This window comes from Emys orbicularis, chromosome 4, assembly GCF_028017835.1.
Source record: "Emys orbicularis isolate rEmyOrb1 chromosome 4, rEmyOrb1.hap1, whole genome shotgun sequence".
Classification (NCBI taxonomy): domain Eukaryota; kingdom Metazoa; phylum Chordata; order Testudines; family Emydidae; genus Emys; species Emys orbicularis.
Window position 1 is genome coordinate 61,940,685 of NC_088686.1, and position 143,777 is coordinate 62,084,461.

Here is a 143,777-nt window from a genome sequence, read left to right on the forward strand (position 1 = left end):
TTGCTTCGGGGGTTTTGTTTTGTTTTTTTAACTTCTTCCAGTTCTTTTGATCACTTCCTTCGCTCCTGGTACTACTTGTTGTTTTATATTCAAGTAATCCACTAGCCTTAATAATAATTCAGTGCTAGTAACTTAACAGTCTTTATTAGATACATAGTTAACATATATACAGAGCATCTTAATTCAGGTCAATTTTCAGTCTCATCTAAAACCGTCAGCTCCCACACCCTGGAGACTATGTTCGTTCTCTGAATGCCACAGTAACACTACACCTAGTACAGTGCCAGATCTGAATCAGCAGCATGGAGTCAGCTCAGGTGGCAACATGGCAACTTCTAGCACCTCCACTTTTTCTCTCCAGCCTGCACCACTCTCTCAACAGGGTGTCAGTGACAGTAATACAGTATTTCCACTGAATAAGAGAAATTGTGGTTTCGGGCAGCGGGAAAGCTGAGAGAAGCAAAGCTGGAAATGCTGGTAAGTGCAGAAGAAATGTATTTCAGGCAAGACAATGCAATTGAATTTCCAGTGGACTTTATGGGGGTTTCATCATTTATTTCAGATCAAGGAATCCATTTAAAACTTTCACCACACAAACCTACCTCATGGTAGCCTTCCAAGTCCCTGGCTGAGAGAGCAGGCAAAGCCACGTGAGAATGAGAAAACACCATCTCTGACTAGTTCCCGAGAATTCTAAATTCAGACGTTATTCCAGGAACTCTCAAATCAACAGGAGTTCTTTGTTCTGTTTTTTAAACTAAATACAAGCAGTACCACTGGTACAGGCGCCAACACATAGAAATCTGTTGTGGATTTGCATCTGGTCTTATGTTGTCTGTACACTTGGCTTCAAAAATAATCCAAACAAACAACCAAAACACACATTTCAGTTAAATAAGTACACAGTGTAACCTTTGCTGTTAACAGTCACCATGGCAATCAATACATTTCAAAAGCTCTCAGCCTTTCAAAGATATGCCATCAGATAGAAATGTCAAATTATTGCCCTGCACTTGTTCTTCCCCATGAAATGCAAGAGTTTTTTTTTTTATATCATTTTGATTTTTCCTTGTTTCTCTTTGGGATTCACTTTGAAGCAAGTTCTATTAACTACTAGTTGATATTTAACTGGATCTGTGCTGAGTCGTCTTCTGAAATGGGAGTTTCTTGACATTGATGTTATTGTCCATCAGCAGCCTTGCAATGACATCAGCCTCAAGATACCAGGATACATCCTTCTCTCCAACCAAAACCATCCAAAACATGGAATGGCCACCTACATCAGGCTGAAACTAAAAGACATAGCCAAAGCACTGCCGACAATGGACAACAGTTTTGTGATCAGTATCAAGTTGGTGAACTGATAATAAATAATGTGTATAAGCTGCTCAACTGGCAGTGGCCCTCCCCAGCCTTATCAAAATCACAACACCCATCCATGAACATTGATTTTAATAGCCACCCTACAGCATGGGGCTAGTCAATGAATGACATTGCAGGTGACCAGCTCACTGGGTATTGGCACAGGATCAGTACCTGCTGTTTGATGCACCTTCTGCTCAGCCTGATGGAAGAAAGAATACACACCTGACTTATGTTTGTGTCCATGGATTCCAGCAGATCACCACTCATTGCATCTCAAACTGCCCTGGACCCCGGCATACCGTCAGCACTGTTCGGCGGCAGGCAGGAGGTACTGAGGGGAGGGGACAGAGTGGGAGGAGGCAGAGCAAGGGTACGGTGCGCTCGTGGGAGGGGGTGGAGCGAGGGCAGGAAGAGGCAGAGTGAGAGTGGGGTCTTTGGGGAAGGAGAGGGATGAGGTCAGGCCTAGGACAGAGCGGGGGTGGAACACCCACCTGGAAAAATGAAATTCGGTGCCTCTGGACACAAGCCCTCCTGGTGAGTACGTGCACACCAAAGCAAGCAGCCGAGTATGCACACACACAGGCAATATACGAATGGGGGTGGCTTTATGCCAACATAAATTAGGTCAGCAAAAGTTTATAGTGTAACTATAATATGGCCATAGTTAGAGTGGTATAATTATACTGGCTTAGCTATGCTGGTATAACTCCAGTGTGGATGCTCTAATCCTGGAATAAAAGTGCCTTTTTTGTGATTTAACTTGTACCACTTTCAAAGAGACATAAGGTAAACCAGAAAAAAAAGCTCCTGCAGTACCACTGTAGGCAAGCCAGTATAATTATACTAGTATAGCCAGGGCTTAAATTCTTAGTCTTTCCTGGAGGCTCTCCCCTATCATGCTATAAAAACTCCAGGGGGGTTGAAAATATTTATTTACCAGAGCTCTGCTCCAGACAGCTCTGGGCCGGCTGAATTTAAGCCTTGACTACAGCTATACTAGCAAATTTCCCTGTGTAGACAAGCCCTAAGAGAGAATCCCTGGCCTGCAGAACGTACAGGCTAAATAAACATAACAGATGAAAGGTAAGAGGGGAAACAGCAATACAGAGAGGTCAAGGGACTTGCCCAAGCTAACGCAGAGCAGGTAAGTGGCAAAGCAAGGACTAGAACATAGGTCTCCTGACTCCATGTCCCATCTATTAAGCTGTAGTGCCGCCCTAATCAGAGAGCAGGCTAGCTGGATGGATAAAATCAGAATGATTTATGAGGTATTTCCTAGGCCCTGTGCTGCTAACAGAGGGTCTCCCTAGATACTACAATCGCAGGCTGTGATTGAAGCTCAAGCAAACATATCATACTAGTGCTAATTTAGCTAGCTCAGGTCCCAGAGCAGTAAAGCTACCAGCAGCATGCACGTCAGTACGGGCTGTATGAGCCCACCCAGAGCCCGAGGTAATTACTCATGGTGCAAGGCTGCTCTAAAGCACCCACTGCCACAGCCTCACTACTCAAGGCCCTGAGCTAGCTGGACAAAAGCTAATTCAGAGGTGTCTACTCAAGCTGCAGTCACCCCTTGTGATTACAAAAAGACCCAGAGACTCTCCGGTAGGGGCCTGTGCTTTCAGAGGAGGATTGGAGTTCTATCCTGACTGCAAGGGCGGAGTTTGGGGTGTGGAGAGCATTTCCCCCACCCATCCCCCTGCAAGCCTCAGGCAGGCAGCCGGAGTTTGCAATGCAATGAGTTCTGTAGAGGAGACAGGAGAGTGGTGCTTCCAGCTTGCACCCCTGAGGCAGGGAGTCAGAATTTTATTTATAAACAGTGATTAACAGGTGGTTAAGATAAAAAAGGGCTGTTAGGATGTTTCCTAAAGTTAAATGATCTGTTCCAAGCTTAGTGAGAGGCAAAAAGTAAGTAGCTTAAATGATAGAGAGTAATTGTAGATTTTTTTACAATGGTTTCAATTGTTTTATTCAAGAGGTAGTAACAAAGCTACTAATATCTTTCTTTGCGAAGATAACTGACTTTTTAGACAAAAGAAATGCAGTAGATCTAATCTGCCTGGATGCCAGTGAGGCATTTGATACAGTTCCTCATGAGAAATTATTAGTTAAATTGGAGAAGATGGGGATTAATATGAGAACTGAAAGGTGGATAAGGAATTGGTTAAAAGGGAGACTACAGCAGGTCCTGCTGAAAGGTGAACTGTCAGGCTAGAGTGAGGTTACTAGTGGAGTTCCTCAGGGATCAGTCTTGGGACCAATCTTATTTAACATTTTTATTACTGACCTTGGCACAAAAAGTGGGAGTGTGCTGATAACATTTGCAGATGACACAAAGTTGGGAGGTATTGCCAATATGGAGGAGGACCAGAATATCATAGAAGAACTGGAGGACCTTGAAAATGGAAGTAACAGAAATGGGATGAAATTTAATAGTGCAAAGTGCAAAGTCATGCATTTAGGGACTAACGGTAAGAATTTCTGCTATAAGCTGGGCACTTATCAGTTGGAAGTGACAGAGGAGGAGGAAGATCTGGATGTATTGGTTGATCACAGGATGACCATGAGTCGTCAATGTGATGCAGCTGTGAAAAAGGCTAACACGGTCCTCGAGTGCATCAGGCGAGGTATTTCTAGTAGAGACAGGGAAGTGTTACTACCATTATAAAAGGCATTGGTGAGACCTCGTCTGGAATACTGCGTGCAGTTCTGGTCTCCCATATTTAAGAAAGAATTGTTCAAACTGGAACAGGTTGAGAGAAGGGCTACCTAGATGATCTGAGGAATGGAAAACCTACCTTATGAGAGGAGACTCAAAGAGCTTGGCGTGTTTAGCCTAACCAAAAGAAGGTTGAGGGGAGATATGATTGCTCTCCATAAATACATCAGAGGGATAAATCCCAGGGACGGAGAGAACTTATTTAAGTTAAGCACCAATGTGGATCCCAGAACAAAGGGATATAAACTGGCCATCAACAAATTTAAGCTTGAAATTAGGTGAAGGTTTCTAACCATCAGAGGAGTGAAATTCTGGAGCAGCCTCCCAAGGGGAGTAATGGGGGTAAAAACCTAACTGGCTTCAAGACTGAGCTTGATAAGTTTATGGAGGAGATGGTATGACAGGACTGCCTACAATGGCATGTGGCCCATCGATGACTGCCAGTAGCAAAAATCCCCAATGGCTGGAGATGGGACACTAGATGGGGAGGGTTCTGAGTTACTACAGAGAATTCTTTCCCAGGTATCTGCCTGGTGGGTCTTGCCCACATGTTCAGGATCTAACTGATTTGGGGTCAGTAAGGAATTTCCACCCGGGTCAGATTGGCAGAGACCCAGGGTGGGTTTGCCTTCCTCTGAAGCATGGGGCATGAGTCACTTGCAGGTTTAAACTAGTGTAAATGGTGGATTCTCTGTAACTTAGTCTTTAAATCATGATTTGAGGACTTCAGTAACTCAGCCAGACGTTAGTGATCTATTACAGGAGTGGGTGAGTGAGGTTCTGTGGCCTGCATTGTGCAGGAGATCAGACTAGATGATCACGATGGCCCCTTCTGACTTTAGTAAGAGTATCTGAGTAAGAATATACATTGCAATTTAAACCTAACCAGTGTCCCTTAAGTTATTTGCCACAAGATATCAGAACATGTTAGTATTAGAGATGAGTGGGTCTAATATTTATTTTTCTTTCTTGATATAGGAATTAGATACAATGCTCCTATCATATAATTTCTAAGATATTATCTGCAAAGAAATTACAGTTTTCAGTTGCCTAAGTAGCCCCTGGAATCACGGTTAAAGTTGCACCCCCCAAAAAAAAAAATCTGAAATGGCACCCCGTGGGCAGGCACAGAATTCCCCCCCCCCCCAAGCATAGCCCTGCCCCTTCAAATATAGACGTCAAATTATGCCTATGCCTTACTGCTGCTGTGAAGTGTTTGGATCCCTATCATGTGCAGCACAGATGACAATCAAGAAGGCCCAGGTTGCTGTGGATTTGTTACAGTATGTGTCTCTGCATCAGGCCTGCAACAGGACAATAAAGGGAAATCAGAACAATGCGGGCCAAAATTTTCACACATGGCCTCTGCTTCTGGAGCGATGTGAGTACTCAGCAACTGTGAAAATCAGACCCAAAGTGTCTCAAGTTGGGCACCTAAAGTCAGAGGTCACATCTGAAAGTATTGTCCCTGAATCTCTGCATACCTCGGTTTTCCCAGCCACAAAATGACAATAATAATAATTCTTTACCTCACAATGAAGTGTAAGGCTTCATTCCTTAATGTTAGTAAAGCCCATCAAGAGTCTCAGATGAAAGAACATATAGAAATGCAAAGCTTTATTATCATTATTATACACAGTTGCCAGCTCATGCATTAATTATACCGATTTGGGCTATTTAAATACACAGTAGCTACCTTTTTTCATTTGTTGGTGGATAAGCGTGTGTGTTTGTTTGTTTAAGAAAAGAGAATAATTACTAGAAACCTGCAAGAATTCTAAGAGCATGTACATGCCATGCTAATAGTACAGTTCATTTATCAGCAGAGATCCTAGTTTTCCGTGATTAAAAAAAACACACAAATTTATCTTTTAAAAAACAAAAATCTTCATTTTTCTGTGATTAAAATGAAACACTGAACTTTAGTTTCCCTAGCCACCAGAGATACAGGTATCAGCTGAACGCAATGTTTTACTGATATACAGTAGAACCCTGTTTATCTGAGCCTCCTTTATCCGGCTCTCCATATTAACCGAACCACCAGCGGCCTGGGAATGACTGTGGCGGGGGCTCGGCAGGCTGTCCCAGGCGGCAGGGACTTGGGTGGACCACCCCCACCCAGCCCAGCCAGATCTGGGCTGCTGGTGGTTCAGTTAATACAGAGAGCTGGATAATGGAGGCTTGGATAAACAGGGTTTTACTGTATGCTTTTATTTTTTTCACAAAATGTAAAAACTAAAGATTCTCTGTAAAACTACAAATTTCACATTTTTTCTCAGCAAATGGACTTCTAGGATCCGAGTTTATCAGTATACATCGAGTACAAGCAAATGTACCCAATTTTATTGTGTGCAGCTCCACTGCTGGAGAGATCACCTTCCCCCACCTATCCCCCAATTAGTTTTTATGTAGAAATCAGAGACAGAAGCTGTGTTGTGCTAATTTGTTTTTAGTCAAACACCGCTTTGCCTCCTACTTATGTTTAAAAAATTCTCATCAAATAAAGCAAATTAATTCAGAAAGGATTGTTGAATAATGAATCACATTAGCTTTGTAAATATGAACACCTCTGCCATGAAGCCATTCATTTGTCTTTAAGCATGATGTATTGTTGTATAAGCTTTTCTGTATTCATGCCCTTTGCCAACAAACTAGTGCATTTCCTGTTTACCAGCCATAGATTATATTTTGCTTGACCGTTGTTGTTCTCTTGGTTATTATTACGGTTCTATGGATGTTTGAGAATGTGAGCAGGCTAGTAAGCAAGCTACCTATTCGCTGACAATATGTCTCTTTGACAGTTAACATGGACTAGGCATGTCACAATAGTAAATGAAGGGCCATAGCCAACTGCAGTTTACCCTACTGGGCCTGATCTTCCCCTCACACTGGTTTTACACTCGTGTAACTTTACTGATTTCAATAGAATTACTTCTTATACTGTTGTGAGAGAGAAAGCAGAAATAGATCCAGTGCAGAAATTCATCCTTGCCCTACACAGTGCCTCTAGCTGTGCTGGACGCAATGGGGCCAAAGGCAGGAATAAGCACACAGAGATTTGTCCCTGGACAAAACACCACCGCTCTGGACAGAACAGGTTCTGCCAGCTCTGTTCCCCCTGTAAAAACCCCTGGTGCAGGGGGCAAGAGGGATGTCAGAAGTAGATCTGGGTGGGCCGGAGGAGGCAAGAAGAGGCATTGATGTGCCAATCTTATGCCCTGGTGATTCCCGCCGGGGGGGGGGGGGCATGGCAGTGATGAGGAGGGAGCGTTTACAAACTAGAGCACCTCTGAGGGCTGCTCTAGCCTGCCCCAGGGACTGAACCAACTAGCAATCCCTGAAAAGAGGAGGAACAAATCACCTCCCTTCAGTTGGTGTGTCAGTCTATGGAGGAATCTCGGCCAGTAGGGAAAGAAGGCTAAATATTCCAAGGTGAGCTCCCAAAAGAAGTCTGGATGATACGAGCAGCCAGAAATGATGCTCCTACAGAGCATTCCAACTGATTCAGAGGACCAGGGTCAGGGACGCCTTGTGTTCCTTTCTGTAGGCCAGGGTGTACTAGTAGTACAACAGGGCAATGAATGAAATGTGGGTTTGTAAACACTTTGCTAGACATTGATAGTATGAGGGAAAATGTACTTTGAGATCAGGGTATAGTGGTGTCTCGTAACCAAAGTAAGAAATGAAATGTGCTGATGAAAACATTTTATGAGGAACTCGTGTGATTGAGGGGAGCTGTACCACAGTGACATTTTTTCAGATGAATTTTGCATAATAAAAACCTGCATTGATTCAACATAACAGTGCAAACTTCAGATTAGTGGAGCTGTGGCAGAACATGCCTAAAGTGCAGAGTGCATGTTTGTACTGATGGGCTCACAAAAATGGGTAGGTGGAGGGGCAAAACTGTTCTCCTTGTCCTTGGGTGGTGGGATGGGGGGTTGAATGGTGTAGAAGGGCCTGATATTTGGGGGAATGTGAGGGAGCTCCAAGTATCCGGTGTTCTTCACAAGTGCATGACATGGCTTTTGGGTACGGAGCATGAACATAGTGCTACAGTGTTCTCCAGCAGAATTGTTGGCCTCTGCATCCTGTCCAGCAATCTTTCCTGCATGTCCTTTTCTTTGTCCATGTGCTCCCTTTCTGTGTCTAGGTGCTCCTTTGAGAGCCTCTCAGACTTCTAAGGGAAACCTTCCCTCTGCTTCCTTAACTGCTGAGGTGCACTCACAAAGTCAGCAAACATCTTTTCCCTGTCTTCTTTTGCTTCCCTCTGACTTTTGTCAGATGTAGACCACCTATATGGGCAGCCCAGGGAAGGCTGCATTGTCTCGCAATGTGTGTGCCAAAACAGAGCATTCTGTTTTTATAACTCCTACAGATCAGCGCAAAGTGCACTACAAAATAAAGAGACTTTTGCAATAATTACTTTGAACCCAAAGAGTAAACGAGCCTGTGAGGGGCTGATTAAAAGCAGCCATGAATGCCTGATAATCTCTATTTCAAAATGTCTCTGTAGCGTAGCCTCATTTTGGCAATTTACCTATAAAATATAAAAGTTAGCTAAAACCTCAGGGCACTGGTCAAACTGTGAGCCAAAGTACCTTTTCAATTGCTTTTTCTGTGTCTGCTGTTACGATAAACATGCCTGCTGTGCAGTGTGTTTGATTTTTAACACCCACAGAGCCATCATCTTGAATGGAGGGACAGAGGGATGCAGACAACCAGAAGGGAGAGGGAGACTCATGTGGATGGAAAGTGGGGTGGGAGGCTGGCACAAGTGGCCAGTGGTTGTAAGATTTGATACTTCAAGGAGAGAAATCCTGTGAAGCTTAAAGTCTCTGGTGCAGACTTTTGAGCATGCTAAGTGCCGGGGAGCAGATGGACGGAGCTCATCACTCACATCCGCCCAACATGGCAGTGCTCAGACGATACCCAGAAGAAAGTTGTTTAAATCTTCCTATACAGTTATATTGTAATACAGCACATAACACTAGTAGAGCTCCTCCCCACAGCAGTTTCCTCCTGTTCTGGGTCTGGGGTTGTATAGGTCCCTTACGTGTTCGACTCCAAACTACCCAGCAACCCATGTCAGGTTTTGGTGGTGACCTCCCTTGCAAAAATCCAGTCCAGCTCCTTATAGTATCGGCAGGTTATGGTAGCATTAATGGAGGTCATGTTCTTGTCCCTCAGATTCTTGTAGTTCTGCTGGAGCTCCTTTGCTCTGAAGCTGGATTGGTCCTTGTCCCAGAAGTGTCCTTTCTCCTGCCTTTGCTCTACCAGCAACTTGCAGCTCTTTATTTTCCAGTGACTGCTGTTCATATGGAATTGCACATGCTCCTCTCCCCAGAGGGCAAGGAAGGTCAGGGCCTCCTGACAGGACCACACAAAAGCACTGGGCATGGCTACTATCATGGGTATGTGATTCTGGGTGTATGCACTTGCTACAAGCTGGAATTGCAAAGGCGTTCACCTGGCTGGGCTCCAGCATTTAAACAGGGTGGTGGCTCTGTGTCAAGATATATAAATGGAAAGGCTGATCCAGGCATAAAGCAGAGTGGTGTGCAAGTGCTGTAGGAGAACTGCCAGAAGCAGAATTAATCTGCACTACAGATGCGTGTGCACATGAACTTTACCCTGAAAAAAAATCATTCCAAAATAATCATTTCACTTCCAAATTGGATTAATTAAAACACCTCCAGCGGCACTGCTGCTGATTCCTGTAGTATCCCTTCACCGGCATTCCCCCAGGCAATCTGCTTGTGGATGTCCTTGTTTCTGTGACTGCTTTGTAGCTGTGCCTGCACAGCTCCTTCTCCACACAGGTCCAGGAGATCCAATACCTCCAGGCAGAAGCATATTTGGCGCATATAGCCAGAATGGCCAGTTGGGCAGCTAGACAACACACAACAAAGGAGCAGTGGCAGAGGAGCCAGCAAACAGAGTTGAAACCTGGCAAGTTTTGAGTGGGAGTTCTGTTCGAGAAGAAGAGAGGAGGCAAGCTCCCTGTTCCTGGGGCAGTGAGTGAGTTCTTGAGAGTTTGTTTGTTTGTTTGCTTGCTTACTGGTTTGTGTTTGTTTTGTTTTGTTCTTTTCTTCAGTCTGCAGAGGCTGGAAGGATGCAGTGTGCCACGAGAGAAGCCAAGCCTTTGATCACAGCAGAGCCCTGATTAGGGGACAGGGCTTCTCTGATTAGGGGCCTATAAAGGCAGTGAAGCAGCCAGGAAACATCTGAAAACAGGGGAGTTTGAGTGGGAGTTTGTAAGGGGAGTTTGGGGGAGGAGTGTTTTTGTTTTGTTTTTTCCTTGACAGGAGGTGAGGCGGGAAGGCTTATGACCGATATAGAGGAAGTAGTGGTAGTGACCCAAGGAATGGAAGAGACAATGAAGATGATTGGATGTGGAAACTGCAAGATGTACGTTATCCTAGAGCAGGTACCCAAAAAGAGCTTTATCTGTATGAAGTGCTACCTGATAGAGCTGATGGAAGAGAGTATCCAAGCTTTGGAAATGCAGGTGGAAACTATGGTTGAGTTTCGAAGGGGATTCAAGCAGATGATGGAGGGAAGGCAAGAGAAGACAGAAGGGAAAACTCAAGACTCACAGATACAAGCTGGACTAGAGAACTGTGAGAGTAGACGGCTGGATGAGGAAAGTGGCCAGTTGAAGCATGTGACTATGCGAACTAGGCAGAGGAAAAGTCCATCTAGAGAAGGAGAAATAACACTGAGCAACAGGTTTGCTGAGTTGGAAAATGAAGAAGGGGCACAGCAAGCAGTAACAGAAGGTGGGAGGGCAAGGAAGAAGAGAAAAGTGGCTAATCCTACAAGAAGAGAGCCAGAGTTTTGAGCCCCAGGAGGACAGAGGATGACTTGCAGAAGATTGCAAGGGAGAACAAAAGACAAGAGGATTTGCAGTCAGCAAGATCAGGAAGAAGGCCAGAGAATCACACAACACGAGGAAGAGGCAGGTCAATGTGATTGGTGACTCCCTAAGAAGAACAGACAGGCCTGTCACCAGAGCTCATCTGGAGAACAGAAGGGTGTGCTGTCTGCCGAGAACTAAGATATGGGATGTGGACCTGAGGCTGAAGAGATTCCATATTGGAGCAGGAAAGAATCCGTTGATTTTCCTTCACATGGGAACAAACAATAGCACTAGATTCTCAATGGAATGTATCAAGGGAGACTATGCCAGGCTGGGGAATACCCTTAAAGAAATGGAAGCCTAGGTGATCTTCAGTGGGATTCTACCTATCCCTAGAGGAGGAGAATGAAGGGGAGACAAGATTATGATGATCAACGGATGGCTCAGGCAGTGGCGCTATAAGGAGGGCTTTGGGATGTTCAATCACTGGGAGGCATTCATGGACAGAGGACTGTTCTCATGGGATGGACTCCTCCTGAGTAGGGAGGGAAATAGACTTCTGGGACGGAGGCTGACACAGCTGATTAAAAGGGCTTTAAACTAGGAATCTGGGGGAGATGGTTGGGAGATGCTCATGTAATCTCCATGCCTGATTCTAATGTTGACCCGGAGGAAAATCAAGAAAGAGAATACAGCAATGGAGAAAGGAACAGCAGTGGGTAGGAGAATGGACATTAAGAGGAAAGATTGTGCCAACACCAATGACATCAACAGGTAGGCAATACTGGCAGTAGAATGATTTTACCTAATCGGGTGAGGAATCTGGGCAAAGTCAAGCAGAAACAACTAAGATGTTTGTACATTAATGTAAGGAGCCTGGATAACACAATGGAGGAACTAGAACTCCTGGTGCAGGAAGTGAAACCAGATATTATAGGGATAATAGAAACATGGTGGGATCATAGTCATGACTGGAGTACAGGTATTAAAGGGTATGTGTTGCTCAGGAAAGACAGAAATAAAGGTAAAGGTGGTGGAATAGCATTGTATATTAATGATGAGGTAGACTGTAAAGAAATTAAAAATTTATGGAATGGATAAAACAGAATCTGTTTGGGTTAAAATTGTTACCCCAAATTGGGCCAGCTAGTAAGCTTAGGGAGGACTAATGACCCACCAGTGTTTGGCAGAAAGCAGCACTTTTATTATACTGATAGCTAAGCTCAAAAGAAGGGGGAGGGTCACTCTCACACTTGCATACTCGCACTCCCAGGACAGGGACGGCACTGGAGATGTCAGGATTCTTCAAGGTAGGTGTCCCACAGTGCAGCGATGGATGATGTGACGAAGGTAAGTCTTCCCAAGGCACGATGGAATGCACGCAGCGAACCACTGGCCAGGCGGTCTGGGCAAAGGGCCTTCACGGGAGGTACAAGCTTGTGAGCGCACTCCTGAACACATGGCCCCTTCCCCTTTTAAGGACCTGTTCCTCATGGCCTGTGACTAGAGATGACTTGGTCGTGTCTGGTTGGTCACACTCCACCTCGGGCAGTGTCCATGCAGTGTCCATGCATTGGGTGTGTGAGTGCTGCCTAATTAGAGTCCCAGACACCTTGTCTACTTGGGAGCTCTTCTGATCTTCCAGCTGTTCAACCAGCCCGTTCATCCCACAAGCATTCCGGGGAGGGGTGAGCCACTTCACAGGTATTCAGAGAGGGAGAGGAGACAAAAGCGGGGGAAGTGTAACAGACCTCTTGAGCATACAGGTTATACATAGCATAGTCATACAGAGCATACACATCACTGCTGCTCCTACAACAAAAATCACTTTGGGGAAGAAAGCTACAAGATAGAACTTGGTGTGTGCTATAGAGCCAGATCGCCAGGATAGAAACCTCTTTAATGTTTTGAATAAATTTGAATTTGAATAAATACTACTGGGAATTGTGTGATTATGGGAGACTTTAATTTCCCAGATATAGATTGGAAGACAAGTGATACTAAATAATGGTAGGGCCCAGATTTTCCTGGATGTGATAGCTGACAGATTTCTTCACCAAACAGTCACTGAACCAACAAGAGGTGATGTTATTTGAGATTTGGTATTGGTGAGTAATGAGGACCTCATAGAAGAACTGGTTGTAGTGGACAGCCTTGGTTCGAGTGATCATGAGCTAATTCTATTAAAACTAAATGGAAGGTTAAACAAAAATAGATCTGCAACTAGGGTCCTTGATTTCAAAAGGGCAAACTTTAAAAGTTAAGAGAAATAGTTAGGGAAGTGAACTGGACTGAGGAACTTAAGGATCTGAATGTGAAGGAGGGAATTAGTTTCCGTAACTTTGACTTAAAGTATCTGAAGCCTGCATCCCAAGCAAGGGGGAAAAAATTATAGGGCAGGGTTGCAGACCAAGCTGGATGAGTAAATATCTCAAACAGATTATTAAGAGAACATGGAAAGCCTAAAAGGAATGAAAAATGGGACAGATCAGCAAGGAAAGCTACCTCTTGGAGGTCAGAAAGTGCAAGGAAAAAGTGAGAACTGCCAAAAGCCAAGCAGAGTTGGACCTTGCAAAGGAAATTAAAACCAATAGTAAAAGCTTCAACAGCCATATAAATTAAAAAGAAAACAAGGAAAGAAGTGGGACTGTGTAGCGGGGTGAACACCCGCTCCGGCCCTGAAGGGGTTGGAAAAGCCCTGTAGAGGGCTGGGGCTGGGCAAGGTAAACCCCTGGCTGATTGGGAAGCAGCTGCAGCTGGGCCACACCCCAATCAGGCCTCAGCAGGCCCTATATAAAAAGGCTGTGAGCCAAAGGCCAAGAAGTCTCTCTCTGCACTCCGAGAGAGAAGGGCCTGGCTGCAGGGAGCTAAGACAGAGTACCTGGGTGGAGCAGGGCTGGGGAGCTCCAGCCTGGATAGCCCCAGGCTGCGGCCTAGTAGGAGGCCAAGGGGTACTGGGGGTTGCAGAGGGCAGCCCATGGGTAGGCCTAGGCAGCAGGTCCAAACCCAACCTTGCCTGTGATGAGTGGCCTATACTGCAGTCTGCCCCAGGGAGCGGGGGCTAGTTGGTGACTGGCAGTGGCCTTATTCTGAGGCGAGGTAGGGATAGTGGGTGGGGGCTCCCCAGGGAGGGGAGACCCTAGTACTGAGGGGTGTACTGCCAGGGGGCAACACCCCAGATAAATGGGCACCGGGGTCCAGGGAGGGACACGGGGGCCAGAGAACAGGTGGATCACCGGGCTGCAGAGGGCACTCCAGGACGCTGGAAGAGCTAATTCCCAGAAGAGACCAGCAGGAGGCGCCGCAGGGGTGAGTCCGACCCTCTACAGACTGCTAAACATGAAGGATTGGGGGGAGATTAAAAATAAGCTAGGCATAGCCCAACACCTACATGAATACTTTGCCTCAGTTTTAATAAGGTTAATGAGGATCTTAGGGGTAGTGGCAAAGTGACTAATGGAAATGAGGATATGGAAGTAAAAATGACCACATCCAAGATAGAAGTCAAATTCAAACAGCTTAATGGGACCAAATCAGGGGCCCCGATAATCTCCATCCAAGAATATTAGAGAAACTGGCACTTGAAATTACAAGATCAAGGGCAAGGATTTTTAATGAATCCATAAACTGAGAGGTGATACCTTATGACTGGAGGATTGCTAATATAGTATCTAGTTTTAAGAAGGGGGGGGAAAAAGTGATCCAGGAAACTACAGGCCTGTTAGTTTGACCTCAGTTATATGCAAGATCTTGCAACAACTTTTGAAAGAGAAAGTAGTTAAGGACATAGATCTAAATGGTAATTGGGATAAAATACAATGAGGTATTACAAAAGGTAGATCATGCCAAACCAACCTGATCTCTTTCTTTGAGAGGATAACTGGTGGTTTTTTTTTTTTTTTTTTTTAGACCAAGGAAATGCAGTATATCTAATCTAACCTGGATTTCAGTAAAGCATTTGATACAGTTCCACATGGGAAATTATTAGTTAAATTGGCGAAGATGGGAATTAATGAGAATTGAAAGGTGGATAAGGAACTGGTGAAAGGGAAGCGGGTCATACTGAAAGGTGAACTGTCAGGTTGGAGGGAGGTTACTAGTGGAGTTCCTCAGGTATCGGTCTTGGGACCAATCTTAACACTTTTATTAATGATCTTGGCACAAAAAGTGTGAGTGTGCTAATAAAATTTCTAGATGACACAAAGTTGGGAGGTATTGCCAATACGGAGGAGGACCAGAATACCATACAAGATCTGGATGACCCTGAAAACTGGAGTAATAGAAATGGGATTAAATTTAATAGTGCAAAGTGCAAGGTCATTCACTTGGGGACTAACAATAACTTTTGCTATAAACTGGGGACTTATCAGTTGAAAACAATATAGGAGGAGAAAGACCTGGGTGTATTGGTTGATCACAGAATGACTATAAGCCATCAATGTGATGCAATCCTAGGATGCATCAGGCAAAGTATTTCCAGTAGAGATATGGAAATGTTAGTACCATTATACAAGGCACTGGTGAGACCTCATCTGGAATACTGTGTGCAGTTCTGGTCTCTCATCTTTAAGAAAGATGAATTCAAACTGGAACAGGGGCAGAGAAGGGCTACTAGGATGATCAGGGAAATGGAAAACCTATCTCATGACAGAAGACTCAAAGAGGTTGGCTTTTTTAGCCTAACCAAAAGAAGACTGAGGAGAGAGATGGTTGCTCTCTATAAATACAATATAGAGATAAATACCAGGGAGGGAGAGAAGTTATTTAAGTTAAGCACCAATGTTGACACAAGAACAAATTCATATAAAACTGGCCATCACCAAGTTTAGGGTTGAAATTAAATGAAGGTTTCTAACCATCAGAGGAATGAAGTTCTGGAATGGTCTTCCAAGGAGAGCAGTGGGGGCAAAACACCTAACTGGCTTCAAGAAGGAGCTTGATAAGTTTATGGAGAGGATGGTATGATGAAACTGCCTACAATGGCATGTAGCCAATCTGTAACTGCTAGTAGCAAATATCTCTAATGGCCAGTGATGGGACACTAGAAGGGGGGGCTCTGTGTTACTACAGAAAATTCTTTCCCGTGTGTCCACTGTTGGGTCTTGCAGAAATGCTCAGGGTCTAAGTGACCACCATATATGGGTTCAGAAAGGAAGTTTCCCCTGGGATCAGATTGATAGAGACCCTAAGATTTTTCACCATCCTATGGAACATGAATCACTTGCAGGTTTAAACTAGAGTAAATGGTAGACTTTCTGCTATTTGAAGCCTTTAAATAATTATTTGAGAACTTGAGTAACTCAGCCAGAGGTTATGGGTCTCTTTATGTGATTGGGAGGGTTAGGTTCTGTGGCCTGCAATGTGCAGGAAGTCAGACAAGATGATCATGATGGTCCCTTCTGGCCTTAAAGTCTATGAGAGCTGCTACCTGTGCTTGCCAAACTAGGCAGTCAGGAAAAGGCATTTCAAAAATATGTGGGGGTTTCAAAGGTGGGGGTGGGAGGTGACTTCCAGTCTCCATGATCCCTGGGCAGAGGAGGTCACAATTTTGACCAGAGCAGTCAGTGTCAGCCATTGTGGAACAGCTGCTGGAGGACTGTTAAGGTAAACATAGGTCACACAGTGTTTACAGGTTTATGTACATGGCAGAAGGGCATTGCTGGCACATGATGGCATATATCACATTGGTAGATGTGGAGGTGAACAAGCCCCAGATGGTGTGGCTGATGTGGTTAGGTCCTATGATGGTCTCCCTTGAATAGATATGTGGACAGAGTTGGCACCGTGATTTGTAGCCATCCATAGCCTTAGGCCTGGTCTACACTACCCCCCAAATTCGAACTAAGGTACGCAACTTCAGCTACGTGAATAACGTTGCTGAAGTCGACATACCTTAGTTCGAACTTACCGCGGTTCAGACGCGGTCCACACGCGGCAGGCAGGCTCCCCGTCGACTCCACGGTACTCCTCTCGCCGAGCTGGAGTACCGCAGTCGACGGCGAGCGCTTCCGGGATCGATTTATCGCGTCCAGACCAGACGCGATAAATCGAACCCAGAACTTCGATTCCCAACCGCTGAACTAGCGGCTGGGAGTAGACCTGGCCTTAGAAACAACTCTGACATAATAAAAAAGGCTGACAAAGGAGGTGCTGTCGTCATCATGAATAGGTCGGAATATGAACAAGAGGCTGCTAGACAACTCTGACACCACATTCTACAGACCATTGCTCTCTGACCCCACTGAGGATCACCAAAAGAAACTTGCATCATCTGCTCAAGAAACTCCCTAAAGAAGCACAGGAACAAATCTACACGGACAGACTCCTAGAGCCCCGACCAGGCGTATTCTACCTGCTACCCAAAATCCATAAACCTGGGAATCCTGGACGCCCCATCATCTCAGGCATTGGCACCCTGACAGCAGGATTATCTGGCTATGTAGACTCTCTCCTCAGGCCCTATGCTCCCAGCACTGCCAGCTATCTTCGAGACACCACTGACTTCCTGAGGAAACTACAATCCTTTAGTGATCTTCCAGAAAACACCATCCTAGCCACTATGGATGTAGAAGCCCTCCACACCAACATTCCACACAAAGGTGGACTACAAGCCATCAGGAGTAGCATCCTCGATACCATCACGGCAAACCTGGTGGCTGAACTTTGACTTTGTCCTCACCCAAAACTATTTCAGATTTGGGGACAATTTATACCTTCAAGTCAGCGAGACTGCTATGGGTACCCGCATGGCCCCTCAGTATGCCAACATTTTTATGGCTGACTTAGAACAACGCTTCCTCAGCTCTCGTCCCCTTATGCCCCTACTCTACTTGCACTACATTGATGACATCTTCATCATCTGGACCCATGGGAAGGAGGCCCTTGAGGAATTGCACCAAGATTTCAACGATTTCCACCCTACCATCAACTTCAGCCTAGACCAGTCCACAAAAGAGGTCCACTTCCTAGACACTACAGTGCTAATATATAAGCAATGGTCACATAAACGCCACCCTATACCGGAAACCTACTGACCACTATACTTACCTACACGCCTCCAGCTTTCATCCAGACCACATCACACGATCCATTGTCTACAGCCAAGCTCTAAGATACAATCACATTTGCTCCGGTCCCTCAGAGAGACAAACACCTACAGAATCTCTATCAAGTGTTCTTAAAACTTCAATACCCACCTGGTGAAGTGAAGAAACAGACTGACAGAGCCAGAAGGGTACCAAGAAGTCACCTAATACTTTCTTTGTTGGGCCAGTCTTGTAACAGAACACCACTAGCCGTCACCTACAGCCCCCAACTAAAACCTCTCCAGCGCATCATCAAGGATCTACAACCTATCCTGAAGGACGATCCCTCACTCTCACAGACCTTGGGAGACAGGCCAATCCTGGCCTACAGACAGCCCCCCCACCCTGAAGCAAATACTCACCAGCAACTACACACCACACAACAAAAACACCAACCCAGGAACCAAACCCTGCTACAAACCGTGGTGCCAACTCTGTCCACATATCTATTCAAGGGACACCATCATAGGACCTAACCACATCAGCCACACCATCCGGGGCTCGTTCACCTGCACATCTACCAATGTGATATATGCCATCATGTGCCAGCGATGCTCCTCTACCATGTACATTGGCCAAACCGGACAGTCTCTACACAAAAGAATAAATGGACACAAATCTGACATCAGGAATCCTAACATTAAAAAACCAGTAGGAGAACACTTCAATCTCTCTAGTCACTCAATAAGACCTAAAAGTGGCAATTCTTCAACAACAAAAACTTCAAAAACAGACTCCAACGTGAAGCTGCAGAACTGGAATTAATTTGCAAACTGGATGCCATCAGATTAGGCCTGAATAAAGACTGGGAGTGACTGGGTCATTACAAAACCTAAATTTAACTTCCCCTATACTAATTTCTCCCTACTCTTACTCACACCTTCTTGTCAACTGTCTGTAATGGGCCACTCTCTTACCACTTCAAAAGTTATTTTTCCTCCCTTGGTATCCTGCTGTTAATTGATTTATCTCATTAGACTGACCTCACACTTGGTAAAGCAACCCTCATTCTTTCCTGTATTTTTCACTTCATGCATCCGATGAAGTGGGTTCTAGCCCATGAAAGCTTATGCCCAAATAAATTTTAGTCTCTAAGGTGCCACAAGGACTCCTCGTTGTGTTTACGCTCACACTGCGTCGACCTCAGTGTATTGACCCTGGCTCAATGCTCTTTGGGGAGCACTGTGATGGGTTCGGTCACAGAAACCCCCTTGGGACTGCCACCTGATGTGCTGAGACTACCTCTGAGCCCATTTTCCCTGCCAGCTTGGGACTTCAGTACCCTGCCTTGTTGAGCCAGACACAGTAGTCTGCTGCAAACACAGACCCAGGTCTGAACCACATCCCCAAAAAGCTGCAGACTTAACTGAAAACAGCTAAAGAAGTGTTCCTCTCTCTAGCACCTAGACACTCAGCTCCCAATGGGATCCAAACCCCAAATAAATCCGTTTTACTCTGTATAAAGCGTATACAGGGTAAACTCCTAAATTGTTTGCCCTCTGTAACGCTGATAGAGAGAGAGATGCACAGCTGTTTGCTCCCCCAGGAATTAATTACTTACTCTGGGTTAATTAATAAGCAAAAGGTTATTAAGTATAACAAGTAGAATTTAAGTGGTTCCAAGTAATACCAGACAGAACAAAGTAAGTTACCAAGCAAAAAAAACAAACACTCAAGTCTAAGCCTAATACATTAAGAAACTGATTACAGATAAATCACACCCTCAGATCTTCCAATAAGCTTCTTTCACAGACTAGACTCCTTTCTAGTCTGGGCCCAATCCTTTCCCCTGGTACAGTCCTTGTTCCAGCTCGGGTGGTAGCTAGGGGATTTCTCATGACTGCAGCCCCCGTTGTTCTGTTCCACCCCCTTATATAGTTTTGGCACAAGGCGGGAATCTTTTGTCTTTCTGGGTCCCCACCCATCCTTCTAAATGGAAAAGCACCAGGTTTAAGATGGATTCCAGTACCAGCTGACTTGGTCACATGTCCTGTGAGACCCCAAGCCTTCATTCTTCCTGGCCTGACTCACAGGAAGGCTTGCAAGTAAACAGAGCCATTACAACCAATTGTCCTAGTTGATGGGAGCCATCAAGATTCCAAACCAACATTAATGACCCACGCTTTGCATAATTACAATAGGACCTCAGTTATATATCCTATTTCTAGTTTCAGATACAAGAATGATACATTTATACAAATAGGATGACCACACTCAGTAGATTATAAGCTTTGTAATGATACCTTACAAGAGACCTTTTGCATGAAGCATATTCCAGTTACATTATATTCACACTCATTAGCATATTTTCATAAAATCATATGGAGTGCAACGTCACACCCTCCTCCTGAACTTATTGCCACAGACTTGGACACTATCCATGGCAGAGGCAGTATACCTAAAATTCCTCTTTGGGCTCCCCTCTGGGGCAGACACTCCTGTGTCCCCCCAAAAGCAAAGGTGACCCTGATCCAGCTGTGGGTTCACAGCTACCAGCTATGACAGACTCTTCACTGGCCAGTAAAATCCCCCCCATTTCACTCAGGTTGGGCTTGCTTCCAGCTAGAGTCCTTGGGATCTGTTCCCACCACAGCAGTCACCAGGACTCCAAGTCTACCTCCAGGATACATGTCTTTGTGCACCTCTTCCACTCCATTACAGCCAGTTCATGCTTCTGGCTCTCAATTTGTGCTTGTCTCTGGGCCTCAATTTCTTTGTCTTTGTAGTAGGGTGGTCACCTGCTCCTGCCCTGAAGGGCTTGAAGTCAGTCCTGGGAGAGGGCTGAGGCTGTGTGAGGGCTGCAGCTAGTAAGGGCTGCAAGCCTCGGCTGATTGGGGAAGGCAGCCACAGCTGGGGCCACACCCCAATCAGACCGTAGCTGGCCTTATAAAAGCCAGGGAAGTTAGGAGCTAAGTGAGTCTCTCTAGCTTGCTGAGGGAGAAGGGCCTGGCTGCTGGGGAGCTAAACAAAGTACCCAAAGTGGAGCAGGGCTGGGGGAAGGCTAGAGTAGCTGGGGGAGCTCCAGCCTGGAAACCCCCCCAGGCTGCAGGCCTTGTTAAAGGCCAGAAAGGGAACTGGGGTTGCAGAGGGGCAGCCCAAGGGTAGGCAGAGGCAGCAGGTCCAAACCCCCCTTGCCGGTGATGAGTGACATTTACACTGCAGTCTGCCTCAGTGAATGGGGGGGCTAGATCAAGACTGGCAGTAGCTATAGTCTGAGGTGAGGTGGTAATAGAGGGTGGGGGTTCCCTGGGGAGACCCAGATCTGTGGGGGTACTGCCAGGGGGCAGCACCCTGGCCTGAAAGGAGCACCGGGGTCCAGGAAGGACTCAGGCCCAGCAGAACAGCGGGATACCGGCCTGCAGAGGGCGCTCCAGAGGCTGGAAACACTAATTCCCTGGACGACCAGCAGGAGGCGCTGCAGCGGTGAGTCCCGCCCCGTGACAGTCTTTTAAGTCCAGGATTTGCTGGTGGGCAGTCCTTTGTGCTTCAATTTGAGCCTGTTTCTGGGCCTCAAGTTCTTCGTCTTTTTTCTTCTTGGCAATTTGTAACTTGTGCAGTTCTAGCTTCTTCTGAGCTTCACTCTCCCCTATTTTGCTGATTTTTCTGCCTCTATTTCTCTTACCTGAAATAAGCAAACAGAAAATAACGAACCAGTAACCACTTTGTCTGTTCTCCAGCCACCACACTTAACTCATTTAAAATCACTACCAGCATCTCAAAGCAATCAGCTGTGCACAGATCCTGCCGACTACAGCACTGTGACAGGTTGGGTCACAGAGGCCTCCTTGGGACTGCCACCTGATGTGCTGAGACTACCTCTGAGGCCATTTTCCCTGCCAGCTTGGGACTCCAGAATCCTGTCTTGTTGAGCCAGACACGCTAGCCTGCTGCAAACACAGACCCAGGTCTGAACCACGTCCCCCAAAGCTGCAGGCTTTAACTGAAAACCACTTAGCAGGCACTCCTGTCTCCAGCACCCAGATACCCAGTTCCCAATGGGGTCCAAACCCCAAATAAATTCATTTTACTCTGTATAAAGCTTATGAGCTTACCCTGTACAAATTGTCCGCCCTCTATAACACTGATAGAGATATGCACAGCTGTTTGCTCCCTCAGGAATTAGTCACTAACTCTGGGTTCAGTAATAAGCAAAAAGTGATTTTTATTAAGTATAACAAGTAGGATTTAAGTGGTTCCAAGTAATAACAGACAGAACAAAGTACGTTACCAATCAAAAGAAAACACGCAAGTCTAAGCCTAATACAGTAAGAAACTGAATGCAGGTAAATCTCCCCCTCAGATGTTCCAATAGTCTTCTTTCACAGACTAGACTCCTTCCTAGTCTGGGTCCAGCAATCACTCATACCCCCATAGTTACCATCCTTTGTTCCAGTTTCTTTCAGGCACCTCTTGAGGGTGGAGAGGCCATCTCTTAAGCCAGCTGAAGACAAAATGGAGGGGTTTCCAGGGCCTTTTATATTCTCTCTCTCGTGGGCGGAAACCCCTTTGTTCTTCTGTGCAAAGTCACAGCAACAAGAGTTTGTAGCCACAAAGTAAGTCACATGTCCATGAATGATTCAGCTTTTTGCAGGCTGACGCTATTGTTTACTTGTTAGTTTGAACGTTCCCAGGAAAGCTCAGATGTGGACTGGCGTCTCCCAAAGTCCATTGTCAGTTAAGTGTTTCTTGATTGGGCACTTACTGAGAATAGTCCTTTCTCAAGAAGCTGACCAAATGCTTTACTGAGGCTACTTAGAATCAAACGTTGAGATACAAGTATATAGCCAATATTCATAACTTCAAATACAAAAATGATACACACATACAGACAGCATAATCATAACCAGCAAACTACAACCTTTCCATAGACACCCCACTTGACCTCCTCTGTATAAGACCTGGTGCAACCATAGGACCCTGGTTGCAATAATAATCTATACAGTCACAGTTCATGTCAATAACATCACAGTGGGGTTACTGCATCACCATAACATGGCATTTACATCAGTGGGAGACAAATTTAAGTGTGGACACAAGCACAACAAGCAAGGTGGCTTACATCAACCTGATTTTGGAGTGTAGTCCTGGCCAGAGGTTTCCACCTGAAACTAATTTTCCTTTAAACAGCCAGAATTCCTATTTTATTATAATGCCTTCTTAACTTTATTCTCCTCCACATTAAATATGAACTATTATCAGAGTATTGCTGAGCTGTCACGTATACCAGAATTATCCACATTTCTGGACAAATTTTAGGGGGAAAAGTCATACTGTGATTAAAGAAAAATACTAATAGTAAAGGGTAGAAAGCCAAGGAGAGTTAGAAGATATATATGTACGGGGGTGGAGGAGAGAATAGGAAATTTAATTTGTGATTTATTTTTTTGTAGTCTAGAAACAGCTTCTAAATTTCATGGTAACCGTCATAACTATAAAGGGAAGGGTAACAGCCCTCCTGTGTACAATACTATAAAATCCCTCCTGGCCAGAGACTCCAAAATCCTTTTACCTGTAAAGGGTTAAGAAGCTCAGGTAACCTGGCTGACACCTGACCCAAAGGACCAATAAGGGGACAAGATACTTTCAAATCTTGGTGGGGGGAAGGCTTTTGTTTGTGCTCTTTGTTTTGGGGGGAGTTCGCTCTTGGGACTAAGAGGGACCAGACATCAATCCATGCTCTCCAAATCTTTCTGAACAAGTCTCTCATATTTCAAACTTGTAAGTACAGCCAGGCAAGGCGTGAGAGTTTTATCTTTGTTTTCTCAACTTGTAAATGTACTTTTTGCTAGAGTGTTTACCTCTGTTTGCTGTAACTTTGAACCTAAGGCTAGAGGGGGTCCTCTGGGCTCTTTAAGTTTGATTACCCTGTAAAGTTATTTTCCATCCTGATTTTACAGAGATGTTGACCTTTTTCTTTAATTAAAAGCCTTTTTTAATAACCTGATTGATTTTTCCTTGTTTTAAGATCCAAGGGGTTGGATCTGTGTTCACCAGGGAGTTGGTGGAAGAGTCTCTCAAGGCTACCCAGGGAAGGGATCTAAGCTGGTAGTTAAGCTTAGAAGTTTTCATGCAGGCCCCCACATCTGTACCCTAAAGTTCAGAGTGGGGAAGGAGCCTTGACAGTAACTTTCCTGTATTTGTTTTATCATCTGAATATTAACCTTTCACATGATGCTACTGTTAATGCTGTGGTCAAGAATTTTATTGTTGGTTTGTTTTTCCAGCATCTAATTTGTTTCATCAATCCTTCTTTTCCTTCTGCTATTTGCTCTGTCATATCTCCCGGTGCACATAAGGATACTATCATGTTTTTTTTCTTATGTGGAAAGAGTGAAGTCAGTGGTTAGAACACGTAACATCTTTTTATTATTCTATAGTCTTGTTCAGTATCCTGAAGTATATTAGATTCAAACTTGCTTCTTATACAGCTCATTCATTTTCCCACAGATGCACTGGGGTAAAATTCAAGTAGGTTTATGGGGTGGTATTTTCTCCAGTTTGGATTTGTTTTTGTTTGATTTCCTGAAAGGACTTGTTTTGGACATTTTTGGAAGTCGTTCATGGTGCACTCTAGCTTTCATTTCTTGGTGGTTGTGTTTTCCCCCTAGCTGCAGGAAAGTCATATTTTATCATTTATATAAAAGTGTGTATGGTAGTTTTGGTGTTCCTCTGTTTATCCATGTAGTCCAGTCAAAGTACAATTTCTGTGAGTTACTGTATACACACCCGTACATTTTTACTCAGCTGTAGTGCATCTAAATTTTTCTGTACTTTGTTTAACATGTATTACTGGGCTATATCCGTTTCAAAATTGACATATGAACCAACTTCCCTTGTTTCTCTGTTTATTCTCAGGTTAATATGCCACTTCTTTCTGCCTGGATCAAGGTAGATGTAGAGATAAGCCTGAGCCAGAGGCTTTGGATCTAGATTTCACCAACATTGGGAGGGTTGGATCTGATGTTTGATCCAAGTCTGATCGCCAGTTAAAAGCCATTTAATAGTGTCTTTAAGTTTTGATAGTTTTAATTTTGTGTTGTGAAGATGTGGAGAGGTTTTTTTGTGGACCTGATTCACCATTATCCTGAATCTTGTACATCCATTTACCCCCAGACAATCTTTTATAGGTATGTTTTTATAAGTTTTTCTGTGTGTTTTGTTCAGAGTTAAATTATAGCAAAGACTTATTTCACCCTGTCCTGCAAAAGGCTAAGTACACTAGTCAGTGGGCCTGATCCTGCACCATTTGAAGGCAACAAACACTCCCATTGATATTACTGCATGTGGGACTCAGTTTGTGGGAGCTGAAGGTACTCTGCTCCTCACACAACTAGCTTCACTGATACAATTGAATGGAACTATTTACAGACTACAATGGCCCACTTCCCCTTTCAGTTTTCTGTCTCTGAGGTACCAAGATTGGCTCACAACGCCATAGGACTACACGTCCATAGTTCAGTGTGTAATCTACTACCTACATCTTACTAATGTACATTGTTCAGTGCAGTGACATCCAGTGGGGATGTCATGTGACTGGTGACATATCAGTGTAAACGGGAAGAGCTCAGTTGCTAATGATGTAGTCAGACAACAAAGCTTTTTCCACCAACCCTCCTTTTCCTTGGGGATCGCAACACTTTTTAAAATGAAAATGTCAAAAACCAAAATTGCTTGCTCTAAGCTTCCCCCTCTGAATAAACAGAAGAGCCAATTAATATATTTAGCTTCATTTTATTATATGTAAAATTTAACTCATAGAAACTGGTTTATTTTTGCATGAGATTACCTCAATTACTCAATCTGTAGGTTCAAATATTTAAATTTTGTTGAAACTTCAAGTTAGGTTGAGACTTTCTGATTCCAGGTGTATAATCTCCTTACTAGCAGCTTTAAAGGGAAACTACAGTGTAGTATAAAATATCCTAATCACAATCTCTGATTACAAAGAAGAGGAAATCATTAACACATTCTTGTGAACTGTATCAAATAGGAAGTCACCCTCATTATAGTCTGACAACATAGTTTCAGCTACAGAATAGAAACTCAGTATCAATGTATAATAAAGCAAGAGATTTTCAAATTTACACTTACATTCTATTTTTAAACAGCATTTTAAATTTTGGGGAGTTAAATAGTGGAAATTTAATTAAAAAAAACCCATCTTGTACATCTCCTGTCCTTAATAATTCAGCACCACCTCAACATTATGAATTACTGTGATTGACATGAGACTGGTACAGCTTAGAAAGTCTGAATTTGCTAGGGGATTCTGGAATCACGGTTCCCTTAGCATCAGACAGGTGGTATGGAAAGTTACTGAGTGAGAGTGCTGATCTTGCATTTGGATGCTGACACAACTATGTACTTTGGATGTTTAATCGGGGCTCTGTGTATTTGTGCTGATCTGGAAGAACGGTCATGGTCAGTCAATGGTCAGACCACCTAGAAAACACGCAGAAAACATGGATGGTGGACTTGGTACTAACTCACTTGGGTCAACTGACTCCTTGGGACAGCACAACAAAGAGCTGAGGTGAATGACTGATGAAAAGGTAAAGGTCAGTTGGCCTTCAGTCTGTCCCTGTAGTCCCTTCCAAAAATATTAAGCAGAAAAAAAAAACAAGTTATGAAATGCCAATACAGCATATTTGGGGGACATGTGACTCCTTGGAGATAAGGGTATAAGTACTGGGGAATAATCATACGTGCCACTGCCACCCAACTAATATCTGAGGAGGCTTGTGATGCTGTAGGACTGCCACTATAGCCAACACCCTACTGTGGGGGACTTCTAAAGAGACTTTTGGATCACAGGGTTTCAGGGTAGCCAACACCCTGCCCCAGGGACATTTGACAGACCAAGTGCTTGAGAAGAAAAGGAAAAGAAGTCTCCATCTAGAACTGGTAGCTATACCTGCTTTATTTGCCAATCAGGATAATGCGTACGGCCAACATAGTTACTAAGAGTTTATGCTTGGGGAATTGAGGCTTATTAGGAAGAAGCGGTGTATAACCTTTTTGCTGCTTGTCTGATTCTTTCAAATAAGTAGCTTTGCATTGAAGGAAACTTAAGTCTGGGTTTTCACTGGCACTAATACTGTAAATTCTTCCCAGCTGTGGGCCAATAAAAGACCCAGCTCTATATGTTCAAACGACGAGCTGTATTTCCCATGTCTATGCAGGGAAATTTACTGACAGAACTATACCAGTATAGTGTTATACTTGTGTGTATAATATATAGTTATATTAGTATAATTTCCCACATGGACACTTATTCTGTAATAAGAGTGTTCATGCAGGGACTTATACTGGTGTAACTATAGTGATATAGTTCTGCAGGTAAATTTCCCCATTTAGATGAGTCCCAAGTCATCCTACTGGACTTCCTGCTCAGAAGTAGCAGTAAAACCATGACTCGAATCAAGAGACAATAGCACCACTCAATTATGGAGACATGGAAACAGTGGTAAGTATTTCAAGAAGCTGGTTTGCAAGTGCATTTCACAGATCCATTTTTGCTACATAACTTCTACATCGGTAAAGTATTAGAACTAATCACTACAGTTTTAAGAACCCAGCAGAAGATGTAAGCCATTGCTCTGTATTGCCCTATACTGTTGATATCATAAGAAACTGCAGCTATACGATAATTATAAGAGTCAGTCTCATACAAAGGTCAGGATTACAGACCCTCTGAGTAATGATTGGGGACAGTCTGCTGTAGATAAAACACATTAAGCCTGTTTGTATAGATACTTGATCTAAGAATTATTTAACATGAAAACAATCCATTGATCAGTTGTCACTTCCACTGATTTAGAATCTATAATTTAGATTTAGAATCTAACCTGCCCCTCTCGAGGGGGGGGAAAAACAAATCGAACAGAAGAAAAAAAGTAGAGGAACACTTTTCATACAAGACTGTCTGAAGGTCCAATAAATGTGATATTGCAGGCTGGTACATTATAAAGAGAAGAATGTTAAACAGGCTTTGGTAATTATCATTGGAGAGTAGGATCCCATTTAGTTTGCACCAAATCCAAACAGGACAAATGTTTCTCATCTCTCCAGGATACAGTTTAGCGCCAACTCAAGCACAAATTGTGGAGTTTTACAGATAACTTTACAGCAGAATTGTTGTAACAGATCAACGAGTAAAGCCCGTGAAGCTAGCAACAGGAAAGATATAGCCACAAAGTGAGGGTACAAGAAAGGAGGAAGAAATGTCTGTCTTCTGAGTTATTAGCTGCGCTATTCTAGGATATCACCCTTTTTGTTCAGTACTCATCTCAGTGAATTACAAATTTTTTTTTTTTTTAAACTGGAATGACTGTTTTGCTACAAGATGGGAAACCACGTAGATAAAAACAAGATTTAAGTCCAGCATGCACAAAGTTGCAGGACACTTCACTCCTGTCGATAACAAATGCAATTCTATCCTCTGGATGTCCATAGCTCTTTCCCTTGCTGACCAAAAATTGGCAATTTCCTCACCCTACCCTTTTATTACTGCCACTGAATGCAGCTCCATCAGTCCTTGGACAGCTGCTTCGCATGGTTGGAGTGCATTTCATTGTTCTGCTGCTGGAGACTCTTCCCCAGTTTCTTGCTTCTCTATATGGGACTCTAGGGGAATCAGGTACTGTACCTCTTCAGTACTGATTGCCACTTTATCAGGCTGCAGCCACCGCTTTAAATGTTCCAGGGTGCTGAGGGAAAGCAGAAGTAAGAAGTTAAATATAAGGTAGTAGTAAAAGCCAGTACAGAATTCTAAAATGTGGTGGTGTTAACCCTCCACAGGCCTTTCTTCCATTTTATAGGCTCTCCTATGGCTACAGGAAAGATCTATTAACGGACTAATCTGTGTGCCAGAGAAGAAACAGGAATCCACTGTGCTCAAGAAGATGACTGTTTGGTTCCTGACATCCCCACATGATGATTTAATGGCATCTGTAACACAAGTCAGGACATTGTCTCTAAGGGACTGCAGTTCAAAGTATAGGAAACAGCATCTTTCATGAGACGGAACTAGGACCATTGTTCTATAAGCCCGAACAATTTCTGTTTCCTTTATCTGACCTACCTAATGAGGATGCTAATATTTAGCACTTATATAAAACTTTATTTTCAAGGGAGAGAGCTACAAGAGCACTACAGGCTAAGCATAGAAACAGGAGCCAGGAACTCAAGAGTTCTAATCTGAGCTCTGACACCAACTCCGGCCCGGACCTGATCTTGCAAGAAGCTCCTCACAGGTCTCTCTTGCTGGAGCAGTGTGGACTTCAGTGGGGCTCTGCGCAGATTCTGGAGCTGGCCTGGATAGAGCTTCTCACTCTAGGCTTAGGCCTAAATTTTTAGATATTTCCTAACAGACATATTCAGCCATATTTTCAGCAAGCCTGAGCAACCACCATTCTAAATAAAGCAATTGAAGCACCTATGAAAAGCAGGTCCAACGTGTGTCAAGTTGGACACGCCAAAATTGAGGCACCCAAAATTAGTGGACTTTTGAAAATTCAGGCCTTAACCTCTTTGCCACAGTCATCCTATGTATAAAATGGGACTAGGACTACTTTCCTGTCTTGCTGAAATGCTGTAGTAATATCAGTGACTTGCTCGGAAGAGGCCAAGTGTTAAGTATCAATATTACTGTAATGCTATAATTCCCCCCCCATTAGAAATCTCCAACAATTTTACTTTTTTAAATAAAGCTCTGCTCTATTTGCTAACGGTAACCCCTGAATCAGTCTGACTAGCCTTTCCTCATCATGCTTGTTACCTCTCTTCAGATTCATGTCCCTCCACATAAAATTCAGACTCAAACTTTTCCTGCAGGAACCTATCCCAGCATTCCTTCTTTGCTTGGGCGAGAGTATGCAGCATATCCTTGGAGGTCACTTCCTGAGACAAACCCTTAATTCTCATCAGTCTTCTCTCTGGGGGGGAAGAAAAAGAAGTTTTATTGAAGAGAGAGAAAAACAGGTGGTTATGGCGAGAGAGCTTAAATCCAAAGGGTTAGATTAACTCTGCATGATTAAATGATATTTAAAAGTTAACCATTTTTACTACTACTTGAAATCTGGATGAGTGCATTCTTTTGTTTAAATCAATAGGGGTTGTTTTTTTTTAATTCCATTATTGTGGATTTCTTCTTTATTTGGCTCATGTATTAACTTGTGCTCACTGTAGTTTTGACAGAAGAGTGTCATAGGAAGGAGTCAAATTGGGCCAGCTTGTGGTGGCGTAACAGGCCAGTATTTCTTTTTGGAGGCTGTCATCTTGTGCTCCAGACTCTAAGTTGTCATTTTAAGACATAAGTCTCTAGCCCTTTTGGTTGCAAAGACTGTGAAACCTTGCAATTCTGCACACAGGCTGAAACAATAGTTGTGAGGTACAAAGTGTTGCTATTAGTTGCAACAGGGTACTGACTCCGAAGCCTAGTCAGAAGAATTTAAGTGCCAGCATTAACTATTTAACAACTGATCAAAGCACAAGAGAAGAACTGATGTCAGGATGCGTACAGTGTGCAAGAAAGAAGAGGGATGATCACATTATGAAGATCTGCAGAACTCCTGTGAGTGACTTCTTTTTTTGATCTCTCGAGTGTGCAGGACTTAGGAAAGGTATTTGTTTTGAGTTTTTCTCCCCCAAGCTGGACAGTGGTCACGGATCAATAGTAAACTGCATTTCTCTCCATAAGCACACAACATATTTGATAGAATGATTAGAAGTGTCTCAAAGGGTTTCACAATGCAACAAATTAGATACAGGTAATACAGACATAGTAGTCATTATGAGTTCAGAACATATTCCCCATTCATAGTTTCCACTGCATTTAACTATCTTCTTTAGAGGAAGAACAGTGGTTAACTCTGAATTATTTTTGAAAGACTGTGTGGGATCTTTAATTCACCCACAGAAATACCCAGAAATGTGTAGAACGGGCCTCAGTTTTACCAGCCCAGCTGAAGCTCAACTAAGTTAATTTTGCAGCTCCTCCGATTGCCAGTACTTCAGTGCACTATCAACCTTGGGTACAAGTCAAATCCTCATGTGGAGCTTGAGTCTACAGCCTTTTAATTCAGAGGGAGGAGTGTCATCCCCTGAGTTACAATTACACTAACAGAGATACAGAAGCCATCACCATTCTCTAAACTTACTTTCTGACTGAAGCAAACTCAGAAATCAGAATTTTACCCTATACTCACCTAGTGCTGCTAAATATATCTCTGAATCTTTCAGAGGTGCCCAGGGCTTCAGGTTTGCTTGGAAAGAACCACCTGGTTCTTCATCCTGGCTTTCTCCACTGATGTAAGAATCTGTGAAGGAATCTGTAAAAGTATCACTAAAGTCGTCTTTTTGGTCTGGATCTGGCAGACATGAACAGATTTCAGCCCAGAGGTCCTGGCTTGACCTAGTCACTAGAGAGTCAACATTCTCAATCATTTTCATGATGCAGAATTCCTGAAAAAGATACATATGATGAATTGTAAGCATCAACTGTAAAACAATGTTTACATCTACACAGGATTCTTTCCCTACCCTTAAGTCTAAATAAAGGGAAAGTTTCTAGCTTTTTAGAAAGCTCCTTTCAGAAAATCACAAAGTCTAGTATCTCACTTTCCATAAAGGGAAATTTGTACTAATAGATTGTATTTGTATACAGGGATTATGTGATCTATTACTGTATGAGTCATAATAGAATGATTCAGAAAAGCTTGCACCTCAGTCAATTTAAAATAATCTCCAGTTTACACTATCTTTTGTAAAGAGCCACCCTCATTTTGATGGGTCCATCCTGTGACTTACAGGCCATTCAGCTAAGCCTGAAATTTTCAAACCAAACACTACTTCATAATGCAGCAATTCTGCCGCAGTGAACAAAGTCTAAGGTTTGCCAGAGCCTATTCACATGGGCAAAAAAGGCATGATTACAAAAACCTTGTTGCTCAGGTTATGTAAACCCCCAAAAGACAAGCGTGGTTGAGCTCCAGGTCCCATTTTTATGCACATCCCCATTCAGGGAGAGGCTAGGGTTGGGTAAATAACTGGGGGGAGGCTGCCCCTCTTCCATGCAGGGCACATTCTTTGCCTCAGGGGGCATAGGCCAGGCATGAAAATAAAGGCTCCAAATCTCAGCAGGGTCAAGTCCAAAGGATGGTGGCGATGCCAATGCCCTCATCATGAGGCCCTTCAGCCTCGGGGAAGCTACTACTGCCTCTTTGGGGAACACCCTCCCAGACCTTTTCCCAGCTGAAGCCAGGGGTGCGCTGACGGCCCCTCCCGGCACAGAGGCAGCCGCGACACCCCAGTACCGGCAGAGCCCAAGAACCCACCTACCTGAGTCCCTCACTGCTGCCCCCTCTTACCTCCAGGGTAGGACGAATGGGGACGTACTGAGATTTCACTGACGTCTAGCCTGACCAATCAGCGAATGGAAGGGCAGCACCGCAGTGCCAACTATTGGCTACAGGAAAGTGCCAATTATTCTTCCTCCTGGAGAGAGGGGGCGGGGAATGTAGCGCGGTGCTTGGCGTGACGCCACCTTGAAACCGGGCGGAAGTTGTCCTCATAACAAACGGAGCGCGGAGGGCAGTCGTTGTTACTCATAGTAGAGGGGGGCGTGAAAGTGGGTCTGTGCGGTATGAGGGCTCGGAGGAGGCCCTAGTGCGCCTGCGCAGGTGAGGCTGATGCTCCCACGGACCCACTCCACTTCCGCAGGGGCAGCGCGGGGTCCTAGTCAGGTGTGCTAGGGAAGGATGTAGCGTTGTCGGTGCCCCCGCCCTCGGCCTAAGTGGCCGTTCCCCGCGGGCTCTGTGGGCACCGGAGTCCCTGCTCCCCTGGGCAAGTGGGACCTGCGTTCTCGGCCTGGTGGGGTGGGCGGGGCTGGGCTGCGCCCAACTGCCCGCCTCGATCCGAGCCCAGGCGGCGCCCCTCAGCCTCCTTCGCCCAGCGCTGGGGCGCCCAGCCAGTCCGGGCCGAGGGCTGCCGGCGCCGGCCGGTTCCCGCAGGCTCGAGCGGTGCGAGGGTTTATTTTGTTTGCCTCCGATTTCAACTCGCTGGCACTTGAGTCAGAGGCTTAATTTTACAAACCCTGGTTAGTCGCTGTCTGCTGAGCGCACCGCCCGGGACCCGCCCCACACTGCGCGCCCGCTCCTGGGTGCAAGCGCGGAGGGAGGGAGGGAGGGAGGAAGAGAGCTGGAAACTGTCCAGCCCTCTCAGGGCTGTGCACGTTCCCTTTGCCAGTGGGACACACGTGTTGTTTTCCAACGGGATGTTTTTATACCCGAGTGACGTGTTGCTTTGCCCTTTGCTGCACGTGCTAATCGCGGGTGGTAAAGGTGGTGGGTGGACCAAAACTCTTCAGATGAGTCAAGGGGCAGGAGCTTTAACACAGCAGAGAGCCGCATTTACAGCTTGATTTGGTATTTGAATAGTGAATTTTTAAAAGGTCCTTGTATAGCTAACTTTTACACTAGAACCTCAGACTTAAACACGGAATGGAGGTTGTTCATAACTCTGGTATTCCTAACTCCAAGCTTCTATTGTAATAACTTGCAACTGATCATGCTCTGATTCTTATATACATAAACTGATTGTGTAATTAAGCAACCTGTAGTTAAGTGGAGAACACTGTAGGTAATAATCAGCAATATTCTCCAGGGGAATCTTCTGATAAATTAGTATGTTACATAATGTCTTGAATCCCTGCTGTTGCTTTCAGTTATCCCATTCCAATGTTGCCATTGTTCTCCAGGTGTACCATTTAAAACTAACAAACTTTTGATTAATATTAAAGAGAGTATTTTTAATTATTTTAAGTTCTGTAAAGAGATGTAAAAAAGGTTTTTATCACTTAAGTATGGAGTAGTTTGTCACACATGCACCCTTGCCTTAAGGTTTTCTCTTTTAGGAGAATTCCCACAGTCTATTGATTCTCAACTCCACAATGCAACAGCATGTATAGTTATGCAAGTTAAAATAAGTGAGGTAATGAAATAGTTTGTGATCTGAAGATTCATTGCTTGTAGGGGTATAGACAGCATTTCCTCCCCTGCCCCAATGCACAGCATTGCACAATTGATTGGGGGTGCATTTAAGGGATCTTGTTTTGAAGAAACCAGTTTTGGCCATTGCTGGTGGTCAGATACCACCAGATCAGATGGAGTCAGTGGTCTGATCTTATTCCCATCTGGGGAATGGTTGCTTTTTCACATTGACTTCAAATATAATTGTACTGAGAGTGAATCCTTAATTCTGATGTACATGTCACAGTGAGATTTCCCTCATCCTTCTCCCATCTGATTATCTTTAACATCTTTTAAAACCAGTGGGGTAGGGAGGGAAAATCTCTCAGCTGAACAAATGCTAGTCAACTCTCATATTGCAAGTAAAGTTTTAAAACTGAAAATAAAAAATCCACCTCACCCTTGTAATATTAGACATCACATTTAAACCATCTCAGTGCTGTGTTCTGCACCACAGAGATCTGTACTTTAATGCTTTAACATATAATACTTTGTGATTAGTTTCACTATTATTCAATATTCAGCTCTTGTTGCTTATGGAGCTTTCTCATAATTGACAGATTAGTGTGATTTCCAGTTGAAAGGCTTTTGCATATGTGATTTCTGCAGAACCAGTAAAATCTTTATGGCAAAAGGAATAACTGAAAATATTAATAATCTCTAGAAATCTGGTATGGGTGTCAATATTCTTTCATTATAATGAGTTTCAGGTAGAGGTAATCTGGAGTTACCTAGATATAAGAAGTCACAAAAGTAATTCTCTTTCTTTTACCTACCTGTGATAAATCCTGTAAAACCTAGAGCTAGGTTATAAGATTTTATTTAAAACAATTCATGATCTGTGTGCGGCTATTCTTGCTGTAGGGGGGAAAAGTGGTCTTTGAAGGGTTTGATGTTCTGTGAGGGAGCTTGACTCTAAAGATGTCCTTGGATGAAAGGCTATAGACGTGCAAAATATCCTCTTCCAATGGCCATGACCCTGGAGTTCTGGGTCACCCTTCTGCCACTCATGGTATAAGCTGGAGAGAGTAATGGTCTCTCTTTGAGGTGAGAAGGGAATTCCTCACTCTCACTTTTTTTAGAGGACGGTGTCCTTGAAGACTAAACTTGTCTCTGGGTGGGCAATAAAGTAGTATGTTAAGGAATGTGTAGTGGACATGGAGAATTTGTTACTAGCTCAACACTATTTGTAACTTTCAATTTTAACAGGATCCTGCAGTAAGCCCTTGTGGGGGTGGGGGCAAAGTTGGGCATTCACGTTGCCTTTCCCAGCATTCTGGGTCAGACCAAGGTAGAAAGCCATGTTTTAGCCTTCTCTTTGCTTTTTCCATCTCTTACTTGACTGCCTGTCACTTCCTTTTCATCATTAAGTTTGCATATGTAAATCACATTGGCCATGGAAAGTAACTATAGGTGAGTAATTATAGAGACCCTATGGTTTAATTCTGGTTTCCCTTTGCTTTGAGGGCAGGGGATGGGAATGACTGACGTGAACAGAAGGCTGTATGCAACTGTGATTGAGAAGTACAGGGATGTAAAGGTTATTCCCCCTTCTTAAAAATACAGATAGTAGAAGGTTCAGAGATCTGAAAATCCACCCTGCCAGAGACTCCACATCTACCTAGCAGCCATCTATAATGTAAAATTTGGACTCTCAAGGCTGCCATCTTTAATGTCTTCCATCAATCCACACACCAATAGCATTAGATCCACTTAAACTAAAAGCTGGGCAACTGATATTCTGCAAACTGTTGTGGCATGTGGGAGAAAAAAATCAAAATCAGGATGATGTGGTGGTATTTTAGTGAAAACAGATGTTTGAGCTCCAATACCCTGGCCAAACTCCTATTTATCTAGCTTATGTCTTTTCTCTTAGGTTCCCTCTGCAGCTTTGCTTGGATTCATTCTTTACTTCATGTCCTAAAGTGGTGTGTGCCTGTGACATTACACAGGATACAATCTGGACTGTTGAACAGCTGTCTCCCCTCAATTCTCCAGCCTGAGGTGTCTTTTATACTGCTCTGCTGTGAAAGCAACCACTCCTGGTCTGCCCACACATATATTCCCACATTATATGAGTGCTATGGCCAGTTACTCTTGAATTACACTGCAGAGCAACACCAGCAAATTCCCAGTCCCAGACTTTCCCCCAGAAATGTGCATCTTGTACTGCTCAACCCTCTCCTGGATAATACAAGCTCATATAAAGTCTGTCATTTTATTAATAGAAAATGGTATGCACAAATCCTGTTATCCCAAGTGAAGTTTCCTAAACACTTCAATCAAAGCATACTGATTTATTAACTACAGAAAGACTTTAAGTGACTACAAGTAATGAGGCATAAAAGTAATAATTGGATACAAATAAATTATTATCCAATTATGACAAATTTTAGCATAGTCTTGGAAAAAGGAATGAACATAAGGGTACAGACTGTCACAGTGGCATTGCTGTATATTGTTACACAGGATGATAGGAGGTTTAAGGTGTAGTTCTACTCTAAAAGGTTACAGAAATAACATTGTGGGTTTCTTGTTTGTCTTGATTACTTTTGCATCAAATGTGCTTAACTTACAGGTAAGAATCTCTTCCAACACCCAGTCCTGCAAACTGAGCCTAGGCTCTGACAATCAATCTGGGGTTTTTCCATCTTGCACATCATCACTAGCAAAAATAGCTCTGCAGGCCAAATTAAGCTCAGTGACATCTGTGCTCTACATTGAAGGGGAAGGGATTGCACAAGCATCGCTACCTCACAGGCATCATTACAGCAGAATCTGAAGACAGTAGAGCTGCACTCATATCACTGGCTGGAAGTTAGGAAAAAAATTCTGGTGCTTACCATGGAACAGGAACTTCAGCTCGCTCTCCCATAGCTGTGTTGGCTTTGAGAGGCTAAAAGGATTACAAGCTAATAAAAACTTATGTGCTGACTCTAATGATAAAAAACATACAATAAAACTGACCACATATACACAAGGAGTAAGAAAATGCCATTACACTCTTCAAAGCAGACCTGTACTTGAAGTAGCTCCCCAGTAATCAGGGGACTGTTATAAAGCCCTTAAATGACACAGATTTCTCCCCGCTTCCTTTAATTTTGAGAAGCAATTTTTAGTTGCTGCAAAATATGTAGAAATGCAGGAGCTGTGTTTATGTGCTATAATAGTCTATATAATTATGGACTTGTGTAGCAATAGTGTTTAGTTTTTTCCTTCTTTAGACATTCAAGTTGTGTTTGTAATGTTGGTTAATTTCTTAATTTAAAAAATGAACTTAAGGACTTATATGAGTCCAGAGACATCTTCATATCTTCGGAATGGGTGAGTCTTCAAAAACACAGTTCAGTGTTGGTCATAACACTGAGAAGTGCAGAAAAGTGGTAACTGGATACAGAACCTTTTATTTCTATACTGCTAGTTAGAATCTAGCCCAGGTTAGTGGTGACAGAAAGCTGTTGCCATGTATGTTTGGGCATCTGATTCTATATTCCCTGGGAATAAGTGTCCACATCATATGAACCATCATCAGTTAGCCTTAACTGTCAACTCTGTTCCTAAACTAAAGTATCCTTTTATTCATGGAGGTGCTTTCTCTAGGTCCACATTAAGACATGTTGGCAGAGCAGTATGAGGAATTCTTGCATTGCAGCAATCCATGCTCTGTCTATTGTTTGGTCAGAGGTATTGATTCTTCAGGGTTGGTAATCAGGCACATCATGTAACATAAATTGTTTAATGGCTATAGGATGTGTATATCATTTTAATCTTGGCCATTTGTGATTGGGAAGGATTTTTGCTGGATGTTATCCAAGCTTGTTTTAAAGTCTCTCTCTCTTTCTCCCCCCATGACTGGCACGCAAGGTCTGGGAGGCCACTGCATTTCTGAGAGATGAGCCGTGTGCTGCAGTGTGCTATATTTACTGTGCTCATGGGACTGTTGCTCACAAGAACCATGGCCTGGACTTCAAGTGGGAAAACACATGCTGAGCTACTCAACAATCTTTACAGTGAGTACCACCAGCAGCCCCTCTTCAGGGCTCACACTTAAAGCTGATGATGAAACTTCACAGCACTTTAACAGTTGTAGGTTTGATTTTTCACATTTGACTGAGTGGGATTGTAATCCATCATTCTAAAATGTCCTGCAATAGTCTTGGCACTTTTATCTTCACCCTCTTCAGAATCTGGATGTCACAGCCTGAAACTGTTCTGTTTCTAATCCTAAACAGGACACGATGCTAGGAGAACTATCCTAGTTTTTCCTACTAGGAAAAACTATTCAGGCCCAAAGTGTCTCGTATGTGTGTCTAATTTGAGAATATGCAAAACACTTGTTGTATGATTCTGTAGACAATTACATAGAGCAGGGGTCGGCAACCTTTCAGAAGTGGTGTGCCAAGTCTTCATTTATTCACTCTAATTTAAGGTTTCGCGTGCCAGTAATACATTTTAACGTTTTTAGAAGGTCTCTTTCTATAAGTCTATAATATATAATTAAACTATTGTTGTATGTAAAGTAAATAAGGTTTTTTAAATGTTTAAGAAGCTTCATTTAAAATTAAATTAAAATGCAGAGCCCCCCGGACCGGTGGCCAGGACCCCGGGCAGTGTGAGTGCCACTGAAAATCAGCTCGCGTGCCGCATTTGGCACGCGTGCCATAGGTTGCCTACCCCTGGCATAGAGAGACTAAAGCTGATATAACTGACTGTAAAAGTCAGTGCTCTATGCGGTTAACTCCAATGAGCTATCTTGGGACTAGAATAGTTATTGGTATTCCCACTCCATTTTGGACAAATGATTTGGGTTGTAACTGTAATAGCTTTGAATTCCCATGTTGCTAGAGCAACACAGCTGTTCTCTCAGCAGGAGTTACTGCATGGAAATTAGAAATGAAGGAACTATGAACTTCTCTGCAGTCATTCTCCTTAACTTCATAATTTTACATCCTGCCAAGGTACCTTAAATATGACCTGAAGAAACCATGTATAGGGATAAAAGTGTAAATAAATCTGTCCATTTAGTCCTTTGCCTCTTTGCTGAGACTGCCAAGTGTGGTGCTTGGTAATGCAGACACTTGCCTGCTAGGAACTGACCTGAGATTGTCAACTCATTTGATGCAGGGCATCAAACTCCTATTGGAGGGTAGCTGCTTTTACTCACTATTAACCTGGGATAGATCCGAACCACAAACCTGGAGGCACACAGCTCTATTGCCTGTCCCTCCCAAACCCTCCACTGCCTCTGTCCAAACCTGAACATGTTACAATACTAAATAGCTGAAATCTTTCTCTCCATCTTTTTTTTTTTTTTTTTTTTTTTAAGAAAATGGAGTGATTAAATCTCAACGGGTCTTGGATGTGTTAATGGCCACAGATAGAGCCCACTACACCAAGTATTTACCATACATGGATTCTCCTCAGTCAATAGGTAAGAAATTTGTAGCAGATTGACACTTTTCTGGTATGTGTAATGGCTGCACTAATCTCAGTGATTGAACAGTGGAGGGAAGACACAGGGTGAGTTTGTAGGTCTTGGTTTACTATGCTAGCAAGTCTTCCCTATATGGAATAGTGTCAAGAATGGGAAAGGGGGACAGTTCATGTGCACTCTTACTGCTGGCTCATCAAGAAGAGTATCCGCATGGGTCTACTCGAGGGTTTCTTTGGGAGAAATAGAAAAAGGATCTGCCCTTTGGAGGCTGGGAATGCTCAGATATGATCACGGGGCCACTGTATTTGAAGAACAAAACTCTTTATGAAGTGTAGAAAGAACAAATGGTATGAAGATTAGCCCTGATCGTTGATAGACCATTGTTTCTTGACACAAGGTATGTCTACATTTAGGGCAGTGTATGGTGTACTGACACTGCATGTCCCGCTGGCATGGGTATAAATAGCAGTGGAGATAGTGAGGCATGACTCGGGCAAGTAGAGTGCCCAATATGCCTGAACCCTAGGCTATATACCTTACCAGCTCTCTACATGCCCAAGCGGTGCCTCCCACATCTACATGGCTGTTTTTAGCAGTGCAGTGTCCTGTTTCTGAAGCATTTCCCTGCTGTAGTGAAAGGTTCCGGCAGCTCCCCCACCCAAGCCTTTCATTGCTGCATGTAGCTACACGCTGTAGTGACAAGTGTGGATACAGGCTGCAGTGAAAGCAGGCTGAAGCTAAATGTGTAGTGAGTATATACTATACACTGCTGTAAGTGTAGACAAGACAACAGATAGTTCAAAAAGCCATTGGTGTGAATTTCAGAAGTGCAGTGCGCCCACAAATCCAGTTGACTTCAGTAGGAATTGTGTTGTGCATACTCAGTACCTCTGAGAATAGTCGTTTGTGAGCCAGAAAAGAGGAAAACCTTAAAACATCTGTAGATTCAAAAATTAAATAGATAAATGCAAACAGTATAAACTCAAAGGAGAAAATAGTAGACAGTATTTCTGTATGCCCTGAGTAAAGTATTCGGTGCTTTCAGGAACTTGATTGTGATACTTAGCGCGAAAGCCTCCTTGAAATAACTTTTTCCTTCCACATGCAAAGTCAGAAAATGGGATTTTTTATTTTTAAAAAAGGATGGCTGCAAGATAAGAGCAAAAATCCTGACTCTGCAATATCATCCATGGCACCTATCACCTTGAATCACGAGGCATGTTTGAATGGGGGGGAGGGGATGTTAGGGGAAATAAAAATTTTGGGTTAGACTGTAGAATTCCTGTATTTGAGGGATGAAGCCATTTTGTGACTTGCTCATTCATGAATGTCCACATTAACTGAATAATTTCCATGAAAATATTATGAATGGTGCATATAACTGATATGACTGCAGCTAAACACTACACCAGGGGTAGCCAACCTGAGCCTGAGAAGGAGCCAGAATTTACCAATGTACATTGCCAGAGAGCCACAGTAATATGTCAGCAGCCCCTCCATCAGATCCCCCCCCTTCCTACCCCCAGCACCTCCTGCCCACTGGTAGCCCAACCGATCAGCGCCTCCCCCTCCCTCACCATGCCTCCTGCCCACCACAATCAGCTGTTTCACAGCGTGCAGGAGGCTCGGGGGGGGGGGGGGGAGAAGTAGTGAGGGCACAGCAGGCTCGGGGGGAAGTGGCAGGAGCCTCGGGGAAGGGGTGGAGTGGGGTCAGGACCTGGTGCAGAGCCAGGGGTTGAGCAGTGAGCACCCCTGGCACATTAAAAAGTTTGCTCCTGTAGCTCCAGCCCCAGAGTCAGCATCTATGGAAGGTGCCGCATATTAACTTCCAAAGAGCCGCATGCGGCTCCGGAGCCACAGGTTGGCCATCCCTGCACTAAACCCACACTTTTGTTTTAGTTTTACTCCGTTCTATGAGACAGGTTTTTTTCCTAAGTCACAAGGCATAGTAACCATACTGCACATTGATATTTCACTCATGCATGCTCAGCCCTGAAAGCTTCCCTCACAACTTGGTCTAAATCAACATTTTAAATAAATAACTGAAGCTGAAATCTCTGTCACTGAGGTATCTCAACACAGACATCTAAATTTCCTCCACACACATACATCTGTAGCACAGGCAGATACTGTTTGTAGCTTTTCTTCCTCCTCTCCTGAAATCTTGAGGGGTGAACCTTGAATTATTATTATCCATTCTAAGACTTCTCCCTGCTGCCTCCACTACCACCTTTCTATTGATTTCTCAGACAACTTATTTTTCTACACCAAGCATATTGAAATATCTGTTTGATTTTTTTTGGTCTTCTATTTTGAGTGTATCCACTTTGTGGCTTAATGCTAGACAATTTGTGGTATTACAGTACTTAACTATTTTTTGTGACTGTTATGCCCCCCTCCCCCCCCTTCCTTACGAACAAACTCGTAACAGGTCAATTCTGTGCTCGGAATTCTTATTGATTGGAGTGGCTGCAAAAGTGGGCTCTAAGCAACAGATCTGTCTTGGTTGTGAATGAGCCTGAAAAGTTGTGTTGATTGGAACACTTAGGTGGTGATTGGAACAGTCAGGAGCTGAAATATTGCTCTTAGCTGCTTTGCTGTCATTAACACCCCCTAGAGGAGGTAGTTTAAGTCAGTACATCGCCTCAGATAGATGGGAGAACAGAAAAGGTTTGCGATATTGAAAGAAAAATAAAAACAAACAGTTTAGAGGAGGTAATAGTAATTATTCAGACATGGTCATAATTTCATATTACTTGTGTTTAACGGTCAGTGGTTTCTTTTCAGGATATAAGGCTACAATCAGTGCACCCCACATGGTAAGATAAACTTTCCGTTCTATTCATAGACTTGGAGGATAGCTTTAATTTAAAAGATGTAATAGCAAGTTGACGTAGGTCTTATATGCATGAGCATTGGACACTGCCTTGTACCGCATGTCATTTATTACTGGTGTCCTGTACAACTGTGTGAAATACTTACAAACAGTTTTAAGGAAGGACAGTCAACCTTGAAAAATCAATTGTTAGCCTTAGTAAGACATAATTATTGTTTAAAGTGAAGTTTTCTATTTTTTCAAGAGATCTTCTTCCTTCACAAGCCAAATATTTTCTGCTACACATTCCACTAGTGAAATCCATATTCCTAACAACTTTCAAACGTGCTGTCATCAGAATGGTTTTACAAACTCAACATTGGGACATCACTGCAAAATGAGTCCTGGGAAGGAAAAAGTTCTGTTTTTAAACATAATATGCTTGCGCAATTAACACAATTCTGACTGGAAAAACTAGGGGAGGGGCATGAGAGAAATTAATATCTCTGTGTGAAAGTGTGCATCATGATATCATCTTGTTGGTGTTATCCCCATAGCATGCCCATGCTCTGGAGTTGCTGAAGGATCAGCTAGTGGAAGGAGCAAAGGCCCTGGATGTGGGATCAGGAAGTGGTTACCTCACAGCTTGCTTTGCTAGAATGGTGAGCAAAGTACAAGATTATTTGCTTCTTTGCTTGAGATAAATATGAAGAGAAGTAATCTGCTTCTTAAAGCAAGCCTATTGTGCTTTTTCTCCCCAGATCAGCTTAAACAAGAGATAAATGTGATCCCTCCAGTCAGTTTGAGTAAAAACAGATGGTGTATCTGCCACAGAAGTACGATCTAGTAGACAAAGTAACCCAGTATACACTGAAAAGGGAGTGAATTAAGTGCCATATACAGAAACGGTCTCTTTCTGACTTTCACTTGCTTTGTTGAACTTAAGAAACATACTCTACAGAAAATGACTTAATGAAAGGAGTTTCTGAAAATACTCTTAGAGTACTAGAAGATTGCCCATGACACACTCCTACCGGGGAATTGGTCACATTTTCAAAAAGAAATCCTGACAAGGAAGGCTTTTGTTTCCTCTTCCCAATCTACCTTTAGTGGATGACTACATCTTTCCTAATGAATGCTGATTAGGAATCCCCATAGACTGGGCTAGTCATCTTTCAGGTAGCTATATATATATATGTTACCTGAAAGATGACTAGCCCAGTCTATGGGGATTCCTAATCAGCATTCAACAAGAAGCAAGGGCCTTAAATTGCTGCAAGGGAGCTTTAGGATGGACATTAGGAAAAGCTTCCTAACTGTCAGGGTGGTTAAGCACTGGAATTAATTGCCTAGGGAGGTTGTGGAATCTTCATAATTGGAGATTTTAAAGAGCAGGTTAGACTAACACCTGTCAGAAATGGTCTAAATAATAGTCCTGCCATGAGTGCACGGGACTGGACTAGATGATCTCTTGAGGTCCCTTCCAGTCCTATGATTCTATAAACAGGATTACCCATCATTAAAACTAACTTGATACAGAATTTGCACCTCCTATTCAGATATTCCCCATAACAGATAATTCCCTGGAAATTCTCTCTAATCCTTCCACTTCAACAGTAAAACACCCTGTCCAATGCACAATCTCTGTATGCGCATAATGAAGCATCTATCTGTTTTCAGGTGGGTCCCACAGGGAAGACAGTAGGCATAGAACATATTGAAGAGCTGGTCCATGAATCCATTAGAAATGTCAGAGAAGATGACCCAACTCTGCTCACTTCTGGCCGTCTGAAACTTCTGGGTGAGCTCTGTAGCCCATGCCCTTATTGTTTCATTCCTGTACCTGAATGCATTGTAGCCTGGCAGTGCTTAGCCCTTACTGTTTCTGGAGACCTGCCTCTCTCAGTGGTTGGCATAATTTTTCTTTTCTTTTTTTCTTTTTTTTTGGGTAGTACTCAAGTGCTTGTCACAGTATTATTAATTAAGAAAGAAACTGTTTTTCTGTTGAATAACTTAATTTCCACAGGTAAGTGCAAATTAAAGGTTAGGTGGCTAATAACACTGACTGAAGCCATATATAATGTTGGCAGGTGCCATTCAATTGATCCATCTCCAAACAGCTCTGTCAATACAACTTTCTCCTTATGGGTGTGCAACAACTCTTTTATTTCAGTACTAAGCCCCTCTTAAGTAAAGATTGCTGTTAATACCAAATAACTGGGTTTGGTTTTTGACCATATCTCCATTGGAAACTACCAAACTCTACTTCCGTTGTGACCCATCAGATTTAAATGTCGGTCTCTGGAGTCCTGTGTCTGCACTAACCTACTTTGTCATGTACGGTCCGTCCCAGCTCTGGTGTTTCCTTCATCTAACGGTGTTGCCTGTTTCCAAAATCTATCTTCCTTTAAAAATTAACTTTATAGAGCAGCCTGTCTTAGGAGGCTTCTTGTAGAAATCCAAATTGCCATCACAATTGACATACAAAAGCCTTCCTCACATACCTTTCAAGTGAAAGGAAAGATAGAGGGTTCTCTAGGTTGAGTTGCCATATGAACAAGGATCTTCATTGCACATTCCCTCTCTGCAGTTGGAGATGGCAGGCAGGGATACCCTGAAGAAGCACCTTATGATGCCATCCATGTTGGAGCAGCAGCAGACACTGTACCAAAGGAGGTAAGAATTAAGACATGTCATCTGTCTGCATTCATTCCCTTGCACCTGTGGCTGTAACAGATCTGGAATAGCTTCCTTTCTGTTCTGTGTTAAGTTGGCAATCCTGTAAACGCCTTTGGTGAACATAATAGACCTCATAATCAGCTTTACCTTTGTCTTTCTTTCCTTGTTCAAACTGTTTCTGGTCCTTGCTGATATTGACTCCTCTGTTTGCCAGTTGCTGAAAGAGTTGAAGCCAGGTGGCCGGTTGATCTTGCCAGTTGGGCCTGAAGGTGCAAACCAGGTTCTGATGCAGTATGACAAAACCAGTGATGGGCAAATTGTGGAAACGCAACTGATGGGCGTGATCTATGTTCCCCTGACAGATAAGGAGAAGCAGTGGCCCCGGTAAAAAATAAGTTTCCCTGATTGTAATTTGTCTTTTGTTCCACTTGCCCTTATCACTGGCAAGATGTTGACAGAAGCTCATATCTCCAGAATCCGCTGGCTGAAAGATCCACCCCAGAATCCTAGCAGATGCAGCCAGGAAGACGAAGGGAAGGGGCATACATGCTCGGGCACAGCAAGAGAGCTGTGTGCATCTCCTTGTATTTTAGAGACTAAAGAATAATGGAGCATGCTAGCTTCCATCACAATCTGGCCTTTTGTTTTCATAAGTATTATATTCATATGCATTATCATTGTAAAAGAAGATTGTGAATTTATTCACAGCAGTAACACAGTTGCCTTTTTTCCACCCATAGGGATGAAGTTTGACAGAATATCACTTACAAAATGATCTTGGAAAGCTCATGAACCAGGTCCTGAAGAAGCAACTATAGATGTGTATGGCTTTGCTTTATAAATCAGATTATTTTTTTTAACTTGGACACATCACAAAGGCATTTTCTGCTTTTTAAAGAACTCAATACGGAGGAGTGAGAGAAGAATATTCCTCCAGATCAATCAGCACCCAGTTCCTAAGATGTGGAGATCTTGTCTGATTTCTTCCTGGACTGAGTAAAACCAGATAAGCCCAGTTGTCCTCTTTGGTCAGCTCCACATACAATATCTATGTAAATAGAGAATGGAGAGTGTGCAATACTGTTACAGATTTGAGAATTCATCTGTATTATACTTGATTAAATGGTAGTGCATTTATATTCATGACTTGCTCATCTGATGCCTGAAGAAAAATTACAGTATGTATTTGATCTGATTAATCTTCTAGATTAAACATATTCTTTTCTCATCCCCTTTTTGGTGAGCTAGTTAATCAGCTGTATGAACACACTATTTCCCTGATGAAGCCAGGACTTGGTGTTAGCAATCATGCATGCTTACTCAGAATTGAGATACAGTCTCCTAAGGCTTTCTCTTAAATTAGGCACTTCTTTTCAATAGAGGGGAAAAATGGGTATTCTTTAAAATGAAACAGACAGGTCCCATGTTTCATATGATACTGATTAGCACCATTGTTGTGGCATCTTTTCTGAAATTGGATTGTGCATGTTCTAGGAGCTGGAATTCTTTTCTCCCTTCAAACTGGGCCCTGAATGGTGGTGATCAAATTAATAGGGCTGAAATAAAGATGCTCCCACTAGGGATGTAAAAGGGTAACAGGTAAGCATTAGGGTTACCGTTAACTGGTCTTAAACGTTAAGCCCCTGCACATCGGCCAGAGCAACCCCAGCCCCGGCTGCGCCAGCCGCAGGGACCCCAGCACGCACTCCCCCCCGGGGGCCTGGCTGGAGGGACCTCAGTTAACAGATATAATTTTAATCGTTTAACCAGTTAACTTTTAAAACAAAATTTACATCTCTAGCCCCCACTAGCATTTTATGCTGTACCATTCTCTAGATAAAGGATTCATAGATTCTAGGGCTGGAAGGGACCTCGAGGGGCCATCGAGTCCAGTCCCCTGCCCTCATGGCAGGACCAAATACTGTCTAGACCATCCCTGATAGACATTTATCTAACCTACTCTTAAATATCTCCAGAGATGGAGATTCCACAACCTCCCTAGGCAATTTATTCCAGTGTTTAACCACCCTTACAGTTAGGAACCTTTTTCTAATGTCCAACCTAAACCTCTCTTGCTGCAGTTTAAGCCCATTGCTTCTTGTTGTATCCTTAGAGGCTAAGATGAACAAGTTTTCTTCCTCCTCCTTATGACACCCTTTTAGATACACCTCTACCTCGATATAACGCTGTCCTCGGGAGCCAAAAAATCTTACCGCGTTATAGGTGAAACCGCGTTATATCGAACTTGCTTTGATCCGCCGGAGTGCACAGCCACACACCCTCGGAGCACTGCTTTACCGCGTTATATCCGAATTCGTGTTATATCGGGGTAGAGGTGTACCTAAAAACTGCTATCATGTCCCCTCTCAGTCTTCTCTTTTCCAAACTAAACAAACCCAATTCTTTCAGCCTTCCTTCATAGGTCATGTTCTCTAGACCTTTAATCATTCTTGTTGCTCTTCTCTGGACCCTCTCCAATTTCTCCACATCTTTCTTAAAATGTGGTGCCCAGAACTGGACACAATATTCCAGTTGAAGCCTAACCAGCGCAGAGTAGAGCGGAAGAATGACTTCTCATGTCTTGCTCACAACACACCTGTTAATGCATCCCAGAATCATGTTTGCTTTTTTTGCAACAGCATCACACTGTTGACTCATATTTAGCTTGTGGTCCACTATAACCCCTAGATCCCTTTCTGCCGTAGTTCTTCCTACACAGTCTCTTCCCATTCTGTATGTGTGAAACTGATTGTTCCTTCCTAAGTGGAGCACTTTGCATTTGTCTTGATTAAACTTCATCCTGTTTACCTCAGACCATTTCTCCAATTTGTCCAGATCCTTTTGAATTATGACCCTATCCTCCAAAGCAGTTGCAATCCCTCCCAGTTTGGTATCATCTGCAAACTTAATAAGCGTACTTTCTATGCCAATATCTGCCATTGATGAAGATATTGAACAGAGCCGGTCCCAAAACAGACCCCTGCGGAACCCCATTTGTTATACCTTTCCAGCAGGATTGGGAACCATTAGTAACTACTCTCTGAGTACGGTTATCCAGCCAGTTATGCACCTATCTTATAGTAGCCCCATCTAAGTTGTATTTGCCTAGTTTATTGATAAGAATATTATGCAAGACCGTATCAAATGCCTTAAAGTCTAGGTATACCACATCCACCGCTTCTCCCTTATCCACAAGACTCGTTATCCTATCAAAGAAAGCTATCAGATTGGTTTGACATGATTTGTTCTTTACAATCCATGCTGGCTATTCCCTATCACCTTACCACCTTCCAAGTGTTTGCAGATGATTTCCTTAATTACTTGCTCCATTATCTTCCCTGGCACAGAAGTGAAACTAACTGGTCCATAGTTTCCTGGGTTGTTTTTATTTCTCTTTTTATAGATGGGCACTATATTTGCCTTTTTCCAGTCTTCTGGAATCTCTCCTGTCTCCCATGATTTCCCAAAGATAATAGGTAGAGGCTCAGATACCTCCTCCTCTATTAGCTCCTTGAGTATTCTAGGATGCATTTAATCAGGCCCTGGTGACTTGCAGGCATCTAACTTTTCTAAGTGACTTTTAACTTGTTCTTTTATTATTTTATCTTCTAAACCTACCCCATTAGCATTCACTATGTTAGGCATTCCTTCAGACTTCTCAGTGAAGACTGAAACAAAAGTCATTAAGCATCTCTGCCATTTCCAAGTTACTGTTTCTCCCTCCCCACTGAGCAGTGGGCCTACCCTGTCCTTGGTCTTCCTCTTGCTTCTAATGTATTGATAAAAAGTCGTCTTGTTTCCCTTTATTCCTGTAGCTAGTTTGAGCTCATTTTGTGCCTTTGCCTTTCTAATCTTGCCCCTGCATTCCTGTGTTGTTTGCCTATATCCATCCTTTGTAATTTGTCCTAGTTTCCATTTTTTATATGACTCCTTTTTATTTTTTAGATCATGCAAGATCTCGTGGTTAAGCCAAGGTGGTCTTTTCCCACATTTTCTACCTTTCCTACCCAGTGGAATAGCTTGCTTTTCGGCCCTTAAGTGTCCCTTTGAAATACTGCCAACTTTCCTCAGTTGTTTTTCCCCTCAGTCTTGATTCCCATGGGACCTTACCTATCAGCTCTCTGAGCTTACCAAAATCCGCCTTCCTGAAATCCATTGTCTCTATTTTGCTATTCTCCCTTCTACCCTTCCTTAGAATTGTGAACTCTATGATTTCATGATCACTTTCACCCAAGCTGCCTTCCACTTTCAAATTCTCGAGTTCCTCCCTATTTGTTAAAATCAAATCTAGAACAGCTTCCCACCAGTAGCTTTTTCAACCTTCTGAAATAAAAAGTTGTCTACAATGCAGTCCAAAAACTTATTGGATAGTCTGTACGTCCCTGTGTCATTTTTCCCAATATCTATCTGGATAGTTGAAGTCCCCCATCACCACCGAATCTTGGGCTTTGGATGATTTTTAGTTGTTTAAAAAAAGCCTCTTCCCCCTAGTTAGGTGGCCTGTAGTAGACTCCTATCATGACATCTCCCTTGTTTTTTTACCCCTTTTAGCCTAACCCAGAGACTCTCAACACTTCGGTCTCCTATGTCCATCTCCACCTCAATCCAAGTGTGTACATTTTTAATATGTATAAGACAACACCTCCTCCCTTTTCCCCCTGTCTATCCTTCCTGAGCAAGCTGTACCCATCCATACCAACATTCCAATCATGTGTATTATCCCACCAAGTTTTGGTGATGCCAACAATGTCATAGTTGTATTTCCAATGCTGTCTTCATGCCAGCAGTTTGTGGGTGTTATAGGTTACTGCATATGATACAAATCACACATGGGCATAGTTTGGGGGGGGGGAGTGCAGGGGGACATTGCTCCCCTCAACAGAAGAGTGGCTTGGGGGGTATGTGGGGTCATATACCACTCCCCACCCCTGATTTTCTGTGAGGGCCAAGCTGAGGGGGAGGGGAGTTCTAGCCATCCCATGCTGTGCTGCCTCCATCTGCACCCCCAGTGCCTCCCTATCTGCGCAGTGGGGCTGGGTGAGGAGCAGGTTGTAGCAGCTACTCCAGGTCGCTACTTCTGCAGCTGGATGCTGCTTCCTGTGTTCTAGTGCCCGTTTCCTATACACATTAGGTTGCCAACCCTCCAGGATTGCCCTAGAGTCTCCAGGACTTCAAAATTAATTTTTCATTATAGATTGTCATGTGATGAAACCTCTAGGACTATGTCTAACCAAAATTGGCAAACCTACAACTGAGTGGCCGTGGGGTGAGGGGGCAGGGCTGGGGGTATAGGATGATGGGGAAGAGACGGGGCTAGGGGAGGCAGCTGCAGGAGCACAGGGAAGCACGGGTGCAGCCACATCACCCCAGCAGCCAGTGCCAGAGTGCTCAGGTCACCGCAGCAGCAGGGTCTCTTCTCCCCCCCGGAACTGGCTTCAGCGTGCACCTGTGTGCCTGCGTACATGGGCACCCAGCCCGCCCCAGCAAACTGCGCCCATGAAACCACAGCGGCGAAGAGCCATGGAAAAGGGGCGGTGTCTAGCTCTAGGGGCGGGGAGTTTCGGGTCGCTTCTGTTAAACGTCACAGTGAGCGGGCTGGGGCGATTGGTTGGACTGCGGGGGCGTCACATGCCGGGGTATCCCTGTCCGAGGCCATGTGGGCGAGGCCGGTAGGGACGGCCGAGCCGTGGCTGCTCCTCGCTGGCCCGAGAGTCCGCTGGTCGCTCGCCGCGCTAGCGCCCGTGGGCGACCGCATGGAAGAGCCCGGCCCGGGGAACCTCGAGGCGGGGGACGCGCCCCCCGCGGCCAAGAGACGGCGGCTGCTGGCCGGGGAGGAGAAGCGGCCGGGCCGCGGCGAGCGCTACGTGCCGCCCCCGAGGAAGCGCAACCCCGGCGTGAGCTTCAGCGAGACGCACTTCGCCGAGACCCGCTACTACTTCGAGGGCGGGCTGCGCAAGGTGCGGCCCTACCACTTCGACTTCCAGACCTACTGCAAGGGCCGCTGGGTGGGCAAGAGCCTGCTGCACGTCTTCAGCACCGAGTTCCGCGCCCAGCCCATCGACTACTACCGGGCCGCGGCCAGCGCCGGCCGCCTGCGCCTCAACGAGCAGCCCGTGCGGGACCTCGGCATCGTGCTCAAGGCAGGTCCCCGGCGGCCCCGCCCGCCTGCGCCAGACCCCGGGTTCCCTTACCGCGGCTTGGCACCGGCGGGGGCTTACGTCTCGGGGGGTGGGGGCATCGATTTGGTAATCTCAGGAACATGTTCCACACCTTTGGGGAGAGAGATCCCCTCCCGCGTGCAGCGCCCCTCTGTCCCACCCGGACCGTCATCTTCTCACCCTCCTTCCTGCTACCCCCATGGCCTCAGCTGGCCGCTCTGTCTCCGTGGGGAGCAGCCCTCCCCTCTGGACCGCTGGCTCCCTACAACAGTTACTGCAGTTGCGGGTTCATTGCCTGGCTGTGTGTGTGGAGGAAGGGGTGTCCTGTTTCCCACGCTAGAGCGCAAGCCCCCGGTCTAGACTACAAAAAACTGCTAATTAAAACAATATTTTGAAATGTGTGTAGCTAATTTGTGGTGACCTGAAGTGGGGAGAATAGCCCACATAAAGAAAATAGCCTACATAAAGAGAACCTAGTTCTCTAGTATGTTATGATGGTTTTTTGTTCTTCCATTCATATGGGAAAAGAAAATAATGTAATATCTTTTGGCCACAACCACATTTAAACATAATTATTGTTTTGTATTGTGGTAGGACCCGAAGCTATATGCAGTACAAACCTACAGGAAGACCTAGTCCTTTATCTGAGGAGCGTGGAGAAAGGCTTTCTCTGCATGGGGCTGCTTTTCAGTATAACTTAAAGTGTGACTTTAAACCACAAGTGCTGGATGTAACTTAATGATGGTATTTGAAGCTGTTTTAGTTAAAATTTCAGGGCATAGGCAGTTCACCTGCAGGAGTCAGGAAGGAATTTATCTCCCTCAAGCAGCATTGCACACAAGTGGCCTTTTGCATTATGAGTCTTCCCCCTTCCTAAGAAATACTAGGCATGGGAACATTGTTTTGAGATAGGGTTTGGTAAACCAGTATGCTTAATGATTATAATACAGTCCTATTTTCCAGTATACACTGGAACCCCGCTATAACGCGCCCCGTGATAACGCGAATTCGTTTATAACGCGGGGCGAGTCTGGCCCCGGCGGCTGCAGCAGGTGCGGGACAAGTCTGGCAGGCACAGGGCGTTTGGGATCCATGCCCCAGCGGCTGCAGCAGGAGCAACTCTCCCTGCAGCCCTGGCGCGCCCCTGGGGTTCTCACCTCTGTCCCCGGCAGGGCCCGCTCCAACCCGCCTCCTTCCCTCCCCGCCGACCGATGTAGGGGGCGGCAGCGCGGAGGAGGGGAGCGCCCTGCTGGGAGCGGGCTGCAGAGTGGCGCGGAGCCCTCCCGGCAGTCGGCGCGGCAGGCCGGCGGCGGTCGTCTTCGGGGGCCCCGCTCCCCTGGCCAAAGCCCCGGCCGGAGCGCAGCAGCCCAGTGGCCCCGCGACCCCGGCTGGAGTACGGCGGCCCCACTCTCCCAGACGGATCACGGCCAGCCCCGCTTTCCCGGCAGGACCTCCGGCCGGAGCGCGCATAGCCCCGTGGCCCCGCTCTCCCGGCCGGAGCGGGGCCGGCCCCGCTTTCCCGGCGGGACCTCGGGCCGGAGCGCGGCCGGCCCCGTGGCCCTCCCTCCCCCAGCCGGCAATCCCAAGTGCTGCCCCAGGAATCGAGCCCTGGCGGCAGGAGAGGCCGAGTGGCCAGCGCCCCAGCTGAAGGAAGCCTTGGCCACCCCCCTTCTCTGTCTCCCCGCTCCCTCCCTCCCCCTAGCCAGGGCGTGGAAGATGAACACAAGTACAGTGGAACTCCGCTATAACGCGACCCCGCATTTACCGCGATTGAATTTTTTGGACCCCAATGATCACGTTATAGCGGGGTTCCACTGTATTTTTAGCTGGTTTCTTAATGTTGGGTCCCACGTTATTCTGGACATGTGTTTTCTATCCCTTATTTCTCACAGATCGAGGATATTTGGGGAAATCATATCTATTCTAATAATCTGTTTGTTTTTCTTGTAGAATAACGATTTTCTGAGGAATACAGTGCATCGCCATGAGCCTCCAGTCACTGCTCAGCCTATCCGGATCTTGGTAGAGAATGACGAGGTGGTTGTCGTGGACAAACCCTCATCTTTACCTGTACACCCATGCGGCAGATTTCGACACAACACAGTCATCTTCATCTTGGGCAAAGAGCATAACCTGAAGGAGTTGCACACTATTCACCGGCTTGATCGCATGACTTCTGGTGTGCTTATATTTGCCAAGACTGCAGAAGTGTCTAAGAGGATTGATGAGCAAGTTCGGCAGAGACAGGTGAGGGCTGAGGACTTAAGTGATTTTCAAAGTGCATCTTTAAAGAGCTCTTGAAGCAGGTTTGGTCCGAGTACAGACTGTTGGCCAAACACCAGTCCCAAAGTTTACATTGCAGCCTGTGGCTGCTTTAATTTTTAATGCATAAATACAGCTTATGTCTAGGGGCATTGCATTTTAGGGCCTGTAGTCTCAGTAGGTCAGAGCTTTTTTTTTTAAGATGAAGACAGGTGCAAATTACATGCACCCTTGTGCTCTTGGTAAGATGCTATTGTGGTGCTCCACTGAGCAGAATTTGGGTGCCTCAGTAGGTTGTATAGTGGATAAGTGTGCTAGTTTGTGAGACAATAATTGAGAGGATATTGATGTTTTAATAAAAACCCTATTTCAATTTTGAAGGACTCAAATTATCTTGTAAATATTCTATGCAATAGCCTGTTGTGACATTCCCCAGGGTGCATGCTGAACTGCTATGGCCCCTTAGCTCTCCAGCCTGGGATGCCTTTTACATTGCTTTGCTAGTGAACAGCAAACCTCTCCAGGCTCTGATCACTCACAGCCACCAGCATGCAAAGTCTCTCTCAGCTGAGTACATGAATGATGTGTACTGCCATCCATAAATAGATACAGGGCAACATCCGCATATCCCTGAGTCCGAGCCTTGTACCTTCAGTAGCCCACTGGATCGTACAAGTTCATAAATTAGTCCGTCATTCCTACAAAGGGTAATGAATATGCATCAGCCTTTGTTGTCTCAAGTGGAGACTTTCCAAACACTTCAACCAAACACACTGGTTTAGATAAAACAGTATCTTTCTCTAGTTAATAAACTTGTTTTAGATTTTAAGTAGGGCTGTCTATTGATCGCAGTTAATGCATGAGATTAACGCAAAACAAATTAATTAGATTTTAAAAAGTCATGATTAATCGCAGTTTTAATCACACTGTTAAACAATAATAGAATACCAATTTAAATTTATTATCTTTTGGATGTTTTTCTACATTTTCAAATATATTGATTTCAGTTATAACACAGAACACAAAGTGTACAGTGCTCTCTTTATATTATTTTTGATTACAAATATTTGCACTGTAAAAAGATAAGAGATTGTAATTTTCAATTCACCTCATACTAGTCCACTCAGTCCTACTTGTTCAGCCAATCATCAAGACAAAAACGGTTGTTTATATTTACTGGCGATAATTCTGCCCCCTTCTTATTTACAATGTCACTTGAAAGTGAGAACAGGCTTTTGCATGGCACTGTTCTATTCAGCATTACAAGGTATTTGCATACCAGATATGCTAAACATTTGTATGCCCCTTCATGCTTCAACTTGTGGGCTCTAAAATTTTACATTGTTTTTGAGTGCAGTTATGTAAAAACAAAAAATAATAATTCTACCTTTAAGTTTCATTTTCACGATAGAGATTGCACGACCGTACTTGTATGAGGTGAATTGAAAAACTATTTTTTTTACAGTGCAAATATTTGTACTCAAAAATAATAGAGTACTGTATGCTTTGTTTTGTGTATTGTAATTGAAATCAATATATTTGAAAATGTAGAAAAACATCCACAAATATTTATAATAAATTAAATTGGTATTCTGTTATTGTTTAACAGTGCAATTAAAACTGCAATTAATATGCAGCTATTTTTAAATCTTGCGATTAATTGTGATTATTTTTTTAATAGTTTGATAGCCCTAATTTTAAGTGATTTACAAGTGATAAGGCATAAAAGTCAGAGTTGGTTACAAAAGAAGAAAAAAGATAAACACGCAAGCAAATTCCTAAACTTTACCAAGATTAATACGTTTAAAGCAAAAAGTTTCTGTCACCCAAAAACTTTCAGTAGTCTGTACTGGCTGGAAAAACCTCTAGGCCAGGATCATTTAAACTCATAGGTGCTGGAACTGGGGGATGTTTCTCTGAAAATATCCACTTAATGTGCAGCAGCAGTCAACAAAGTGAACAGAGTGTCATTAAGAAAGGGATAGATAATAAGACAGAAATCCATAGTATGCCCACATCTTGAAGACTGCTTGCAGATGTGGTTGCCCCATCTCAAAAAAGATATATTGGAATTGGAAAAGATTCAGAAAAGGGCAACAGAAATGATTAGGGGTGGGTATGGCATGGCTTCCATATGAGGAGAGATTAATAAGACTGGGACTTTTCAGCTTGGAAAAAGACAACTAAGAGAGATATGATCGAGGTCTATAAAAATCATGACTGGTGTGGAGAAAATAAATAAGGAAGTGTTCTTTACTCCTCCTATCACAAGAACTACGGGTCACCAAATGAAATTAATAGGCAGCAAGTTTAAAACAATCAAAAGGAAGTATTTTTTCACACCACGCACAGTCCATCTATGGAACTCGTTGCCAGAGGATATTGTGAAGGCCAAGACTATAACAGGGTTTTAAAAAGAACTAGAAAAGTTTATGGAGGATAGGTCCATCAATGGCTATTAGCCAGAATGGGGAGGGATGGTGTCCCTAGCCTCTGTTTGCCAGAAGCTGGGAATGGGCGACAGGGGATGGATCACTTGATGATTACCTGTTCTGTTCATTCCCTCTGGGGCACCGGGCGTTGGCACCTGTCAAAAGACAGGATACTGGGCTAGATGAACCTTTGGTCTGACCCAGTATGGCCATTCTTATGTTGAAGTGGTTTCCGTTATATACAGGGTTAACAGCTTGGTTCAGTGACTCTCAGCACCCCCACTATAAAAATTGTTCCAGTACCCCAGCTCTCCTTAGTTTAGTGATGCACCTGTTGTCTTTCAAGTGATCTTCTATGAGTAAAGATGGGAGAGGAGAGGTATATAGAGGCATTTTTTCTCTCTTCTTATACTCTGACCCTTTGCACTGGAAAAGTCTTTGCTGGGTCATGGTGTCAGGCAGTTCCATGGCGTATGTGAACTGCCAACTGACCTTCAGGTGAATTATAAATTTCTTGTTTACAGTGCTCGTGCTGGTATATCTCCGATTAAGCAGGTAATGGCCTTTTAGCACCTAGGTGATGTCTTTGTCTTTGAGAAAATGGTCTGCGGGCATTACCCAGAACTACAGCGTATTTCAGTAACAATCCTATAGTAAAATCTCATAGCTCCATATACAATGTTGATACACAGATTTTTACAGGACAGTGTTGTTCAGTAGATTGAGTTTTCAAATGATACCTCACAAGGCATACTTTGTACAAAATAGATCATAACCATATAAAAGTGCTGAACATGGGGTACAGGGTGTCACACCCGCAGCCTGCCAATCCCAGTTATGGGACTCTGGCTTTTAAGATTTGCAGCAAGGGCCCAAAAGTAAGGGGGGACAACAAAAATCAGAATAAATCTTGACATAAATTTGGGTTTAATGTTGTTGTTAAAATAGTTTCCTAGGACTTAGTTGAAATGTTGAATTATGAAGTTATCAAACTCCATTAATAAAGTACACCTGAGTGGGACAGAAGCCATTGTAGGTCTAAATAGAAGACTTCACTATATAATAAGGTACACTTGAGATGCTTGTTTGCTTCTCCTGTTTATCTGCAATCCTATAACTGAAATGTCTGAACTTCCCCACATATCTGTAAGTGAAGGGGAGGGCAGGAATGGTTCGTATTAAGCTTAATGTAGTTGGAGCTCGAGAGAGATTTACATTGAGTCTGGATTGATGTGTTTCTGATGTTTACTCTGTTTTCCCCCTGTAGCTGGAAAAGGAGTACGTCTGCCGTGTGCTTGGGGAGTTTCCAGAAAATGAAGTGACCTGTGAGGAACCCATCCTGGTTGTTTCTTACAAAGTGGGGGTGTGTCGTGTGGACCCCAAAGGCAAATCCTGTAAAACTGTCTTCCAAAGGCTTAGTTATAATGGCAAGACCAGTGTGGTCAAGTGTTTTCCATACACGGGTCGCACCCACCAGATCCGGGTCCATTTGCAATTCCTGGGATATCCAATTGTTAATGACCCCATCTACAATATGGAGGCCTGGGGCCCTACTAAGGGTAAGGGTGGTGAGATTAATAAAACCGATGAGGAGCTTCTCAGGGCTTTAGTGGAAGAACATCGTTCCAAACAGAGTTTGAGCATCTTAGACATTTCAGAGGAGGACCTGAAGCCCATTGTGGGAAGTGAAGAAAGTGACCGTTCAGGTTACTGTACTAAGCCAGTTGAGATTACGCCCATAAGCGCAGACTCCTGCAGAACTGAGGTCTCTAAGGATCAGAAAGAAGCTGAAATACTGGCTTGTTCACCAAATTCTGATACCAGACCAGAAACACATGAAGCAAACCCTGAAGGAGCTAGTTCAAGTGGGAATCAGGCTGGAGCAAACCCTGAAGGAGCTAGTTCAAGTGGGAATCAGGCTGGAGCAAATCCTGAAGGAGCTAGTTCAAGTGGGAATCAGGATGGACATACAGAAGAAAAGGACCCTCTGTGTGAAGAGTGTAAAATAGTAAGGCAGGACCCATCTCCTAGGGAGCTGGTGATGTACCTGCATGCCTTACGCTACAAGGGAGCAGAGTTTGAATACAATTCCAAGATGCCAGACTGGGCTCTAGAGGACTGGGATGAGAGCTAAGAATAGACACTGAGACTCTTGTGTTTCATTTTAGTTTTGTGGAAGGAAAGTATTTGGTAAAGTCCTGAACTTGTGTGGTAAAAATATCTCATTGGAGCTACTGCAATCTTACATCATTATTTATTGTGTTGTGCCTGGATTGCTTGTGAATTTTGAGGAGGTGGGAAGAGTTCGTCCTGATTAGTCTTGAGAACTCTTTCCTAACAATGAACCTGCTGACAGCTACTGAAGGGAGAGATGGTTAATCCAAGACACCTTAACTGTTTTCCTTTAAGATAGTAACAGTGATGGGTAAAAAATATTACTCAAAGGTGGGAAGCTTGGAACAATTGCTTCCTCTTCTCACCACATGGTGTTCGGGTTGCATCCTTGTTTGCAAATTGAATGCGGTTGCTTACTAAATGCATACAACTAAGACAATCAGCATCTTGGCTCTTTTCCTGTATGTCAGTTATCTAACTCCCCTGTCTTTCTGGGTAAGAGTTGGTCAGATGTTAGTCAATCTAAAATACTTCAGGTGTCACACCCAGATCAATTTCAGTTATGTTCTTAGTTTTGTTCATACCAAGGCACTGTGCAGGCTGGTTCTTTTCCTGCCAGGTTAATCTTCATTCATTTTATTTGGATTTCTGTTGCATTGTGCAGTTCTTGTCAATAAGACATTTCCATCCTCCTGTGTGTTTCCAGCTTCCTTCCTTTTTTTTGTTCTAGCATGGAGCACAGTCTGTCCTTAAATCAGCTTTGCAAAATTCCTTGGACAAGCATACTGCTCCAACTAAAAATTCAGTAGCCCAAAGAAATGGTCTATTTTGCTGTTAAGGAGTCCATATCTGTAGGTACTCCCATCCAAAACAATCTCTACATACTTTAACCAGTCTCTTGTTTCCTTTCCCTATATTTTCTACCTCCTCCCATATAGTTTCTCTCCTTATTACTTAACCCCCATTACGCTCTATACTGTACATCTTGTACTGTGCATATCTTTTCTAACATATTTTAACCACCTCCTTCCATGTACTCACACACTGGGCTTAGAAAGCTTAACAAATACATAATAGCCAGAAAGCTAAGTCTGATATGGAAGGTGGCAGGGGCTTGCTGTTTCAAGGACGGCTCTACTCCACCCTCTTTTGGCTTTTTGGTTGTTCTAAGCAGGGGTGTTTCTACTATCCTAGCCTTCATTTTGCAGCTCCCAGCCTCAGTAGAAGGAGCTTCAGTATCCGCCTCTGCTATTGCTCAGAGACTTTGTGAACTGCTGCAGAATGAAACACCTGATTGCAGCAGTGATATCAACAAGATACAGGGTTCTGAATAGTAAAAGTGAAACTGAAAATACTTAGGTTAGTTTTCACTTTGCTGCAGCTTGTTCTGAAAGTTCTAACCCACAGCTGAGGCATTTCAAGAATTAGAGCTCTCCATCTGTGTGTGTGTGTGTGTGTGAGAGAGAGAGAGACTTTAGGATATACAAAAAGTTAACCTTGCGTGGGGGTTTGTTTGTTTTTTAAGGGAAGGACAGTGGTTTACTCACCGGGACATTTCCTATTTGCTGTGGCAAAGTGGATTTTTCCATCCCAACCTTAAATGATAATGCTTATGTTGGTAGATGTGTGCTAGCTCCTTTGTGCTTGCCCTGCATTGGACAGTAAATCCAAACATGTATAAGCCAGTGCATTGCTGGTAAGTTTTCTGTCTGATATTAGGAAGTCTAGAATGTTATCAGCTTACTCCAAGGATGCCAAGAGTGCATCTAGAATAGAAAAGAGTGTGGGGATCTTCACCAAACAAAAATCCTCTCTCGCTACTGAGTGCTTTGTTTGAACAACATGCATAGTCCTTTGATTATTACAGCAGCACTTAGAGGCCTTGACCAGAGCCTTATGGTGGTATGCATTGCCCACACCTAATAAGAAGATAGTCTGTAAGCCTTATCAGGGCAGGGGCTAACTGTGAACATTCGCATCTAATCTTCTATTTGCCCAAACGAGCCATATCTTCAAAGAGGGTTTCTTCAGTATTCATAATCTTGACCATGTGAAATACAAAGGTGACTTAAAGTAAGAAACTGCACAACTGCCACTTTACCTAGTAATTTACGTGTGTTAATGCTACTTGTTTTCTTTATTATTCTGTGGCTATAGTGTGTGGGGGAGAAGTACAGAGGCTCCATGATTTACCAGCTAGTATGTCACATTGCCCCATTCTGCAAAATGAAAGATCATTAGTGTAACAACAGCAGGGGAAGTTTTTTTTAACTCTGGTTTAACTTTGCTGACTGACACGTTGAAGAATGTGTTGAATTTATCATTCTGCCACTTGAATAAATACATCCAACAGAGAGGTCCTCTAGCAACATCAGGAAAGACCAGAATTGCTGAGAGTGCATGCACACACCAAAAAAACCAACCCACCCTGCAGCATTTTAAATAAATAAATATATACACACTTCCAAAAAAAATCCTTGGTGGATCACTGCATAAAGCTGACGGTAAAGAACAAAGTGCTGTTTTATAAATCTAGGTAAACCCTTCTGTCCGCCCTTTGAAGAAATTAATTTTGAGCTTGAGCCTGGAAGCCATGAAAGCTGCAGCTGGAGCTCTCAGGGTTTCCATGCTTCCTGATGAGGGAATGGCAGCCCTGCCTCAAGCTGTTGCTCTCAGGAGCTGGACTCCCAGTACCATAGGGAGCCTGGAAGTTCAGAGAGCCCCATCTCCAGTTGGGGCTTCCAGGCTGTCTGCCACTGAGCCAGACTCCCCAGTCAACTTGCACCCCGGATGCCTATACTCTATTAGCTTGGGGAGCCAGCTGGTGTGGGAATTTGGTAGCCCTAGGGTTGCCAGCCGTGGGCCATCCATGTGGCCAGGATGCCATGGGGCTAGTGGACCATGGAATCCCTGGCAGCTGCTGACCTGGTTCATGTCCATTTCACCGCTGCTCATGACTGAATGGTAGCCTTGAAAATGAATCATAGAATATCAGGGTTGGAAGGGACCTCAAAATGACTGTTTGATAGCTGCTATTTAGTGGTGGGAAGTAGTGAAACTGACATGAATTATTTCAGTTTCACTAAGCAACTACCTGGGAGCTATTTCCACAGGTGCTGGAACTAAGAGTGATATTGCACCCCCGACCTTGAAATGGTTTCCATTATATACAGGGTTTACCATTAGGTTTAATGGCTCTCAGCACCCCCCCCTATAAAAATTGTTCCAGCACCCCCTGCATATTTCATTTTGAAAACACTGTTTTGGTGTTTCTGAAACATGATTTTTCAGAATCTCCAGTTCATGGGAAATTTTGAACATTGAAATTTCCCATGACCTGGAAATTCCAAATTTCAGCCAACTGTAGTCCCAAGTTTAATTCTGCTGTCTTCTCTATCTCTTCTGTAAGAGGACCACCACAGGAAGCAAATCCCTTATAATGCTAAAGTGTGGAGGTAATTTATGTTCCTGTGTGGCAAACGGAAGGCTGAAAAGCCTATTGTGGAAAATGTTGGGGAAGGAGTAAGTACAAATAATGTTTTGAGTGCTGTGTCTCAGCTTCATTTTTCTCTGGCCATGCTTAACAGTTACTATTAAGGCCTTAATACACCACAACATTATCTAACGTATCCCGTTGCTGATAGAGAAACTGACTGTGATTACTGGCCCCAAAACAACTTGAACTGTGGGAGGTTAAGGTTTATTATTCAAGCATCCTCCCTGTGAGCATTGCAATTCATTGTTTTATTTGAGTTAAAAGCTGCTGTCTACATTACATTGTGTGTGCAGTGTAATTTGTATGCAGATAGATTGGACTCTGCACAAATCTGGCTGTTTCCTTTTTATAAAGATAATTGAACATACCAAAGGCAATTACAAGGTGGTGTAATTAAAGATGTCAACCTGTTTACCATAAACCCTGCTCTATGACTGGTTCAAGGGGGGGGGGGGGGAATTCTCAGCTAAAACCATGGGGTAGAGAGCCTTGGTGATGGAGTGATTCTGTGCATGTTTCATGTAGGTGGATATGCTGCTTGGGGAAAGGGAAGAATGTTGAGATTGAAGTTCTCTCTCTCTCTCTCTACAGAACAGGTACAGCAATGGCAACAGTAGTATAGGCTTCTCGCCCACTCACTAATGTGCCTTAACCATGATCTGAAGAGGCTGCTGGCTAGTCAGTCTCTTGTGACCCATTCATTCCTGGTCCTCTGTGCCAAACTGACAACAAGGGGGGCTAATTGTGATGTTTGTGTATGTGATGTGAATGCTACCGGCTTTGGTCTTAATGTGGATAAGGCTTTTTGGGTGGGTTCCAAAGAATGGACTTGGCCAGCATGCTAGCTTGGCATCATGCGCTGTCAGTCAGCAGTTTCTAGCTTGGGGGCTGCTGAGGGCAAATACATCCCTTGTTCCCTAGGTCAATGGACTAGATAGAGGCTGGTTACCTTTACATGCAAATCACCACTTATTTTGTTGCTGTAGTTCATAGGAATCCCAATAATGAACCAGGACCCGTAGAGTGATGGCCACACACCAGAAGGCACAGAGACACATAAGGATGGGGGAAGGAGTGCAGGGACAAATGGGGATGAGGGGTAGGGGGTGCAGGGCTACAACAGGGTGGGGGAGAGGGCTGGCTGGGGGTGTGTGGTGCTACATGGAGGAAGGGAGATGGGTGAGTGGGGGCACAGAGATACATAGGGATGGGGGACAGAGTGCAGGGACACATGGGGACGGGCAGATGTGCCTGAATGGGAGAGGCTAGGGGTCAGCCAGGGTCTACATGGGGGAAGCTCTCTAACAATCCCTCCCTGCGCGCCCCCCCCCCAAAAAAAAGTGGTCCATACTTTTCCCACCCATGTCCAACAACCCTCTCAAGTTCACACCCAGACTCCTTTCCAGCAATTGCTTCCCTCTCCCTCAGCTTCTCCATTACCCCTGACTCCCCCAAGCCTTTGCACTGCTTCTGGGGGGTGCAGGAAATATGGTTCTGTATTGTAGTTTGAATGAATTACCCAGTTCTGTATTAGTATGCCTAATAAGGAATCTATTTGTCAAAAAACATGTCCTGAATCTTTTTTGTTGTCTGTATTGTTACAGACATACTTGCTGACAGGTATTTTGAAATAAATTACCAAAATAATTGAAACTGGTGTGATTATATTGTGCTATATTGACCTAAAATATTCAGAATTTTAAAATATTGGGCACATAATTTCTAATTTTTTGGTACAGAATTCCTCCAGGAGTAACACAGCAATAGCCCCTGCTGGAACTCTTAAACTCTTCTGGGAGCTTTGCTTTACTACACCTGACCCAGAAAATGCATCAAGGACTGGGAAGCAGGAAGATAACAGAGAATGAATCCCTAAAATGTGTCTGAGATATATGTAGTCATATCTTGCTTACCTTACTAACTCATCAGCCTGCCGAGGTGCCTGTTTGCATAGATAAAGCTATCGTGAATTGGCCGAGAGAGATTATTTTCTCTCTCTAACTTCCATCAGGATTTTTAGTACGGTTAACAACTTTTCAAATCTACCATTACAGTATGCACCTAAAGGTACTGTAAATAGTTGTAATTATGTGTTTAAGCCATGGAACAGAATTGCCTCAGGGGAGCCCTTCTGTTTCATTAACTGCATATTTCATCTAAAAAGAGATGTATTAGAACTAGAAAAAATACAGAGAAGTGTTACTTGCACAAAATTCTGTTACTCGCACACTCTAGGGGCACCCACCTTTACCCAGTTCCTAGGGCTTAAGGCGTAACCCTCTTAATTTAGGCACCCCCCCTTCCCTGTTCCTAGAGCTCAGGCATAATCTTACGCTCTAGGGCAGCCACCCTTACCTTGTTCCTAGGGCTCAGGTGTAACCCTGTTAATTTAGGCACCCACTCTTATCCATCTGTGGGCTCAGGGCCTAACTTTACACTCTGGGTTTGTGGGGTCTTTTACGGGTGAAAGAGCCTTACACAGTAATATCCTATTTAACCTCTCTTAACAGTTACCAAAACAAAATACTCAAGCTAAGCACACAATGCTCACTACTCCCAATAAGGCAGATGAACTTTTCTTGACGGACAATTAGGATCAGGTCATCTGGGGACTCCAGCTTCTGCATGGTGTAGTTGGTGTGGTGTTTTGAGGTCTGGCAGCTCTGATCTTGGGGCTGTGTCCTGGAGTTGGTTCCAAAAAACTTCCTTTTAGATCACAGTTTATATAGTGAAACTTGAGTCTTGCTTAGCTGTACCTTAACCAATCACTTTACTAAACAATTTTCTAACCAATCCCAACATACTGTAAAACAATCCTTTAACCAATCATACCCCATCACCTTAATTGATTTACACCTAGCAAAATTAATTAATTATGTAACAGGCAGAAACAATCAAAGAACCAGACAGAGCTCATACAAACAAAGAAATGAGGATTTCACAACCACAACAATTGATAAGTGATTTTGTGCCAGACAGAATGCTATTGAACTAAGTTTTCTTTAACCATCTCAAGATTTGTTTCTTTATCTGGTGATGGTGGGTGCTATTAGGACAGGATCACCTTAACAGCCTGATACTACATTGTTTTAATGTAATTTAGATGGAATGTGACTTTCTGCTTCTTAGCTCAGGCTGCTGCTCTCCTATTATGGCCATAGACAAAGGTGCCCTAAGCCTTACAATATGACTGCAGGAAAAGGCCTTATCCTTACAGAAGGGCAACAACAATGATAAGGGTATGGAATAGCTTCCATAGGAGGAGAGATTAAAAAAACACTAGGATTGTTAAACTTGGCAAAGAGATGACGGGGACAGAATAGGATAGAGGTGTATAAAATCGTGAATGATATGGAGAAAGTGAATAAGGAAGAATACTCAACATAAAATAAGAACCAGCAGGTTTAAAACAAACAGAAGGAAGTACTTCATCACACAAATCACAGTCAACCTGTGGAACTCGTTGCCGGGGATGTTGCTATAAAGGCCAAAAGTATAACTGAATTCAAAAGAGAATTAGATACATTCATGGAGGATAGGTCCATCAGTGGCTATTAGCCATGGTGATCAGCGATGCAACCCCATGCTCTCGGTGTCCCTAACCTCTGACAGCTATTGGATTGGATGATAGAGAATGGATCACTTGATAAATTGCCCTGTTCTTTTTGCCCTCTGTGACGCATCTGGCACCTGCCACTATCAGAGACAAGATACTGAGCTAGATGGCCCATTGGTCTCAGCCAGCATAGCCACTCTTACGTTCACTTTTGAAAAAGCAATCTAATGATAGATTGAAAGGACAGAAGGAGCCAGTTTGCTTTCTTGGATACAATAATTTATGTTTTAAAATCTGCTTCATTTCAGGATAGACTGGACTAGTTCCAATAAATAAGCATTTGGAACAAAAAAAAAATTGTCTCCATGTCATTTTATTAAAGGGATTGGAATCAATTTGCCTGAGCCCCTGACCTTGCAAGCCTTACCCAAATGAATAACTTCACTGAGGTCAATAGGACTACTTGTATGGGACTACAGTGAAAATGCTACAGCAGCACTGTAGCTGCACTCTTGTAGCTCTTCAGCTCTTCACTGCAGCGACAGGAGGGTTTCTCCCATCGCTGGAGTTAATCCACCTCCCCAAAAGGTGGTGGCTAGGTTGAAGGAAGAATTCTTCTGTCGACCTAGCACTGACTTCACTGGCTGTGGATTTTTCATACACCTAAGTGACATAGCTGGGTCAACTTAATTTTTTAGTGTAGACCTGGCAAAGGCTGCCTGGAGTGTAGGACTGCAAGAATAGACTCAGGAGGGGCTTGATCTAGGAGCCTGCAATGCCTGCAATAGCAGAGAGCAAGTGCTTTCTAGGGACTTTGATCCCAATACAGCTTAGTTTTCATGATTATTTGTAGGGTGCACTTTATGACCTTGGGCCAGCCAAGACACTCAGGAAAGTGAATAAACATCACTTCATTTTGTTGACAATACAAAGAGACTAATTTGCAAGGGGAACATGACAGAAATGAACATCAAAAGAAACAAGTTTATAATCAACTCCCAAATCCCAAACTTCAGCAGGCTGATACTCCTTCCCTTAGCAGCTGTGTGGGCTTCCTTCCAGCCCACACAATTCTTGTCTCGGCAGGATGTGTACAGTATAGGAAGGCTGTTTTGCCACAGTGGGCTAAATTAAAGGTGTAAAGATATCCTGAATATCAATCCCTTTTATTTAGTTTGGTCTCACCATTAAAGGCTTTTGTGTGTCTTTGCAAATCCTCCACCGCAAATGTCACTGCCTTTCAGGGGCGTATGAAGTGCATTCTAAAAAGCTATGAAACCTGCACCCCCAACAGATGAATCTGTTGTCTTAAGTAACTGCTTTGAGTATTCCTAAGGATTCTGCTTTCCTTTGGTCATAAATATGTCCACTTGGTCTAGTTGAAGACAGCTTCTAGAAAAAGAAGTAAACAGGGAGGTGGCAAAGTTTGCAGATGATACAAAATTATTCAGGATAGTTAAGTCCAAAGTTGACTGTGAAATTACAAAGGGATCTCACAAAACTAGGTGACTGGGCAACAAAATGGTAAGTGAAATTCAATGCTGATAAATGCAAAGTAATGCACATTGTAAAACATAATTCCAACTATATATACAAAATTATGGGGACTAAATTAGCTATTGCCACTTAAGAACGAGATCTTGGAGTCATTGTGGATAGTTCTCTGAAAACATCTGCTCAAGGTGCAAAGGCAATGAAAAAAGCTAACAATGTTAGGAGCAATTAGGAAATGGATAGATAAAACAGAAAATATAATGACACTATATAAATGCAAAGTATACCCACATCTTGAATACTGTGTACAGTTCTGATTGCCCCTTCTCAAAAATAAAGATATATTAGACATTGAAAAGGTACAGAGAAGGGCACCAAAACTGATTAAGGGTATGGAATAGCTTCTGTATGAGGAGAAATTAAAAGGACTGGGATTATTCAGTTTGGAAAAGAGATGACTGAGGGGGAATATGACAGAGGTCTATAAAATCATGAATGGTGAGAAGAAGTGTTATTTACCCCTTCATATAACACAAAAACCAGGGGTCACCCAATAAAATTAATAGGCAGCAGGTTTAAAACAAACAAAAGGAAGTACTTCTTCCCACAGCACACAGTCAACCTCTGGAACTCATAGCCAGGGGATGTTGTGAAGGCAAAAACTATATCTGGGTTCAAAAAAGAATTAGAAAAGTTCATGGAGAATAGGGCTACCAACAGCTATTAGGCAAGATGGTCAGGGATGCAACTCCATGCTCTGGATGTCCTTAAGCATCTGATTGCCAGATGCTTGGACTGGACAGCAGGGGATGGATCGTTTGATGATTGCCCTGTTTTATTCAGTCCCTTTGAAGCACCTGGCATTGGCCATTGTCAGAAGACAGGATATTAGGCTAGATGGACCACTGGTCTGACTCAGTATGGCCATTCTTATGTACAGCTGATTTTTGCTGTGCTCTAATGTGTTTGCTTTATATCAGGTTTCAGTGTGCTTAATTTAGAAAGTGCTTTGGAACCCTTCAGATGAAAAGTATTATTTACATATAAATTATTATCACAAATTTGATCTCTCCCAGTTTAATATATATATTTTTAAAATAGCTAAAGCAAATCTATAAGTTTATCTGATTTCCAAGGCATTTTGCTCTTTAAAGATAACCTGTAAGGAGTTTTTTTTAATTGGATTTCCATGTTTTTATTTTTGTGTTTTGTTTTTGCTGCTTTATGATGTATAAAAGAAGACTGAATCAGTTTGTTTTCCTGCTTCTATTTTGCTGTGGAAATATCAAGACTGTTGTCTTTTCTGGTTTCCTGAAAGGCCCCTGGGAGATCTCTGTGATATTTATTGCGAGCTCTCAAACATTCATTGAAGGGGTGCGGGAGGTTGAAACTTTTAGCAAAGACATCATCAATCATCATTATCATCATCACCAAAGGAAATCCCAAAGGGACATAGCTTCCTTGCAGATCGAGCACCACTCCAATCAATCTTTAGTTAGGACCTTAAGATAGTCTGGCTGGATATTCAGTCTTTGTCCATCATTGGTAATCTTATCATGTCACCAAAGCTTTTGGTAACCATATAATCACTGTCCATGCGGCAACATTCCTTAGTAAATATGCTTTATAATTTGTTGATCTTCCATCCTAATACTATGTCTGTATCAAGAAAGCTGCTGAAACGGAATCAGTGCTGATGGAGGTGGTTGGTGGGTTTGGCTACAAATAGTCTCATTTTTGATCTTGTCCTGCCACTTAATATGGAACAGTTTATAGACATGATGAGAATCAAAAATGCCAATCAACTGCTCTTCACCCTACCTTAGTGCACACATTTCACTGCCATACAACAGCGTTGGTATAACTGCGACTGTAGAGCTGCAGATTCATAGCAAGCTTGATGTCACAACTTCACCAGAGAGGCTACTGAAGGGCTCGAAACAAAGCAGCAGTTGCTGCTATATGAGTGGCCACCTCTCTCTAGCCTCCTTCAGCACTGTCTATGATGCTTCCCAAGTATTGTACAATTGCCACCTGCCGAGTGTCCCATCTGGACAGGTTAACAGTGAGCTGGTTGTAATCTGGAGTTGGAGGGTGCTTGATGGTAATGGCCAGGGACTTAGTTTTGTCTGGATTAATAACCAAGGCAATGTGCATTGCTTCTCACCTGACCTGATAATTCAAAGATAACCTTTCTCCAAAATATGAGTTACTAATATTAAACAGTTGTAAATAAATAAAATTGGAGTTTTAAAGAATCTGACTAAAAATCCCTTCCACTGTCAATTGCTCAGTTTTCATTCTCTTGATTTGTGCAATTTCACTGGCTTGTAGTCTTCCACTCTAGACAGGAGATAAACCTCTTAATACAAAAAAACAGGGCGAAAAACTTTTTTTTCTTTTTCTTTTTTCCAGGGAACTTTGTTGGCCTTTAAAAATAAGAACTAGAACAAGGGATAAGTCTTTCCCCTGCCCCCCCCCTTTATTAATCACCTTTAAAACGTGTAGCTGGGAGGAAAGGCATATGTGTTAGTGTGAAACACATAGACACAGGAAATGTTCATGAAAGTTCAGCTATTACTTTCTACTATAAGGAAGCACAGATGTCCATCCGCTATAACTAGGCTTGGCAGAATTCAATTTTTTAAATATAATATCTATGTTTATTTTTAAGCATTTTTTTATCAGTTTAAATTTTCACAGCTGCAGGAAATTATGAGAGGTGTAACATAATGGGGTCAGTCAATAATTATTTAATGACAGTTGATGTTGAGAGTCAAAAGTTAAAGCTTTCCACCCATTAAAACAAAAATTGTCAGTGTCACATGTCAAAAATCTACAAAGTAAATATCCTTAAATCAAACTCTAATAAGTTCTGAGGCAGAATTTTTCTTACTTTGCTTATCTGTAAATTTTGATTATTACTGATAGAAATAATTTTCATCAGTTTGTGTGTGTATGGTGAAATCAACATTTAGACATTTACCAATGAAAAATCTAACTCTTCCAAGCTTACCTATAACAGAAAACAGCTCAGTTCAGCTTGTTAAAATAGGGAAATCCAGATAAGTCCCTATTACCATCAGGGGACAGCCAAGATGCACCTTCTCACCTCAGAGGGTCCTGTGGCACCTTTAAGACTAACAGAAGTATTGGGAGCATAAGCTTTCGTGGGTAAGAACCTCACTTCTTCAGATGCAAGTACTTACTTGCATCTGAAGAAGTGAGGTTCTTACCCACGAAAGCTTATGCTCCCAATACTTCTGTTAGTCTTAAAGGTGCCACAGGACCCTCTGTTGCTTTTTACAGATTCAGACTAACACAGCTACCCCTCTGATACTTATCACCTCAGTGACAGAGGTCAAAAGTCCCCTTTGCAAGAAGCCCAGATGTTATTCTTTGCTCCCTGGGAAAGTGGATAGTTCAGGCCAGGGAGGTTACTCCCACTACAGGAACAAACCCAGTTTTTGTTCTTTATCACAGGGTGAGTGAAGCAAATACCGCAACCACCATAGCAGGGAGTTTCAGGTTATCCTAATAACAGAGGAAAGCCCATTTGTTAGCTCCAATATCAAAGGGGACTCCATATGTCTCCCCAAGCCCAGATGCCTCCCTAGTCCACTGTTGTCTGCAGTGTTGTTGTAGCCCTGTTGGTCCCAGGACATTAGAGTGACAAGATGGGTGAGGTCATATCTTTTATTGAACCAACTTCTGTTGGTGAAAGAGACAAGCTTTTGAGCTCCACAGAGCTCTTCTTCAGGTCTGGGCGGTTGGGCCAGACCAGCACACAGCAGAGAGAAGCATACAGATGTTCCCCCCACCACAGTGAGAAGCACAGGTGTCTTTCCTGCCACAGGAAAGCAGCTATTCTGTAACAACGAGCTGCCCAGATGCTCTTCTGTAATTAAGGAAGTGTTGCTTGCCTACAGCAGTGGGGCAGCCCAGATACCGTATTTCCCAGTAACAAAAAGGACAGGTGCCACCCCCTAACAAAGAGCAAATGGGCTGTCTCCCATAATTCAGTAGTCCTGATGTGTCGTCCCTACCCCGCCGCCCCATGAAGGAGATCTGAAATGTTCCCTATAAGAAAACAGAGCAGATATTTCCTCTATATACTAATACTAGAGAGCGGTTCGGATTATTCCGCCTTAGAAGAAGAAAGCCAGAGCGCTCCCCTGTAACAGCGCGGATCAGATCTTCCCTCTGTAACTAGGCAGCCCGCGTGGCCCGCCTAGAACAGAGCAGCCTCCTTCGCCCCCTAGAACAGAGCAGCTTGGGCCGCCTCGGTGGGAGGGAAGGCAGCACCTGTCCCCCCTACGGAGCTGCTTGGGCAGCAAACTGCCTTTCAGCTGGGGAGGAATGAACTGTCTCTGGCGAGCTCCCCAATCACTTTATAGTCACCCAGCGCCCTGATAGGAGATTGTGATTGAGATCAATGAACCTGGCGGGGATGTTAGGCTCGCTGCTAAATAATCAAGCGCCCCTGCCCGCCCGCCAGCAATAATGTAAGTCCAGCCACTTCATTTATCAATTAAACAGATTAAAAAACACTTTCCGACGAGGATGGGATTCGAACCCACGCGTGCAGAGCACAATGGATTAGCAGTCCATCGCCTTAACCACTCGGCCACCTCGTCACAGAAATCTAAAGCCTCCCGTAGTCTATAAGAAAGGACTCCAGCTAGGCTTAACTTGTTTTTGGGCTCTCTATACGGTATACACATACAGAGGTTCCCACCACGAACGAACAATCCTCCCAGCCGCGCTTTTGGCCCGGGGGGGGGGGGGCCTGAGATAGTTTAGGATGAGGCATTGTAATGCAATACATAGAGCTGACTAAGCGGAGGCTGCCATGTTGTACGGAAATACGGTGGCCGCCATGTTGTACGGCAGAGGGTGTAGGGGCCACCATATTGTACTTGCGGAGTTCGGTTTACCAGGAGCCCAGGGCGCATGCGCAAGAACAGGCGGTTAGGTTTGAATAGTGAAGCGGCGGCCCCGGCCGAGCCTAATGGGCGCAGCGGGAGTAAGCGGCGGCAGCGGCGAGGAGGCGTTGGTGCCTTGAGGGCTGGATCTGGAGCGGAGTCGCGGAGGGTGAGGAGTCCTTAATGGCGGCGTCCCCTGAGGGGCCGGGAGCGGGCTCTGCGGGGGGCCGGCGCGGAGAGAGGTGGGAGGGCGCGGGCCCGGCTCGGGTACGTGCAGGGAGGGCGGGTCACATGAGAGCTCCCCCCGACACCCGCTGCGGGACCCGCTCGGACACCCGCCGCGCCGCCGCTCTGTGTAGGGCGGGAGGGTCTCTGACCGGGCGGGGGCTCCTTCGATCCCGATGGGCCCCTCTCCCGGCCTGGGGCTGAGGGCGGATCGCCTCCCGCTCCTCTGTGTGCCGTGAGGTGAAAGTCTTACAAGAGGTCTTCGCAGCGGAGCTAGGGGGAAAGCCGAGATCTCGGGGTCCCGCACATGCAGGTCTGTGCAGCGCAGCGCAGCTGTCTGCAGATGCTAAGCGTTCCGTTTTTAAAACACTTCTTTTTCCATTGCGAACACGGCCATCACCACTGATCGAAACCTGTTCTCAGCCAAACAACAGCAGTTTTGGGGGGGACCCCAGTGCAGCCTGTCCCATTAGTAAGTTTTGGGACTATTTGCATGCTAACGTTCTTAAGCACAGACAAGTATCAGGGGGTAGCCATGTTAGTCTGTATCTACAAAAACAACAAGGAGTCTGGATGCATCCGAAGAAGTGAGGTTTTTACCCACGAAAGCTTATGCCCAAATAAATCTGTTAGTCTTTAAGGTGCCACCAGACTCCTTGTTGTTTTTTTAAGCACAGACAGTTGTTTTTTACAGCTATTTTGTGCCAATATTTTGTTCCTCCCCCTTCTTAGGCCACATCTACACTAGAAACTTTTGTTGGTATGCGTTATTTCTAAGCAGAATTGTGTAGTAGCAGAATGTAGTAGAATGTCAGTAGCAAGGCATAGGGCCTTTATTACAAAGGATATTTTCAGCAGTGAGGTGGAATAGGAGAGAATTCTAATGCTTTAATGATGGCTAAAAATAGCAGTATAGTTGGGGTAGCATGGGTGGGAGCTCCCAGTACAAGCCCACCTGGACTCTGAGTACATTCTCGGGATGTTAGCTTGAACCATCACCCGTGCTTCCTTGGCTACAGTGTTATTTTTAGCGTGGTAACTCCAGCAGAGCTAGCATGGGTATATCTATGTGAGCTGGGAATCACAGCTCTCAGCTCAAATGTAGACATACCTTCAGGGTAAAGGAGTTGTAAAAGGCCATAAAGTGGTTCTTAAATTGTACACATGTGGTATTCTTTCTGGGGAGTTGGCTAAGTGTTTGAGTGTACCCCAGGATCTGGCACCTGTTGAATCTTATAGTGCCAAGGGCCAGTGTGAATTTGAGCAATGCCTCAATATTCACAAGGAGGGTAAAGGAAACGTGATGTGGGGAACCCACCCTCTTTTTGTCCTTTAATAGTGTTATATGGAATCCTGTGGGTGAGAGAGAATGGGTTGTAAAAGGAGGTGAAGAGCTTGTATGTTTCTGCAACTGTGGTGTTGGCAGACTAAAAGTATGTGTGTTAACAGGAGTAGCTGAAAGAGGGCTGAATTAAGGTTGCATAGGCAACCTTAACTTAACATTTCCTGGCTTGCAGATGTTTGAGTTGTGCTCAAGTCAGCATTCTGCAAAGGGATGACCTACTGCAAAGCAACCTTAACCCTGTGTTAACATAGTTTTTCGCCACTGAATTTCCTATTTCTTTAAACATGATAAGCTATGTTGTTGATAGGAGTTAGTAGTTATTTAAGTAGTTGTACATATCATGTCCTGCAATTAGCATGCTAAGCCAGCTGCCCTCTCACCCCAAACATACATCACCTGTGCCCCACCGGTCCAGCTTTGGCACACCTCTTGAGCCAGGCCAGTTTTATGTTTGAGAGAGAGATTCTCTGACCTCTGTCCAATAGATGTACCCCATATCCGGGAGACACTGAGATATCAGAGCTTGTAATATTTCTATGCCATATAGTACACATTTCCAGTCAGCCATGAACCCTCCAATTTCCCAATCAATATACTTCCAACACCTATTAATAACTTTCATCCTGTGTTGGGATGTGCTGACAGAGCTGTGGGATGCAGGAAGCTTAGGGTGCAGGGGACTGGGATGCACTGGCAGAGCTTTGAGGTGCAGGAGACTGGGGTGAATTGGTAATGCAGGAGGTTGGCGGGCACTGGCAGAGCTGGGGTGCAGGAGAGTTGGGGTGTAGGCTGGTGGGGGTCCACTGGCAGCTGGGGGAGCAGGGTGGTTGGAGTATACTGGCAGAGCTGTGGGGTGCAGAGTATTGGGGTGCACTGGAAGAACTGGGGGTGCTATACCTCCCTCATCTTAGCCTGCAACCTCTCTCGCCTTCCCTAGTATTCATCCCTATTTATCCCCCTCCCAATAAACCCCCTCTCCTTGCTGAAGCTCCAAACCCCAACCCCTTATTCCCCCACTCCTTTGCCCCCTAATATCTTTCCCTTTCCCTCCCAAGAAGCATTCATATGTCTAATTTCCTCCCCCAAAATGAAACTGCCACCTGTGATTCACAAATTGCAGCAACCTCCAGCTGCTCAGTCCCAAACTCCTTTTCTCTTAGGTGGGGACTTATGATTTACTTTTCCTTAGTTCTGTTAATTGAAGGGTGGGCTCACAGCCATTAAGAGGTCTGTCATTCATCCAGTCATTGGAAAAAATAATTCCAACTACACAAATATAATGATGGGGTCTAAATTAGCTGTTTCCACTAAAGAAGGAGATCTTGGAGTCATGGTGGATAGTTGTCTGAAAACTTCAGCTCAATGTGCATCAGTGGTCAAAAAGTTTAATAGAATGTTAGGAAATATTAGGAAAGGGATAGAAAATAAGACAAAGTACAATGCCACTATATAAATCCACGGTATGCCCACACCTTGAATACTGTGTCGAGTTCTGGTCACCTCATCTCAAAAAGGATGTGGGACTGGAAAATGTTCAGAGAAGGGCAACAAAGATGATTGGGGTATGCAATGGCTTCCATACGAGGAGAGACTGAAAAAAATTAGGGTTGTTCAGCTTAGAAAAGGGATAATTGAGGGGATATATGATAGAGGTCTATAAAATCATGAATGGGGTGGAAAAAGTGAACAGAGAAATGTTATTTACCCTTTCCCACAATACAAAAACCCTTGATGAAATTAACAGGCAGTAGGTTTACTACAAGCAAGAGGAAATACTTTTTCTCACAATGCACAATTAACCTGTGGAACTTATTGCTATGGGATGTTATGATAGCCAAAAATATAACTGGGTGGGGGGTGGGGGGGGGGAAACTAGACAAGTTCCTGGAGGATAGGTGCATAAATGGCTATTAGCCAAGATGGTCAGGGATGTAGCCCCATGCCTGGAGTGACCCTTAACTTCTGACTGCCAGAAGTCAAGAGAGGAAGGCAGAGTGGATCTCTCTAAAATTGCCCTGTTCTGTACATTCCCCCTGAAACTTTGGTATTAGCCACTGTTGGAGACTGTATACTGGGCTAGGTGGACCATTGGTCTGACCTGGTATGGTAGCTCTTACGTTTTTATTAGTACCTCTCAGTTTTAACAGTACAAGGCAGCAAAAGAAAACCATTTGGTGATGGGGGCTTTAATTCAGGAACCCCTGGGTCAAATGACCCCAAATTTGGATCACTAACGCTACCCTGTCCTCTCTTGAGGCACACCAAATTTCAAAGCAATCAGAGTTACAATTTGGATTCTAGAGCACTTACAAAAGTCAAGTTTTAAGCATTTATAATGCAAGGAATTGAACTCTAGCTGTTTTTCTAGTATTGGCACATGCACAGTGTAAAAATGTACATTTTCTTAAATACCACTCTCAATTTGGATCCCCCAAAGATTTAGTGAATGCCATACAATACCTTGGGCAAAACTTGACAGATGAGACAATTTTGATCCACATTGCATCAATAGTTTGACTTGTAGCTCTGGCAAAAAAAAATAAAAAATCCTAGAAACTTTTCAACTTTTCTGTAACTCCTAGCTTAAATGACTCCAACTTTTTGAATCCCTAACCCTGCCCTGCACCTCCTGAGGCATGCCAAACTTCAAAGAAATCCAGCTAAGCATGTTGATTTTAGAGCTGTGGTTCTCAAAGCCGGTCTGCTGCTTGTTCAGGGAAAGCCCCTGGCGGGCTGGGCCCATTTGTTTACCTGCCGCGTCCGCAGGTTCGGCTGATTGCGGCTCCCACTGCTCCAGGCCAATGGGGGCTGCGGGAAGCGGCGCGGGCTGAGGCTTAATGTGATTTCCCTATTGCTTTGACTCTTAGCTGTTTTTTGGATTTTAATGTTGGTTGTTTGTTACAGGAAAAGCACGCCCTTCAGAAATGGACAGGATTTATTCAGAATCAAATGAGGAAAAGTAAGTGGAAGCTTCCAGCTGAGAATTTTAAGGTGCCATACGTTGTTTTGTTTTAGTGGATAAAGATAAATTATTTCCTGTCCTTGGTCCTACACACAGCAGCTGTCCCGAGAGTCGCTAACTCTGGAGATGTATTTTCCCTGCCCTGGTTCCTTGCTGACCCAGAGAGAACACAAAGGAACACAAAACAAAAACCTTCCCCCACAGATTTGAAAGTATCTTCTCCCCTTATTGGTCCTTTTGGTCAGGTGCCAACCAGGTTATTTGAGCTTCTTAACCCTTTGCAGGTAAAGGAGGGATTAACTCTTTACAGGGTAAGGAGGGATTTTATGCTACCCTTAGCTGTATGTTTATGACAAGGTGTCATCAGAAAAAAAAAAAGTGGGGGGGGGGGGGAAGGAGGAGGGGCGGCACAGCACTATATTTTCCAGAACTTCTTTTCTGCTCTCTAGTATTGGGATCAGCTCTGCCAAGAGGGCTTGGATTGAATTATTTTCTAAACATAAAAATAATGAAATCGTGCCCATTTTAGAAACTTGTTGTTAAAGTTAGTGTCATTGAAGAACGACATCCCTTGTGTGGGTTTACACGCTAACAGTTTTTCTTTTCTCTCAGTGATCATACAGAACGCATCAGAAGGCAAAGGCGTTCCTCGGTGAGTGTGACTTTGAATAAGTTTTATCAGTAGTGGAAGCTGGTATAGATGAGCCTGCTTTTCTCCCTAGCATACAGAAAATCCTCAGAGTCAAAAAAGAATGAGTCAGCTGGGTTTGCCTACACATCTCTTTCTGATGGTCATTCTAGTTGCTTTTATAGTGCAGTGTGGCCACTTACTCAGTAAGCATCTACATTAAAATGTCGCTCCTGCCAATGTAAGTCGCCCACTACATCAATTTAATAACTCCACTTCTGTGAAAGTGGAGTGCTTAAGTTGATGTAGTTAAGTCAATGCAGTGTCCGTGTAGACCAGGGATCGGCAACCTTTGGCACGCGGCCCGTCAGGTAAATCCGCTGACGGGCTGGGACGGTTTGTTTACCTGCAGCATCTGCAGGTTTGGCTGATTGCAGCTCCCACTGGCCACGGTTCGCTGTTCCAGGCCAATGGGGGCTGCAGGAAGCAGTGGCCAACACATCCCACGGCCCACACCGCTTCCCGCAGCTCCCATTAACCTGGAATGATGAACCGCGGCCAGTGGGAGCTGCGATAGGCTGGACCTGCGGACGCCGCAGGTAAACAAACCGTCCCAGCCAGTCAGTGGATTTCCCTGATGGGCCACGTGCCAAAGGTTGCCGATCCCTGGTGTAAGCACTGTGCTGCTTACATCACCCTTTGCCACCAGGGGCTGACAGCCAGAGCCCACTGCTGCCCTCCCAGTGAGGAATTGGGTGGGGTGGGGAGGAGAGCCAGAACCTCACCTCCGCTTTCCAGTGACGATTTGAGGGGAGGTGGGGAGGAGAGCCTGAGCCGGGGTGGCCTCCCAGTGAGGGATTGAGGAGGGGTAAGAGGGGAAGGAGAGTTGGACCCCTGCCGCCACCTCTTGGTGAGGGATTTGGGTGTGTGTGTGTATGTGGTAGGACAGCCTGAGCTTCGTCTGTCTCCTGGTGAGGAATTTGGGGAGGATGGAGGGAGAGTCTGAGCCCAGGTGGCGGGGCTCGGGCTGTCAGTGCCCCACACTGTCAGTTAAATCCGTGCAAGTGCTCCTGATGAGGATGCGCACCGCCGACAGGAGGAGCATAGTGTGGACATTAAAAATCAAATTAATTATTGCGGTGGCTGTATGTTGACTTAATTTTGTAGTGTAGATATGTCCTCTGTGTTCTCCACAGCATATTGAAACAGCCGTTCGGTGGATATACTGGTAGATTGGACAACTATTTAATGGTCCATATGTTGCATCATGGAAGAGGATGAGAGCATTGCTATTAATAAAGTGACGTCACACAGTTTGACACGGTTTCTGTGGAAAGTTTTATAATTTTAAGAAAAAACATACATGGGTTCATCTAGTATCTTTCTGACAAAAGTGAAAGAACTCATTATTGAAAGGGACAGCCTTATGTTCCTTATTGTCTAATAGAAGAATTGGAAGTGCTTAAAACAGTGAAATGAAACATATGCTCAGAAATTCAGAGTGAGCTCTCTGCCTGAGATGTACATCTTGTATGATTGCTTTAAAAATTCCTAAGAGGTTTTAAGAGTTGCTGCACTCTCATCTTCCTTTGATCATTAACATCTCTTTAAAAAAATCTTATCTTCTGCACCAGTGTGCAATACCAAATTAACCTTACTGTTTCATCCATTTTCTAATGTCCCAATCCGGTGCACTACTTTTCTCAGGTGGAGTTTTGTACTGTCTTGCTTTTTGGAAACTGTCATTTGTGGTACGTGAAGTTCTAGAAATCAGGACGCAGCAGCAAAATGTGTGCTTGATTAGCATTCTGATCATAGTAGAGTAGAGGAGAGAGATGATTTGTATTGGAACATGTTACTCATTTGTTAGCTTTCCTGAGTGCCTGATCTTTTGTAGGAGACCAATTGTTGAAGCTGCAGAAATCATCTTCTCAACTATTATAAATATTTTCTTTTAGATTTTAAAAGCTCCGCGGAGTCCTCTCAAGGACCTTGGGAGTGGGAATGAATTCACTCAGGTAGGCATTAACCCTTTACTTGTCAATATTTTTAACGACTGCAGTCTGTTCTGAACAAATGTCATTGATTGAGTCACCTCACTGGTACAGCTGCACATGTAGAAACTCTTGTTATAACTGCTCAAGAATATGAATGCTTCAGTTGCTAAAATTCTGTGGACTTCCTGTAACATTTATCTGATATTTTGTAGGCTAAGTAAAGTGTTTATTCCAGTCAGTTTTTTATTTTTTGTGTTTTAGTTAACAAAAGCAAACTTACTTAAAGTAAAGGGAGAGGGAAGAGAACAATAATTAACAATTAGTAGATATTACTTGTTTTTGTTACAGTCCATAAGACTTACGGTTTTAAGGCTGATTAGTGTTTATAGACTATTGTGGCAGTTAAAATGATTTTACATATGTAAAGCTAAAATTAACTTATTAAAAACTAGGCAGCAAACTCTCTATTTAAGGTAAAGGTTAACAAACATTAATATTTTCATTTTATACAGAGTAACTTTTAGTACATGATTTAGTTCAAGTATACGTCTGTCACCCCATAGTACGTGTGGAGATAGTCCCAGCCATTCTGCAAGTTTGTAATACACTCCTTTAAATCTGTGCTCTAGGATATACATGGACTACGCTGTTCATTACACTATGATAAATATGAATGTGGAAAATTTAACTTACTCACCAGAAAGCGTTTGCTGTGTATTTGTGGTTTTCATTGATCACAGAATCTAAATTTTCAATTGTTTGCTTGTCCCATTTTTCACTGAGGAATACAAGAAAGATATACAGGATGCCAATATTTGACCTTTGAGCTTTTGAATGTGGCTAGTTAGTTTCTGTTTCTTACTTTTATGGTCTATTTACTTAATCACTATGTTGGCCATTTTTCTTTGTTTCTTCAACTCCTCTATTCAAAATACTCCTGTCTAGCCAACAGTCTCCTCCTGTATCATGTAGAGTAGGGTTTTCAACCTGTGGTCCGCGGACTCCTGTGGGTCTTCAGACTATGTTTAAGAGGTCTGCAAAAGGTTGTTGTTACCATAGAACGGTGGTTTTCAACCTGTGGTCCATGAGCCTCTGGGGATCCACAAACTGTCTAAGATTTCCAAAGGGGGTACATACCTCCATTTGAAATTTTTTAGGGGTCCGCAAATGAAAAAGGGCAAGGCACAGAGGCACTATTGATCAGGCTGTTTATCTTCATATTTAGTCAGTGGCAAGAGCAATTACAATGAGTCTTAATGAATGTCAGTCAGCATATGTTTACTGTAAGTGAACAAAAGGTGAATGTTTTCCAACAGTATATGCAAATAAGGCCTGAGATACTTACATACAGTACATATGCCAAATCTGGTTCAAGTGTGAAGAACAGCTCACAATCCACCATGTTAGGGATCTTCCCAACAACAGATTTCTCCTTAAACGATCAAGGTTTTTGTTAAGATAGATGTTGATCAATGTAACTCCATCATTTCTTAGCAGTTTGACTTCACTCACAATTGCTCACGTTGCTGGCATTGTTTACGATTTTTGAAATGCATTTAGAAGAATTCCACGGAATTAGTTTTGTTGCAGGTATATAATTTGGACCCTGTCATGTAAGTCTTCTGTATATTCCCTTAAATAAGTGATCCTCAACCTTGCTGAGATTCAGAACCGCTGGATCTGTGAATGGAGTCAGAGAGCCATAGAGCTGTGAAGTCCTAACATTCCATTGCACTGTTTACCTTGTGACAGTGTCATCACAGTGACGCAATACGAACAGTGCTATTGCAAGACACTATGCTGTGGTTATTTTGTGATTCTTTGATACATCTCTTCCCACAGTAGTGAGGATGGTGAATCTTTGTTTCTTCCCATCCTTCTTGGCTACTTGGTAGGATTGAGAGAAATTCTGTAAATCCCTTGCTCAGCACCATATGCATTTTCTAGTGTGTCAGGCAGTATGAGAAACACTCCCTGTCAGTGCTCTACTTACTGTGCCTGAGAGATGACTGATTTTTGAGAGGAAGACTCCACAATAGCTGCTTGCTCTAGGGTGGGGATCTGTAGGTTAGGGAAAGGGAAGTCTGAGAAAAGCTGCAGATGGAATTACTGTTTTTCTAGCTAAATTAGGCCTGGCTATATTGAAATCTGAAACTGTGCATCAGACATATCACATTAGCATGGAGAATAGTTAGTGCAGAAGATGTACTTTAAGGGCTGCATCCTTAAGTCTAATTGGTTCTTTACTGCATGACTTTGTGGATTATATGTGAACTCCAGTTTTTGTGCTCTGATGAGCTGTTAAAGATGATAGTAAATGCATTCTATGTATTGTGCACCCATCTTTTCCAAGGAATGGTTTGCTGGTTTATATGGAATAAGATTAACAGTCACCTGTAAATCATATTGTTGTGTCCTCTCTCTATCTTTAGGATTATGACACTGAGAAGCGTCGGAAGAACTCTCGCCGTGTCAGCTTTGCAGATACCATAAAGTACGTTTAATCTGAAGGTTGCTGATCTACAGATTGTTTATGTATAAATGTACATCCCAGGCAGTGAACTGGTGGCCAGTGAAACTGATAGGTTTGCATAAATGCATGAGAATTCAAGTGAAGGAACTGACTATTATTGGTGGCGGGAGTAAATTGAAAGTCAGAGACCTCAGGAATTTGAAGAGATCTATAACCCATTCTTCTGCCTGTCTCGAAAAGAAGGCAAAAGGGAAGATTTTATAACTAGAATTTTTTGGTTGTCATTAATTCACTTTCGTGGCTTTCATTTTAAGCCCAATAAAGATAATTTCCCATGGGAAGTTGGAGGTAAATTCAGGAAGTTCTTGTCTTTCTGAGCACTTGTGTTCAGGTATTTTGTAGAACATACAATATAGAGAAGGGCTGAAATCAAGTGATTTTTTTTTACTTGGTTTTAAACAGAACATCCTTTGCTCCAGTAGAGATAATTTTGTGTAGCTTATACAATGGCTATTCTGTTCTTTGTTTCAGAGTTTTCCAGACAGATCTTCAAATTAATGTGGTAGAGCCAGAAAATACAGGTAAAGACTCATTTCTCTTTCAATTACAGGGTCTACAGATCTGTTGGCCAGTGGGTTTTCAGCATGCGTGCAGCTACATAAGCAGAACTAGACCTGTCAGTCACTGATAGGGAAGGGCGGGGCCAAGCGTCAGTGACTGACAGGTCTGATTCAGTCTATGTAGCTGCATGCAGGCTGAGAGTCCACTAGTTAACAGCTTTGTAGATCATGTAACTAAGAGAGGAAACTTTTGATAGATCAAAATAAATGTTTCTATTTTATATATTTAGCCATTTGTATTCAATTTCTACAGACCCAGCAGAATATCCTTCTATCTATTCCCAGCTCCCAAAAGTTTGTGTAGCAAGTACCTGAAAAGAGTTAACAGAACTTCAAGCTGTGCTGTTCTGTTCCTCTGGTTTTCTGACTGTGAGAGGGCACAACAAAAGTCAGAAAGAGTAGAACACCTTTTTCCTGCAGTTAATTCCTATCTCTGAATGTCTTGATGTCGCTTTTCATATTGTTGCTTTAATATTTGTATTCTCATTTTATTTTTAGAGAGCGCAGCAAATATAAGGAATCAAATCCTATTTAACCAGTAAGTTTGGAAAATTGCTTTTTTGCACACCTTAAGAGCTGTGCTCTGAGGGAGGAAAGTTCCTTGCATGATACAACCATCAAAATTAATGTTTCTCTCAAAAACAAAATTAAACATGGCATACTCTTATTTTAAAAATTAGTTTAGGGGATTTAGCTTGGTTATGGAAACAATAATCTTGAAGAAAGCACATGTTCAGTTCAACCACTCAGAATAATAAGGCTGTATGGGTCATGGTATTCACCACTAGTCATAGCTCCCAAAGAATCTAGAACAGTTTCTTCTTCAAGCTTTCTGCTGCTAGTGATGTTTAGTTCTATGAAGATAGTGGAAGTCTTTAGAAAATAACACAGCCTAGATTTTTCCCAAAGATTTTTGAAGGATGGACAGAAATAAGACCTGTATGTTTCAAAGGCTTCCACTCCCTATGCAGTACCACAGTGGTGGTATTTGCACTTCAAAAAACAATTAATGGGACAGGGAAGATAGTTTGGATCATATCTATACTAGATAAAAATATTTTTAACATGTTAGCTCTTTGAGGTGAACCCTATTGAGTTTACTAATTCATGCTAAAAATACACCTCTTTTCATAGTGAAGACAAGCCCATGGAATCTGGGCTCTAAGGCCTTGTCTAGATGAGGGGGAATGTGGTGGTGTTTTAAAAAAATATTAGTGTGATTTTGATTAAAGTGTTTAAAACATATTGATGCACCTCGTGAATGTAGAGTTTGATGCCTTTAAAACATTTTAGTTGGTGAGGGAGGAGCTTAGGATTGGCTACGAACAGCTAACATTTTTAAAGGAGTCAAGTCCTGTCTAGGTACTAACATGCTTTAAACCAACCCTCGTCCCACCTCCCCCCCTTTACCCCCCATTTTTCCTTCATTGTGCTAAAGTCTATCAGTCCTGAAAGAGCAGTAAAGGACACCGAAAGGAGGGGGCATCAGAAGTCACACTGAGAGGTGTTCACTTGATACTCCCCTTTCCCCTGAGATGGAATGACTGGAGCCTTTACAGAAGATTGAACTCAAACTGCCTTATAGCTCATTGGGATCAGAAGGGGATAACCTAAAGCAGAAGGTCTGGGCTTAGAATGAGGAATTAATTTTAGCCCTTCTCTCTTCCTCAGTGGCAAGTAATAATTCACCAGTATGCAAAATATTTGGGATGCTCACTTCTTGTTATACTACTGAAATAAGAGCCCTGTGTTTTGAAATCATTTAGTAAATTGTTTATGTAAAACTACTTTTTTTTAGAAATGAAGGGCCTGAAACTGTTCAGTGCGAGATTACTGGTAAGTTTGAAAGTAGATTTCTTTATTAACAAGTTACTTTTGTCCAAAACTGCTTATTGTGAAAAAGGACGTGAGCAGTCCTGGAACAGTCTGTTGTCTGTTAATGAAGAGAACTGTTGTGTAACTGGGGTTTTTGCCCCATAAACTGCTTGGCAAGCATCCTGCTGTAGGACCTCAGCTACTTCCTCACAAGAGACTGATGAAAACTTATTTCAGAGTATATTTGTCTTAGTTGGCTGTATTTTTGTTCAGTCCACACTCAGTTACTGATACATGTAGAGTAAGTTCACAGATCCCCATTTCCTATGATCCCAAACTCAATGGATGCAATACTTTTTTCTCTTAAAAGGGATGGACACTTTGCTTCATGCCCCAATCCAGACATCGGTGCAGCAGACTGAGGTATGTGAATACTTTCACTCTTTCATGCTGAGAATATTTGGGTCCAAAATCTATTGCATTCATTTGTGTAGGAAGTTGTGATCTCACGGTATGCAGAAGAGACTTTTGTGCCAACTGCGTTTTCATAGCTAGGAGAGCTCACCCATGCTTTTCTCATCTAGTGATCTTCTTTTGAAGATTGAGGCAAGAATAGATACATTAACCCATTATCCCTATGGCCACTGCATTGTTCCAGAAAGATAGTAAACAGTTGGTGTTTGAGCGTGTCTCTGTAGTTTACCCTACTGACTCAGGCAGTGAAAAGCCCAACCTTGCAGTTAATCTTATTGTAATCATGGTCAGGTAAATCATTGAGCTTGTGTGTTGTTACACTTCACTCATGCATCCTGGGAGGATGTAATCCAGTGTTGTGGAACATGCTCATACTTCTTTTTTTTCAAGACAGGCATTTGCCAAGATACTTGCTGCTGTTGCAATGCCATTTGACTTTTTCTAGACTAGGATTTAATGATGTGTTATCTAATACAAGCTAACTAAAATGTTCTAAAGTCTAGTGTAGACAAAGCAGTGTATACCTTAACACATGCTAAACTGGTCAAGTTAAAGCCTAGACTCCCGATCGTTTTAGAAAAGCCCAAACAGATTATGCTTCTTCTAGCATACTGCTTATTGCTTGCATTGCATAAAAGAATTGTACTTTAAATAAAGTGTGTATAGAATATTTTTCCTTGATCTACGCTTTATAAAATATGAGGACCCTGGTCAATTGTGGATCATTATTGGTCAGTTTTCTTTTACTACGTTTGGTTGTCTAAAACTTTTCTTCATTATCTTCTTGGTTGTGGGGAAAAAGAGTTGTATAACTTCCAGACCCCATTGCTGATATGAGCATACATATGCCAGCAACAAGGCAGGGCTTTTGATTGCAGCCAGGAAGAAAGGATTAGGCCATAACATATGACTGGAAAGAAAAATGGAACATTTTTGATCCATAACTGACCCAACTTTATGAATAAGGATCAGTGATCCAGCTATAATCTAAGCAAGATAGATCCAACATATCAGATATATATCGCTGTAGAATTCTGAAGGAAACTCTTACTCTAAAATGTTACATAGCATTATGCTGTAATTATGGAGTCCTGTCTCTCTCCTTAAAGGTGTGTAAGCTTTAATTTTTAGCTACAGCTGTGTCTGTACTTGCTGCTCACCCAGAAGGTCAGATACAAGTGTATTTTTAAATAAATAAATAAAACTGGCCTTTATGCTGCATTAATTGAGCCTTGTATTAACCAGAATAATTGATTTAGCACTTCTTGTAAATGTCAGTAACTTTCATTTCCTGTCCTTCATTAGTGGCATGATACAGACAACAATCAAATGAATAGAAACGACAGAACACTTATCTTTCTGGATGAAAACGAAATGGATATGACAGCTAGTCACACTGCAGTGATCACACGTGACCTTAAAAGCAATGAAGAAATTGACAAACCTAGGAAAATAGACATCAAATCATTTTTAGCTGGGTTAACATCTAAAAACGAAGGGCCAGAAATGAACAAGGAATTTCGTTTTTTCTGTGATCCTACAGAGGCAAATTATGCATGTCCGTCTCTCCAACAGAAGCCAGACTTTGACCCAGTAAAGAAAATAGATTTCAGTGAATTCTTGACAAGCCTGAAGTCAAGTGAAATGTTTACCAGCCCCACTCTTGAAGGACCTGACAAGGAGAACCTGTTTTTTGTCCCTTCACAACTTCCAGAAAGTAGTGCATTTCCTCCAGGGGAATGTGTATATTCCCATGCACAAGAGAACACCGGCAATGTGACTAGAATCTTCAGAGGACAAGATGATGGAATGGATATTACAAAGTGTCATATATCTAACATTAATACCATGTTTCCCAATACTTGTGAGGCCTTATCAAAGCAATTAGAATGTGGTGATGTAACTGTGGCTTGTGGAGATATGGATATGACTGCCAGCCAAACTGTAAAAATGTCCCTCTCCAAAAATAACACATTCAACATTGAGAAACACAGTCAGACCATCAGAATGGATTTATCATCCGGTTTTGTGGCTGACCATTCTAGATTAAAGAGAACATCTAACCATCAGTTGATTGTTCCACAGGACCCCCAAAGATGTGTTGAAAAGAAAACTGTAAGTGTAGAAGATGAGGAGGGTATTACTCAAAGCCATACTATCTTGCTAGACAGTCACAAAGCATCACAGACCTCTAATCAAGGTTGCAGAACAAGGACTGGGGTTCCTGGATGTGTTTCTTTTGCGCCCGTCTTCCATGGTGATAAAACCATTGTCTTTTCCAGCTGTAATGATATGGAAATTACTGGGAATTGTACAGTTGTAAACTGTAATGAAACTTCCAAGGCAACTGGCAACTCTTGTTATGAAGCTTTTCAAAAACCAGGAAATGCCATCTCTTTGCTAATGGAAAAAACAGTTTCAAGAGATGACGACATGGACATTACAAAATGTCAAATAACTTCAGATAATCAAGTTCTCAGGCAATGTAAAAAGAATGCACACACAATATCTTCTGTGCCAGATAATGGAAGTGAAAAAGGGATCCAAAATCACAGAGCTGCTTCTGAGACTCTGGGGCTAGATTCAAGTGCAAATCCTGGTTCTTGGACTTCTAAGGGCACATTTCGACACAGCACAGTGACTTCTCTGCTCGTTTCACGGCCAAGTGACAAAACAGTAGTCTTCTCAGGGGAAGATATGGACTTGACTAGAAGTTATATTGCCAAGGATGTTGAAAAGGGCATTGCAAGTCAACTTCCTCCTGTCTCTGCTGGTATGTCCACCTCTGTGAAATTCAAACCTCAAAGTTTTGGTAACAAATCTAGCTCTTCTAATTTAAATGAGCAGGAAGAAATGGAAATAACTAAATGTCATGCTGTAGTCATTGACAATCAAAATACTGGAATAACTACAAGCCAACAACAAATGCAGCCTAAAACTATTCCAGGAGAGAACTGGAACAAAGAAGTGAATGGAGCTGTAAGTCTTCTAAACCTTGACAAGGAAAATCCTCTTTCAGGAATGAGTGATCACATGGATATTAAAAGAAGTCATTCCAATCCCAAAACCATTATTTTTTCATCACAAGAGCAAGAGATGGAAGTCCCTAAAAGCCACAGCATTGCCAGCAACAACTGTGTGCCAAAACCTTTGCAAAGGCAAAACTGTGAAATATCTCAACAATTGAGGAAAAGTCTAGTCAACCTTTCACTTGCCTATACTAATGACAAAACTGTTGTTTTTCCAGATGATCAAAGTATGGATATAACCAGAAATCATACTGCTGCTCTTGACTTTGCTCCTATTCTAGTAGCACAAGAATATGAGAGTACACATATTCAGAACAGTGTAATATCTAAACCAAAACAACTACAAAATAAGACCCTCTTATTTTCTGGTGGTTCTGATATAGATATTACTAGAAGTCAGACTGCGGCAATAGAATGTGGGAGTCTCAGAATGAACTCAAATCAAAAGAATGACACTCCTGGAAATAAGCAAATTCCAACCCTTGCTGTTCCAAGGTTTTCTTTCATTTCTGGTGATGAGGCCCTTCCCTCTGATATTAAAGGAAATGTGCATTTTGGGAAGACAGCAGGAATACACATTGACTCAAAAAATTCCAAATTGCAACAGCAAAGCCATACTATGGTAGCATTAAACAAGGTACTGTCAAACACTGCAAATCCTGAGAGACTTTCTTCAATTAGTAAAGCAGCTTCACTTTCTTCAAAACAGGACTTCACTAAAACAGCCAGAACATCGATGCCAGATACAAAAAATTCACAGATGGCTTCTCTTTTGGAAAAGTCAGTTGTTTTTTTCTCTGAGGAAAATATGGATTTGACTGGTAGCTGTGTAGTAAGTGTTCCTGATACAGTTTTAACAGAAAGAAAAGATACTTTATTTCCAGAGAAAAAGGAGTTGACCTCATGCCCTACCATTATAGCTGCAGATAGTGTGCAGCAACAAGGATGTGACCGATGCCCCTTAAAGCCATTGTCTCTTTCAAATGAGAAGACTGTCATATTTTCAGTGGATGATGATATGGAGATGACTAAAAGTCACACCATGGCAACAGACAATAAAATTTACCTACAAGGCAAGAGTTCAAGTAATGGAATACCCTTAATCCCTGCAGATAAAACTGTTGTATTTACATACAATGATGACATGGAAATAACTAGACCCAACACTGTTGTAATTGATAAACCTATGGAAAAGGCTGCATCCCAGACTGTGCCAGAACTAGGTAAAGGGACTGGAAGGAAAAGTCTGATTGGATCAACCAGTGAAAAGACTGTTGTGTTTTCACTGGGTGACGAGAATGACATGGAGATGACCAAAAGCCACACCATGGCAACAGACAATAAAATTTACCTGCAAGGCAAGAGTTCAAGTAATGGAATACCCTTAATCCCTGCAGATAAAACTGTTGTATTTACATACAATGATGACATGGAAATAACTAGACCCAACACTGTTGTAATTGATAAACCTATGGAAAAGGCTGCATCCCAGACTGTGCCAGAACTAGGTAAAGGGACTGGAAGGAAAAGTCTGATTGGATCAACCAGTGAAAAGACTGTTGTGTTTTCACTGGGTGATGAGAATGACATGGAGATGACCAAAAGCCACACCATGGCAACAGACAATAAAATTTACCTGCAAGGCAAGAGTTCAAGTAATGGAATACCCTTAATCCCTGCAGATAAAACTGTTGTATTTACATACAATGATAACATGGAAATAACTAGACCCAACACTGTTGTAATTGATAAACCTATGGAAAAGGCTGCATCCCAGACTGTGCCAGAACTAGGTAAAGGGACTGGAAGGAAAAGTCTGATTGGATCAACCAGTGAAAAGACTGTTGTGTTTTCACTGGGTGGTGAGAATGACATGGAGATCACAAAGAGCCATACAGCACCAATAAACCGTGAAATTGCCTCACAAGGTGAGAGAGCACCTCAAACCCAGTCTGTATTTCATGGAGATAAAATGGTGTTTGTATTTAATCAGGATGATATGGAAATAACTGAATCTCACACTATTGATAAAACTATGGAAAGAGTCATGCATGTGGATAGATTAAAACCGGATAAGTGGGTTGGACAGGAAGCTTTTTCAAATAGCAAAACAGTTGTGTTTGCGATGGGTGATGACATGGAGACTACTAAAATCCGTACAGTGTCCTTAGATGATAAAATTGCCCTACAAGGTGAGCAAACCACCCACGTTGGTCCTGTTCTTCCTGTTAATGAAACCATTATGTTTACATGTAACCAGGATAAGATGGATATCACTGCATCTCACACTGTTGCTATTAATAGTAATAATCTTAAAGGATCTGAGATCCAAGAAGTGTCAAGTAAAAGCCACCAGCAGCAGAATTTATGTAGAACATCGGCCCCTATCTGTGGAGAGAAAATGCATTTTATGCATGCAGAAGATTTGGGTAATGGATGCCACTCAGATTTTAGGGACAAACATGGACCAGATTTCCCTGCTTTATCAGTTTTAGTATTTCCCTATAAAAAGGAAGAAACAGATGTACTGAAAATCCACAATGTTGCCACGGAAAAGTCCATTGGTCCTGTCACTCTGTCACTTCCTGAAGTCACTTTGGATATTGTTCAGGAACCACAGAATGTTATTAACCTTCCCAAGGGCAACTCAAGTTCTGTAAACTGCCAGGATCTGAGAAAACAAGTAAAACCTAAATCAAAGAGAGTGTCTTTCAAGCTTCCAGAGAACCAAATAGAATCCCCGACTTACAAGATTGAAAGTCAAAGAAAAGTTGCTGAGAATAGGCTCCTGGATGGTGATGAAGAAAATTGTAATGGTGTGTCCCAGGTTCAAATTCCAGTCCAGCAGTCCCACTTATCTAAGGAGATCACTGATAGTTTGAACAGGGATGCACTTAATGTGTTGGATACTGGAAGTATAGACTTGCTAGATGATCCAGGGAAGTTGACTTCATCTAGACATGAACACAGACCCACAGAGTTAGACATTGATGGACCAGATACTGTTATCCTTTCTTACAAAGAGACTAAGGAAAATGAGGGAGTGTCTGCAGAATGGGAAAAACTTACAAAAGATTCCCCAAAAGACTCTGAACAGACTAAGCAATTCTCCCAAGTCAATGACATTCCTGCAGAACAAGTAGACCCCAGCCTTGTGTCTGAATTATCAGATATTGTTAATATTTGTTCAAGGCTAAAAAATTGTAGAAGGAAGTCTGAAGTTGTCCCAGTCTCTCAAACTGCTGCTGTGTCTAATCATGCTGAAACTTTTCCCAAATTGGCAACACAGCCAGAAGATCCTTTGAGCTTAGGAAAAGATGTTGAAAAGGAGTCCAATAATGCATTTTATATCAAAGAACAGGAAAATATATATTTTGAAACTGGAGATGCTCCTTTAGACACAACACATACAGATAAATGTCAAGTGAGAAAGCTACCCCTAGGTATCTTCCCGCCTAAATTGCCAAACAAAAGAAATTCCACTGTTCCAAGTGTAGAAGACCTCAATGCCAAATCAGTGGGCGGAGTAGAAGCTCAGGTTCCAGAAATAAATTTAGTCACCAGCAAAACCTCTGACAACATCTATCCCATTGGAAGGCAGAACTTTAGCCCTTCTAAGTATATAGATGAGGAATTGCTTCCTACATGCCCAGAGGAAATGGATTCAGTTGAGTTTGTAAGTTATGAGCCCCTTGATGGAACCTGTAATGAGATGAACAAAAAAGAGATCTTTCACAATAAAAGCTATCCATTAGAGGAGCAAGAAACTTTCAGCAACCAGAAGAGAGCTTGGGAACAAGAGGAAGAGGAACTCCAGAAAGGAAAGAAGATCAAGAGGGCTGAGAGCTGGGATGGAGATACCACAAAAGAACAGCGGGTGAGCCTAATCACTCAGTAATCAGAATGTGGTCAATTGTCCCAGGGCTTTGATTTCATTCTGCCTAAATTATAGACGTGTGAATTTAAAAGTTTTAGTGTAGTCTTTACTCTTGGGTTTCTCTCAATCACCAGTTCATTAATGTTTATGGTTCTCTGCCTTTCCCCACTGTCTTTCCTGTCTTTTGCCTTAGCCACAAAATAAATTGATGTGTGGAACTCCCTACTGAAGTGAGAGGAATTTGGGATAACAGAGAGAGTTCTGATTTTCACGCCAGTTTTAAAGCACCCACCCTTAATAGTTTCATGCTAATTCTTTCTTTGGTATGTGTTTATAGTCATCAAACTATTTGTCAGGGTCACGTTGCTTCGTTAGCTTTTCCCTACAGACCCAAACTTAGCAACATTTGTGTTTCTAGTAAGAAAGATGGAGCAGGATGTTGTTAATACTTAGAATTATGGCCTGTTCTCCAGCAGATTTAACTTAATTCCTGCCAAATGCACAGGCAACCTTAATTATAGCATTTTTCGGTGCTTGAATTTGCAACCTTAATAATGTTCTTAGTTCTTTGTGTCTAATAGAGATTTAGCTTAAACTGATTCCTTATCCAGGCTTAAATTGAATTCGCCATGTCCACACAGGATTTTGCACAGATTTAATTAAATTGGTTTAAAATTATACCTTGAGTTAAACCACAGTGCAACTTTGAATGTAAACAAATAATAAGTTATTGTCCTTGCCCTGAATAGCTTTAGCTGAGATAAGGCTCAACAAGTGAGGGACAAACAGCAGGAAGAAGGGATAGGGAGAACAAGGATAACAGTAATGAGGTCATGTGGTTATATAGACTAGTCGTAAGTCATGCCTTTGTTTGGCTCTTTTTAATCCCTTAGCTTTTTCTGTTTCTTTATTTGTAATTCCTGTGCCTACTTTTATTTTTATAACTTTGCCTGGCTCTTTTCTAAAATTATATTTTTTAATTCCTTAGACTATTTCTGTAATGAGGGCAGGTGGGAGGCATGAAACAGAGCAGACAAACAACAAAATAGTTAGCATTACCAACTGCATACAAAACAAGGGGCAACTGACTGGTGGTCCTTGGAGGAGTGATGTTTTGGAGTGGGACTGAACTGGGGTTTTACTTCACAAAGAGTTGTGAGACTGTCCAAAAGCTGGAAAGGTGGCTGCAGCCCCAGCTGCCAGAAGAGCTGGGAGTTAGACAGGTGGCTGGTGTGGCCTTTTGGTGGGATGCCTTACTATTTAGTACATATAAATAGGGCCCTACCATATTCATGGCCATGAAAAATGCGTCACAGACTGTGAAATCTGGTCTCTTGTGTGCTTTTACCCTATACTATACAGATTTCACGGTGGAGACCAACGTTTCTCAAATTGGGGGTCCTCACCCAAAAGGGAGTTGCAGGGGGGTCACAAGGTTATTTTGGGGGGGGGGGTCACAGTATTGTCAACCTTACTTCTGCGCTGCCTTCAGAGGTGAGCGGCTGAAGACTGGCGGCTGTTGGCCGAGTGCCCACCTCTGAAGGCAGTGCCCCACCAGCAGCAGCACAGAAGTAAGGGTGGCAATACCACACCATGCCACCCTTACTTCTGCGCTGCTGCTGGCGGCGGATCTGCCTTCAGACTTGGGCTCCCTGCCAGCAGCCGCTGCTCTCCAGCTGCCCAGCTCTGAAGGCAGCGCCGCCACCAGCAGCAGCACAGAAGTAAGGGTAGCAGTACCGCAACCCCCCCTACAATAACCTTGCGATTTCCCCCCCCCCCCAACTCCTTTTTTGGGTCAAGGCCCCTATAATTCCAACACCGTGAAATTTCAGATTTAAATAGCTGAAATCAGGAAATTTATGATTTTTAAAATCATATGACTGTGAAATTGACCAAAATGGACCGTGAATTTGGTAGGGCCCTACATATAAATATGCAGATGCTAAACATGATTTGCTGTGGAAAGTCACAACGTAGCTGTTATATAGCAAGTGTCCTAATAAATATCTGTTTTCTTAATGCTGTTTGATTTCAGGCTACCTCCAGCATCATTTTATCTCATACCCAAGCAGAAACTCATGAGGGTGAAAATCCTCCAAGTCTATCAGCTAAAAGCCTGGAGAGGACCAACTCTAGCAACAGCAGCTGTCTGGATTCTCTTAAAGCTGACATAGATCTTAGTAGTAAGACTCTCTTGGCAGTATTCACCTAAAACTGTTAACTTATTTCGGTTTTAATCAACTTAGTAGATAAGGGTCTCTTACCAGCATTTATTTTCTCTGGGAATGCTGCATGTCGTGTAAGCTCTGTATGGTAATATGTATTAATCTTTTTCAGTTAAGATAGCTCTTTGATTCTGTGGATGAGTACAAATTGTAATGGCATTTTTCGTAAGAAGTGATTTAGAAAAAGCAGACTCTTGTTACTAGTTGAAGGAAGGCCTGCAATAATTTTTCTCTGTCCTCACCATTAATGGTGGTTATATTCATAATAGAGAGGCTCAGGTGTCACAGATCAATTGAGATGACACAAGGGGAACATATAATAGAGAGAACTGAAGAAAATATAGATAAGTTTCTTTCATTTGATTATTCAGACAAATAAGATTTGAAAGTTGGAAATATACTTTGAACAGAAAATCAAATTAAAATGTAACTTAAAAACAAAAGCAGCCTTGAAATTTGAGAATGTTGGAATTAAGATTCATAAGCAAATTAACTCTGATCCCATAACCCTTTTCACCACCAGCATAATAAGTCATGTGAATAATATTCAAATGGTATTAGGATATATTCTAAAACATAAACATTAGAAACTTCATATCATTAACTACTAATGAACTTTCCTATTACCTCAAATTTCCCCAACAGTATTTCTTTGGCTGCTAAGCCCTGGTCTATATTATAAACTTATGTCAGTATAACTACATTACTGAGGGGTGTGGAAAATCCACAGCCCTGAGCGACATAGTTATACCGGCCTATAACTCCCAGTGTAGACAGCACTATGTCGACGGGAGGGCTTCTCCTGTCAACATAACTACTGCTTCTCAGGGAAGTGGAGTACCTACGTCGATGGGAGAAGCTCTGCCTTTGGCATAGGTAGTGTCTGCACTAAGCCCTACAGCGGTGCATCTGCATCGCTGTAGTACCGTACGTGTAGACAAGCCCTGCGTAAGCATATTTTTTAGGCAGAAAAAGCATTGTTCATATGGTTTGAAGGTCAAACTCTGAATTATATGAAAATTGTTCTTGTAATCTGAACTGGTATGGACCTACAGTCATGACTTCATAAAGTTTTATTTTTGAACCACAGCAATCTCCTTTCTCTCTAGTGCAGCGAAGCAGTCAGATGGAGTCTCAGCTTCTCATGGACAGTATTTGCGAACAGAATTTATTTGAGGTATGTAGATATCTAAAAGGCTTTTAATTTTTTTCCTAATAAGAAACATGTTGCCTGTCTTCTCTTTAGATACTCTTTTGGATGCACCCTTGCTAATGAGCTTACTCTAATTATTGATGTGTACACTTTATTCACTCTGCAGAAATTTCAGGATGGTGTTATCACAGTAGGGGAGTTTTTTACGCTTCTCCAGGTCCATATTCTAATTCAGAAACCCCGGCAGAGTCATCTTCCAGCCAATGTGAGTATCTAACCTCTCAAACGCATACTCATCACTGCCACTTAAAATGTGTTTCTCTGTCTTTATTTCAATTATTTTATAGAATCTGACTAAAGACAGCTAAAGAAGTTGAGTTGTAAAGATCTTTGTTATCAGGCCCACAGACTAACCATTCCCTTTCCCTTTTCCCCAGTTTACTTCTGAATAAATATAGATAGTTTATTTTCCAACCCTGTAGATCAGGTCACCTCAGAATTATTACACACTCTAAGGGCTTATCTACATGAACACTTAGCTTGTGGCATGCCAGGGTGTGAATCTACCCCCACTAGCCTGCTGCATGCTAAGTATCTGTGTGGGCACTTCTGACGTGCACTAGCAGTTCTTTTGTGTGCATTGATCTACTCCCGTATCCTGTACTCTGCTTTGAAACTGGCTTTGTAAATATATTCTGGAGTGCAGCTTTTATTTGGTAAAATGGCAATGATTACATTGGGGCTGGTCTAGTAGTCCAATTTCTGTTTCTGATCTCTTCCTTGTGCCAGTAGGAACTGCTCGTTGTGCCAGAGATAATGCACACAGCACTCCTGGAAAGTGGGAATATTTAGCTTCTTACAACAGCAATCTCTGTCTAGTTTAGGAGTAGCTTTGGCAGGATATTTTATTGTATTTTATTATATTACTCCTGAGGGCATTCTGCACCAAAAAAATAAAAATTATGCGCACAATATTTTAAAATTCTGCAAGTTTTATTTGTCAATAAATAAATGCAGAGGCTCCGGCATGGCAGTATGGGGAGCACAGGCCACTGGCTGCACAAAGGTGGAAGGTCACCTGCTCCCTCCCCACCCCCAGGACACGGACTCAGCAGTGAGGCTGCACCCGACCCTGACACAGCACAAGACCTGGGTCTGCCCCAGAAACACCCTGGGGCCATGCCCCTCTGCACCAGGTGTACCAGGTGTGGGGCAGGTAGGCTCAACTAGGCTGGATCCAAGTGTGGAGGGGCTCAATGTGGGGGGATCCACGTGTGGGGTGAGAAGATTCTGTGTGGGACAATCTGGGTACAGGCAGCTCAGTCGGGGGCTCTAGGTCTGGGAGGATCTGGATGCACAGTGGCTTGTTCCAGGTGCAGGGGCAATGGGACTCTGCAGGGGCTTCCAGGGGAAGGTTGTTGGGGCTCAGCAGAGTGGTCTGGGTGTGGGGGTCTCAGGAGAGGCATCTGGGTGCTGGGGGAGTGGGGCTTGCTGGGGTGAGGGTCTGGGTGCAGCTCGTTGGGAGTCAGTCGCATGGGGGTCTGGATGTGGGGGCTCAGGGTGGTGTAGGGGGTGGGGCATCAGGTTGGGGGTTTGAGTGCAGGGAGCTCAGTGGGGGGTGGTCTGGGTGCAAGGGTGGGGGTCCGGAGGCAGGGGGTCTGGGTGCAGGGGGGCTCCAGATGCAGGGGTTGAGGTACAGTGGGGTAGGGTTTGGGTATGGAGGGCTAGGGGGGTTCTGGATGTACCGGGTGAGGCTTGGCAGGGGTGTCTGGGTATGGGCCGTCTGGATGCACAGGGGTTGGGTGTATGGGGGAGCAGCACCCCGTACAGTGACCCCTTCCCCCACAGCTGAGGAGTGATGGGGGGAGGATGCTGAGCTTCCTGCAGCTGGGGGAGGTTTCTGGGGGTGGGTCTGACACAGCCCCAGCCACTCTTTGCAGGGGAAGAGGAAGTCCCAACATCTCCTGCCTCCAGCCCAGCCGAGACTAGCAGCTGATCCCGGCTCAGGGTAGGAGCCACTGGCTGGGGTGTCCCCAGCCCTGCAGTGATTTACCTCTTCACTGGCTGCTCTGGGTTCCTGAAATGTTGTACCTGTGCTGCTAGGGAATGGTGTGTCACTGCTCTTGCAGAAACCTGGTGGAGTGAGGACAATCAATGGGACACAATCATTCCAGGGTACAAAATACATCGGAAGGACAGAACAGGTCGTGCAGGGGGAGGGGTGGTGGTGGCACTATATGTGAAAGAAAATGTAGAATCAAATGAAGTAAAGATCTTAAGTGAATACACATGTTCCATAGAATCTCTATGGATAGTAATTTCATGCTCTAATAAGAATATAACATTAGGGATCTATTATCGACCACCTGAGCAGGACAGTGATAGTGACAATGAAATGCTAATGGAGATTAGAGAGGCTATCAAAATAAAGAACTCAATAATAGTGGGGGATTTCAATTATCCCTATATTGACTGGGAACATGTCACCTCAGGACGAAATGCAGAGACAACATTTCTTGATACTTTAAATGACTGCTTCTTGGAGCAGCTGGTTCAGGATCCCACAAGGTGAGAGGCAATTCTCGATTTAGTACTGAGTGGAGCGCAGGATCTGGTCCAAGAGGTAACTATAACATGACCGCTTGGAAATAGTGACCATAGTATAACAACTTTTAACATTCCTGTGGTGGGAAGATCACCTCAACAGCCCAACACTGTGGCATTTAACTTCAGAAAGGGGAACTATGCAGTTAAACAGAAATGAAAAGGTACAGTGACTAGAGTGAAATCCCTGCAAGCTGCATGGACACTTTTCAAAGACACCATAATAGAGGCCCAACTTAAATGTATACCCCAAATTAAAAAACACAGTAAAAGAACTAAAAAAGAGCCACTGTGGCTTAACAACCATGTAAAAGAAGCAGTGGGAGATAAAAAGGCATCTTTTAAAAAGTGGATGTCAAATCCTAGTGAGGTAAATAGGCGCATAAACACTGCCAAATTAAGTGTAAAAATGTAATAAGAAAAGCCAAAAAGGAGTTTGAAGAACAGCTAGCCAAAAACTCAAAAGGTAATGACAAAATGTTTTTTTAAATACACCTCTACCTCGATATAACCCTGTCCTCGGGAGCCAAAAAATCTTACCGCATTATAGGTGAAACCGTGTTATATCCGAATTCGTGTTCTATCGGGTCGCGTTATATCCGGGTAGAGGTGTACATCAGAAGAAGGAAGCCTGCTAAACAACCAGTGGGGCCTCTGGACGATCGAGATACAAAAGGAGCACTTAAAGACAATAAAGTTATTGCGGAGAAACTAAATGAATTCTTTGCTTCAGTCTTCACAGTTGAGGATGTTAGGGAGATTCCCAAACCTGAGCCAGCTTTTGTAGGTGACAAATCTGAGGAATTGTCACTAGAGGAGGTTTTGGAATTAATTGATAAACTTAACAGTAACAAGTCACCGGGACCAGATGGCATTCACCCAAGAGTTCTGAAAGAACTCAAATGTGAAATTGCGGAACTACTAACTATGGTTTGTAACCTGTCCTTTAAATCGGCTTCTGTACCCAGTGACTGGAAGATAGCTAATGTAACGCCAATATTTAAAAAGGGCTCTAGAGGTGATCCCGGCAATTACAGACCGGCAAGTCTAACGTCCGTACTGGGCAAATTAGTTGAAACAATCGTAAAGAATAAAATTGTCAGACACATAGAAGAACATAAATTGTTGGGCAAAAGTCAACATGGTTTCTGTAAAGGGAAATCATGTTTTACTAATCTATTAGAGTTCTTTGAAGGGGTCAACAAACATGAGGACAAGGGGGATCCAGTGGACATAGTGTACTTAGATTTCCAGAAAGCCTTTGACAAGGTCCCTCACCAAGGCTCTTACGTAAATTAAGTTGTCATGGGATAAGAGGGAAGATCCTTTCATGGATTGAAAACTCGTTAAAAGACAGGGAACAAAGAGTAGGTAAATAAATGGTAAATTTTCAGAATGGAGAGGGGTAACTAGTGGTGTTCCCCAAGGACCAATCCTATTCAACTTGTTCATAAATGATCTGGAGAAAGGGGTAAAAAGTGGGGTGGCAAACTTTGCAGACGATACTAAACTGCTCAAGATAGTTAAGACCAAAGCAGACTGTGAAGAACTTCAAAAAGTTCTCACAAAACTAAGTGATTGGGCAACAAAATAGCAAATGAAATGTAATGTGGATAGATGTAAAGTAATGCACATTGGGAAAAATAACCCCAACTATATATACAATATGATGGGGGCTAATTTAGCTACAACTAATCTGGAAAAAGAGCTTGGAGTCATCGTGGATAGTTCTCTGAAGATGTCCACGCAGCGTGCAGCAGTAGTCAAAAAAGCAAACAGGATGTTAGGAATCATTAAAAAGAGGATAGAGAAAAAGACAGAGAATATCTTATTGCCCTTATATAAATCCATGGTATGCCCACATCTTGAATACTGCGTACAGATGTGGTCTCCTCATTGCAAAAAAGATATACTGGCATTAGAAAAGGTTCAGAGAAGGGCAACTAAAATGATTAGGGGTTTGGAACAGTTCCCATATGAGGAGAGATTAAAGAGGTTAGGACTTTCCATCTTGGAAAAGAGGAGATTAAGGGGGGATATGATAGAGGTATATAAAATCATGAGTGATGTGGCGAAAGTGAATAAGGAAAAGTTATTTACTTGTTCCCATAATATAAGAACTAGGGGCCACCAAATGAAATTAATGGGCAGCAGGTTTAAAACAAATAAAAGGAAGTTCTTCTTCACGCAGTGCACAGTCAACTTGTGGAACTCCTTACCTGAGGAGGTTGTGAAGGCTAGGACTATAACAGGGTTTAAAAGAGAACTGGATAAATTCATGGAGGTTAAATCCCTTATTGGCTAATACTCTCTCTAAATAGTGAGTTTTGTGGGCCTACAGACTAATGTAGCTATTTCTAGAGCCCTGCGTGGATACAAAAATGTGGATCTGCATCCCCAAGAATCAACTTGTATCCAACCCACGATCCACACTCCAACTTTTATCTGCATCCACACTGCACCCGCAGTAGCACACTATCTCACAGTACCTCTCAGGAGGAGCATCTGTGTCTGAGTGCATGCGTGTGTACTGGATAAGAAATCTATATGGCTTAATAAATGTACACACTACTATTATTGTTATTATTTTAAACATCAATCTTATTATAGAACAGGCATGAGAACAAATAGCCTTTTACATTAAAAATAATAAAATAAAGTCTCAAGTCAATAATACTCAAAATCACAAACTGAACTGTAAAATAATAAAGTCTGCCACCTATTTAGCTTGTGATTTATAAAGTCCTCACACTTAGAACTCAGCAATCCCAGTTTCTTTCCACCAGCCACTGTTCTCCCTGTGGAACCATGCAAGGGGAATACTATCTCAGGGCTACAGTGTTTCATTTTTTCCGGGGCTCAGCAGGTCATCCTCCTAGGCGGGCTGTGAGCAGAGGAGCGAGGAGCAATGACAGGCGTGCTGTGACGCAAGGCCAGTTTCCCCATATGGGCGCAGGAGGGCGGTGCAGGGGTGATGGGCATAGGAGGGGCGTGAAGGTGCTTTCCAGCTGCCCAGCCAATGTTTTGGTAGGTCATCCTCCGCAGCCCCCTAGAGGGCTGTGAGTGGGGGAGAGGAGCAACGATAGCAGGCGGTCCGTGACTCCAGATCAGTTTCCCCAAATGGGCACAGGAAGGGGTGCAAGGGTTAGGGGTGAAGGGGGCACAATACAGGGAATAGGAGTGATGGAGAGGGTGCAGGAGGTTGGTGCAGGGGTTAGGGGTGTAGGAGGTTGGTGCAGGGGTTAGGGGCACAGGAGGGGGGTGAAGTTGCTCTTTGGTTGCCCAGCCAGTGCTTAATTTGTGCCGTATCAGGTCAGTTGGAGAGGGAAGCAGCTGCTTCTGCAAAGGAAGTCAATATGGCTTCCTGACACTTTGCAGAAGTAGCTGCCTCCCCCTCCAATTGACTTGATATGACAATGAAGTCGGGAGAGGTTTCCTAAATTGCTTGGCTGCTTAAACTGTGGTGATAGGAGCATGGGGGATTTTGCTACCTGTCTTGATCTATCACCTCCCTTTTCTCTGTACATGTGGGGAAAGGGAATATAGGATCTGGAAGGTGTGGAAGTAGCCTCATAGGCTATGAGCTGAAGACAGCTGCTTCCCTGCCTTTGAGATCCTATATTTAGAGCTCTGCGCGGATACAAAATTTGTATCCGCATCTGATCCACCATCCGCAAAAATGGTCCGTGGATATCTGCATCCACGTATGAGTATATCTGCTGATATAAAGCGGATATACACGGATTTGCAGGACTCTAGCCATTTCACTAGTGAATGAACAGTCAACAAAACCAGAAGCTTCCTTCGTCCATCCTTGCTTCAAGTTAGAGCAGCCTACATAAATTCTTGTCTATGAATAAAATTTTCAAAAGCATCCAGTGACTTAAGCACTTAGGAGTCTGTCTGATTGAAAGTCAATTGGACTTGGTCTTCTAAGTCACATGCATGCTTTTGAAAATTGTATCCTACATATTTTACTCTAGCAGTTTTCCTGAACTGTAACCTGTGTACAGATACTCTAGGGCTGGCCTTTAAGAATAAAAATAATATTTGGCACTCATATAGCATGCTTCATCCCTTGATCTCAAAGTGCTTCACAAAGGTGAGTAAATTCAAGGTACAGAAGTGATGTGTCTTCCCTTAAGATGCATAGTAAATCTGGTACAGGATGGAATAGAACACAGCACTTCTAACTCCTAGTGCTCTGCCCTTTCCACTAGGCCATGCTGCCCCCCATAGGAACTTTCTCTGCAATAAAATTTCTGCTAAATAACTATCTCAATCCTGGTACTAATTTCTGGATGTGGATTTGACTTGAAGTTGGTGTTTCTGAAATGCACTCTTTTGGATTTTTCAGTTTCATTCCTCTTTCCCTCTCTAGTATGCAGTGAACACAGCTCCTACTCCAGAAGACCTGATTTTCAGCCAGTACATTTATCGCCCCAAGCTGCAGATTTATGAAGAAGATTGCCAGGTTCTTTCTCAGATGATAGAAGAGTAAGAGAGGGGTTGTGTTTTTTGTCATTCACAGGGAATATTAGTTTTTTGTTTGTTTGTTAACCCATCATCTTAGATTTGGCTGCATGCAGGATGACCTGAAGGGAGTAATTCCATTATTTTCCAATGGACAGGTGGAAAAAAGTTCAAGACTGTAGTAAGCCTGTTTAATTTTAAACAAGTAATCATTTAAACCTATGTATTAAAGCTGAATGTGGGAAAGTCTTGGTAGGACTTGTGGGTCTGGAGGTGGGTAGAGACAAATCTGCCAGCAGTGATTTAATTTGTTCTTTATCTCATCAGACCTGTAAATGTAACTTAATGTTAGCAAAAGTAAACATTTTTGGACACTTTTATCAAAGCCAATAAAAGATAGCAAACAGAAGAAAGAGCATGATGGATTACAATCTGCCATTATCTGTTCTAATTCTCCAGAATTTATCAAGTTAAAATACAGACAGTACGATATCCCAGAGTCTTAAATTTTCTTGTTCATGATTGATTCTAGTATCTGATTCTTTAGTCACACGGCAATTAAACTGCTAAAACAAAATATAGGAAATAGAATGTAAAAGCCCTCCTAAAAACTTAACAACCACACCACCAATTCCATTTCCTCCTCCTTTGTTCCCTGAACAATTCTGCCCTTCATGCTCAGCCTTCCCTCAAAAACAAAAAACAAAAAAAAGACAGCTGGGGAAAACATGAGCTTTGCATCATATTCTGTAGGTTATCGAATCTGGGCTTGTGCAGATTTGAGATGGAAATAAATTCCAGGTTGCCTCTTGTTTAAACCAATGGATTGTTAGATTATCCATGGCGGTAAAGTTAACACAGTATCTCACAGGGAGAGGTAGTCTCTCAAGTAATCAAGGAAAAATCCACTTGGGAATTTATAGCTCAAAAACACCACCTTAAACTTCACCTGGAACACAACTAGTAACCAATGGAGATATCGGAGCAGCAGATGTTTAATGTGCTTTCAGCATGAAAGCAAGCTGCAACTTTCAAATTCAGCTTCTAGTTTTCATTGCAATAATCCAGCCTCAAGGTGACAAAAGTCTTGATAACCATAGCACGGTCCATATAAAAAAAAATGGTACAGCCTTTATGCCCCAGGCCGAGGATAAAAAAAAAAATCACTCTTAGCAAATTTTTACATGGATATCCAATAAAATCTCCAAGTTGTGAATAAAACAGTAGGGGTATCCTGTTAATTGGGGTAGATTCTGATATGATATGTGAATCACTTCTGGGTGCCTTGCTTATCCTGTAAACATTATGGATGAAATCTTGGCCCCACTGAAGTCAAAGGCAAAACTCCTTTGACTTCAGTGGGGCCAGGATTTCATCCTAAATTACCTTGACCTCATCCATGCCCCAATCTTAGACACCAAATAAGTCATTGCACTGCACCAGCCAGTTCAGATATGGAAATAAGTTGAATGACGACAGCATATGTGCTGGCTTACGTATGTGCTGTCTTACATGACTACAACAAGACCCTTCTCTGACCTTTTTTTGTATTTCAGTTTAAAGTTGTGTGCAGGTGTCCAGGATAAACTTTTGGTGGATGTGAATAAGAGCCTCTGGGAGGTGATGAGGACCTTCTCTGACAAAGAGGTAATGCCAACTGTTGCAGTCTTATTGCATGCAGTTATAAAAACTTGAATGGTGACTGGACATGACTAGCTAATTGTGGGACAAAAGGCAAATTATTATTATAGATCCAAAACTGGCTAGGAGACAGGAAATAAAGAGCTGGAATAAACAATGGTCAATTTTCATCATGGCAAAAAGTTAACAGCAGAATGTCTAAGGATTGTTTATTAGGTCTTGTGCTTAGTACATCTCTACCCCGATATAACGCAACCCGATATAACACGAATTCGGATATAACGCGGTAAAGCAGCGCTCCGAGGGGTGGGGCTGTGCACTCCGGTGGATAAAAGCAAGTTTGATATAACGCGGTTTCACCTATAACGCGGCAAGATTTTTTGGCTCCCGAGGACAGCGTTATATCGGGGAGAGGTGTATATTAACAATCTGGAAAAGGGGAATGAGTTGTAAGGTAGCAAAATTTCATAGGTCTAAGGCCAGAAGGGACCATTTGGATTATCGTGTCTCACTTCTTGTATAACAGGCTGTAGAACTTCCCCAAAGTAATCCCGAGAGTATTAGCTTTTAGAAAAATATCCAATCTTGATTTAAAAATTGTCAGCGATGGAGAATCCACAGGACCGTTGGTAAATTGTTCCAATGGTTAATTAGAACAACTGTTAAAAATTTACCCCATATTTCCAGTCTGAATTTTTCTAGTTTCAATCTTCAATTTGACGGTGATACAAAGTTATTTGGGTTAGTTGAGTTAAGAGAAGAGTTAGGAATTTCAGAGGGACCTAACCAAGCTAGGAGAATAGACTACACAATGGCAGATGATGATCAGTGCTGATAAATGCAAAGTAATGCACATTGGATGGAAAATTTTGAACTACTCACACACCTTTCTGGATTCTAAATTAATTCATCAACTCAGGAAAAGAATCGGCATGTCACTGTAGACCACGCAATGAAGAATTCTGCTCAGTGCACCCCTACAGTCAGAAGAGCAAACAAGATGTTAGGATGTGTAATGAATGTTATGGATAACGCTGTGTCTGTCACAAAAGTCACTGATTCTGTGAGTTTCTGTGACCTCCGTGACTTCTGCAGCGGCTGGTGCTGGCTCAGAGGCTGCCCGAGCCGGGCTCAGGGCTGTGGCAGGGGGTGGGGGTGTGGGGCAGCGCTTACCTGGGGGAGGGGCACCCCGGCTTGTTATTTGACATAAGTGTCCAATGCTATTGGTGTTTTGATACTTTGTGTGCTCCTCTAGTTTTGAATAAGGGATTTCCAACTTGCTAAGTCTTTGCAAAGAATAAAGTACTAAATTATATTAAGCCTGATTATCATTATGGAACTTCCTGACCCAAATTTTTGATTCCTGGTGTGTAGAGCCATGTGTGGATACAAAAAATTTATCCACATTGTATCCACAAACATGGTCCCTGCCCCAAAGAGGATTGTGATGGACTTCCCTGGGATGCAATCTGGAACTGGGGTACTGCTGAGCCCTCTGGCATACCAGCCTGGGCCCCCTCTCGCGCTGTGAGGCAGTGGCAAGCTGAAATCCTCTCCAGACATTATACTTACACAGCCATACACAAGCAGGGACACCCCAAGCTGCAGTTACATGAATGTTTCTCCTAACCACTCATGAACCAAGAATAGAGAGGCTCCAACCAGTCTCCCCTTCCCCCCCTCCCGCCCCCCCAACTCCACAGCCTAGGACCCCAGAGCTGTACCATCTTGCCCTGGTCAAAAGCCTGACCAGTGTAAGTTTATTTCCCAGTTCACCCCTCCCTCAGTGTGGAAAGAACAATGCACCAGCCCCTGTTCCTGAGCAGATTTACCTTTGCACTTCTAACAACACACTCTTTTAGTAAAAATATAAAACAAATTTATTAACTACAAAAATATTTTAAGTGATTATAATTAATAGTGTATAGATCAAAGTTGGTTACCTAAGAAATAAACAAAATCGCAATCTAAATTTATTAAACTAGATAAGATTTGAAATAAGCAGTGTCTTACCCTGATGGTACCAACAGTCCACCAATCTTCCACACATAGGCAGTGCTTTCTTCTTTCTCGCCTGGGACCCCCGTCCCCCCGATCAGTCTTTCTTCCTCAGGTGTTTCCAGGTTGTTCCCCATACAATATGATGGGGGCTAATTTAGCTACAACAAGTCAGGAAAAAGATTTTGGAGTCATCGTGGATAGTTCTCTGAAGATGTCCGCGTAGTATGCAGAGGCGGTCAAAAAAGCAAACAGGATGTTAGGGATCATTAAAAAGGGGATAGCGAATAAGACTGAGAATATATTATTGCCCTTATATAAATCGATGGTACGCCCACATCTCGAATACTGCATACAGATGTGGTCTCCTCATCTAAAAAAAGATATACTGGCACTAGAAAAGGTTCAGAAAAGGGCAACTAAAATGATTAGGGGTTTGGAACGGGTCCCATATGAGGAGAGATTAAAGAGGCTAGGACTCTTCAGCTTGGAAAAGAGGAGACTAGGGGGGGATATGATAGAGGTATATAAAATCATGAGTGATGTGGAGAAAGTGGATAAGGAGAAGTTATTTACTTATTCCCATAATACAAGAACTAGGGGGTCACCAAATGAAATTAATAGGCAGCAGGTTTAAAACAAATACGAGGAAGTTCTTCACGCAGCGCACAGTCAACTTGTGGAACTCCTTACCTGAGGAGGTTGTGAAGGCTAGGACTATAACAGCGTTTAAAAGAGAACTGGATAAATTCATGGTGGTTAAGTCCATTAATGGCTATTAGCCAGGATGGGTAAGGAATGGTGCCCCTAGCCTCTGTTTGTCAGAGGATGGAGATGGATGGCAGGAGAGAGATCACTTGATCATTGCCTGTTAGGTCCACTCCCTCTGGGGCACCTGGCATTGGCCACTGTCGGTAGACAGGATACTGGGCTAGATGGACCTTTGGTCTGACCCGGTACGGCCGTTCTTATGTTCTTATGTGTGTTGTAGGGGGATTGAGGCCAGTGGTGATGTCACTTCCCATTTTATAGCTTCTTCCGTGTGGAGGGGATTTCATTGTTACAAGCAAAGCCCCAGCACAGTTAGTGGAAAAATACAGGCACAGGATGAAGTTTAATATCACATGATCTAGTCACATGCCCTTGCGTGCTTCGATAAGTCATAGCAGCCATTATCCATATATTGGCTCAAGCATCCACAGGAAAGCTCATCAGGTGAGGCTAAGCCTTTCCCATGGCCCATTGTTTTCGTTGATGGGCAATTACCTTGAATAGACCGTTCACAATTTGCTGGCTAGACTGGGTGTAAATTAACTTATGGGAGTTACCCAGGAGCAAGCACATTTGAAATACAGATGCATAGTCAATATTCATAACTCCAGATACAAAAATGATACGTGCATACAAATAGGATAATCATATTCAGCAAACCATAACTTTTCCATTAACACCTCACATGACAATATTTTGTACAAGATTCATCATAATTCTATCACAATCATATCATAATCCTATCACAATGGTGAATATGGGGTGCAGAGTTTCACATGGATATCTGCAAATTTGCAGGGCTCTGGATATAAAACTTGGATCCGCATCCATCCGTGATCCACAAACATGGTCCATGGATACCTGCAGATTTGCAGGGCTCTACTTGTGACTCATATATGCTGCTACCAGACAGCTGAATCAGTCCCAAAGAGTAACATTATGTAACTTTCTAATTCACCTTGCCTATTGTTGTTCTTCCCATCCATTGCAGCTGAAGAACTTTGGAACAGAGTTGAATAAAATGAAATCCTGTTTCACCAAGAAGAGTAAAGTCCTGGCTCACAAGGGGAAAGTGAAATTGTATGACAATTTGGTGCAGAACACACAGGTATTAGGGTTGGAGAAGGGAAGAGGGTGGTAGGGGCCATTAGGGATTCCTGATTTATTTATTTAATTTATATTTAAAATTTGTAAGGTGAGTTGTGACTATCAAGTTATGCACATAACTATCCTATGTAAATATGCATCCTATTACTGTTAATCTCCTACTTACTCCCTCATATTGTTGCATCTTATTTTAAATTTGATTGGGAACACTTTAGGGCAGGGGCAATATCTTTCTATGCACTTACACAGTGGGGACCTTGCTCCTGATTCAGACCTGTGGATGCTACACACTACAAAGTATAAAAGGGGAGGGAGAGTAGCAATGACATGGGCACTGCTATCTTCTTACAGTGTGATCATATTGCACTACAAGTAATGAGAGAGTGGGGATATCGGCATAGGCCACCAGTCAGAGAAATAAATGGAGCATTTGTCCCAATGTGAAGGACATCTCAGAATTTGCTTATTTCTTAAAGAGTCAAACAGGTTAGCATTTGCTAAAAAAAAATCTTCTCAGTTAGCACCCTGCATCATCTCTCCTCTTCTTGAGAAAAGTGATTGAAAGATTATGGCAAAGCAGCTTTGATATCATCTGAAATCCTGTGATTACCTTAACTGCTCTATCTGGTTTTAGGTCAAAGTATGATAGATTGCATTGGTTTCATTGGTCCATCTCCTAGCAAGCAGAGATCAGTGTGAGAGTCCTAGCAAACACAGAACTATTATTTAAATGCAGCCATAGATTTATGTGAAAATATATTACTAAACAAAAATGAAACATAATTATTCAATTTTGCACTTAGATCCAATGGGAGAAACTACAGTCAAGAATAGCAAAAGTGGATGAATTCCTCAGGAAGATGGATAGTTGTCTTTTAGCTCTGGAAACAGGTAAGTGTTTCAGATACCAGTTCAAGAATTTTCATTTACTGGAGTGTAAACACCTCTTAACTTCTTTGGAAGAGCTACTATTCAAATGATCACTTACAAGCAGAAACTAGAGAAGGGGTGTTTGAGCATTACAACTCCTGTTCTATGAGTAACTTGTCTGTATGAGGTTGGTTGGGTAGGCCTGTGATTGTAGATTTGGCTTAGGGGAACCTTGTAAGTAGGACATGGAGACTAAGTGACCAGTTTTTGTTTTAATATATTTCAGTGCTCAAGACAAATGTGCGCCATGAGTTTCAAAACTGCTATAATGAGATATAGCACAAATAAGATTTTTACCCATCATCCACTCCTACCTGAAATTTTCTGTGTAAATTGTAGAACTACAGACTTCTTGTCATATGTGTCCATATTGTCATTTTTGACAAAGTAAAACTGCAGCTCATTATTATAATAGCTGAAGACAACTGAAACCTAAACATTGAGCCTGACATTGATACAAAGAGAGGCTGCATTCTTGCAGGAGTCACTGCTGTGCCTCAGAATAGTGTGGTGGGTAGAGAGTGGCTTCTAACGCTTCTTTCCTTTAGTTACTAAGTTGGAAGATTGTGAAGCAGATATCAGTGATCCAGTGGCAGAATGGGAGTCCAAAGTGAGAAACTCTGAGAAAGGTAATGGGGCCACTTGAGGTGCATTTCTCTTAATGAACTCTGAGGGTGAAAAGGTTTGTGGCCCAGAGTAGGGGATATGTACCTCCAGGCTAGTGTGAAAGCAAACACTGAAGGTGAGCATCTTACCACCACAGTTGTCTTCACTGGGTTGGGAGATAGCTATCCACATAAACCATCCTTTCTACATTTTATTGCCTTTTTTCTGGAAAATCAGAACTTGGAATACAGTGAGCTGAAAAGAACATGAGCTGGCTACAATGCATTGTTCTCCAAGTGCTGAATAATTGCCCATTTCTACTGACATCCTAGCAAGGGTAATTACCATCACCCTGGGATCTCTCCTGATGTTGAGAACCAAGGCTGCACAGCCAGTCAGGCTTTTTTTTCATGCTTCTCGTACTGCTTGCAGATCTCTTTCATAGCTTTTTTACATTTCTTAGAGCTTGAAAACCTCAAAGCCCAAGAAGAGGAGCTTCAAAGGTAGAATTTTACACAATGATTCTTTTACCTTTATTTAAAGCCTGCATGTGCACTCAGGTTCTAGAGATTGTATCAGGGTGCTTTGTCTTCCCAGGAGCATCTGATTTTATTGCTATATTTCTATAGGGATCTGTCAAATCTGGAGGTTCAGAAGAAGCAGGGGTTTTCTGAGATAAAACGTCTGCAGAATAAAGCAAGTGATTGTGAGGAGCTCCTCGACAAATACAAGTAAGGGAAGGAAAGGGTCTTCACCTTTGATTTTTATTCCAGAGATCAACCAGTTCCCTCTCCTCACATTGGTAGTGCTAATGTATTTTTAATTGATGCTACATTTGGGAGCCTATCTCCTGGCAATATAGGATTAGCAGTAAAGCTTCTGTGAGTTTAGTGCATAGTAGGATGAACTGATTTTATATACATAAGGGTCATTGCAAAATCTCTTCCTATAGAGGTCTCCTCCCCTTCCAAAATGAGTATTTTTGTTTTAATGTTTAGTGTTACTTCTTAATAGAATACAAACTTTTCAATATTTCCTGGAAGGTCATGCTCATGCTACTGTTTCCATCTGATGTGATGATCCACAGGAACAAAAAAGGGCCAGCTACCATTAGCACATTTATGTGGTGGTAGATGTTGTATGTACATCTAGTACTTTTATCTTTTTCTACTTTTTCTTTGGTTGTAACTCAGGTTTTTCTTCTTTAGCTTCACTGAATGGGAGATCAGTGAATGGAGCGATCAACAGGCAGTGTTTACCTTCCTTTATGATTCTATAGAACTGACTATCACATTCGGACCACCAGTGGGTGAGTGGCAAAATTTGGCAGGAGCTTTTTCCGGTTTACAAACCAAAAGGTTTACATAATATAAATCCATCGGATCAGGCTGACATCTTTAGACCTTATACTAGTAGAAGAGGGCAAACATACTAGAGTGGAAGCACTCAAACTGTGAGTTAAGGTAGTTATGGATTGGAGTCCGGGCCTGATTTTTTTTTTAACAAAAGGATTAAATTATACAACCTAGATGTCTGCTCCTGGAGAGAGATTTCTGAGGTGTTAGGAAGTGCGCACAGTCTGGAAATACACACTTATGGTTTGTTTTTGGTCTCTCACAGATGGTGCTGTTTTCAATGACAATCCCTGCAGAAAGATTGTTGATATGAGCTTTGAATCTCTGTTGGATGGTAAGGCTCTGAAGTGGCTTGCTGCTCTGGTCCTTGGGTTTGCCTGTTTATGGGAAGGTATCTTCACACTTGCACTTTATCTGCAAGTGCATTGCCTGACAGCCCCCAAAAGATTATTGATTACAAATATAAACAGTTCTGAAGAATAATTCTTTCTTTTGTCTTACAGAAGAAAAAGCTCCACTCTCATCATGTCTAATCCAAAGGCTCATCTTTCAGTTTATTGAAAGTCAGGGTTCCTGGCAGACAGAATGCACAACAATGCACCACCTGCCCCAGGTAATGTTCCAAGAAGCTAAACTACAGAGCCCTGAGAAGATGATCATGGAATCTGTTCTGTTCAACAGAATAAAGATGATATTCTTTAACAATGATTTCTTAAAATAAAGTTCAGCCTTGAATTAATGAATATTCTGCTGCTTAAGTGTTTGTCATAAGGAAAGTGATTCTAAAGCTGTAGTTTCACTCAATCATAAATCATACAGTAAAGTATGTGGTTCTGCTCTGAATGGTGACTCTGTATAACTGTAGATTCCTCAATCAATAGATCTGTTCCCTGATTGAAGTCTGCTTGCTTTACGATTGGAATAAGTTTTACTACTTCTATTAGCACTACAGAGCCAGCACAACTATCCAAGACAGAAATTCTATTCTGGTTTCTACATAATTAATAGAATAGTGGTTTTAATTGCAGAACCAAATTTGGCCTTCCCACAAGGATGCAGAGGTATATTTGAGGGCAGAATTTGGGCAGCAGAATTTTTATCTGTAGTAATACTTGACCAGTTTCATTTTTAGATCCCAGACTGAGTGTAGAGCTAGCAGTTAAGATTATGGGGTTTTTTATGTACTTTCTAGAATAGAATTGCAATTTAAAATGTTATATAGCTTACAAGAGTGAACTCCGATTACTTTTTCTGATTGTCCACTTAGATGCTGCATGAGGTCTCATTAGTGGTGAATCGCTGTCGACTCTTAGGAGAAGAGATTGAGTTTTTGAACAGATGGGGTGGAAAGTTTAATCTTCTGAAGACAGAAGTGGATAATACAAAGTGAGTGATTAAAGATCAAACCTACTCCAGTTCAACCCCCCAAAAAGTGCTGTTAGTGACTACTCACAAACAGAAGACTTTGAATCACACTTTCCGTCTAACTTTAATAATGGAAGCCAGCTGACATCCAAAAATTTCATTGTTTTTGTTTGTTTTTGGGTGGTGGTGGTTTGTTTGTTTGGTTTTTTTTTTTTTTTTTACAAATTCAGCATCTTTTAAAAAAACAAAACCCTAACTTCAGAATAGCAGAAAATGAACAGTTCATGGATTCTGTCAGCTTCCTCATTGACATATCTTTCATCACTTGCTACCTGCCACTTTGACACATACCTCTATCCAAAGCATTTTAGATCAGGGTGCAGCAACGTACAGGGAGTCAGGACCAAGAGTAGTTCTGCAAGTAGATGTAGCTGTGTATTCCACTTAGGTGTGTGCACACCCAGCACACTGAAGCTGGAGAATTTTGCCTAGCAGTACCAGTAGAGGGGCAGTGCTCATACCTCATGGCCACAGCCCCTCCCTGGCTATATGGGGCAGCGTCACCCCGAAACCTGCCCCTCCTACGCCCCCCAGTTCATAGATTCATAGATTCTAGGACTGGAAGGGACCTCGAGAGGTCATCGAGTCCAGTCCCCTGCCCGCATGGCAGGACCAAATACTGTCTAGACCATCCCTGATAGACATTTATCTAACCTACTCTTAAATATCTCCAGAGATGGAGATTCCACAACCTCCCTAGGCAATTTATTCCAGTGTTTAACCACCCTGACAGTTAGGAACTTTTTCCTAATGTCCAACCTAGACCTCCCTTGCTGCAGTTTAAGCCCATTGCTTCTTGTTCTATCCTTAGAGGCTAAGGTGAACAAGTTTTCTCCCTCCTCCTTATGACACCCTTTTAGATACCTGAAAACTGCTATCATGTCCCCTCTCAGTCTTCTCTTTTCCAAACTAAACAAACCCAATTCTTTCAGCCTTCCTTCATAGGTCATGTTCTCTAGACCTTTAATCATTCTTGTTCCTTCTTTCCACTTGTGGCTGGAGTCAGAGCTCTGTGTGGTCTTAACCTCTCACTATTTTAGTGTTTTTTCTAGTTATATATAGTTAATTAGTACCCTTAGTAGTAGTTAAATTATAGTGTTAGCTGTATTTAGTTAAGTACTCCCTTCTGATACCCTTGCCAGGGTTTAAACATTGTCTGTCGTGTCGGGGAGCGATCTCTAACAACAATCCTTCGGACGTGGAGTTTGCTGTGTTTGGGAGAGGCCCACATCTAGGAGCAGTGTTCGATCTGTAAATCAATCACAAAATGAACTCAAGTGGCTAAGGGCCTTTGCCTAAAACAGCACCTGCTTGAAGAGGCCATGTGGCTTCCTTGGACAACAAAGCCCTTGTTGGATCAGAGGTCGCCCTGGGGTTCTGAGAGTGCTGCCACTTTGTGCCCTGGAGCAGGTGTCTCTCCAAAGAGACAGAGGAACCGTTCCCTGTGGAGTGTACCAATGAAGAGGTCGCATAAGACCAATCAAGACTACTCTAGATCTTGTGGGGACTCTTTTGCCTCTTCCAGGAAGAGCATGGAGCAGCACAGAGTTAGTGCCAACCTCCCTACCGCTCCCCAGGACTGAGTAGGGAGGTTAGAGACCCTGTTAGATTGTTTCCATGTCGGTAGCATGCCAGGTGGCTGCAGACCTCCTTTGCCTTTCTGTCCTGACCTCTCCTTTGGTCCTGGACTTTGCCACGGCTAAGTCATTTTTAGCCCCATTGGCTGGATAGGCCACTGAACCCTTATGTCTCCCTGATGTTCCCCTTCCACAGTCTGTGGAACTGGGGAAGTACCAGGCTCAATGCAAGGGACCTTGGCACTGGGAAACTCCTTGGCATTGTTGCAGTTGGCGCTGCAGATGTTACTGTGGTGGCACTCATCACCTTCCGCTTCAGCACCATCAATCACCTCGGTACCAGGGCCAACGTTGGGGTCAACTCTACTTCCACCACCAGAAACAACGGAGGTGTACTCAGTGCCAGCGATACCATTTCCACTGTCAGTGTCAGTTTCCTCTTCGGTGTGGGCTACGGATGAGTCAGACTGGTTGCTCGCACCCTCAGGGCTGGCTCCACCTTTATCCCCTTAAGCTCAGGACTCATCAGCATCCAGATTAGGATCTTCCTCTCCTCTCCCATTTTCCATTGCCTGACTCACAGCGGGGGCCATTTATGGAACGCTGTTGCTATCAGAATTGGTGCTTATCTTGCGGTCAGGAAGCCTATTGGCCACCAATGCCCTTACCGATACCTGTGGAATCCATGGATGCTCCTCATCTTGCCCTAAGGCGAGATCACCGAGCAGGTCTGTGGCGGTGAGCGTCAATCCACCACAGGCTCTGGTAAACCTTCCCATCGCCTCCAGTCTCGTCCATCCAGGTCCATTGGTCCTGGAGCAGGATCTGGCTCTGGCACAGTTAACCACTTCCTCTTTATCCCTAAACAATTCTGTATTGCCAAGCTCTTCCTCTCCTTTAGTACCAGAGGATGCCAAGGCATACCAGGACCTCCCTCAGTATTCAGGAGAAGTTTCTCTAGAAGAATACCCATATGTTGTTGGATATCTTGCAGCCATCTCTTCCTGTGAGAGTCACCCCCCCCGACTAACAATGCACTCCTAGAGCCTGTTACGGTTCTCTTGAGCACTCTGGATTCAGTACTGCCTAATGTGAAACCCAGGGAGAAATTCTACTTCATTCCAGTGCAGGGATTTGAGGGATTTTAGTCCCATAATGCCCCAAACTCCATGGTTGTAACTGCGGTGAACAATAGAGCCCAACAGGGCAGGTTTATTTCCACTTCCAACGACAAGAACCCTAAATGGATCGTCCTGATGGGTAGGAAGATTTACACCTTCTCTTCCTTGCAGATGTGCATTGCTGACCAGCAGGCATTGCTGTCCAAATACGATTTTCTGAACTGGATGGCTATGTCTAAGTTTGCAGACTAGCTGCCCGAAGTCTTGAGGAAGAACTTCCAGGCATTTATCACTGAGGGCTGCTTGGTGGCTAAGGCTTTGTTGCAGTCTGCACTGGATATGGTCGGAGAGTTCAGCCAGAGTGATGGCCTCGGCAGCGACCGTGAGAAAAGCATCTTAGCTGCAGAATTTGGGCATTGCTCCCAACGTGCGACAGGCCATAGAGGATTTGCCCTTCGATGGACGAGTGCTTTTTTTGACAAGACAAATGAGACTCTGCACTCTAGGGCTATCCTACGGTTCTTGGGGGTGTACACACCGGCAATGGAGAGGCACCACTGCTGTGGTCAATAGCAGCAGCAGTATCATCAACAGCATGCATTTGGGAAGCCTTTCCCTCCCCCAGGACAGCGGGACTACCCCAGAAAGGGGCATAAGTCCAGGAGGAGGAGGCATTCGGGTCTGGGGTTTGACCAATCCCCCCACACCTTCACCCGGCACCCCCCGAGCACCTGTTTTGACTCCTTGGTCCAGAGCAGTGTTCCAGTGGTCACTCCCTTCTTCCCGTCCCCTTTGTTTGGGGACTGGCTGACTTGCTTTCACTATGCTTGGGGTTTGCTCTCCAGAGACAGCTGGGTCCTAAGCACCATCAGATTGGGCTACACCATCCAGTTCCTTTCCACCTCTTCCCCGACCCTCCCTCCCTATTCCTCTTTAGGGACCCCTCTCACAACATACTGCTCCTTGAGCAGGTTTGCTCGCTATTGGCTTTGAGAGCGGTAGAGGACGTTCTGCCAGAACACTGGGGTCAGGGCTTCTAATCTCAGTCTTTCTGATGTCCAGATCCAAGGAAGAAATGAGACCTATTCTTGACCTTCGTGGCCTCAACAAATATATCAGATACATGAGGTTCTGAATGGTCACTCTATTGACTGTCCTCCCTGTGTTGTCTCAGAATGTCTGGTTTGCTGCTCTGGACCTTCAGGATGCGATTCACGTGGCAATTTTGCCGAGCCACAGGCTATTCCTTTGATTCATCGTAGCAGAGCACCATTTTCAGTATACGGTGCTTCTCTTTCGCCCCTGCGGTTTTTACCAACTACATGTTCATGGTGATGGTGTACCTCAGGAAGAAAAAATCAACATCTTCCTGTACCTGGATGACTGGTTACTGAGAGGCAGGTCCAGAGAGGAAGTCCTTTCCCACGTCAATGCTACATTGCGCTTGCTTGACTGTCTGGGTCTCATCTTAAATACCAGTAAGTCAACTTTGGTTCTCGCTCAGAAAATCGAGTTCACTGGGGCTCTACGAGTTTGAGAGCATTTTTGCCTACCAAGAGCTTTCAGGTGATTTGCCACCTTTGCCTCAGTCTGTAGTCTCAGTCTTCCACAACGGTTCGGACATTTGCAGGGCTGCTATGTGGGCATCCATCCATCCGTTTATGAACCATTATGCCATTACCGCATCTTCCAGGGCAGAAGCAAGCTTTGGTAGGGCTGTCCTGTAATCTTTGTTTGGGTAGGCTGTAAGCCCTGCCTCCTTGGGTGGGTACTGCTTGTGAGTCACCTAAGTGGAATATACGGCTGCATCTACACAAAGAAGAAATGGTTACTTACTGTAACTGTGGTTCTTCGAGATGTGATGCAGACGTGTATTCCGTGACCCACTTCTGTCTCCTCTGCATCAGAGTCTACTCTCTGCATGTTTGGTGTGAAGGAACTGAGGGGGGTTGGGGCACCCCCACCTCATATGGCCAAAGGAGGGGCTGTGGCCACAAGGCACAAGCACTCCCCATTTATGGTACTACTGGGCAAAATTCTCTGGCTTTGGTGCGCTGAGTGCGCACACGTCTAAGTGGAATACACAGCTGCATCACATCTCAAAGAATCACAGTTACAGTAAGTAACTGTCTCTTTCTTACAGTTGGTCTTCAGGGAAAAAAAATCAAAACAACAAAGCGAAGACATCTTAAGTTTGCTTCAGCCAGGTAGAAAAACACAGTGCTTAACTTAAAGTTCATTTAAAGCACAGTAATCCTTCATTTTCCCAGTTCCCACTTTCCTGTGGTGCTTCCTTGTCCTGTGGTATGGCTGGGCTGAGCTGGACAAGTACTTACTCTTCACTGCAGGATCCCTCTTCCAGATTCCCACTACCTCTTTGTATCCCTGTTCTAGTTAACCCTTTCTCTATGTTCCTTAATGTGGGGTATATACACATCATCACAGGCTGGGTTTTTTTGGTAATATCCCTCACTAATATTCTGTGTCCCTCATCACAACATAACAACAAAAGAAAAGGCAGTACTCTTTAGCGAGGTCAACAAAACAAATGTGCAATTACAGATTTGGAGAAATGAGGGTTTTGTTTTTTATTTTTTGAAGGGTTGAAATCCAGAAAAGGAATCTTTCCTCTCCCTTCCTGCCCTAGTCTTTCCAAAACAATTCTGCCCTAAGACAAAATGGGACATATTAACCTTTAGGGAGATTGGTTTCTTCTGAGGGGAACTTGGGCCTTATTACTTAAAATGGGAAGATTCCTTCAACCTTACCTACTGCTACACGATAAACAAATTCTATTGATGCTCTTCAAGAATATAAAGTGAGGCTGTGTATAATGTCTGTGTTAAGACACTAGGCTTTCACATCTGGAGACACAATTTCAAAGGAAGCTGTATTATAGGAAGCCATGACTTAACCCTTTGCATGTACATTTTGTTTTCCATGCAGAGTGAAGCTCTTGTTCTCCACTTCCACAGCTTTTGCAAAGTTTGAGGTGACATTCTCTTTATCTGCCAACTACCCATCAGCTCCACTCCCTTTCACTGTCCAAAAACGGATTGGGAGCCTTGGGTGAGTAGCAAAGGCAGAAGAATAAAGGACTTTGGGCATACTTTTCACTTAAAAGCAGGGAACAGGAAGTTAAATGCTAATAAGTATACTGTCAGAAGTTCATCTGAGATAATTTCTTTTTGTCTTTCCCAGCCAGGATGAAATTTCTGCTGTTGTGTCCAATGTGCCACTGGGCACCAACTACCTGATGAGAATGGTCAAAATGATTCATCATAACTTGCTCCAGGGTTCCCTGATCGTTCACTAAATCCACTCAGGTCAATACAGTTCTCAAGTTGGATGTCTGTCCTCTTCAAACTTACAAGAGTTGCCAGCTTCTTTTAGTGCTATGAGAATCTGATTTAGCAACTGACTGTGAAATTGTTCAATATTTAAACCACTGAAATGAAATCTCAGTAAGCCTACTACCAAGCACCTCTCCTATACCAAAGCATGCTGAGGGAATGCAGAAATCTGTAGAGCCAAGGAGGAATTTCAGATGGCTTCCATTAACTTGTCCCACTTTTCTCATATTTTTTTTCCTCTTCCCCAACCCCTCCAGCCACTGCTGGTTGTGGTTTCCCTTTTGTTACACCGCCACATAAAAGAAATTCTAGCTCCTATAACCACCAGAATTAGCCTGATAATTTATCTCTGGTTTGTTATTACCAAGGTCTATTGTCTGTCTTCCAAGGTTTGCATGACTGGAAGTTACTATCACTAACTAGCCCAGATTTTAAGTTTGATTATATCAGCTGACTTGGAATGTCTCTCAGATCACAGAAACTATAATTCTGGTTTCTGCTGCTTGACAAAATTATAATTTACAAAATTCACAAGTGGCATGCACAGTTAGAAGTTAGAAGTTTCTCTTTAAGGTTACAGATCCCTGTTTCTAACCATTGATTTTGCAGTGCAACAGAACCCAAAGTCACATGGATCAAGTTGTGAACTTTTCCTTGTGGAATTTGGTTCTAATCATTCTGCATGTAGAGCCTTTTCTATTGCTAAGGTGTTAAGCTATTTGATGCACTTACTTAGGCTAGGCTCCCTATTTCTCAAAGGGGTAAGCAGGCTAAATATGTAAATCTGCTTTTGCTTAATGTGTTCAACAGGTGACATGGTAGGAGATGTTCAAAAAGGCTGGATCTAGCAGACACACTTCTAGCACTGACCATTAAGTTACTGTCTTGCTTGAGGCAGCTGTTTCCTTAGAAAAAAACTCTGTGGTGATTTTCATTAAATAGATGGACTTTTCTCTGCCTAAACAGAGACCCAAATAGTTTTTGCTCTTTTTATCTGCAGTATTGGTACAAATGGTTAAAATAGATACAACAAATCCAGCTAAACAAATTCCAACTATCTGAAAATGTCTTGTGATGTGCACTATGGTCTCAGAAACAAGCAGCTCTTTTAGCTGTATTTCAGTCAAATTGATCATGTTTTGCTTAATTATTTTATAATTAAGTTTCTAAGGAACCTTTTAGTAATTTTAATGAAACTGACACTACTAGACTTTTTGCTTTACCTTTAGGGATACTTTATGGCAAAACTTTTTTAAAATTTCATCATAAATTCATGTTTCTTCCAAATACAATCTCCTTTACCTGTCCTCCTTTTGTGTCCTCACTGGAATAGGATCCTTGTTTAGCAAACCATCCATATCATTGTTTCCTTTAACTCTTTGTACTGATCCTGGTAATAGATAAACTAGTAACAAATTCTAAACATTTGCTGAATGCCCTGGAGAAGTTGATGTATAATTTGCCACAGAAATCACTAACTGACATCCTGTCTGTCCCCAAGTTTCCTATAAATTGCATGAGCTGTAATGTTCTACGAGCCTTAAGGAACAATCAGTGCACTATATTTCAAAACTAGGAGATCTGAATAATACCTTTGGCATACTCTGGACTGTTTTATTAGTCTTAATAGTAAAGTACATTCTTCAGATTGTTGGGACTGACATGGTCATGTCCTGGGTAAACAGACCCTGTTCTTATGGTGTTGAAGCATCTAGCACTTCTCAACTCTCCATTCTGTAGGTGCCTGACCGTTTCTATCTGTCTGTAAAATATAAGAATTTTAAAATGTGTTTTCAGATGTTTAAGCATTGATATATTTTTATGAAGTTCTCTGGTTTTTACAATTTTTTCTTCTACAGAAGGTAGTGAAAAACTCATTAAACATTTGTATTGTTAATACTTTCCTTCTCTTCTTTACTGTGAAATAATTTAGAAGTTAAATGGATATTGTCAACTCATATCAGATTTCCATCTGAAAATTTATCTGATAGCATGGGAGTAACTTTTGTCATTACCTGGAAATTATTACAGCAATATATTTCTTCTGTCTTTTGTTTGTAAATTTGACAGTATTTGTGTGTGTGTTGCACTGTTTCTCCTGTATATAGTCTTAATTTCCTCCATTGTCTGTGCATGACTTTCACAAAACAACAGGAGAAAAAATATATATATAAATACCTAGGAAAATGACCACAAACTGGCAGAAGACTCTTGAGACTCTTGCAGTACTGGAAACTACTTTTAATGCATTTAAAAATATATATATTTAAATTGATGAAGTATTGATCTTTTTAACCAGCAGAGGGTGCTCCTGCAATACTTCATAAAGTGCTATGCTGCATGGTGGTAAACAAATTGTCTGAGAGACATCAAAGAAAAACTAAGCCAATGAACATCAGGGGACTACAAGGAGCGGGTTGGAATGTGGTGAATTGTCTGATCAGAGCTGTCTTTGTAGCTGCTCTGGTTGGAGACCTAGAGGGTAGGGGAAATAGCAGAGAGAATGTAAGCACAGCAGAAATGAAGCAGCTCTAGTCTTGCATATAATATTTATTCATAATGTGTGTACACCTGAACTCCTCCAGGAGTTTTAGAAATTGACATTCACAGCATATTGTCATTCAAAGAGTGATTTCCCCCAGTTTTCCTCTACAGTTTCAGACTTGACTTACGACTCTAAATGTCACAAGGTATTACTTATTTCCATAGAAGTAATATACCTACTAGAATTAATTTGCAAAGATAAATTCAATTAGAACCTAATTTCTAAAGTTTTAACAATTATTCTGCCATATGCCCATTGTTCAGTCAGGGAACTCCATGAATAACTCTGTAAAGTATCTGACCATTTGCGTCAGCAATTGGATCCTCTGAAAGTGTTGAGCTGGGTTTTGAACCCAACACCTCTGAATCCCAGGCCTGTGCCACTTTTTTCAAAAGCCTAGGTGGTCGTTAGGTTTTGCGTAAAAGGAGAGAGATGACTTCCATATGAGTGATCTACAAATGACAGTATTTGCTCCTTTTAAATTCTGTTTTATCATAAGGATACAGTGCCATCTGTAGAAAAGGCTGGTGATGCAAAAGCAGGAACATGAGTCAGAACTACCCTATAAACTAGGGCTGTCAAGCGATTAAAAAAAATTATCTCAATTGTGTGATTAAAAAAATAATTGCAATTAATTGCACTGTTAAACAATAATAGAATACCATTTATTTAAATATTTTTGCATCTTTTCTACATTTTCAAATATATTGATTTCAATTAGAACACAGAATACAAAGTGTATACTGCTCACTTTATATTTATTTTTATTACAGATATTTGCACTGTAAAAAACAAAAGAAATAGTATTTTTCAATTCACCTAATACAAGTACTTTATCATGAAAGTTGAACTTACAAATGTAAAATTATGTTAAAAAAAACTGCATTAAAAAATAAAACAATGTAAAACTTTAGAGCCTACAAGTCCACCCAGTCCTATTTCTTGTTCAGCCAGTCACTCAGACAAACAAGTTTGTTTACATTTGCAGGAGATAATGCTGCCCACTTCTTGTTCACAATGTCACCTGAAAGTGAGGACAGGGGTTCGCATGGCACTGTTGTAGCTGGCATCGCAAGATATGAATGTTTAGCGCATCTGGCATGTAAATATGTCCCTTCATGCTTCAACCACCATTCCAGAGGACATGCATCCATGCTGATGACTGGTTCTGCTCGATAACAATCCAAAGCAGTGTGGACTGGCACGTGTTCATTTTCATCATCTGAGTCAGATGCCACCAGCAGAAGATTGATTTTCTTTTTTGGTGGTTCGGGTTCTATAGTTTCTGTAGGTTCTGTAGTGTTGCTATTTTAAGACTTCAGAAAGCATGCTCCACACCTCATCCCTCTCAGATTTTGGAAGGCACTTCAGATTCTTAAACCTTGGGTCGAGTGCTGTAGCTATCTTTAGAAATCTCACATTGGTACCTTCTTTGCGTTTTGTCAAATCTGCAGCGAAAGTGTTCTTAAAATGAACATGTGCTGAGTCATTATCCAAGACTACTAGAACATGAAATATATGGCAGAATGCAGGTAAAACAGAGCCGGAGACATACAATTCTCCCCCAAGGAGCCACAAATTTAATTAACACATTTTTTTTAACGAGCATCATCAGCATGGAAGCATGTCCTCTGGAATGAGGGCTGAAGCATGAAGAGCCATACAAATGTTTAGCATATCTGGCACGTAAATACCTTGCAATGCAGGCTACAAAAGTCCCATGCAAATACCTGTTCTCACTTTCTGATGACGTAAATAAGAAGTGGGCAGCATTATCTCCCATAAATGTAAATAAACTTGTTTGTCTTAGCGATTGGCTGAACAAGAAGTAGGACTGAGTGGACTTGTAGGCTCTAAAATTTTGCATTGTTTTGTTTTTGAGTGCAGTTATGTAACCAAAAAAAATCTACATTTGTAAGTTGCACTTTCATGATAAAGAAATTGCCCTACAGTACTTGTATGAGGTGAATTGAAAAATACTATTCCTTTTGTTTATCATTTTTACAGTGCAAATATTTGTAATCAAAAATATAAAGTGAGCACTGTACACTTTGTATTCTGTGTTGTAATTGAAATCAATATATTTGAAAATGTAGAAAAACATTCAAAAATATTTAATAAATTTCAATTGATATTCTATTGTGTAACAGTCTGATTAAAACTGCGACTAATCACGATTAATTTTTCAAATTGCAATTAATTTTTTTAGTTAGTTGCGTGAGTTAACTGCGATTAATCGACAGCCCTAATATAAACAGTAAATTTAAATCTTAACTTGACTGTGGTGTTCTGTCTGGATAGTTTTTATAGATATCAGTGATAAAACATGGTAATTGTACTTAATGTACTTTCACTTATTAATTTGATTTAATTTAAAACACCTGTTTTTGACTGTAAATATTAAGTGATGTACAGGCATCTAAAATCACCAATTACAAAACAATCATTCATGTAAAATAAACAGTGTATGTTTCAGGAGGGGTTCAAATTTGACTAATGGCTTGTTTACACAGGGAATTATTCCAGAATAGCTATTCCTGATTAACTCTCTGTGTAGAAGTTTTATTCCAGAATAAATCCAAAATAGCTATTTCACTTTAAATTCACACCTTCCCTTAATCTGAATTAATTTCCCAGTGTAGACAAGTCCCAAATTCACAGTGTCATGAGAAGGAAATCTTTCTGAGGAAACATAGGGTATCTGTTTCTCTCCAAGTACTGATTTGGGACCGATTTCTGTGTAGCAGTAAGTGCAGAAGCCACTCAGTACTCATGGTGTCCATTCTTCATGTTCAGTCTTTACATCTTGCTTGAGTAAATCAAATCTGATGCTGGATTAAATTCTCCAACTAGCTGCAGAAGGATTAACTGGGATGAGGATGAATGTCACTTTGCCCTGTATTATAAATATTGCATTTCTTGTGCCCTCAACTTTAATTTTCATAGGAAACATCTAAAAATCTGCCCATAGGATAGATGCACTGGTTGAAAGAAGGTGCGTGCTGCTTCTCCCCATTCAAGTCTCTGCCTTCAGTCGTGTACACCAGGTAGTGCCCCAATGTAGTATGCCAAGTGATTAACCTACTCATCAAAGCTAATGAGAGAATGAAAAGGAAATTCTTGAGTTGGGATTAGATTTACATCTATCCCCAGAGCAGAAGTAAAAATAGGACGTAGAATAAAGCCTGATCTTGCCTGTGCTTCTGTCTTGTTGGGCCCAGTGTCTCTAGCACTTGAGAAACCAGGTTCTTTTTAAAGAGCCCCATGTGCCATTATACTTGTAAAATAACTAAAAAAAATAAATTTAAATTTTAACTTTGTGAAATACACACTAACTTTTTTTTACATCACCTGCTAATAGGGAAGCTACTAATATTTACATAGCTTCAATGTAAATTTCATTGGTTTTTTTTTAACTCTATGAGGAAAAAGCCTCTTCTCAGGCTCCTGGATTGGAAATGGGGTCTCTAAATATGCTTCTCAGGGTTATGCTTTCAAAGTTACTTCCATTTAACTCAGAATGACCTGTTTGGTATCAAGGACTTCATTACATCTAATGGCTTAGACTTTTGCACTTACAGTACACAGTTCATTTAATTTTATTCAGATAAACTGATAATCCTGTTTCAGAGTAGCAGCCGTGTTAGTCTGTATCCGCAAAAAGAACAGGAGTATTTGTGGCACCTTAGGCCTGGTCTACACTAGGAGTTTATATCGAATTTAGCGCCGTTACATCGAATTAACCCTGCACCCGTCCACACCACGAAGCTATTTAGTTCGACATAGAGCTCTTTTAAATTCGACTTCTGTACTCCTCGAAAACGAGAGGAGTAGCGCTAAATTCGAAATGGCAATATCGAATTAGGCTAGGTGTGGATGGAAATCGACGGTAATAGCTCCGGGAGCTATCCCACAGTGCACCACTCTGTTGACGCTCTGGACAGCACTTCGAGCTCGGATGCTCTGACCAGCCACACAGGAAAAGCCCCGGGAAAATTTGAATTCCTTTGTTATACCAATAGAATAAAAACCAGCAGGATCTTATTAAGAGGGATAAGGCAAAGATGCCACATTTATTGTAAATATAATAATACTATAAAAGATAACAGTAAACAACGTTGTTTGGCTACTTATTTCTATTACTACTTATTTCTTATACACACACATTATACCTAATACCTATACACACACACACACACACACACATCCATCAGATGTTCTGCAGCTGCTGCATAGTTACCAGTCCTGCTTGAGTTTGTAGCTTGGGTTCGTAGCTTGTGGCGGCTAACTGGCCAGGAAAGCCGGGCACAAGGACGAGCTGGGTCTCTGTTGGGCATGCACCGATACCCTTCCATGTTGGCAGCAGAATGTTACCCTTCTCCCAAAGTTTTCCATCTCACCCATCCTTTTTGTAGGCTTTAGTTTGAATCCAGAGTCTATAGGTCTTGCTGTGTCACGCTGCCTCTGGGTTTGGTGATTGATCACCCGTCAATTGCAGACATGACTTTCAGCCTCAGACCGGGCTTTGATCTTCCTTCTATTGTACCTTTTCTTTTTAGGGTGGATTCTTCTTACTTTGTTAGGGCTCTTGTCTGCATCTTCAGCCGTTGATGTTTTAACTCTATTTAATCAGGACAGGCTGGGGCTGGAGGTTGATTCCATCATTCATACATACCTCATTCACACATTTAAACTAAACTAATAAGATTACACCAGGGTTTGCAAAAATGAAGGTTGCAGCAAGCCCTTACAAAATGGAGTAAGCATTTTAAAATGGGGTTTGAATTACAATATGGCAAATAGTGAACAGAAGTTACAATATAGACAAGTATAATGGATGGCAAACAGTGAACAGAAGTTACACTGTAGGCAAGTGTAATAAATGGTGAACAGAAATTACAATACTGAAACAGTGCAAGTCTCAGTGATTGAAGCAGGAATTGGATTGATAGTGAAACTCACAAAGGCAGCTGACTGAACAGCTATGGCTCTTAACAGGCATCTTAATTGTTATTTAGCCAGTTATTGGGGTAACCGGTTTTATGAATGAATATTATTTCATTCATAAAACTTTACTTATGAAGTTGCATTAATAAAGTGAACAATTAAAAACAATTTCATTCATCAGTCCTACACCTTTTCCTGTCTGGGCAGTTTGAATCTCATTTTCTGTTTGGACAGCGTGGAGAGCTCAGCAGCACTGGCAACGATGCAGAGCTCTCCAGCAGAGTTGGCCGTGCAATCTAATAGAAAGAGGGCCCCAGCATGGACTGATCGGGAAGTCTTGGATCTCATCGCTGTGTGGGGCGATGAGTCCGTGCTTTCAGAGCTGCGCTCCAAAAGAAGGAATGCAAAGATCTACGAGAAGATCTCTAAAGCCATGGCAGAGAGAGGATACAGCCGGGATGCAACGCAGTGCCGCGTGAAAATCAAGGAGCTGAGACAAGGCTACCAAAAAACCAAAGAGGCAAACCGACGCTCTGGATCCCAGCCCCACACATCACGTTTCTACGAGGCACTGCATTCCATCCTAGGTGCGGCCGCCACCACTACCCCACCACTGACCGTGGACTCCGAGGATGGGATACTGTCCACGGCCGGTTCCTCGTCGGAAATGTTAGGTGACGGGGAAGATGAGGAAGGAGATGAGGAGGACGAGGCAGTCGACAGCGCTTGCACCGCTGATTTCCCCGACAGCCAGGAGCTCTTCATCACCCTTACCGAGATCCCCTACCAACCGTCCACAGCCCTTACCCCGGACACCGAATCAGGGGAAGGATCAAGCAGTGAGTGCTTTAAACATCTAAACATTTCATTTTAACACAACTGGAATATTTATATTGTTAAGAATGGGCTTTTCATTCACTCATTTAAACATAGAAACTTTTATTTATAACAAAACAGGAATATTAACGATATTAGCAATTTGGTGTTCATGATTTATTTGGCTTAGTCAACTATTTAGTCCTAACTATGTATAAAAAAATCAAATAATGTCCGGATATTCATGATTAGTCCACCACAGGACGCTCCACTCTGTAGTCCCTTATGCTGCACTTAAAGGAAAAGCCGGTCAATGTGCCCGGGAATGGACAGAGAGTCCTCCTGGGATAGCTCGGCATAGCTCTCCTGGAGGTACCGCTCAATCATGCGCATCAGGTTCCGCGGCAGGGCGATCTTGTTCGGTCCACCATGGTAACACACGTTCCCACGCCATGAGTCCATTAGGTAGTCCGGGATCAAGGCACGGCACAGCATGGCGGCATACGGCCCTGGCCTCTGCATGGTCTCCCGAAGCATCCTTCCCCTCTCGGTCTCCGAGATCCTCATGAGAGTAATATCACACATGACGCCCTGCTTTAAATTAGGGAGGGGAATGTTAGTATTGGGACTGCTTTGCAGCCACGCGGTGGAGGCGGCAGAGGGGCAGCATACAGGGAGCTTTCCCGGGGACAGCCGCGAGGTGGTGGGACAGGGGCAGAGCTCATGCTTCCCTGATTGCTGCCAGCAGAGAGTGGCCTTGCATTCAGTGCGAAAGGAGCCCAGTGCTACTATTACATTTTTAAGCTGCCACAAGTCTACGGCTTACCATGCTTTCCTGCAACAGAAGTAGAGGTGTCCTGCAACGCTTCTCTGATCGCAACTGCAGGACCCCAGGCACTGAAGGCGAGGGCCGAAAATTCGACCTTGTCCTGAGTGCGCATGTGAAAGGTCCAGTGCATGGTGTTGTTCACAGAGAAAGACTATGTTCTTTGTTAGCAACTTCATTTATCTGTCTCAGGAATTCACTCCCTTTTTCCCATTCCCACAGAGACATCTGCGAACGTCTCCCAACCCAGCCTGGCATCACACTCCCAGAGGCTAGCGCAGATTAGGAGAAGGAAGAGGAAGACGCGTGAAGACATGTTTTATGAACTTATGGAGTGCTCACGAGAGCAGGCAGCCCAGACGACACAGTGGAGGGAGAACTTGTCACAAATGCACAGAGCAGTCATGGAACGGGAGGAGAGGTGGCGCCAGGAGGACCAGCAGGCTACTCAAACCCTGCTTGGACTAATGAGGGAGCAAACTGAGACGCTCCGGCGCCTAGTGGATGTTCTGCAAGACCGGAGGCAGGAGGACAGAGCCCTGCTGCTGTCTATCTCTAACCGCCCTCCCCCGCCACCAAGTCCCACACCCCCCTCACCAAAAGTCCAAAGAAGGAGGGGCGGCAAGGGCCGTTAACACTTTCAGTCGGCCCCTGCACACTGCTGCAGCAATGGAAGGCTCTCGTTCCACAAAGTTTGAAAAGTCCTTTCCTACCCATCTCACACTAGCCCACGTCCAAGTTTCCTCCCCCCCCTTTTCATGTGCGGTTCATAATAAAACATCTGTTTCTGTTAAGTACTGTTTCCGAGAGTGTCTTTTGGAGGGGATTCTGTCTGAGGGGGGGGAAGGGGTTTGTTACTTGGACAGGACAGTCACCTGTAGCAGGCTACAGAGGCGGGTGCAGGTCCAGCATCAGGACACATACACAGTGCAGTCACCAGTTGCCCTGGTCAGTCAGGGAGGCGGTTTTCATGTTCTGGGGTGCGAGGGGGTTGATCTGTGACTTTGTGGCGGGGGAGGGCAGTTAGAGATCTTATGCCGCGGTCCTTATCCTGGATCACAGAGCCACGCAGCAGGGGATCTGTTACCCTCCGCCCCCTGCCAGAAAGTCACTTGGCTGACACATACACACAGTCCCGCCCAGGACTGCTGGCAGGCTGCGTTGAAACAACCAATCCAGCACTGCGGAGCCTGTCATTCCTGGAGTTTAGAAGCATCATTTGCATCAGAACAGTAAACCCGCCCCCCGCCACAGTCTGCATCCGCGGTTTAAAACATTCCCGCGAAAACAGTAAGAAAGAGAACTTTGTTCATTAACAAAACGGAACAGATTTTATTTGTTGGGAAGGTGGGGAAGGGGGTATGTAACTTGGAAGGATAGTCAACAGTAACTGGGTAAAGAAACGGGGGCAGGTTCAGCATCTGTGTCCACAAAGTAAACAGTCACTGGAGACCCTGCTCAGTCAGGAACCTGGCTTTCAAAGCCTCCCTGATGCACAGCGCGTCCCGCTGGGATCTTCTAATCGCCCGGCTGTCTGGCTGGGCGTAATCAGAAGCCAGGCTATTTGCCTCAACCTCCCATCCCGCCATAAAGGTCTCCCCCTTGCTCTCACACAAATTGTGGAGCACACAGCAAGCAGCTATCACAATGGGGATATTGGTCTCGCTGAGATCACAGCGAGTGAGTAGGCTTCTCCATCTCCCCTTGAGACGGCCAAAAGCACACTCCACCACCATTCTGCACTTGCTGAGCCTGTAGTTGAATAGTTCTTTCCCTGAGTCCAGTGCGCCAGTGTAGGGCTTCATGAGCCAGGGCATTAGCGGGTATGCAGGGTCCCCGAGGATGACTGTAGGCATCTCCACATCCCCAACAGTTACTTTGTGGTCCGGGAAGTAAAGACCTTCCTGCAGCCGTCTAAACAGACCAGAGTTTCTGAAAACTCAAGCGTCATGAACCTTGCCAGGCCATCCAACGTTGATATTAGTAAACCGTCCCCGATGGTCCACCAGTGCTTGCAGCACCATGGAAAATTATCCCTTTCGGTTGATGTACTGGCTGGCCTGGTGGTCCGGTCCCAGGATAGGGATGTGAGTCCCATCTATAGCCCCACCGCAGTTTGGGAATCCCATCTCGGCAAAGCCATCTATGATGAGCTCCACGTTTCCCAGGGTCACTACCTTAGATAGCAGTAGCTTGACGATTGCCTTGGCTACTTGCATGACAGCAACCCCCACGGTAGACTTGCCCACACCAAAGTGGTTAGCGACGGACCGATAGCTGTCTGGCGTTGCGAGCTTCCAGAGGGCTATGGCAACTCGCTTCTGGACAGTCAGGGCTGCCCGCATCCGGGTGTCCTTTCGCTTCAGGGCAGGGGACAGCAACTCACACAGTTCGAGGAAAGTCCCCTTCCGCATGCGAAAGTTGCGCAGCCACTGGGATTCATCCCAGACCTGCAGCACTATGCGGTCCCACCATTCCGTGCTTGTTTCACGGGCCCAGAATCGCCGTTCAACAGTATCCACAAGACCCAGTGACAGCGAGATGTCCTGGGCGCTGGGTCTCATGTTCTCTGAGAGGTCGGAGCTAGTGTCCGACTTCATGCCGTCACGGTGGTGCTGTAGCCTCCTCTCATGATTTATCTGCAGCTGCCTCTGGTACAGGTGGATGAGAAGCTGCGATGCGTTGAGAACTGCCACAACTGCAGCGATGGTCGCAGAGGGATCCATGCTCGCACTGCTGTGGCGTCCGCGCTGTCAGTAATCAGAAAAGCGCGCGAACTGATTTCCCGCCGGCGCTTTCAGGGAGGGAGGGAGGGAGGGCGGGAGTGACGGACGGATGACGACAGGCGCCCAAAAGCACCCTCGACACATTTTTTTACCCAGAAGGCATTTGGGGCTCGACCCAGAATTCCAATGGGCAGCGGGGACTGCGGGAACTGTGGGATAGCTGCCCACAGTGCACCGCTTCCAATGTCGACGCTTGCACCGTTAGTGTGGACTCACAAAGTCTCACAAAGTCGAATTACTGTCCTTAGTGTGGACACACACGTTCGACTTTGTAATATCGATTCCACATAGTCGAATTAACTAAAATCGAAGTACTCTCGTAGTGTAGACAAGGCCTTAGAGACTAACAAATTTATTAGAGCATAAGCTTTTGTGGACTACAACTCACTTCTTCATGGGTTGTAGCCCACGAAAGCTTATGCTCTAATAAATTTGTTAGTCTCTAAGGTGCCACAAATACTCCTGTTCTTTTTGATAATCCTGTGTAGCACTTTCTCAGCCAGGCTCCCAAAACTGTGGACATTTTTTATGATTCCTCCAGTCCAGCCGATGCAGTGCAGTCGCTGATCTGGATAGATATTTGTAGTTAGTTCTCATTATACTTGTACCTTATTTTTCTAATCAAACCTATAAAGGACCCCTCTATCATCAGAACTATTCTATATGTTAATGTGAAAAACGGGGCCTGCTGCTGTCCACTTTTCAGACTGGTGTGGCTCTAAGCCATATGAAGCTCCTGTCTGGGGCTCCAGCGCACGTGAGCAATAAACTGCTCCTAACCTTTCCAGCCCAGTGAAAGTTGGTATGAGTGGTTCCAGGAGTTGGATTACAACTGCCAATAATTTCTTGCTCTTTCAGCTCAGTGCTGTGAGGTCAGCAAAGTTCAGTAATGAATCCAAGGCTACAACACCTCTGTTAACCTGTTGGCTTCCTCTTGTGCCAGGGATTTCTCCACAATGAGAGAAAATCAGGCTTTATGAGATAACTAGTTCCCTTTTTCCTGTCTCCCTCCTGCACAGCCCACAGTTCTCAAACTAAAGCTCTCCTCAGAATTTGTAACCCAGTTTTGGCAGAGGACTTTATATATAAAGAGATCATTTTACAGGCTTTATTTAAATGTAGTTGGGAGTGGGGAGGCGGAATAGGTACTGACAGTGATGAGAAAGCCATGGTGGCATGATCAAAAATGTACAGTGGAAATGTTTTTTTGATTCTACATACTATAATCTGTGTGTGTGTTGTTTAAGGTCGATCATTTGGAAAGTACTGCTCTTTTCAGGACTTGCTTTTTACGAAGTTAGACATTTACCATTGTGACAGGTTAGATCACAGAAACCCTCTTGGGAGCTGCCACCCGATGTGCCAAGACTACTTCTACCACTGCTTTCCCTGTCTTGCTGAGCCAGACACGCCCGTCTGCTCCAACACAGACCCAAGGTTTGAATTACTTGCCCCAAAGCTGCAGGTTTACCTGAAAGCAGCTAACAGAAGTGTTCCTGTCTTTAACACTCAGATGCCCAACTCCCAATGGGGTCTAAACCCAAATAAATCCGTTTTACCTTGTATAAAGCTTACACAGGGTAAACTCATAAATTGTTCGCCCTCTATAACCCTGATAGAGAGAGATGCACAGTTGTTTGCTCCCCCAGGTATTAATACATACTCTGAGTTAATTAATAAGTAAAAAGTAATTTTATTAAATACAGAAAGTAGGATCTAAGTGGTTCCAAGTAGTAACAGACAGAACAAAGTAAGTCACCAAGCAAAATAAAATAAAATGCACAAATCTATGTCTAATCAAACTGAATACAGATAAGATCCTCACCAGTTCCAGAATGCTCCCTTTTACAGACTAATCTCCTTTTAGCCTGGGTCCAGCAATCACTCACACCCCTTGCACACTGTCCTTTGTTCCAGTTGCTTTCAAGTATCCTGGGGCGTGGAGAGGCGCTCTCTTTAGCCAGCTGAAGACAAAATGGAGGGGGTTCCCGGGGGTTTAAATAGACTTTCTCTTGTGGGTGGAGACCGCCTCCTCACTCTTATGCAAAGTCCAGCTCCAAGATGGAGTTTAGGAGTCACCTGGGCAAGTCACATGTCCATGCATGACTCACAGTTTTTACAGGTAGCATCCATTGTTTACATGCTACCTTGAATGTCCTCAAGTAGACTTCTTATGTGGCTTGGAGCATTCCAAGATCCATTGTCCTTTAAGTGTTTCTTGATTAGGTACTTAATTTCAACATTCCTTTCTCCAGGAACTGACCAAATGCTCTACTAAGGTTATTTAGAAATCAAGCCAGTACACAGCCAACATTCATAACTTCGAATACAAAAATGATACATGCATACAAATAGGATTAATACATTCAGTAGATCATAACCTTTGAGATATGATACATGGCATATGTAGCATAAAACACATTCTAAGCATATTTCCATAAAGCCTTATGGGAGGTACCGTCACAACCATCATATGGTAGCTGCTGCCAAATATAAAGTAGACAATTTGTTAAGCAAAAGAATTAGACCATTGAAAAATAATTAGCAGATCAAGTAGTACTTTCATAGTGCCACATAGCTACATGTGGCACTTTACAAATAAGTTAAAGGTCTCTGCCTTGAGATACTTATGAGCTACATTGGAAGGACGTAATGCAAATAACAGGTAAGAAAGTGGTATCAAGTGTGTGGGGGGAGAGAACATTGTTCTCTACCTAAGATTCACCATGTTCCCCTCTCCCCTGCCCCAACTTGATATCACTGTTGATTTATGAGGGGGTGGCTCATTAAATGTTATGACTTTTAAAATCTGAATGTGAGTGCTGTGTATATTGTACTACTTAATATATTTAATCCTAAAATGCTCTCTCCAGTATTTTACTACTGAATGAGACAGGCTGTCCGCCTTTAAAATCTTCTCTATCCTCTCTATGGATGGCTGTTACTGTAGCACATGTCCACATGCCTGGTAGTTTGCCAGTACTAAAAGACAGATTAAATAAACATCTTAATGGAAAGCATGAAGACTTAGAAGTATCTACAAACAATGCTATCCTGCTTAGGCAATGCTTTGTCTATGTTGTTAGGACAATTTCCTGTCAGTGTCTATAGTGATACCATGCCATTACATTTTGTCCTAATTATCTTCCTTTCCCTTGTTGATCAGTAGCAGATGAATGCTAGGATGCCATAAAAATCTTGATCATTATAAGGCATGCACCAATGAAATGTAGATATTAGAATAATAGAATATTAGGGTTGGAAGGGACCTCAGGAGGTCATCTAGTCCAATCCCCTGCTCAAAGCAGGACTAACACCAACTAAATCATCCCAGCCAGGGCTTTGTCAAGCCGGCCTTAAAAACCCCTAAGGATGGAGATTCTACCACCTCCGTAGGTAACCCATTCCAGTGCTTCACCACCCTCCTAGTGAAATAGTGTTTCCTAATATCCAACCTAGACCTTCCCCACTGCAACTTGGGACCATTGTTTCTTCTGTCATCTGCCATCACTGAGAACAGCTGAGCTCTATCCTCTTTGGAACCCCCCTTCAGGTAGTTGAAGGCTGCTATCAAATCCCCCCTCACTCTTCTCCTCCAGACTAAATAACCCCAGTTCTTCTTGGAGTGCTTGCTCATATCTATTCCAATTAGGTTGGCCATGAATGACAACTCTATCATGGGGGGTGGCACATGTGTGCATGTAAAATATGTCACTAAAGCTGGTCTCCTTTAGCAGCTCAATACATCCTGTCGGACATGGAAGAGCCGCCTTGGCTATGCAGGGGGGTGTATCGTGCCTTGAAGCGCACAGCCTGAGAAGCGGGTGCTGAGATGCACAGTCCTGCATCGCCCCCTGTCCCTGGCTTGCCCCCCTGCTTCCAGCTGTCTGACCCTCCTGTGCAGCAGGCTTGGCCCTGCGCAGACTCCCCACTACCCTGATTCCCTTCCCACCGGCCTCGGGAGTAGCAGGGATCACGGCACGGTGGAATCCAGTGACGTGAGGGCAGCGGCTTCCACAGATGTTACTGAGCACGCTCAGCTCTCAAGCGCATGCTCAGTAGCACCAACGCCGCCAGTAGATCCCGATGACAAGGCAGCGCCAGGAAGGGGCGTCCCGTCGCTGGGAAAGATCCCATTGGCGCGCACGTCGCGTCACGTGACGGTCTGGCGGGCTCTTCCGAATCTGCTAGTGAAGTCGGGACGACGGAGAGAGCCAACGGGCCGGGGCGGGGAGCTGGGCCAGCCCCGCGGGACAGGAGCCGCTGCCGCGGCGGGGTGAGTGCGGGGCGGCCTCAGCGCCCCCCCTCCGCACCGGGACAGCGCCCCGCCCCGCGCCTGAGGGGGGCCGGGCAGGACTCGCCCGCCCAGCACAACTCCCTTCCCGGGCCGGTGCCCGGGCAACTGCGCGGCCTTCAAGGCGCAGCCCGCAGCCCGGCATCGCCCTCGGGGCCGCAGCTGTGCGAACCAGGGGCCGGGCGCCTCCTGCTCGCTGCCCGGCTGTTGTTTCTGCCGCGCTGTTCGCGTGCGCGGCGCTGTACAGATGAATCCAAGTTTGGGCCCTCACGCTGCGGAGCAGGGCCAATGGGAGGGCCGCATCCTCCACACATGAATAACTCTGCCTGGGGTGTGTGTAACCCTATTGACTTAAAAGACCAGGGGTACATGAGTAAAGTTATTAAGGGCTGTGTGAGAGATTGGGCCCTAAATGTCAGTTATATTTGAAGGCACCGGTTAGTTGCTGTACCAAAAATATTAATAACTGCACCCAGCTCAGTACCAATTCAAGGAGACTCAGGTGTCACTGTAGACAAGTCAACAAAGATCTCTACTTAATATTTAATATAGAGCTGTAATCAAAAAAGCAAACAGTGTTAGGATATATAAGGAATGGGATGGCAAATAATATGGAGACTCTTGTCATATACAGTAAGTGATACAGCCTCATCTGGACTCATCTGGACTCCTTGAGGGGGCCACTTAGGGATCTGGGGCAAAATCAGTACTTGGTCCTGCTAGTGAAGGCAGGGGGCTGGACTCGATGACCTTTCAAGGTCCCTTCCAGCTCTAGGAGATAGGATAGGATATCTCCATTTTGTGCAGTTGCTATCCTTCTCAAAAAGGATAATACAGACTTAGATGGGGTTCAGAAAGTGATCAGGGGGTTGGGAAAAAATCTCAAGGGGAGAGAATGAAAAGATTGGGGTTCTTGACCTTAGAAAGGAGTTGAGTAATAGAGGACATGATAAAAGTGTATATAATAATGAGTGGTATAGAAAAGGTAGTTTAGGAACTTCTGTTTTGCCTGCCTCATAACACAAGAACAAGGGGACAGTCAACAAAACGAAAGTGGGAAATTCAGAACAGTAAAAGGAAACACTTTCACACAATGTGTGTGTAATTAGACTGTGGATGTCATTGCTACTGGATGTCATTGAGGGCAACTTAGCAAGATTCAAAAAGGGATTTGACATTTATGTGGATAACAAGAATATCCAGATTGCCACATTTGCCTGCAGTGAGATTCTTTCACCTTCTCTGAAGCATCTGGTATTAGTGACTCTTGGAGACAGGGTACTGGACTAGATGTTTTTTGTCTCTGATCCAGTATGTCAATTCTTTACATAGGTCTCTTTGGTCTCAGAGGAGCTAATAGCAACTGGGATAGATGGACATTTAAAACCCCAAAAACTATTTTGTGTATTCTGTACCTATAAATAAAAGGCAAACAGATAATGACCTAGGCAGTGTTGTTTCTAAATAAATTTTTTTCTGAGTTTTCCATGAGAGGTCATTGTTAAGGCTGCGAGTTTGTCATGGAAGTCACGGATTCCGTGACTTTCTGTGACTTCCATGACTTCTGCAGCAGCCACCACTCCCCCGCACCCAGCAGCAGGAGTTTGGGTGGGGTGCTCAGGGCTGGAGGTTGGGAGGGAGTGAGGGCTCCGGGCAGCACTTACCTCACGGGGGCTCCCTGGAAGCAGTGACATCCCTTGGCTCCTAGAGAGATGCGCAGCCAGGGGGCTCTGCGCACTGTCTCCGCCTGCAGGCACCACCCCCGTAGCTCCCATTGGCAGAGCTGCCTGGCCATGCCTCCACCGGAGCTGAGAGATGTCGCTGCTTTCAGGGAGGCAGGGAGCCAGGTAGGGAGCCTGCCAGCCCTGCCAACCCCCGGGCTGTCCCTCCTCCCCCCCCTGCAGCGCTCCCCCAGGCTGCCCCATCACCTCCCCAAGCACCTGCAGCGCACACACCACCACCACCCCGAGCAACCACGACGCACCACACCCACCCACCCCAGCACCCCTGAGCTGCACCCCTCCCCAAGATTTAGTCAGGGGTATATAGTACAAGTCATGGACAGATCCTGAGCTATGAATTTTTGTTTACTGCCCGTGACCTGTCCATGACTTTTACTCAAAATACCCGTGACTAAAATGTAGCCTTAGTCATTGTTCCTTTAATTGTTGCAGGTCTTTCTCACATCCCTTTTCCCAACATCCAAAACATCAGGCTAGATCTCTTAAACTCCTACAGAAATATATATGGGGAAAAAATCATAAACTTCCCTGCCAGGAGCCAAATTTGTTTAGTATGTGTTGGGACCAGATAAATATCGGATATAGTCAACTCAAAGTATGTCATGAAGTGCAGACCTGATTCACATCTTCAGAATAATGTCTTTGTAATCCTTTATGTCAAGGGAATTTGGTGCTAAAATGAGTCTCCAAGAGTGGTGGATAATCAACAAGAAATCCTATAAAGAGATCTTTGATATCACACTCTTCATCATTTAGATTTAAAATTACATTTTGGAAAATTCTCTGTTAAATCCCCTATCGTTTTTTATTAGATTACCTTAAAACTTTTTAGTGAGTTGCACAAAGAGAAAAATACACATAAGGAATTAATCATTCGCTGTAATATACACACAATTTAATACCATGTGGGAGAGAAAAGTTCCTGTATTCTATGATGAAAAAAGCTGTGGAACAAGTGCAGTATGTTTAGAAACATTTGATTGTCTTGTGGAAGAGAAGCATGTTTGAGCAGTGGATTTTTGTGATGCTACAAATATTGTATTTTCTCTTAGGGAAGTTGTATTTAATATTTGGCGCAATGGCCATGCAAATGCAATATGAAGCAAATGCAGAGACATCAACTGAGGAAGAGAGCTTGGGTCCACAGCCCATATCTAGGCTAGAGGTATGTAAAGAGTGGCTAGCTCACAAACTGTTTGCCAAACAAACCAACAGTCTTTATCTTTAACTAGAATTGCATTTAAAAGTTGCCACTGTCTTGCCTACTTGACTTTTGTCAAAGAAGAAAAATCTTGTCCAGAAATGTATTTTTAAAATGTGAAAGATTAACTTCAGGAATGCATTAATACGAAACACAATGTTCAGTTACCACTCTAATAATATACTGGTACTCCAGGGTTTGTAATAAATGCCCTGAAACCAAATAAAACTGTAACTTTGCTCATAAAGAGGTTAGATTCTGAACCACAACATAAAATTAACATGCTGAATATCCTGTTGGGGCAGGATGGACTCCTTTTCCTGAACTTGTACTGCTCCTTCTTCAATAGCTAATAAGCCAAATAGTGCCTGTTTCATATGATGTGGTATCTTTAACATTGATACGGACACATGCAAATAGTTTATAGTATAAAGGAGAATTTATGGAGAGAAGCAGTCATTTCAGCTGTGGTTTTATTTGCAATTGGATGGGGAAGTGACACTCATTAATGTTGCCTTGTAGTATTAGACTTATAGTCTGATCCAGCTCCCACTGACGTCAATTAGAGAGTTTCCATTGACGTCGGTGGAAGTTGGATCAGGCTGGATCAGTGTGTCTGCTCCTGAATGTTCTAGATATATATATATTTTTTTCTTTCAGCAATGTGGTATAAATGCAAATGATGTTAAGAAGTTGGAAGAAGCTGGATTTCACACAGTTGAGGCTGTTGCTTATGCACCAAAGAAGGAGCTACTAAATATTAAAGGCATCAGTGAAGCCAAAGCTGACAAAATCTTGGTAATTATACTTTGCAGTTACATAAACAATTTAATCCAATTAAATAAATAAGTGATCTTGGGGACCTCAATTTGTTGATGCCTAGCACTTTTTGAAAACAAAGCCCCTTTAAAGTGTCTCAAGTGGGGCACCTGAAACCACTAATTACCTTTTAAAAATCTTGGCGCTTCTGGTGAACACTCTTAAGCCAATGGGAGAGAGGTCAGCATAAACGATGTTGCTCAGGGGTGTGGATTTTTCACAACCCTGGACGATATAGTTATATCGAAGTAAGTATGTAGCATAGACCTGGCCTAAGTTTGTTCTTTGTGACAAACAATGTGAAGCCTACAGTTTACAGGGAAAATATGCAAAAAGCCACAGGGTCACATTGTTTTTCTGAAAATAACCTTCATTTTGTAATACAAGTATTTTAACATGTTTACTTTTAAAACAGTTTAAAAACTCTGTTTACTATTACTTGGTTACATTCCCGTATTTTCCTATAAAGCCAAATTTGTAAAAACTGAAGGAAGAGTTCTTGCTTGGTGGTGGGCAAGCTGGAGATACAAAAAAGACAACTTACTATGAATAAAAAACCCTAAAAGTAATTTATTTATTTTTGTCATGAAAGTCATGGCAATGACTAATACACAGCCTTTCAAATTGGCTGGAAGGCCCTATTTACTGGTCAGGTCACTGTGGTGTGTGTTCTTGCTAATATTTGTTATAAATCAGTGGAGAGAGTTTTATAAAACTGCTGTGTACTGGGGGCCCTGTCTACTTTTGGCTTGTAACCATATTGACCAGAACAGTGTATTTAAAAACAGTTTTTTAACACAGTCCTGCCTGAACATGGTTCAGTGTATCCACTTTATAGCAATACCTATAAAACCATGCTACAACAGTGTTGGTACATTCATAGTGAGAACATTTGAGAACTGTTTGTAATTGTATGTTTTGTGACTTCTGTCCAATGATATCAAAGCAGCCATGAACTCTGGATTGACAGCTGATTTGGAAATTGTGGATAATACAGATGTTGACACTGTGTGCATCTGTGCTACTGGAAGTGATAGGCCAACTGGTATTCTTTAAATTACTCCATTCTGTAGCACTGGCCTCTTTTCAGATTTGTCAACTGTGTACTATAGACAAGAATAGACGTCTGCTGCAGTTGGTCTCTTTTGATTGAGTGAACCCTGAGTTACTGTATCATGTAGCATCTTCTAATTCAGAATGCTCTTAAGACATTGAACCACTTCTCATTCATCAAAATATGAGCTGATAAAACTCAAAGCTTTCCTCGCTGCGTATATTTGCTTACCAACAATAGGGAGCTAGCTAGCTTTCGAAATAAAATATGTGCACATGCTAAATATTTCTATCTTCACACATGGAGGAATAAGGCAAGTTGGTTTTTGTGAAAATGATTGTTGCTGTAAAATAGGCAAAATAGATTCTGGAGATATTTCTTTGAATGAGATTTCCTTCCAACTATGAGGTACAAGTAACTGAAGGTATAATCTGACCAGAAGAAATGTGCTGAAATACATGCCCATTTTTGTAAATGCTTCTCCACGTCGTGGAAGAGGAAAATTCCTGTATTTGTTAGTTATATGAGAGATAATACAACTTGTAAACACACAATATGTCTCCCCTTCACTCTATATATAGTTTGGTTTTGTTATCCTTGTCTTCAGGCAGAAGCAGCTAAAGTGGTTCCAATGGGTTTCACCACAGCAACAGAGTTCCACCAGCGGAGGTCCGAGATCATCCAGATCACCACTGGATCCAAAGAACTTGATAAACTGCTTCAAGGTGTTAATTCTACTTATCATCTTTGTGCATTATTTTAGATAGCTCTCCTGTCACTTCTGGAAATCAGAAACCCCACATGAGAAGTGCATGGTATAAGGATTTTTCTGCTAACTGCATTGGAATCTCCTTAGCACTGCTCTGCCTTATAATGATCAATTGCACTCAGCTAGCACCTCCAGAGAAAGCTGCAGGAGAAGTTCCAATAGGAAAGGAACTTCACTGGATGTGGGAGGACACAAAGACACAGTTTTACATTTTAAATACATTTCCTGTTATTGACTATTACTAAAGTTTTATTGAGAAACAGAAGCAAGTATTTGCTTCTCCCTAATCGCCTCCCTTTTCTCCCCCCGCCTATATGAGAAATGCAAAGTAGAATGGTGTTCCCCTTAACTTAGCTAACCTGTTCTCACAAGAACTCTGTTATCTGGCCTTCTTATCCACAATATGCACAAACCCAGGTACCCAGAACTGTTGTTATAACTAATTAGTTAATTGAGCTTTGAAATGTAAGTGATCACTTCTAAAGCAAAGCTACGCAGATACAGAAAACATATGTGACAGACAAGTCCCCATAACTCTGAAATGATATGCTTGTGTTGTGCATTTATAGCCTATGATGTTAATATAAGTGTGATTGTTTTTTCTTTTCCAGGGGGAATAGAAACAGGGTCCATAACTGAGATGTTTGGGGAATTCCGCACTGGGAAGACACAGTTGTGTCACACGCTGGCAGTAACCTGTCAAGTGAGTGGTTGGTCATTTTATTAAAATCAAATATGTATTTAGAAAAAAATTGAGTCCTTGCCAATCAAAGTACCTTTCTCACTCATGCAAATAAACATGCAGCTAAAAAGGTAGTGCAAAAAATCTGTAGTCACATATACTGTACAGCAGAAACCATCCAGACTTTGCGACACCATGGACTGAATTGGCAGCTTGCTAGGATGTCGTGTACCATGCTTACCCTGCTTGTAGGGGTAACTTTAGTAGAGATTCGATATATTTAAAAAGAAACCTGTGATAGATATCAAGCATGGAAATAAAAACCAAATTCTGTTAAGTAGAACTACAGAAATAATAAATGGTACTCAGGAAGCTAGTTGTTGCCTTGCTTTGGTTCTTTGGGGAAGTTTGGGATCTGAAAACAAACTTTCTGGTTTCTCTCTAACCAGCAAAAAACCTCTCTCCTTGCCAACAACTGAGAAAAGGGAGGTGAAGCTGTTTACATGAGCCCAACTCATCCCCTGTCCAGCTGCTCGTGTTTTACATATCTCAAGCTTCATCTCATGTCCTTTCATACAAGCTTCAATTGGCTCTTGTTATCAGACAGTACATAAATGTAAGGTGGAAATGGTTACTTAAGATTGAATAAGAGGGTTGTCTTTAAATGCATTGGCCTGCTAAACCCAGGGTTGCAAGTTCAATCCTTGAGGGGGCCATTTAGGGATCTGGGGCAAAAATCTGTCTGGGGATTGGTCCTGCTTTGAGCAGGGGGTTGGACTAGATGACCTCCTGAGGTCCCTTCCAACCCTGATATTCTATGATTCTATGAAATTAGTTTCTTATGCATATTATGACAAGGACAGAGTATTCAACTTGACCACTTAAGTTAGGGTGCATAAGTCAGCATTTTTGTGTTCAAATTGGTTATTGGGCGCTCAGGTTTTAGGAACCTTAGTGCTGATTTGTGCACTTGGTATAGAGTTGAGTACCCTAACTTATGTGTCCATTTTGAAAATTAGGCTCCTGTACTGGGGTTTTTCAGTTTCCAGCTTGGCTCTCAGACAGAGGAAGGCTATTTGGCTCACTGATTCTGGTGTATCACTAAATGTACTAGTATAAGTAGGGTGTGAGGCAGTAATTGGCTTTAATTTCCCAGACCTGAAAACTCTGTTCAGTGACATTTATTTGTTGTTCTCATTAGCTTCCCATTGACCGAGGTGGCGGTGAAGGAAAGGCCATGTACATCGACACAGAGGGTACCTTCCGCCCAGAACGTCTGCTTGCAGTGGCTGAAAGGTCTGTACTTATGGTTAAAAGCCACAGAGGGTCCTGTGGCACCTTTAAGACTAACAGAAGTATTGGGAGCATAAGCCCTCTCAATCCGCCTAAGGGTGTTTCCTTCTAGAGGCCCTGGCTGTCATTACAGAGACTTCCTCAGCACTATGCCCTTCTCATTCCTCAGCACATTTCTTCTGGTGGTGGTGGTCTGTGCCAAGACCCCACATGAGCTGTATTATGGGGAAAGCCACAGCTGCTTCACTTGCTTTGGATGACTTCATAGCATGATCTATATTGTAAAATCACACAGCACAGCTACCAGTCTATATGCAACATACACTCAGGGTCCGTAGGCCTTTCCATGACTATATTTGGTAAACCAAATATGCTGCACGGCAACAAACTGGTACAACTACCAGCTTGTGGGCCAACACACTTGTCTTTGTGGAAGGAAGTATTTAACCAGCTGTTCTCTAAATTTTAAGGGACCTCTGGGTCATTATCAATATGCCCAATGGCAAGAAATCAGTCATAAAGGTGGCTCCAACCTTTAGTAATGGAGCAGTGACTGAAGAATTGCAGATAGAGGATTGTTTATTATTCTTTACATAGATCTCTTGAATTTATAATCAAATAAAATTCAAATTAGTTCATGAATCTTTTTTCAGTCTTATAATGTTTTATTGGAGTATCACACTGCCTTTAGTGTATTCCATTGCAGGATGGTAATTTGTGTGTTTTCATTCTCTTGTTCTCAAGTTTGTTTTGCCGTGGTGTCCTGGATGGTGGTGGGTGGCTGCTGTTTCTAGGCAGTAAGATCCTGTGAGTTCAATGGGGAGATCACTTTTATTTTCAAATTTTCAAGTTAATTGCTCTTTTTATCACCAGTTTTTATTTACCTATAAGAATATCTCTCTCTACCTACCTACCTGTAGGGTCAGTTTAATCTAGCCTTCAGGTGCACCTGCTAGTTAACTGTTGTAGGCAAAGTTGCAGAATCTCCCAAGTTGTTCCCATCTGATTTGTTTCTCTAGGTATGGCTTATCTGGCAGTGATGTCCTTGATAATGTGGCATATGCTCGAGCATTTAACACAGACCATCAGACCCAGCTCCTGTATCAGGCATCTGCTATGATGGTTGAATCAAGGTAACAAAACTGACAAACAGAAATAACTTTTGCACTCTTAAATGACAATACTGTAAAGTTACCCAAAATGAAGGACAAGTGTGTAGATTGCGTAATTGCAAAACAGACACTAAAAATCATTAAGTTTTCATCAAATACTTTAAAACATATCTACACTCTATAATACCTGTCATGAGACCAGTCTTGATTCTTTTCAGAAGAGACAATGGGTCATCCCGCTAAAAGAGGGATCCAGCCAATGAGCCTCATGTGAAACTGCAAATATTTGTAAATAAGAGATGTTCCATAACTGCGGGTGAAATTTTGGGTGATTCTGACTCATGCTGTGGTAGGTTGGAGAGTAGTGTTTTACAAAGAATAGGTGCCAGCAATAGATGCAGTTCAGTTCACATTAATTTTTAGGAAAGGGGAAATTGAATTCAAATGTTGAGTGTTAAAGAACTGTGATATAATCAGAGGGCTGTGATGGATTTAATTTAGTTTAGAATTAAAATTAGTAGTTGAACTGGAGAGAAGAGTGAACTGATGATGTAGGTATCGGCCCCTCCCCTGCTGTCCTCCCTCCCAGGGAGGCTAGCCCCCGGCCCCTCCCCTGCTGTCCTCCCTCCCCTGAAGCCTCAGCTCACTGTGCTGCCAGGCAGCTCAGCACCGGCATACCCCCCGCACGGGGGGGCAGGGGAGAGCAGGGAGGGAGGTGTCGGCACAGGAGGCTCACCCGCAGCCTCAGGGGGCAGGCGGGAGGTGCGGGAGGCAGGAACGCAGCGAACGTAGCCGGAGGACTCAGGAGGAGCACCGCGTGGCCGCGCAGCCAGCTGGAGAGAAGCGGCACTTTAAAGGGGAAACTGCTGCTTCTCTCCGGCTGCACGGCTGCCCCTGCTCCTCCTGAGTCCTCCGCCTATGTTCACAGGGCCACATTCCGAAAGGAGCTGGGGGAGGGGGGGGTTGAATAGGGGGTGGGGTCTCAGGGGGGCGGTTAGGGGCCAGGGGGTCCCAGGAGGGGGCGGTCAGGGGACGGGGGGGTTAGATAGGGGGTGGGAGTCCCGGGGGGCCTGTCGGGGGCAGGGATGTGGATAGGGGCCAGGGGGGCAGTCAGGGAACTGGGAGCAGGGGGGTTGGATGGGGGTGGGGTCCCAGGGGGCGGTTAGGGGCAGGGAGTGGGGGCCAGGCTGTTTGGGGAGGCACAGCCTATTAGCCCATACTATTTCGCAACCCCGATGTGGCCCTCGGACCAAAAAGTTTGCCCACCCCGATCTAGAAACTGTTCATTAAAGGCTTGATCTTCCAAGGTGCTGATCACTCTGAGCTGATGAATCAAAGCATTAAAGCACATGCTTACAAGTTCTGATACATGTGAGTAGCCCCACTGAAGTTGATGGGCTACTTACATCCCTGAGTAGTTAGCTGAAACAGATCAGAGTGCCAAGCACCGTGTAGAATTGAGCCCTACTGTTGTGGAGACTCCATCCTGCTCCAGAACCTTCAAACTTTGACTAACTGTAGTGCTAGTTGTCATAGTTCCTAAACTACTGCAGCCTCTTCATGCACCATAGCAAAGGACTGAGTGGGACGTGCTAGGCGCACAGTGCTACGGGTATTGATGTTCAGTAAGCGGTGGGTTGGTGAGTTCAGCCCCATTTGAAAATGTATTTGGGTTGGTACCA

The 143,777-nt window shown here is 43.3% G+C and overlaps 5 protein-coding genes and 1 non-coding gene across 13 annotated transcripts in view; 4 read left to right on the forward strand and 2 right to left on the reverse strand.

Moving 5' to 3' along the window:
- Positions 1-28,102: 28,102 nt before the first annotated feature.
- Positions 28,103-32,422, reverse strand: CCDC32 (coiled-coil domain containing 32). The gene is made up of 4 exons (XM_065404023.1): positions 32,372-32,422; positions 31,240-31,495; positions 29,811-29,967; positions 28,103-28,740 (listed from the first exon to the last, which is right to left on the reverse strand). The coding sequence occupies exons 2-4, from the start codon at positions 31,481-31,483 to the stop codon at positions 28,602-28,604; spliced, it is 540 nt and encodes a 179-aa protein (XP_065260095.1). The 5' UTR covers positions 31,484-31,495; positions 32,372-32,422; the 3' UTR covers positions 28,103-28,601.
- Positions 32,423-32,590: 168 nt separating this feature from the next.
- LOC135877534 (protein-L-isoaspartate(D-aspartate) O-methyltransferase-like) lies at positions 32,591-46,215 on the forward strand. 6 transcript variants are annotated; one of them, XM_065403003.1, is made up of 10 exons: positions 32,591-32,775; positions 35,936-36,063; positions 37,924-38,069; positions 39,386-39,490; positions 42,281-42,312; positions 42,866-42,970; positions 43,989-44,109; positions 44,899-44,984; positions 45,202-45,371; positions 45,728-46,215. In XM_065403003.1, exons 3-10 carry the CDS (start codon positions 37,952-37,954, stop codon positions 45,738-45,740), a joined length of 750 nt encoding a protein of 249 aa, XP_065259075.1. In that variant the 5' UTR covers positions 32,591-32,775; positions 35,936-36,063; positions 37,924-37,951; the 3' UTR covers positions 45,741-46,215. The 6 variants fall into 6 exon arrangements, with proteins under 6 accessions (XP_065259075.1, XP_065259073.1, XP_065259076.1 ...); XM_065403001.1 differs by having other exon boundaries at positions 32,591-32,712; XM_065403004.1 differs by lacking the exon at positions 35,936-36,063.
- A 4,426-nt stretch (positions 46,216-50,641) lies between these two features.
- Positions 50,642-58,201, forward strand: RPUSD2 (RNA pseudouridine synthase domain containing 2). The gene is made up of 3 exons (XM_065404165.1): positions 50,642-51,127; positions 53,096-53,392; positions 57,107-58,201. The coding sequence occupies exons 1-3, from the start codon at positions 50,642-50,644 to the stop codon at positions 57,971-57,973; spliced, it is 1,650 nt and encodes a 549-aa protein (XP_065260237.1). The 3' UTR covers positions 57,974-58,201.
- Positions 58,202-71,055: 12,854 nt separating this feature from the next.
- TRNAS-GCU (transfer RNA serine (anticodon GCU)) lies at positions 71,056-71,137 on the reverse strand. The gene has a single exon. It is a non-coding gene; the product is annotated as a tRNA-Ser (tRNA).
- A 4,782-nt stretch (positions 71,138-75,919) lies between these two features.
- On the forward strand, positions 75,920-117,172 carry KNL1 (kinetochore scaffold 1). The gene is made up of 25 exons (XM_065404119.1): positions 75,920-75,954; positions 76,570-76,609; positions 78,544-78,603; positions 81,015-81,076; positions 81,587-81,636; positions 82,174-82,213; positions 83,474-83,511; positions 83,861-83,913; positions 85,270-90,870; positions 92,906-93,053; positions 94,205-94,272; positions 94,415-94,513; positions 101,234-101,349; positions 102,882-102,972; positions 106,727-106,843; positions 107,646-107,733; positions 108,321-108,401; positions 108,842-108,881; positions 109,008-109,109; positions 109,587-109,687; positions 109,999-110,067; positions 110,237-110,346; positions 111,001-111,119; positions 116,803-116,925; positions 117,058-117,172. The coding sequence occupies exons 1-25, from the start codon at positions 75,920-75,922 to the stop codon at positions 117,170-117,172; spliced, it is 7,566 nt and encodes a 2,521-aa protein (XP_065260191.1).
- A 19,071-nt stretch (positions 117,173-136,243) lies between these two features.
- RAD51 (RAD51 recombinase) overlaps positions 136,244-143,777 on the forward strand; it is a 9,901-nt gene continuing 2,367 nt past the window's right edge. For 2 of the 3 annotated variants that reach the window (XM_065403151.1, XM_065403153.1), the window contains exons 1-6: positions 136,244-136,330; positions 137,027-137,164; positions 138,847-138,964; positions 139,620-139,711; positions 140,892-140,986; positions 142,003-142,116. In XM_065403151.1, the coding sequence (XP_065259223.1) occupies positions 136,244-136,330; positions 137,027-137,164; positions 138,847-138,964; positions 139,620-139,711; positions 140,892-140,986; positions 142,003-142,116 (644 nt within the window). Of the gene's footprint in view, positions 136,331-137,026; positions 137,165-138,846; positions 138,965-139,528; positions 139,712-140,891; positions 140,987-142,002; positions 142,117-143,777 lie in introns of all 3 variants that reach the window. The other variant, XM_065403152.1, reaches the window with a different exon arrangement.

Coding starts and splice junctions, on each gene's coding strand:
- LOC135877534 (XM_065403003.1), top strand. CDS start 37,952: ATGAGCCGTGTGCTGCAGTGTGCTATATTTACTGTGCTCATGGGACTG. Junction 42,971..43,988: donor CAGCTTGCTTTGCTAGAATG/GTGAGCAAAGTA, acceptor ATCTGTTTTCAG/GTGGGTCCCACAGGGAAGAC. Junction 44,110..44,898: donor TGGCCGTCTGAAACTTCTGG/GTGAGCTCTGTA, acceptor CCCTCTCTGCAG/TTGGAGATGGCAGGCAGGGA.
- KNL1 (XM_065404119.1), top strand. CDS start 75,920: ATGGACAGGATTTATTCAGAATCAAATGAGGAAAA. Junction 78,604..81,014: donor GTGGGAATGAATTCACTCAG/GTAGGCATTAAC, acceptor CTCTATCTTTAG/GATTATGACACTGAGAAGCG. Junction 81,637..82,173: donor GGTAGAGCCAGAAAATACAG/GTAAAGACTCAT, acceptor TTTTATTTTTAG/AGAGCGCAGCAAATATAAGG.
- CCDC32 (XM_065404023.1), bottom strand. CDS start 31,483: ATGAAAATGATTGAGAATGTTGACTCTCTAGTGACTAGGTCAAGCCAG. Junction 29,968..31,239: donor GATATATTTAGCAGCACTAG/GTGAGTATAGGG, acceptor CTTCCCCCCCAG/AGAGAAGACTGATGAGAATT. Junction 28,741..29,810: donor GGACATGAATCTGAAGAGAG/GTAACAAGCATG, acceptor GCTTTCCCTCAG/CACCCTGGAACATTTAAAGC.
- RPUSD2 (XM_065404165.1), top strand. CDS start 50,642: ATGTGGGCGAGGCCGGTAGGGACGGCCGAGCCGTGGCTGCTCCTCGCT. Junction 51,128..53,095: donor ACCTCGGCATCGTGCTCAAG/GCAGGTCCCCGG, acceptor TTTTTCTTGTAG/AATAACGATTTTCTGAGGAA. Junction 53,393..57,106: donor AGCAAGTTCGGCAGAGACAG/GTGAGGGCTGAG, acceptor TTCCCCCTGTAG/CTGGAAAAGGAGTACGTCTG.